General features: G+C 42.9%; 6 protein-coding genes across 15 annotated transcripts; 3 read left to right on the top strand and 3 right to left on the bottom strand.

The window, feature by feature from the left end:
- Positions 1 to 745: 745 nt before the first annotated feature.
- On the bottom strand, positions 746 to 30,250 carry ubash3bb (ubiquitin associated and SH3 domain containing Bb). 4 transcript variants are annotated; one of them, XM_029517194.1, is made up of 14 exons: positions 30,046 to 30,250; positions 8,502 to 8,555; positions 7,278 to 7,464; positions 6,445 to 6,643; positions 5,800 to 5,969; positions 5,513 to 5,721; positions 5,161 to 5,305; positions 4,955 to 5,081; positions 4,610 to 4,729; positions 4,426 to 4,518; positions 4,206 to 4,350; positions 3,958 to 4,064; positions 3,631 to 3,692; positions 746 to 2,855 (listed from the first exon to the last, which is right to left on the bottom strand). In XM_029517194.1, exons 1-14 carry the CDS (start codon positions 30,171 to 30,173, stop codon positions 2,718 to 2,720), a joined length of 1,884 nt encoding a protein of 627 aa, XP_029373054.1. In that variant the 5' UTR covers positions 30,174 to 30,250; the 3' UTR covers positions 746 to 2,717. The 4 variants fall into 4 exon arrangements, with proteins under 4 accessions (XP_029373054.1, XP_029373052.1, XP_029373055.1 ...); XM_029517192.1 differs by lacking the exon at positions 3,631 to 3,692 and adding an exon at positions 3,729 to 3,838 and having other exon boundaries at positions 30,046 to 30,173; XM_029517195.1 differs by having other exon boundaries at positions 2,657 to 2,855; positions 3,605 to 3,692.
- Positions 30,251 to 30,662: 412 nt separating this feature from the next.
- gkup (glucuronokinase with putative uridyl pyrophosphorylase) lies at positions 30,663 to 37,227 on the bottom strand. Its single transcript, XM_029517883.1, has 23 exons — positions 37,070 to 37,227; positions 36,148 to 36,254; positions 36,002 to 36,046; positions 35,748 to 35,901; positions 35,581 to 35,652; positions 35,290 to 35,378; positions 35,012 to 35,168; positions 34,535 to 34,612; positions 34,197 to 34,288; positions 33,953 to 34,058; positions 33,793 to 33,872; positions 33,643 to 33,711; positions 33,511 to 33,571; positions 33,401 to 33,417; positions 33,054 to 33,111; positions 32,738 to 32,830; positions 32,602 to 32,662; positions 32,409 to 32,522; positions 32,137 to 32,194; positions 31,925 to 31,993; positions 31,802 to 31,865; positions 31,597 to 31,668; positions 30,663 to 31,299 (listed from the first exon to the last, which is right to left on the bottom strand). The coding sequence occupies exons 1-23, from the start codon at positions 37,124 to 37,126 to the stop codon at positions 31,204 to 31,206; spliced, it is 1,869 nt and encodes a 622-aa protein (XP_029373743.1). The 5' UTR covers positions 37,127 to 37,227; the 3' UTR covers positions 30,663 to 31,203.
- A 902-nt stretch (positions 37,228 to 38,129) lies between these two features.
- On the bottom strand, positions 38,130 to 42,739 carry usf1 (upstream transcription factor 1). Its single transcript, XM_029517355.1, has 11 exons — positions 42,704 to 42,739; positions 42,044 to 42,095; positions 41,878 to 41,927; positions 41,549 to 41,661; positions 40,641 to 40,754; positions 40,084 to 40,237; positions 39,820 to 39,907; positions 39,665 to 39,723; positions 39,484 to 39,578; positions 39,054 to 39,182; positions 38,130 to 38,632 (listed from the first exon to the last, which is right to left on the bottom strand). Exons 2-11 carry the CDS (start codon positions 42,049 to 42,051, stop codon positions 38,543 to 38,545), a joined length of 900 nt encoding a protein of 299 aa, XP_029373215.1. The 5' UTR covers positions 42,052 to 42,095; positions 42,704 to 42,739; the 3' UTR covers positions 38,130 to 38,542.
- An 18,319-nt stretch (positions 42,740 to 61,058) lies between these two features.
- On the top strand, positions 61,059 to 74,324 carry LOC115052531 (alpha-2-macroglobulin-like). Its single transcript, XM_029516684.1, has 37 exons — positions 61,059 to 61,144; positions 61,229 to 61,409; positions 62,921 to 63,077; positions 63,308 to 63,360; positions 63,716 to 63,736; positions 63,877 to 64,042; positions 64,111 to 64,195; positions 64,278 to 64,428; positions 64,510 to 64,627; positions 64,711 to 64,820; positions 64,905 to 65,072; positions 65,226 to 65,453; positions 65,712 to 65,775; positions 65,865 to 66,010; positions 66,229 to 66,378; positions 66,570 to 66,710; positions 66,803 to 66,893; positions 66,969 to 67,125; positions 67,254 to 67,479; positions 68,192 to 68,318; positions 68,403 to 68,524; positions 68,629 to 68,680; positions 68,838 to 68,921; positions 69,041 to 69,217; positions 69,357 to 69,432; positions 69,609 to 69,765; positions 69,839 to 69,913; positions 70,034 to 70,196; positions 70,275 to 70,462; positions 70,648 to 70,863; positions 70,983 to 71,110; positions 71,181 to 71,271; positions 71,357 to 71,425; positions 71,502 to 71,607; positions 71,689 to 71,730; positions 73,574 to 73,608; positions 74,196 to 74,324. The coding sequence occupies exons 1-37, from the start codon at positions 61,059 to 61,061 to the stop codon at positions 74,322 to 74,324; spliced, it is 4,536 nt and encodes a 1,511-aa protein (XP_029372544.1).
- On the top strand, positions 73,171 to 80,129 carry tbcela (tubulin folding cofactor E-like a). 3 transcript variants are annotated; one of them, XM_029518387.1, is made up of 11 exons: positions 73,171 to 73,236; positions 74,196 to 74,295; positions 74,431 to 74,501; positions 75,507 to 75,680; positions 76,140 to 76,279; positions 76,697 to 76,878; positions 77,307 to 77,563; positions 78,224 to 78,350; positions 78,439 to 78,555; positions 78,622 to 78,733; positions 79,082 to 80,129. In XM_029518387.1, exons 4-11 carry the CDS (start codon positions 75,533 to 75,535, stop codon positions 79,286 to 79,288), a joined length of 1,290 nt encoding a protein of 429 aa, XP_029374247.1. In that variant the 5' UTR covers positions 73,171 to 73,236; positions 74,196 to 74,295; positions 74,431 to 74,501; positions 75,507 to 75,532; the 3' UTR covers positions 79,289 to 80,129. The 3 variants fall into 3 exon arrangements, with proteins under 3 accessions (XP_029374247.1, XP_029374245.1, XP_029374246.1); XM_029518385.1 differs by having other exon boundaries at positions 78,439 to 78,733; XM_029518386.1 differs by having other exon boundaries at positions 74,196 to 74,345; positions 78,439 to 78,733.
- Positions 80,130 to 84,612: 4,483 nt separating this feature from the next.
- usp2a (ubiquitin specific peptidase 2a) lies at positions 84,613 to 120,111 on the top strand. 5 transcript variants are annotated; one of them, XM_029518252.1, is made up of 14 exons: positions 84,613 to 84,682; positions 86,724 to 86,842; positions 93,803 to 94,637; positions 113,810 to 113,860; positions 114,880 to 115,003; positions 115,259 to 115,370; positions 116,017 to 116,127; positions 116,678 to 116,742; positions 116,834 to 116,937; positions 117,170 to 117,250; positions 117,818 to 117,896; positions 118,160 to 118,264; positions 118,399 to 118,519; positions 118,846 to 120,111. In XM_029518252.1, exons 3-14 carry the CDS (start codon positions 93,870 to 93,872, stop codon positions 118,928 to 118,930), a joined length of 1,806 nt encoding a protein of 601 aa, XP_029374112.1. In that variant the 5' UTR covers positions 84,613 to 84,682; positions 86,724 to 86,842; positions 93,803 to 93,869; the 3' UTR covers positions 118,931 to 120,111. The 5 variants fall into 5 exon arrangements, with proteins under 5 accessions (XP_029374112.1, XP_029374113.1, XP_029374111.1 ...); XM_029518253.1 differs by lacking the exon at positions 84,613 to 84,682 and adding an exon at positions 85,999 to 86,106 and having other exon boundaries at positions 117,173 to 117,250; XM_029518251.1 differs by lacking the exon at positions 84,613 to 84,682 and adding an exon at positions 85,999 to 86,106.
- Positions 120,112 to 120,666: the final 555 nt, after the last annotated feature.

Raw genomic sequence — 120,666 nt, 5'->3', positions numbered from 1 at the left:
TGTGTCACTTTCTTTCCCTCCTTCTTCCTTTTCTTCCACTTTTCTCTCCAAACATCCGTCTCTGTCTTCGTTTCCTCTTTTCGCTCCAGTTCTGCTTTATTTCCTCCTTTTCACACCATGCATCTCTTCCTCCTCCTCCTCCTCTTCCTCTTCGTCCAGGATGAACCAGAAGACTCTCGTGCTTGCATCCTCCTCCTCGCTGCTGTTGTCATGGTGACGAAGGCCGGAGAAGATAAAGTCATCCTGCGGCTCCGTCCGGCTCAGCTCCCTCCCTTTCCACCTCCAGCTCCAGATCACCAAGTTGGGGATGTAACTGTCCGGAGCTATGGGCCATTTCGGAGGCTCCGTGTCCACGTCCATACTGAGAGACATGATGTCCTCGTTGTCCTCTCCGTTTTACCCATCATGCATCTGTAACCACATTTGAAAAACCGGCCACCTCTGAGCCGCCTGCCCGTCAAAATTTACTCCATTTATTATTAGCATGACCTTGTTGTAGAGACTTCCCTTCATTCTGCTGGGGCCCATTTTTTATTTTAAATTAAAATGCTTATTTTTGAATTTTCACAACTGATTCAAAAAATAGAATTTAACCAGTGATAGTTAACTACACTGATAATATGACTGACTGGAGATGAGTCCAAATTTCTTTGTGGGAGATAGTTCATAGTTTAAAATATGAAAAAGTTTTATGTTCCAGAAAGTTTTTCTACATGAGAAGGTGAGAATAGAACAAAATGGAGGGTGTAGGATTTTATTTAGTTTGTTTTCCTTTACAGTTTTTGCAGCATAGATGGATAGTTAAGTGCGCACACCTTTAGTTTTTTTTATTTTATTTTATTGCTATGGAGAAAAAAAAGATGCTTCCGTTTCATGTTCTGTCAAACGAATTGCAAATAAACACAATTTACTCAAAATATGAAAATATTACAGCTGTTGAAAAAAGACAGCTTCTTCCTTTACTCGCTTCACAAACACAACTTTCTTAAATTATCCGACCAATGAAACTTTTCTTCTGATTCCAACAGAAGAAAAGTTAAATTAATTCATTTCTGTATGTTTCTTGATATGTTCAGACAATAAAAAAACAATATGGCTTCTCTTCACTCTTCAAATGAATTCATCATAATTTAGAAACATGTCTTTTCTAATATATTTAATTGGAAGTCATGTGAGGCGCCACAGTCTCACCGCAAACTTTATAAACACTGATTCGTGTACAGGAAGTGTTGTCTGCATGGACCAATGAAAAGAGCAGTATGGTTGGATTGTGGTTGGTGATGCCCGTTCCATGTTCAAGCCACACAAACGATGTTGGAGGGAAAACGGAGTGAAGCAGACTGAAGGAGTTCCCGACGCTTCAGAAAACACCTGATGTCAGACAGGAAGTGCAGCAACGAAAGTCTCACCCAGAACAAAGAGCGGTTAATAAATATCAGTGAAAACGTGCAGCTGCTCTGATGCTCCTCACACACACACACACACACACACACACACACACACACTGCTTTAACGTGTGATGAGTATCAACTATCAGCTGACTTCACTTTAATTCAGTCAGTCACTCCATCGACGGGACGGTTTCTAGATTCAGAGGACACCTGAGATAAATTCTTGTTTCGTCTTGTTTTTTTTTAAGCTTGTAACATCTCAAACAAATGTTTATAAATAAATAGAAATGAAATTGGAAGACTAGTTTTTCTTCTTCTTTAAAATATGATTATTTACAGCTACTCTGAACCCGTGAACAACAAACCACAAACATGGATTCAAAATGTTGCTGGACCAGAATCAAGAAGCTACTGTGTGATTGTCAATAGTGCAGGTTGTGCTGTTATAGTTGCGGATGTTTGTTTTTTTTTGTACATACACTACACAACTGTACTGTATGTGCTACATGTGGCATCAGAACGGAGACAACGGGGGGCACGGGGGGGGGAATTACATTTAGCATTTCTCTTTCTGGTTTAACTCTCGCGCTCAATAGTCTCATCAAATTTTGTGAAAGAAGCACAAACTGGAATGAAAGTGAAGTATTTTGGACAAAATGTCCCCTCAGTTTGTTCATGCTGAACTAAATCAACAACTGCAGACTGATCGAAGTCAGTGACCTGAAAACGGCCGTCTAACGGGGCTGTGTTAATGTAGCCTGTTATTTAGCATGAGAGATATGTCGGTGAACATGGAAGGTGACACTAAACTAAACACAAACTGGTCCCATTGTCATGCTGATGCTAGTTTCAGCAGTTTAGTCACAACTGTGTCCAAACGCACAACAGTCACTGTAGAATTCATGTAAACGAACTAAATGTGACGCATCAGATGTGAAACTGCAGCTGTTTCACTGCTCATTAAACTGAGAGATTCAGACACGGCTCATGTTCAACATTAACGGTCTGAACCCGAAGGAAACAAGGAGGACTCTAAACGGTGTCAATAAGTCTGAACCCTCGACGCTGTTGGGGAAAATGTATGCTGAGCTAATGCTAATGCTAATTTCACAAAATTTGCTGAGACTTGACTGAAGATATCTTAATAAACACGGTCAGACTGACTTCCAGAAAAGCCAGCCTCTTCTTCACTGTCCTTCAAAAAAAAAAAAAAAAAAAGCACGAAACAAACATCATACATAAATTTAGCTGAACCTCCGATGAGATCAGTCCGGGTCAGGAAGCTGCTCCTGCAGTCTGTGGGAGTGCAGTACGAGGGGTCGGACATCATTCTTGAAGAAGCGCCTCCCTCCAGTCGAAGGTGTGGTTCGGTCCATGTGTGAGGGGGAGGATGGGAGGGTCCATTAACTGCCACACCCCCGTGTCTCCCTGCTCCTCACAGGAGCAGAAGCCCAGGTAGGGGATCTGAGGAGGAGCAGATGCAGTTAGACAACATTTAGGTCTGAAGCTTTTCAACAACAGTTTTGGTTTGGTCAGGTGCTGCAGCGGTTCGGGGTTCGAACCCGGAGCCTTTCTGTGTGAAGTCTGCGAGTTCTTCCTGTCTGTGCTGCTTCTGCAGCTTCCTCCCACAAAGGCATGAAATCATTGACAGTACATTTTCAGGGCAGGGATGAAGAATATAGATATCCAGTGGAGGGACATTTGGTTCAGTCCATTTGTGTTAAAGTCGTATAAAATAATATTTTTCTCACATTTTGTTAGAGTGATGCTAAAAACTGTTCAACTGTAAACCCTGACAAAGGAAACACTTTTTATTCTTCGTTTCTTTCTTTGGGTTGTTTGGATTTTAGTATTTCCAATCCTCCGTCCCTTCCTGAGTTTCTCAAAAGAAAATCGTTTGTTTGGTGGGTTTGAAACTTCTGACCTGAGTTCCAAAAGCTTGTGAAGCGGTTTTCTCCCTAATGAGCAGCCAGACAAAGAAGCATTATCTAAAGAGGAAGTTCGGTCTGGTTGGAATCCACAAGCAGCAGGAACGTTGTGTCACTGAGGGAGTCGCCCAGCGAGCGCTTCAATGCAAAAATCATCAAAATAAAATGAGCCGTAGTGAATCTGCAGGCTGGCCATCTGCTGCTGAGTGAAAACGAAAACGTTTTCTGAACATCTGAACCAAATGATGTCTTCTTTTCTACTATTTACTCAAGTGGATAACTCACATCTCTGAGGTTTTATGAGCACACACCCTGATTCTGCAGCTCCAGCCACAATGGGGATGAGGAAGGGAAGCCATCTGGAGCTGATGATCTACAGACAGAGGAGAAGGAGATGTGGTGAACAGACCTTTCGGACGACTTGGATGAAGTCCTTGGCGCTCTGTGGGCTGCGGCCCTGCAGCTGGCGGGTGCAGGCCTCTAAGGAAGAAGCGTGGGCCACAATCAGCACGTTGTTTCCTACGGAGAGTGAAAAGCCAGGCAGGATGCAATATCAGCAGAGCACAAACACATGAGAATATAAAAGAACAAAGGAAGAGTTCACCGACACAAACTCTGCGTTCCTGTGTTGGTCTTACCAGTGTTTTTGCAGTCTGACAGGATGTCTTTGGTCACTTGGTAGCTCCGACTCATGTAGTTCTCGTAGGATTCGGACACAGTGAGCTTGCTGACGGGGATCAGAGGTCTATATGGACACAAAGAAGTTACGAGAAAAACCACAGACACGTGATGAACTGCTCCGTACAGGACGTGATTTTCAGTGAAAATCAGATGCGCTGATAAACAACAGAGCAGGTAGTGCAGTGTGTGTCGTTGTTTGTATCACCTGTACATCGTGTCCACGCTGAAGTGCGCCGCAGCCAGGTCAGTCGGGGGAATCCACGCCGGCAGGGAGGTCCCGGAAACCCACTTGGTCCATTCAAAAAGTCCCGGTTCCACTCTGACCTTCAGTTTTCCATCCTGCTGCAGACCTGATCGCACAAACACAACTGATCAATCAACCACTGCGCATGACCGATGCCATCTGGTCAGGATCAGTGCGTCACCTTTCAGGATGTTCTGCGCCGTCTGAACGCACCGCAGAGACGGGGAACAGTAAACGAAGTCGATCGCTGTGTTGCTCTCCAACAGCGCCTCCCCTGGAAGATCACAAAACAAACACACAACTAGTTTGGAAACTGTGAGCTTCAGCGGGCCAGCTCATCACGGAGATCTGAACGGGCGGCCTACCGATGAGTCGAGCCTGCGTGGACCCGAACACGGTGAGAGGAGTGTCCATGTCGTAGTCTCTCTGCCCCCCCCACAGAGGCAAACTCGGGGGCATGTTCAGATTGGAGCGCACATATCTACCTGCAGGACAACAAAGACACACAAGTCTTCATTTCCTCATTCCTGCAGTCCAACCCTCCCTCTCTCAACCCAACCGGTCGAGGCACATGGCGCCCCCCCCGTTTCCAGGTCTGCCTGAGGTTTCTGCCTCTCAGAGAAGTTTTTCCTGCTCATGGGAGGATCTGTTGGGTCTCTTTAAGTCATTCTAGAAAGAGTTTGGCCTCTGATTTGACTGGATGTCCTCACCTTTACTGTCTGAGCAGAGGGACAGCCAGTGTTTCCCAAACACCACGTCCATCCTCTCACCGTGTCGGCAGACAAACAGCGTCCGTTTGGACTGCCGGGGTTGACCTCCGCTGATCCGCAGGACCTGCTGGGAGTGGAAACACTTCGTTACAGCGCCATCAACTGCAGAAAGCCTCAGAGATGTTTCATTTTAGATGCAAAATTACCTGCATCGGGTGACAGATGAGGCTGAGGGTGGGCGTGTCTCCGGGACTGGAGTTATCAGGGCGGCGACTGTCCAGCAGTCCGTCAAACATCCCTCTGTCCTTACCTGTCCTGTCACTGGGGCCACAGCTGAAGAACGAGTGGGAGCTGTTGGGGACGAAGAGATGAACCAATCAGGAAAAACTGATCCATTTCGTCTTCAACGAAATACCTTTTATGTCTGCAACTCATCCAAAGTGAAATATCCAAGGTTTTCTAAGTGGTGAAGGTATTTTTAAAAATGTGAAGGTCTCCACTCTGAAGGGAGACATTAAAGGTCCTCACCAAAACCACCAGGCGACTGAATAAGCTCACCCATGAAAGACCCAGGTGTCGGACTCATCGGCCAGGCTGACGTAGTTCTCAGGCAGCAGGCCGGACAGCCCGGACGCGAGCGAGGTCCCGTACACCCAGCCCTCACTGGTGCTGGTCTGGTCCACCGGAGAGATGAAGACGAAGTCCCCGGGAACCAGCTCCAGCTCGTCCTCGTTCTGAGGCGTGTAGGGGTACATCACCCGCAGCGTCTGCACACGGACACCGTCAGTTACTGACATTTACAACGAATCCACGTCTGTGATCTGGTTAGTCCGAATAATGGCTACCTCATGGTTAGCAAACCGGATGTCCCGGGAGAACAGGACAGCCAGCCAATCACAGCCCAGCTTCACTTCGATGCCTTTGGCCAGTTTTTCCAGCGATGGCAGGTGATCGCTGGGGAAGTTGTACGCCAGAGTTACATGGAGCTGCTTCTTATGAGGCTCCACGTGGACCTCTGCATGAGAAACAGAAGGGGAGAGCTCAGACTCTGCTGCTTTCACAGTTAAAAACACGATTGGCCGGTCCACTGTGGCTTTGGACAAAACCTCGATGGTTGGCTCAGGACGGCTCAGACTCATTTACAGTTTGAACAGCAGGATATATTCCAATCGGATAAAAATGTTTTTCTGAAAACCAAATCTGTTCTTCTTATTCTTCACAGAGGCTGATGAAGCCGAGGCGGCAGCGCGCTTGCTGAACGTGTAGAAAACACACTTCAGTAGTTTTATTGGTCACGCTGTGAATCTATCAACGATTCCAAATGTGATTTTAAAGCTGAGGACCATGAAGCAGAAATGTGACAGGGCATTAGTGCTGATCTGATCTGACACTCAGCAGCTTCAGAGACCAGGCTCATTTTCATCTGTGTTTAAAAACACTCAGGATGTGACGGATCCAAACCCAGGGCATTGTGGGTACACGTTTCTTACCTGCCTTCCTTGCAGCTTCGGTGGCGAAGTCAGCGGCAAACTGCTTGAGGACGTCGGCCACCTGCTCCTCCACGAACAGGCCGATGAAGTTGGAGGACGTGTAGAGCTCCAGCGGCAGCGGGCTGGGGAATCGACCCCGCCACTGCTGGACGGTGGCCTGGAGGGCCTCACATAGAGCTTCAGCTTTATGGTCTGCACACTGTGAAGGACAGAGACGCCTTAGAGACCTTATAGGACACGGAACACGTTTACTTTTCCCATAGACTTCAATAATCACATTCATTGGATAGAATACAGCTCCAGCCCATGTGGACTTTTAATAACGCCTTTGCAGATCACCCTCTCCAGCTGAAGGTCTCTGTTTTAGGGTTTTTGTTTTTTTTTTATGACGATGTGTGTACGACAGATGTGAAACGTGTTCCTGCCTCCTGTTTCAGCCGCTTTTGCTGGTTTACAGCACAGACCAGCAAAAGTGCCTGATAAATAAAGAGCTGGATGTAAACACGGAGAAGCAGGAGACGCACAAACATGTTTTGGTGAGTAACGCTGAATGTAAACAAGAAGTTAGTTCCACAGGGACAAACACAAAGTATGAGGAGTTCTGCAGCATAAAATTCCAACCATGAAACTGGCGTGAAGGAATATGTAAAATGGTGACTTTTTATTTATCTGCTGTTGGATTCATAACCAAAATGTCGTCACATCAGCTTGAGCTTCACGTCTGAGAGAATCCAAATGATATTTACTCCGTCTGGGGGCCCGACATTAAAACCTCTAACAACCTTTAACCATCTGCCTTCATTGAAATTCAGCCGGGGTTCGGTGGCGCTCACCATGAAGAACTGGCAGAGGGTGATGTGGGGGAAGATGTTGTGGGCTTTGTTTTTGCCACAGGTGACCCGGCTCTGCTGCCAGAAGTGGGAGAGCTGGTTCTGCAGAGGTCCACTGGGTCGCAGGTACAGGACGAACTCCCTGGGCAGGGAGTCGTCCAGGAAGGGGTCGTCCACGTGGGAGAACAGCCTGTGGGAGAGATGGAGGTAAGCTGCTTTATCATCGGAACATTTTCGTTCTCAAACTGAGATTATGGGACACAAAACTGTTCCGTGGCTTTAAATGAATCTGCTCCGTGCCCTTCAAATACCTGACAATGTGAAGTTTAATGGGAAAAAACTGCACTTCCTCCTTCAGCCAGACTCGGTTCTTACCAACAGGTAGCCTCAGGGCTCTGTGTTCAGCCCACTTTCATTTCAGGTGATTGAACTGGAGCTCATCGCTCTACACCAGAGCTTCTCTCATGATCAACAACCGGCATAAAATATTCTACAGTCTGGACTCAAACGTGTGGTGAATGTGGATAGAACTGATTTGATTCTCTGGGCGGCCCGGTGGTACAGTGGCTGGCTCTGTCACCTCAGAGGAAGAAGGTTCTGGGTTTTGTGTGAAGTCTGACTGTTAGACATTAAAGGTAACCCAGCGTGGGCTCACTGTCCAGCCGTTAGTCACACCCTCTCTGTGTCCCGGCAGGATCGGTCTACATCCTGGACAGGTTGGCAGTTAATTACAGGGCGGACACATGGAGACAACCTTTCACTTTCACATTAACAGAAGAAGAAGAAACCTTTATTGTCCACTTCTGAATCACACAAACATTCACGCCCACAGTTAATTGAGAGTCAGAGCACCGAGAGAAAACCCACACAGGCCGAACAGAACCGGGTTTATCTCTGATTCACGTGTAACTCATGACTGCTGTATTTTGTGTATATCCTGAGACGACTTTCTTTGTTGAGCATTATTATCTGTTTGTTGTTATTGTTTTTGTGCTTTGTGCTTTTCTGCAGGTCTTTAAAAAACGGGCTTCAAACCTCAGAGATAGTTAAATGATAGAATGAAGTAATAATGATGCTAAAAGGAGGGTAATATCCTTATTATGACCCACAAAGGCCACTGAGTTTGCTTTGAGTTGCATGAAAAGCCTTCTACAGCAGAGGGCAGTGTTCGCACAGCCGGCTGAATGTGTGTGTGAATGCAGAGTATACACAGTTGTTTAAACTCACCAGTCACATGCCGCTTGCACATTGCGACCTCCTGTTGATACCAGAGCTTTGAGCCTGAAACAGAGGGGGGGAGAAATTCAATTAACCTCGACAGCACAGAGAGGGTTCACCTACAAATGACCCGTCTACTGTGAAGGAGAAGCTGCTTCCTCTGCACACAGGAGTTTTGCATCTTCAGGACTTTTCCTGCAGAAGATGGCAAATAAAAGGAGAACTGTTCTGGTTCCACACCTATGTGGAAACTCTGACTATAAACACGGCCTGAGATGCAAGTGGGGGCTTAAAAAGGAGGAGAAGAAAATCTGGGAGACGTTCAAAGTTGTTGACTGAACAGAAATGCCACTGGAGTGGGGAACAGTGTCACTGGAAAAAGAAAACTGGTGAATTATTCAAGTCATTTCTGGTTTGACTGCCTGAAAAGAATAAAAAGAAATTCAGCAGCTGAAGGCCGGGACAGAAAAACGCGAGGATTTTTTTTCCTGGCTGTGGTGGAAGAAACAACCTTCATTTCCTGTCACTGCTAAATTTACTAAAATAAATAAATAAATAAAAATAAAATTAAATTGTTGGCCCGGCATGACAAGAATCAACTGCATTTAAGCCTGATGATGTCAGTCAGTCAAAGACAAACATTTTGGCCTTGGAAGGAAATTACTCAACAAACTATCTGGTCCCTTTCCACAAGCTTCAGTTTGTGTTCACAGTCTGCCAGCAATTTGATTCAGTCAAATCAAATTCATTCATTTGTTCCACAGTGCAGATACAAAAACCTGCAAAATGTGAAAGAGGCTGAAAGGATCTCAGACAATTAATAATGCAGGTAGTTCATCCTTATTTGTCCATTTACCTCAATTTATTTAGTGTTGTTATCCACCTTCTGTGTAGTTTTTTTAAACTCTAAACTCTTTCCATGATTAAATGAAGGAACATTCAAAACGTAAGAAAATTATTATTATTGAGTCAGTTTGGTTCAGCTGCTTTACATGAGAAGGGCATTAAATGAAACTCATTCTGCAGGACTGTTAAAAATTACAGCAATAGATCAAAAGTTGTCTACGACAAAAAAAGAAAATAACATGAAATGTTCCAGAATTTGTGTGTAATATTTGATTTTAAACATAAAAACAGTAAGTTGCAGTTAATTCCCAAGTTTATTTTGAATTTCCCAAACAAAGGTACAAATGTTATGTCTTAACAAGTTTTGAAATTATTCTTAAAAATCTTATTTGTATTAAAATTTTTGGATTAATTGTCTGTTAAATGGCAGATACAACAACAGTCAGAAATGCAGATTACTTTCGTCCCATCAGTGTAATTTAGCTTTTCATTTCCAATAAATCAAACGTATTTATGAAGCTGTGAGTAAAACTGAGAAGACATCTGGGGGCAGAACAGTCTGGATCAGAAGTCAGAGAAGGTGACGAGTCCTCAGAAGCTCCAGTGAAGCAGCATGGAGGAGAACAAATAACGTGTAGGAAGATATGAACATTGTTCATTCATTCATTCCTCTTCTAGCTCTTAACTGTTTGCAGGTCCTGAGGGGCGGGGAGACCAACAACCACGCAGACCTACGGACCATGAGAGTCACCAATGAACCCGAACCGGGTGTCTTTGGAGGCCCCAGGCCGGGACGGAACCAGGACCGATATTAGCATCGATCGTGTGAAATAACCACAGAAGCACAGAAGGCTGAGCCCTCCTCAACATCACTCGGCATCCAGTGAAAATATTTGAGTCTTAATTCTACAAAACAACGGAGGTTGGAGTTAACTGCGGAGACAGATGTCTGAACTTTCATTATGTTACACAAGTTTTTACTGGCGCGGTTGCATAACGCATTGACAGGGATTAAAAAGAATGGAGGTTTATCTGTTCACGTTTCTCAGGTCCTTACTTCAGCAGAACCTGAAAGAGGACGAGCACGATTCCTATCACAGCCGCAGAATCTAATTAGCACCCACTCAGGAGATAAGAACACGAACATGCTAACGTGGTTTCATCTCTGGGGAGCCGGCAGCTGCTCCTCAGGGACGGAGGTGTGTGAGCGTGAAATCATTTTGACTGCCAATATCATGTCAGGTCATTTACGATGAGTTAAAGGTCCATCCGGCCTAAAGGTAGACCTCCGTGTGGTGTCTGAGTCTGAATCAGGTCCAGGTTTTATATTAATCCAGTGAAAATCTCAGAGGTCTCGGTTCTCACGGAGATTCTCACAGTCTGGATTCAGAAACCTTAAAACCAGCCGTTGTGATGTCACAACAAAGCTGACACTGCCCTCACGTTTACCCCCAGCAGGGCAAACCTGCATCAAATCTTGCAGGATTTGGTTTCTCTGGGTGCTTAATGGAAACCTGCTTTTATTTAATCACTGAAACAGTCGGCCAATCAGAAGCGAGGATCAGATCCTCGCTGAGATAGATTTTGGGATAAATGCAACTTCCTATAGATAGCAACATTTCAAAATAAAATGTTTCATAAATAATGAATAAAGACAGCTGTCAAAGGGCTCTTCCTGGCTGTACGTGGGTGTGTAAACATGCGACCTCTGAATATGAGGACAGTGTTAGTGGCAGTTTTAAGCTGCTGGTGCTGAATATCCTGTTAAGTGTGAAATACGATTAAAAATTTTAAACCCTCACGGGACACAAAACCTGCTGAAATCCCTCCAGAAAAGATTAACCAGCAGGTATCATAAGTTGGTTCTCAAAAATATTTTCTTTCTAAAAAACAGTTTCATATTTCTGCAAACACTCATCAAGAGCAGATTCCAATAAATTTATATTATATGAATATTTTTGAAATTAAAGTGACGCTCACAGAGAAACGACAAAGCAAAAGCACAATGTTGGGTTAAACTGAAACGCCTCCAACTTTTTTCTGCTGCTTCACCACATCGAGCTGAGAGCAGCAGGCGGAGCTGGGGAGGTTTATGAAGATGCTGCTCTCACAGGTGAAGACCAACATATGACCACATCTCTGTGAGAGTCAGAAAGAAGGAAGAGAGAGCGAGAAGTAGCAACTAAAGGAAGCTGTTTGAGGAAGGACCTTAAACCGCCTCAACACACAAACACACAAAGGGACAAACTGAAAACCAAGCCGGGGCGGAGAACGTACAGCAAAGGTTTCCCACCTCAGTTACTGTCAGAGTTCATCTAAGACCATATCTGACCGAGACGCAGCGGCCCTTTAAAACCACATGAGAACCTAAAAGCAGAAGTTCGTCCTGTGATGTGCGTGTCAGTCAGTTTGTCATCATGTTAGTCAGCGTGCAAAAATTTGTAACACAACGGGCCCATCTTGGACCCACAAGAAGCATCCCCGACAAAACGTTCAGTCTTCTTTCGTTTTTCGAATGATGCTCCCATTTAGAGGGAAACAGCCCATGATCAGGGGGCGGGGCATCCAGAGGCCGTCAGCTCCACCCCCACTCCTCCTCAGCCCCGCCTTCAACAAGATGGCTGATGGATAAATTAGAATCCCTAAATGGATCTAAAAAGTTGGGGAATCATTTTGAAAGAACCAATAAGCAAAAGTCGACATTATTAAAGGGCCATTCCAAAAAAAAAAAAAAAAACCCTCTCTGTTCTTTAAATGTTCATCTTTATGAGGTCGGTACTTTCCTCCAATTTTTGGGTTTCAAGGTGCCGATTGCAAACTTTTACAACATTCAATTAAATTGAAGGAGATGATGATATAATAAAAAATGTGCTGATTGTCAGACCCATAAATCCATAAAACACTAAAACACGCCGTAAAAGCTTCTTCTGCTTTTAAAAAAATCCAAGATGGCGATGGCCGAATTACAAACTGGAGGCGGCTCACAAACCAAAGTGAAGCCGTGGTGGCTTGACATTTTGGCTCGGAGCGACGTTAGTGTCTCTGCTCTGTGGTGTGAGAGGAAGTTTACTCTCCAGCATGCAACATGCTGTCTGAAATGCAAACAATAACTTATCAACCCCTGTCCGTCACGGTTTTATTCGCTTCATCATTTATACCAAACAGATGATGCAGGTTTTGTTTTGCCTGGGAGCTCTTAGCTTTAACCTTTGTGGCATCAAATACATGGCCATCAAATAATTATGCTGCCTCCGGTATCACACAGTTCAGCCTTTGAGAAAAGACCTCTGGCAAACAGAAGGTCATACTTCCTCTCTGTTTGGATTGATGGAAACAGAAAATGATCAGCTGTACTGATCACAGCAATCACACAAACCTCACTTTAGACGTCAGGTAAATACAATAATTATCCTCACTCTGAGTGTAAAGTCTCGTAACGTTACAAAAACTGTGAGAAACCCTCAACACCAACATCCACGAGTCACAAATGTGGTTGAGGTTGTCAGTTTGCAGGCTGTGAAGTCGGAGCCGACCACCATCACAGGAAGCACCTCGAGCCTGAGCGGTAAAAATGGTGACATCTGTCAGGCTCCTGAGGCAATCCTGAATTTCACAGTGCATTCAAAACACAGCTCTAAGAAAAATGTGCACAATCAGGAGGAAGTGGGAGACGCAATGCTGCTGATGCCTCATTCAGGGTGAGAAACCAAAAAAAAAAAAAAAACACACCCAAAGGATTGGACGGACGCTCGATGTGAAGATGAGTCACGCCTGGCCGGCAGCTCGACACCTGGACAACTGGTGGAAAGCAGAAACCCAGCAGGTGGTGGCAGCAGCAGTCATCATGTGCGACCTTCACACACCTCGTGACTCTGAGGACACTCCAGAATCATGAAAACCTGAAGAGTCACTGAGAGCATCCTGGCTGAGGAGCAGAGCAGAATCCAGATCCTCGTGTCCGGATCTGACCTTTAAATATGAGGGGTGCTACCGCAGATGGCAGGGATGTAAACAAAAACCCCTGAAAACAGATCTCCATGTTCTACATGAGCTGAAGAGCCTTCATCCTGGATTCTATCTAATGTGATAATCTGCTTCAAAATGGCTGTAAAACATTTTAACACAACCAGGGTTGTCAAAAGTCTCTTGTAAAAATGAAGCATTTCCCTTTGGAGAAATAAACTCAGCGTGACTGACTGTTTTTAATGAGTTCATATCACAGCTTCACATCCGTTGGTGCAACAATTACAGCGTAGGATATTTTAGTGTTGTCTTTATTGGGTGATGTTTTTGCAGCTGTTCATTTTAGGTTAGATTGTATGCAAAAACATACAATCAAATTAAAGTCTTGGTTTTCATTTTGTGACTCAGAGCAGCTGTTCAACATAAATTCATCAGTGAATGACGTTTTCTGAGGATTTTTTTAGTTTTGAACTTCTTCTATAAAAGTGATTTGTGTTTGACAACGATTGTTGCAGATTCTAAATGATGCAACATTTTTGTGAAGTAACCACAAAGAAAAGAGAATGTAATGCGTTGGGATTCCCCTTCAGAGCTCTGTGGCCTTTCGTCCTCGTCTGCTCTGAGGGTTTCCAGAGCTGCAGGCTGTTTCAGAAGGCGAACCCTGAGCTGAGTCAAACATGGCGATTAGAGGCTGGTGGGGACTCGGTCTAAACACAGCAGGGAGCTTTTTCTCTTCTCTGGAGGGTCAAAATAATTGCAGTTTGACTCAAAGCTAATGTGCTGAGAGAGCTGATGGTGGAGCGGTTTGCTGATGTGAGCCAGCGACTCACCACTCCCTCCATCTTCAGCCTTCCTCAGGACTGAGGTTTCTTTATCTGATCTCCCCCGTTCTGTGCAGACGTGTTTCAGTGACATGTCTGTACATTTTTAGTCATCTGGACGACGGGTGGTCAAATCGTGTTTCCCAAAGACAACACCAGATCTACAGCACGGCCACAAATTATGGAGCAGAAAATGACAGAGCGACCGTAGTGACGAACGAACGCAGCCAGTCTGGTTAGCTCTCCTGCTAACTGTGATAGCTGTCCTGTCACGGTGCTGCTGGCCAGAACATTCAGTGTGCAAAATGATTGTCTTTGTCATCATTTCCACCACACAGCAGAACTTCACCGTATCATTCCTCAGTATCACCAAAGCTGCTGGTTTAAACGAATTAGCCATCCGGCCTTTATCCAATGTATGCATGCTAAGATTAGCTTAGCTCAAAAAATGAACCTGTTACGTTTTAGTTTTGATTTTTATACTAAGGAGATGAGTCGAAGTCAGACACCAAAGAAGAAACATAATACTTTAAGTTAGTCGAGCTATATTTTGGATCAGTTTTATTTCTTCACATCAACATCAATTAGACTATTTGTACTTTAATCATATATATCTAATCTATTCTCTTTCTGATATATTCACAACATCACATACACAGTTGTGTAATTCAACATTAAATCCCTGGAATTAGCTTCATAAAATGTTGGATCAGATACGTTCCATAAAGCTCTGAGAAACTGCAGGAATATCAAAAATTTGATCCTGAATTAAATGACTGATATATAAATCGTAAATAAATAATATGTATAATATGTATATCATAAATAATATGGTAAATTAGATATTTAGTTGCTTTTCCTTTTTTTTTGAGGGGCTGCTGAGTTTGAAAGTTTCATCATGTTTTATGCAGAATTTTCATTTGTGGTGTGATAAAGGAAATAAATAACCACTATTTTGAAGCACTGATTAAGTTCTGATAGAGAGGGGGATTTTTCATAGATTTCTTTCAAAGATTAATCCCTTAACCAGCAGAAATCACCTTTTTCTGCAGCGTACAATAACAGAATGGTGAAAAAGGTGTTAGCCAAACTGTGGACGGCCGCTCCCTGTTTCCCTGATAAAACTGCTGCACAGCTGCTCCGCCGCTCTCCACCTGTGACTGAGCGGAGCAGTGTGGGCTGACAGCCGGCTGAAGAAAAGCTCTGTGTAGGAAAATGTCCCTCGGTGATGACTTTCCCCATCACGAAACGAAAAGAAAACAATCAAACTCGATTCAGACTGCTAATTTAAAAGAAAGCGTGTGGAGGATGTTTCCTCTCACTCACTAAACACATCCTGTAAAACAACCAGTTTTGGGCTCAAGTTGTTCACACGTGCACAAGATGTGCCACACCTCTGAGCCGTGGCGCCACCTCGCCAACATGTTTGGAGTGGATCTATCATCTTAAAGACATTTATTGGCACAAAACCCCTTTGCTAGTTCTCACCCACAGAGATGTGAAAGCAAGTTTTCCAACCATAGAGATCCTCTGTTAACAGCTCGAGTCACACAGAGACAGGAAGAGAAACAGACGAGGCAGCAAGCAACACGCCCACGCAACACAACGCACACACAGCGTAACTTTAGAGTCTACTTTACAGCACGAAGGTTAGCATGATAAACAGCATGTACAAATAAGAATGACAGGTTTGAACTTTTACATTTAAAACCTGAGGAAGTGGAGGCAAAGGTTGGAAAATGTGTGAGTTCAGGTTTGGGAGGTTTTCAGAAAAAAATATTATCAGGGTCAAATCTGAATGAGAACAGGCAGCTCTATGATGTGTGTTTGCTGTGTTGGATTATTAACACAAGTGTGTCCAAATGTTTGCAGCCTGAATCCGTTTCACCATTCAGACGCTTTAATTACTGAAGTCTGATCCAAAAGGCTCATTCTGGATGGAGCGGTGATGATTTTCTAACAAAATAAATATCTATATAATCAGCTGTCCATATGATGTATAAAAAATCAGATGACAGCTTTGGTTAGCTGGCCTTTCAGCTTGTCCTTCCTCCTAATAAGACAACTACAGCACAAGTAATTTAAATTTTATTTCATGCCTCTCTTTTCTAACTAGACATTGTTGAGACACAGAGAGGACAGAGAGGAAAAAAGATTGTGTAAAATTCCACCACAGCATCATTTTATCATTAATGAATAATTAAAATAACTTCTAAAGTAAAAATGTCAAAGAGTTGCTGCTGCAGCTGAACTTTGAGGGCGTCGTTTTGAGCATTGGAAACTTTTGATGGGCATTTCTTTAATATTTTAATATGAAATGTTATTTCCATTGATTATTCAATCAGACATCAGACATCCTGCGTCTGTTATGCAGCGGGGCTTTGTTGCTGTTGTGGAGTGACTCACTGCTAAATGAGAAAATAAACCTCCCTTTAATTTATTTTTTGTGCCCACATCTTCAGTCATTTACTTTCCACACTGTGTAACACATCGTGCTCTCATTAGGAAATAAGCTGTGATTGACATTTGGTCTCATTTTGTGAATCAGAGATGTCTCATCAAGGAGGAAAAACATTGTACTGTATTTTGGAGAACACCTTAGTGGTTTGACTCCCAAACAGCTTCAAAGCTCCTGAAGCCAACGTGAACTTCAAGTCTTTTCGGTCTGGTGGGGAACTCTGCCGTTTCCACACAGGTGTAACGCTGCATATGAGAGACGTTGAAGACGTTTGTGACTCCAGAGGGAGCAGAGCTGATGAAACACGTCCTCAAGAGAATCGAAAATGAAACAAATCTGAATTGCAAAGAACAAACTCTTTGTCTCTGCTTAAGGCTGTAGAAAGGTCGAGGTCTAACCTGCTGTTTCTGCGCTCACATTACAGATTTTAATGCCGCTGAATTCCCAACAAAGCAGCTTCGTTTCTCTTCGTTTCCAAGCAGCTGATGCTAAAATCTGCTTTATTTAATGTTCAGTGAAGCTGAATCACTCAAAGAGGAAAGGCAAAGAAAAGATTTCTGTGAGGTAGATACTTTCCTCACACACCGTCATATCTGATGGTGAGTAAAATATTCCCGTACCACACTGAAAAAACCCAAAAACAGCGGTTACACATATGTTGTGCATATTCACACAAACTAATGAGTAATCTGGCAGAAACCTCACTCATGTACCGATCAGGTGGTTTTAGCGGATAAAATGAATTATTGTATTTGTGTGTTCTCGGCCTGTACGGAGTCTTCGTGTCTCTGTGACACTCGTCCGTCTTCTGCAGCTGTTACAGGCCATCTGAGCTCATTAACTTTATCAGCTGCACATTTTCAGACAGTAAAGCCGAGGACACAAAGCCAACCAGCTGACGGCCCCTGCTTTGTCTGACAACTGCTCGACATCCAGAGATTAAGGCGCTGATCCCAGACCAGCTGACACGCTCAGAATAAACCACATCATGGGCTCGAACACTCGTTACATGGCAGCGTTGGATCAGATTAAATTCAAAACCACAAATACTTCACTGCGATAATTGGTCTCTATTGGCTCCACGCTGTTTATCAGCTGTCCACCATTTACACTGAGCATAAAGGGGCCCACCCATGTCAGAGGAAACACACACACACACACTCACGGGAAGCCTCGTTCAGCTGAGCGGCTCTGTCACTGTGGGAAATCCCATGGCTCTTTGTCCTCTGACTGCACGCATCCTCACACTTCCTGTTTACAAATCCGACAAGGCACACACATCTGAAGAGATGAACACAAGCGCGCGCACACACAGACACAGATATCACAATATAAACAGGCTTCCACACATGTGAAGAGAAACTGATGGGCAGGTCATCAGGCAGGTCAAACACGAGGACGACAGAAACTGCAGGTACTTTTGAGCGGGAAGTGGTTTCATCAAAAGGCTCCGAGAAAATAAACACGATGAATGACAATTACATTCAGAAAATAATAATTAAGTTTGGCCAGAATATTTCTTCATCCTTTCTCCTCCCACACGAGACAGCACTGAATATCAAAGTATTTGGGCGTTTAGTTTACTAATAAAAATAACATTTATAATCGAGCTGCACATTTAATGGAAATGATTTTTGTGTGTCTGGCACCAAAAGTGTTTTGGTGCTACAATGTGAACAAATTATATTCTCCGTCAAAACTCATTTATACATGAAAAAAAAAAACAAAAAAACAACCATTACAGCTGAAAACGCAATCCCTGCTTCTGTTAATATTGTTTCTTAGAAATGGGATCTAATATGGCAGCAAGAAGAACTGAGGAGGACACTGTTAAATTAAATCTAACTACCATCTTCCCGTTAGACGTCCGTCTTCAGACTGGACGTCGTGTTCTGGTCCGGTACGGCAGTGAAGAGCTCCATTCATTCTTCCTCGTTAAATGCTGCTGATACATTACATGAATATTTTGTGTTATAGTCGCTGGCAGCAGCAGGAACCTGCTTCATCCAAGAAAAGCTGAATTCATAAATATGAGCCTCAGTGTCCCCGTGGACTCCAGAGTGTTTTTTTTTTTTCCAGCCTGATCTCGCTCCATAACTTACATCTTTAGAAATCAACGCAGGCCACAAGAGAGTTTCCAAACATCAACAGTGAGCTGCAGGTTTCACCTCATTTTGTGCTAATTACATCAACATAAAGTGTGCTGTTAGGAAGTGCTGGGCCGGAGTTTACTTTCCTGTCTTACATCGCAGCCGTATTTTGCTTTAATTTTATGAAGATTTATGTCGGACAAAAAGGTTAATTCAGCTAAATAAAAAGGATTAACTGACTTAAATATGGCAGCCTGCTTAAAACAGCAGAAAGCAGGAGTCTCCGCAGAGCGTCCGATGCTTGTGTTGTTTTGTTGCTCTGGCTGTGTTGGCAGAAGTGTGTGTTTGTTCTCAGAGACTGTGTTTCTATAGTGAGCCAGCATTGTGCTGTGTGTGGTGGATGGGGATACAAACTTCCGCCCTCACAATAATAGAACTGATAATCTTTTTCCTGTTTTACTGTACATTGTTCCAGAGAGTCTCCAGCAAGACAAAAGCGCACACATATTGTGTTCAGCACACTTCAGCTCGGTTACTTCAGAGCAGCACAAACCCCTATAAAGACATTTTTGGAGCTAAACTGCTAGTAGATTAGATTTTGTGCCAAGTCATGACAATTTGAAATATGAAGCAGCGTGCGTTGACTTCTTGACAGGGTTTGTCATCGTTACATGGAAACACTCTCTGTATGAGATGTTGGCAGGCGCACTAAAACCAAGCAGCATTATGAATAAATGAAATAATGGATGCACTCACATCTCTGTATGGATGACAGAGTTCAGCGTGGGGGGGTTGTAGTCCTTCACTCTTTACACAACGGGACGGCTTAAAAGTCAAAAATCAAAACGATGGCAGCTAAAAGTGTTAAGATCTGGATTCATAATTTTCAAAATGTAATTTAATAAGTATAATTAAACATAAATAACTCAATAATGTCGGACTCGTCACCACCTCCTCACATCTCAGCCAATTTGATGTAACGCTGTGAAGCCGGTGGGCTGAAAATGAATATTTGATATCATTCTTTCATTTCAAATTTCATATCTACAAATCTAAATGAAGGAGATTCAGAGGAGAGCCTTTTATTGCTGAACACCAAGGCGGCTACACTGAACAGGACAAAAAAGATTTCATTGAGAGTTTTAACACTCTGGTATTTATTGAAGTCGCTAACGTTTTCTTAGCTGAACGTGCTGATCAGTGAGTCTTCGAGCGTTCGTGTATGGAAACATTATTTTTAACTCCAGTCAGATTCGCTCAGACTTTTGGCTCACAGGAGTCTTTGGCAGCTCTTCTTGCCATTAAGATGTTTACTAGAATATCTAAACTAAAAAAAGAGGCTAACTTAATGACATAAAAAGTTTGCCCTGATATCAGTCATAATAAATACTAACTCACGTCCAATCAGGCGACTCCATTTGTGCCAAATCTAAAGAAATTCCCTGAAGATGATTTTAAAATACTGTCAAACTGAGGCCAAAATGACAAAGGCCAGATCTGCCTTTAGGAAATGTTTGTAGGGCTAAAACACAAATCTGCTCAGTAATAAGCGGAGTTTGTTTGCTGGGTTTGGAGCCTTTTGTTGGTGTCTTCAGGGAAACAAAAAGCATCTTTCTCCACAGCTCAGTTCTGCATTGTTTGTCTTCCCAGCTCATTAATCCTAATTGGTCCTCGTCAGAAAAAGAGCAGAGAAACCCGCCGAGACTGTTCAGAGTTCAGACAACTTATTCACTCACTGATCTGGCTCCAATTATCCACACAAATGAACTAGTTTACACACACACACACATAAACAGACCCTAATGGAAGGCGTGCGATTCTCATTCATATCCAAAGTTAAAAGCTTTATTATTGACCCAACATCCATTTTCCTCACTGCCTCTGTCATCGCTGGTCTGAGGCTTTTATTTTAATGGCTAGGTGTCCTGAGAAAACATGTTCAGTCATTTTCACTCATTTTGTAAAGTTACCATTTCCAAATGAAGACACATGGGATGTATTGTGAACCCTTTAACCCTTCATTCATGCACTCTGCTCGTTATCGTGGACAACAGTGGAGACAACTGTTGTCACCAGTGGACGTCATCACACTTTAACACCGTGACAGATCTAAATTAGATTCAGTATCTAATGATCCCTGCAGCGCGAAAAGGATGTGTCCATTCATTTTCTGCGAATAAACACTGAATGGACTGAACGTTTACATTCATCCACCACGTTCCCTACTTTACATTTCACAGCCAGAAGGATTATCAATTATTTGACTCGTGTGTCGCTGTACAATATTAAAACATGTTCCTCACCCCGCCCGCCAGGAAGAAGCGCGACTTTAACACACTAGCTGCGCCCTGTTGGGTTGTGCTCATGTCTGTTCAGTATTTTTATGTTCATTTGCTCTGTGGATAAGTGTGATCAAGAGACTTCTGGTTTTGTACCGCAGCAGTCAGACCAGTTTCCGGTTTGTCATGTATCATTACCAAACTTGTGCATTTTTCAAAATGTCTGCAAGATTTACTTCAAATAAATGTGAATCATATTCCTGTCAGATCCAAAATCAGCCCTGCTGAGTAATTCATCAAATGAGTAGGATATGTTTATGGCCATTTTATCTTATTGGTTTAACTTTCAAACATATAACTGTCACTCCAACTGAGGAAGGAAAGGATGAATGAAAAACACTTCTATTAATTTAATGCATCACATCAATGAGAGGAAGCTTTAAAGAAAGTGAGGACAGCTCAGTTCCTGAAACGTTCCTGCTCTCTTAAACACAAAGCGCTGATTCCTTAAGGTCATTTTAAATGACAGATAACGAACAGTCTCTCGATATAAAACCAGAAGGTATGAGCACGTCTCCACAAAGGGCTGAGCTGCTTCCAGCTTTAAATGCAGTCTCCACTATGAGCCGAAGTGGAGTCAGGCTTTATCTCTGTGTTAGCTGGGTCACCTTGAGTATCAGGAAACAGCAGACAGTTGTTAAATGTTATCTCACATGTGAAAACAGCAGGTGCAGGTAGAAAGTTCACATTCACGATGCTGAGCAGCAGAGGCGGCTCAACATCCAATCAGGCCCGTAATTAAACGTCCCTTTAGATCTGTTTTCCTCCACAATCGTTTCAATCCAGTCATCCGACAGGATTAGCTTGAGTGCAGCGGGGCAGGAAGCCGGTCCAACATGGAGGAGCTTCCTGTCGTAGCCCGGCAAAGTGAGCGCAAGGGCAGACGGCAGGAGCTGGAGGAAGCTGGCTGCTGGAGCTGCTCCAGTCGTTGTGTTGGCAAAGGTACTACAGGCACAGATGGCCCAGTCATCACTGAACACACACACACACAGACACACACATTCCCAGCTCACCGACATAATGCATTTCCTTCTTCTTACCCAAAACTACCACCAACTCGTCTAAACCTGAGCCCAAAACCAGAGCCTCAAAAACCAGCCCGGTCTCGCTTGGGCCACAATCCAGTCCATGTGAGTCCACAAAGGTCAGTGTGTCGTCAGGTTGACACACCTACACACAGGTAACGGCCCCGACACATGATGACACACACACACTAATTTGGGCATGAGATTAAATGCCACATTAAATCTATTAAGCTCTGATCCTTTCCTCCCTGCAGCGTCCTGCTTTACCAAAGCAACTGCTTTGAGTTTGTGTGTGTGAAGGACAGTTATAGCAGCTTTCTTGGCGGTGCCTGCCTGGTTGTAGCAGCTCTACAGTCTCTCACCCTCCTCCACCTCCACCACCCAGTCCCCAAAGTGAAAGCTGCTCGGTTTATGAATTTCAGTTTGCACAGCAGGACTTCAAAAACTGCCAAAGAGAAAATGAATTTTTAAATTAGGGTTGGTTCATGAGCAGCGGGGGGCTGAATACTGATGTTTCTGCGCAGGAAACTGGACTGCAGCTGCAGACTGACCCTTACTCCCATCGACAACAAATAAAGATTTAAGAAACGGCAGCATCAGGCCGATACGGACAAACCTGCCATAAACCAACACCAACTCTCTCTGTCGCATAATCAGGTGAAAGTGAAAGTCCTTCACAGGTTACTGACACTTAAATCAAACTGCTGCTTGAAGGCTCTTTCACACGTGGCTGATAAATGTGTCCAAGCAAACGGAGGACCGGCGGGCGGATCCTTTGCAGCCTGACACGACAAGATTCAGTGTACAGAAAAAATTATGGCAGTAAAAATGACAGCAGTTAAAATCAGGTCGATAAATCTTCAGGATTTTTGCTGTGAAGGCCGAAAGAAAGGAACCGCTGCTGGTGCAAAGTAAAAACCTCAGATTGGATGGTGGGCCCAGGTGGGCGGAGCTTGGGGCAGCTTTGATGTGACATCACAAAGTTCAAGCTGTCCAGACTGCTGGTTTTAAGACAGGCTAGCTCTATGCCAGAGCAGGCTAACTGTTAGATTCTCTCTCTAATGTCAGCCGATCATTTCTCCCGTTTACCACAAAACAAAAACCGTCATGATGGATGACTTCAAAAAGAATTCAATTTGTTCATCTTTGTATTCACAAATGAGATGAATTAATATCAAAAACACTGGTGCTGCTGTCACACTCAGACACTTTGTTTTTAATAAGATGTCTTTTCTGCTTTGGAGCTTTTCCTGAAAAAAGGAAGAAGCGTGTTTAGGCCTAAAGGGTTAGGGTTAGAAAAGAGAGCACACCATCCTCTGGTACTGCTGCTGCTGTGTTCAAATTAACGCAGCTACAACCTTTCTCAAAAAGTCGCTTATATCAGAAACACTGCCGATGACTCATTCCACTGATGAGGTTTGACCTGATGAGCAATATGAGCCATAGTGAGATTCTGAAATTGACTGTGTTGTCTTCAGACAAATGAAAGTCTGAATTTAGAGGTTGTGTTATTTGTCATCAGTCAGCTGAAGGGAAACCCTCCAGAGACCTGGAGTAAAGTGCTGTCACGAAGGAAATCCCTGCAGCTTTAACTTGGCCAACCATTAACCGTTAAATTAAATTGAAGGTCTGAAACAGCCACAGATTATTGATTATTGAAACAGATTATTGATGTGAAAAACCAGCTACGGTTTTAATTTGAATTCATTTTAAACAGGTTACCTCTAAAAAAATATGAATTGTTTCTTGTTAAGAGTGAAAAATGAAACAGCACTATCAGGACTTCTCTGTCTTCTGATGGTTGTTTGTTGCTGATGTTAATGACATTATTTCTGAAAGACGCAGTGTGACGTCGGTGGTGGGGGTGTCGTGGTTGGGAGGGGGCTTTGCAGAGGACAGCTGTCAATCCCAGCGGCAGAATCAAACCGGCTGCTGGCTCAGCAGCTGCAGGCAGGCAGCTGCCCAGAGAGCTGCTTACTGAGGTGAGACATCAGCGGATCATATCAGCACCAACACCAACAGCTTCCCCTTCAGAGGGGGGGGGTGGAGGCATGTGTCATGCAGTGGGAAACGGCCAACTGAGGTGGAGGAGTTGATGTATTGACACAAACTAAATGGGACAAAGTGCGGCGCAGGCAGATGCAGTCAATTAATCACATGAGGCGTGTGACCTGAACGTTCACTGTGGAGACAGACCATGAAGCAGGGGGTGTGGGGGGCGGGGCTACTGTGTGATTGACAGACGGCACCACCCCATCAGGATCCACCTTCAACTTCAAATACGGTTTCTACTGGTTTTAAAGAACCAAAATGGAAAAAGCCAAATTACAAAATGGAGGCTTCGAACCAGCAGCCCGAAAACTGGCACTTTGGTCCGATTGCTGTTTCCCACAACATGAAAACGACATACGACGACATACATCTCCATGATTTTCCTACTAAAACGAACTGCTGGAACAGTCCAAGCATCAGTACAAATAACTGAAATGACATTTCTATAGTTGCTTAGGATAACTCTAAAATAAGATTTTAAAATGACAGTGAAAATTAGAAATCTGCTGAACTTGTTCAGATCAACCTTTACAATCCATCTCATCCTGTTTAGGAGCGGATGCTGACGCAGCTTTTTGTTCCAAGAATCAAATACAGAAAGACATAATCTGGGAAAAAGGTCACAGCGAAACTACGCTCACTTTTTTTAGGGATGACATTTGTTTGTGTTTAATTTGTAACACAAACCTAATAACACCCAGACAGTTGGACTGCCTTGAATTTCATAGCAGCACAGTGCGATACAGGAGTGGAGACAACGGGCCATAATCTGATAGCGCTGTCTGTTTCCCTGCTTCCGGACAGAGCTTCAAATGAGCCATGATATGATCACTGAGCTGCACCAGCGGAGGATGGCAGCTATATCCAGACACTGATGCACCTCTCCTATTTCAGGAAGGAGGCTAATGACATTTATATGACCTTGTTATTGCCCCCCCCCCCACCACTGAGGCAGACATACAATGATGACACATCAAATGTAAGAACGGTTATATCGACTTCTTCAGATGGTCCCGAAGTGCTGAGACCAATTTGTGAAGACAAAATGAAAACCTTCATACTGTAACACCGTAAGCTCGAATTCACAATTCACCTGCATTTCAAAGATACTAGCATAAAAAAAACTAACAAACAAAAACAGGAAGTGGCTCAATAATTCATGAGTTACCAACTCAACAGCACTTCAGAGTTCCAATCGCTGCAACGACCCGTGCAGCTGACCTGAATCCACACACTGTACGTAAACATTTTCATTTCCTGCTTCAGACCAGCAAATACACAACTCTCCAGCTGAGAGACACACAAAATGTGTCTCCTATGGTGGCAGCTGATGTCGTCGAAAGGACAGAAGCGCAGTGCAAATACGACAGACTAAATGCAAATGGATGTTCAGCTGTCACGCTGATTTCTAACACACCTCAGAGGGCCAGAAGATATTCATCACAGCTCTCAGTGTGTACCATTTCATGACCAGTGTCACAAAAAAACACAACCCTCCAACAACAACATCAAAAAAACCAACATGTTATCTATACAGGAAGTGAGTGGGCGTCCATCGATGGAACTTCAGAACTTAAATTTCGCTGACAGCAGTTTTATGTTGAGACAGATTAAAGCTGCGTTGACATTTTTCTCTGGATCTCTCCTTTGTTGGCACCTCCAGCCTGAACTCAGTCCAGTTTCAGCTGAACTTGGTTGAGTGTTGTGAAAGGCCTCTGCGGACGTCAAACGCTGCAGTGACACAGATGAACAGCTTAAATCACTGAGATGAAACTTCACGTCAGAAATTAGAGACACTAAATAAGGAATAAAAAAAAAAAACGCCGCTGGAATCTCATGAAAAGTTTTTTGAGTAATGTGGAGACTTCTACTCTTTTTTTACGAATTAATTCTGCTATGAATTCTGGAACTGATTAAATTAGGTTTATAAATTCATCAGATGTGTCAAAATTAATTTGAATACATCCACAAATAATTTTTTATGTAAAAAAAAAAAAAAAAAAAAACACGAGGAAGTTTTATATTATTCCTTTAATATTTAATCAGTTGATAATTTACTTTTATTTTAACTTGGTTAGCTCTTTTACTTATTTATGATTTGCTTCCAGTTTCATTATAAGTCTGTTTTAACAGCACGCACCACCAGCTCTATGGTTGTGCAAAGAAGTCAGGTGGTATTGAAGTCTATGGAAAATTGTGCCTACGCCTCACCAGATGTATTAGCTGAATGAACGTTTCTGCTCTCATTCGGGGCCGTTGATGTAGCTTAAAGTGTCATGATGTCACACAACTCGTTGCTGTTTCCATGACTTCATCATCATCATCATCATCATCCTCTTCAACAAGATCCTGCACTGATCTCAGTTTGGGAGAAGATCTTCCATCTTGGATTTCAGGCTCTTTAAGAGCGGGAACATGAACCAGATTGTGGATCTGATGCTCACTGAGCTTTCTGCTTGATTCCCAAACAAACGTTCTCTCTCTCCTCTTCCTGTGGCATCACGCAGAGACAGCTGAGCCGCCTGGTCAGACTATTGTTGTAAAAAACATGCATGACTCTTCAGCTTCATGTATAATTGATCAGCACATTAAGAGTTAGCTGACATGCACAAGACTGTCATTTACAAAGTCAGAGAGATGCACCCTGTGACTTGCTGGAAGCCTTTTCCCTCCAGAGGGGAGAATAATGTGTGCAATCGATTTTGTTTTTAGACTGATTCAACCTGGAGTTAGTGGACAGTCGGCTTTTAAGTCATTTCCTGCTCCCAAGATGGCGGAAATGTCAACTGTTAATTATAGCAAGATGGAAATAGTTTCAAGCAGCATCATGTAAAACAAACGGAAAGGTGCTACTTTGACATATGGTGAGATTGTGTTTGATCAGATTGTGACCTCACTTCTAACTAATTAACCCTTTTATAGCCACATTAGGTTTTTTCTGTTTTAATAAAGACTGCTCTCTGCAATCAGAGCTCAGAAAACAAGAGCAAACAAAAACCATGCTTTAAAAATGTCCTTTTCCTGATAAAAACTGAGTAAAGCAGAATAACCAAACCAAAGTTCGTCTCATGTGTTTGGGTCGTTCTACAGCTGATCTGAAGTTTCTGTCTTTATCTGATCAGGAGTTCTGCTCATTCTTTGGAGCAGTGGCGATGAAAAAACTGAAGTCAGTGTCAGACGGAACGGAAAGAGCAGATTCTCCCGTTTAACGACACGGTGCGCTCTAAAGACAGCGTTCTGTGGGCTTACTGGGATTAAAAGCACAGAATTCATTTTTGTGAGATCACTGGTGGCTGTGCAGGGGAAGCCTCCAAACCAAAACATCTCCTGATAAATTTCATCTTTCGACACACAAAATAATCCTTTTACAGCAGAACCAGGCCACCTGAAACTGGTCCGGAAATTTAGTGGGTCAACCTCACGGTGAAAAAAGGAGGGAGGGGGGGACAGACGGCTGAAAGATAAAGGGACTTAAAAAGTAGTGGTGCTCAGGCCGGCTGATATAAAAGAGGTTGTGGCTTCCCTGAGGGAGTATGTTCTGGGCCAGCGATGACCCGCCTGGGGGGGGCTGTCCATTCAGCAAACCACAGCACACTTCCTCTCACACACTCACTCAAACCCTCCTGACGTGTGACATCTGTCTGGGTTAAAGCGGTGGAGAGACTCTGTGAAGGTTGACAAATAATATGGACAAAAATAGGTTTAGACGCCTCCGCTAATGAATATGGCACAAAAATAATTCTGCCATCGAGGAGCTGTGGCTGCAGTCAGAGGTCACTCCTCAGAACGGCCTCCGGTACACAGGAAGTTGTGTTTTCTACATGGGAGGTTTGTTTGGAACAAGAGGAGGTAAAAATATAATAAAGAGGAGAAAAGATGAAGCTCTGTGGGACTGATGAGGGACGAAATGAGCATCCGGTCAGAATCCAGCTGATCAATCCGCTCTTATCGGTATGAATGATGTGAAGAACAGAAACGTGGAAACTGTATTTGAAGCCATTTAGCCTCTAATTGTAAAATGTCAACCAAAGTACATATATTGTACTTTATGAACACTAATATTGAAATAATATTTTAACTAGAGCGTTGAATACTCAGTTAGTTGATTTCAGACGTCAATATTCAGTTTCCAGGTTTGCAGATGTTTTCTTTGCTGCCAGTGACAGTGAAATGAATTTGGTGAGGTCGGCTGAACACAGCAGACATTTGGAAATCATTTCGTGGGCAGAATGATGAAGGATCTGAACTTTCACTGATAATTTAAAATAACTGGACAGAGACTGCAGGCCCCGTTAGCATTTAGCAGCTAAGGAGCCAGATATTTCCCCTCAGACCCGGACAGGCTAGTTAGCATGCTAACTTCAGTGAAATTAGATCGAACACCGTTCATCAGCATCTCAAACTATCAATCAGCTTCATCAATGCTCCGACAAAACTAAAATTAGAAACTGGATATCATCTTGATGCTCCAGTGACACTTCGGCTGGGCTGATACTGAAGATGCAAAGAACGCCGCTGACATTTATTTGTGGTAAATGTTGCACACACCGTTGAACAAAAGGTATTTTTTTTCATGATACACAACAAACCACAAAGTGAGAATGAGCCGCACTTTAACTTTCTGGACCGACGAAGATCTGACAAACCGAAAATAAAGGAAAACATTTTAACCTCACACAGAATAATCTGAGAACAAAAACCTTCTTTTACTGACTGACTGACTCAGACAGGACGGCAGATTGTGTTAACGTGCTGCTGACTTACAGTGGGTAGTGTGGTGTGTTGGTTTGGGTTGTGTTGTGTTGTGTTGTGTTTGCAGTCAGTCAGATATTATGTCAGAGATCAGGCCAAGTAAAGACAGTCCCTCCATTCACAGACACACAAACGGACATACAGAGACACACACAGACACACACACAAAGTCACATACAGACGTGCGCGCACACACACACAGTCAAACACACATACACTGTCACATACACACACACACAGTCAAACACACATACACTGTCACATACACACACACACAGTCAAACACACATACACTGTCATACACACACACACACACACACACACACAATCAAACACACATACACTGTCAAACACACACACACACACAAAATCAAACACACATGCACTGTCACACACACACACAGACACACACTCTCTCTCTCAGGACTGACTCCAGTTTCCAGTTTTGAAGAAAGCAGAAAAACGCCTTAAATTCAGAGATCAGATTTAATAACAGCTGATGTCTGAAATCAGACTTTAATCTGGATAATCTGTTTTTTTAAGGTTTAGTGATTTAAAGAGAAAAGTCTGTTAACTGTTAACTGTTAACTTTTATCGGTGTGTGAACCCTGAGTTGTGTTGTGTTCTGTTGTGTAGTGTTGTGTCATGTTGTGCTGTGTTCTGTTGTGCTGTGTTCTGTTGTGTTGTGTCATGTTGTGCTCTATTCTGTTGTGTTGTGCTGTGTTCTGTTCTGTTGTGTTGTGTCATGTTGTGTAGTGTTGTGTTGTGTTGTGTTCTGTTGTGCTGTATTCTGTTGTGTTGTGTTCTGTATTCTGTTGTGTTGTGCTGTGTTGTATTCTGTTGTGTAGTGTTGTGTCATGTTGTGCTCTATTCTGTTGTGTTGTGCTGTGTTCTGTTATGTTGTGTTCTGTTCTGTTGTGTTGTGTTGTGTCATGTTGTGTAGTGTTGTGTTGTGTTGTGTTCTGTTGTGCTGTGCTGTATTCTGTTGTGTTGTGTTGTGTTGTGTTCTGTATTCTGTTGTGTTGTGCTGTGTTGTATTCTGTTGTGCCATGTTGTGTTGTGGTGGACCGGCTGTGGAGGAGGAGGGGGGTCCGGCTCCGGTTCCGGAGGGATGCTGCCGCCGTGGCTGACCCGGCCCGGCCCGGCCCGGCCCGGCCCCCCCCCGGTGCTCCGGCCGCAGACACACACTCACACGGCGGGTACTTACGCCCTCGGTCTGGGGAAGCCCATGGACAGCAGCACGTCGAGGTTGGAGCCGCATTTGACGGAGCCCAGCCGGTTCTGCCGGAGCCTCCGGGGGAGGATCTTACTGTACAGGTCCTCTTTGGCAGCCATGGACCCGCAGATCCAGATCCAGATCCGGGAACCCCTCCAGGACCTAGTCCGTCAGCTCCGGCGGGGTCCGCATGAGTGAAGCGGGGCGGAGAGCGGCGCTGAGCGGCCGGGCGGGCGGGCCGAGCCCCGGTACTCCGCCCCGGTGCTCCGGGGCCCCGCCCCCCGGAGGAGCCGCAGAGATAGATCGGCCCTCCGGTTCAGAGCACAGAACAGAACAACATAGATCGGACCGCTCTGAGTTTCCTGTTTGTTTCGTCGGCTGCACAAACGGAACAAACCTGCTCTGATCCAGATTTAACTGATGATCATAACAGGCTGGTTCGTTTCATCAGTGCCCCTAAAAGCTCCATGTCTGGATTATATCCAAGAATTATGATCACAAGATACACAACTTTTGCTTTTGTGTACACAAATTAAATGTATATGACACACACACACACACACACACACAGTGTAAATCTACACGCTGTTATAACATGCTTCAGGTGTAAACTGGCCCTCACCTGCACCATGTTTACATAATAACTGTGCTTCTGTTCACAAATGGCATAAAATGTTTAATCTGTGTAAAGAAATTATATTCATATTTTATAATGATCTATAAAAGTCTATACAGTTATATAAGATGTCATAAGATTATTCATAGTTAATTGTAAATAATATTTTTGACACAAAGGCTTCGTATCACCACATCAAGTAATACTATCCTAATAATAATAATAATCATAATAATAATTATTATTATTACTATGATGATGATGATGATTATTATTATTATTATTGTTATTATTATTATTATAGTAATAACAGGATTTTCAAGATGGCTGATGTCTGACTAAACTTGATATATATTATACAATCTGATCACTTTCTACACCAGACTGGAGGTCCTGATCGGGGCGCTCAGATAAACTGATTGTGATCTTTAATTTAGAAGAAGAAATGCGCTGAAATGTCTCGGGGCCTGCGTTGGGGCCCCCTGGGGGCCACAGTGTGCCGTAGTGAGCTGGCTCTGAGGGAAGGGATGAGGTTAGTGTTGGCCACCGGCAGAGCGGGCAGATGGGTCGTATGGACTGATGACACAGAAGACGCAGCCTGACTCCTGGAAAGCTTGTCTCATCTCCATCTAGTGGATCAAACACAAGCTGCATCAGACTGGCACACAAACAATACAAACCAACACACAACTCACAACAGTCTACTGGTGCCTCCTCGATTTGAACAGTGCTGCTCACTGCTAAGACCAGGTCATAATAATTATCTTTATTTCTGTTGAGCCCATTGAATGACTCTCGGATATCTAAAATCTGTCCGTCAGGGCAGAAACTGTCTGACTGCCCCTGCAGTGCTGGACAAAATGAATATTCAGGCCCAGATCCTGATCCTCAGACTGGGCTAAATGTGGGGGCGCCAGCAGCCTCACCAGTCTCTCCTGGTCCAGACAGAGACCGACCACAGCTCCTCCACTGCCTGGTAACTTCACCGCTGAGCCAAACTGCAAGAGAACAGCAGACCCCTGATCAACGCACAAGCAGGAAAACACACTGCTGGCAGATGGAGACAAAAAGTGAACAGTGGTGAATAAAACATGCTGTTTTTAGCAGGTGGAGGAAGTTTGGAGCACCCACCTCCCTCCCCAGCTGGACCATCTTCAGGTTCCCGGGGCCGAGACAGTCATCAGTGTACACAGACCTGTGAGACGTGCCGTTAATTTAGCTGCGAGTGCAACCAAATCAAAATGTACACTTTACCTCCTCAGCTCAAAGTTCTGGTCCATCAGCTGCGCCAGCCGGCTCCAGTCTCTGTCCTGTAGAGCTGCCCTGAAGGTACAAGCAGAGACATTACTCACAACCATTCATGCAGCTGGACATAATCAGTCAGATGATCCTTCCATTGAGTCTTCGCCCTCATGTGACAAAACCTTCATTCTTATTTATATGAACTCTAAACATTAAAAACCAACCTCGCTTGATCAGTTAGTTCAGCAAAATTCTTCATGGCCTCAACGACCAGAGGTTCCCCTGACGCAGAGAAACACAACAGATCAACACATGAAGCTTGTTGTTTTTAATAAGCAGAACCTTTCTGCTTCATCTATCGTCCATACTGCTGCTCTGTTCATCTGGTCCGTCACAGGCCTGATTTTGGTGTCAATAATTAACCCGACATGCAGGTTTTTGGACTGTGGGAGAACACACAGGTCCTCTCAACACCTGGAGCTGTAGAGCGACTCACCACTGAGCCAGCGCTGCCGGACGTTGCTGTGGATCCGTCCAGAGTCGCTGGGGTCACTGAGGTAGGCCAGCCAGAACAGGGGAAGGTTCTTCATGTCCATAGGGACGTAATTCCCTGAGAGCAGAAAACACACATCCCTTAAAACATGAGCATGCATCGACGATTTAGTGTCTCCCAGCAGCGACGTCGGTACCGTAGCCCTGCTCCTCCATCAGTTTCTTGCTGAAGTCCATGTAGACCAAACCTTCATAGACCTGCAGAGGAAGAGAGACGATAAATTCCTGCTTCTGAAGGAAATACCGGTTCGTAAAATGGATTGTTTCACTGACCTGAACGACTCTGTCCTGCAGACCAGCAGTAATGAAAAGCTCATCAGTCTCCACGTTGAGGATGAAGTTGGCTCGGACGGGTTTTGGTAGATCCTGGAATTTAAAACATGACAGTCGTTTTATTACTTTTATTACTTTTTCTTCTTGTTGTTTGTCACTCTTTTAAGAAAGCTCTATATTTGATAAATGCAGAAAAAGACATGAATAAATGTAGAATGCTGTTATTATCTACAACAAAATATTTTTTTAAAAGCAGCAGATTAGAGGAGCAATAAAACAGATGGTAAAAAACATGATAAATAACTAATATTCTTACATTGTCTGTGATGTTGTAGAATTTCATTAGACACTTCAGAGTAGCTGAGACAATGGCACTGCACTCAGGAGAACATGGTGAACAAGAACATCATCATATTACGAAAAGCTCAAAGTGACTGATTTTAGGATATCAGAAAACTTTTTATTTTTCCTGATTTACTGATTCATTTCTCTTTTACATTTGCTTCCCCGAGTTGTTTTTATTTTGTGCTATTGTTGTATCTGGTGGCTGAGCTGTACATTTATTAAGTTATTTTGGAAATTATGTTTGAAAGTCAAAACAATTAAAATCACTAAGAGTAAATAAATATATTAAGAAGTAAGAAATCCACCCGTAGAAGTTACCTGCTTCCAGCCAGGCCCTGAAAGCGGAGAGGAAAGATTTCATCAGTACAGCATCTTCATGTGAAAGATATGACATCACGTATGATATGATTTTATCTAAAAACACTCACCACCTGCCGAGGGATGTTGGTGTCGTACTTCAGTGTGAAGTTCTGCTTCGTCAAAGCTAAACTGCAGAACACAATCATCATTGGTGACGGGTTAGAAATGTATCTTTGTGTTTTCTCAGTCGCTAATCTCACCCTTGTTTGGAGCAGAACTGGTAGAACTTCTTACAGGTGGCCTGCAGCAGCCGGAGACCTCCCAGGTACCTGCAGCGACGCACAAACACAAAGCTCTTGAACGAGAAGAGACCAAAACAGAAAAACCTTCTGTCATTGGATTTCACTGACCCTTCCTTCCTGCTGATGCAGAACAGATCCTGTAGGCTTCCAAACTCTGTGGGGTCGTTGAGTGGATGAGGAACTAAAACCTGCAGGAGGTTCACATGACGTCAAAACATCATCCCAGATGAAGCAGGTTCAGATGAAAGTGCGTAGAATGAAATGCTACCAAAGTTTGGCTCTCCACTAACGTGACCTCAGCCCAGAAGTTCGAGATGCTCATGGCGATGGTTTTCCCGTTGAAGCCGTCTGAGGGGTTCCCCATTAACCCGACCCTGTGAGGACGCCATCGAACATTCAGATCAGTTCTTTTAATGTTTTAACATTAAGGGCCTCTTTGTTAAAGCAGAAAGAGTCTGGTGTCAGAAAACAGCCCAGAAATCTGAGCCTTCTTTGTGTTGGTGTGTTCTTACCTGGCGTACGACCTGCAGATGATTGGTTTAGCAGGACTGTCCTGTTGTTTGGTGGAGTAGTGAGTGAGCCACCTGGTGTAATCTGACAGGCCCTGAGCCGCCCAGAAGGAAGAGATGTGTTAAAAAAACAACACTGCACAACAAAACAACCGAGACCTTTAACTGATCTATTCCATTTTCTTTTTCTGTTCTAAATGATCACAAATGTTCTAATATTCTGATTTCATAGATAAAAACGCTTCAAGTAAAACGTTGACAAAATTGTCAAATGTTAGAAACATTTAAGCTTCCTGCCAGTGCAGCTGAAGTTACTGATTCAAGGTAAAGAAGTAACAGACCACTTGTCCAATCAGCTGGAAACCAGTCGGAAGCTTCATCCCAAACACGTCGAGCTTCTTCTCATCGATGAGCCACTCCTGAACACAGAGGAGCCAGAAATGATTCACACTTCCATGCTTTAATGGACTTCAGTCATTTGGGTTTAGTAAAGTAGAATTAAGTTCATTCATAGATGAGAAAAAATGGACCTGTAAATCAAACACAGACTAGAAAAAGTGAAGAGATCAGACTGAGTTTTTGTCTGATAATTGTCTGAGAGGTGAAGAAGCAAATCTCGTATTTTGACTGCAGAAGAAGAGGTTTGGAGAGACTTGCTGAAACATTTGAACCACCTGAAATTTTGCTAAGAACTTCTGATCAAGTGAATTTGAAGAATTTATTACTGGCTGATATCTAACAAGACCAAATCCTGAAAGTTTTCATACTTTGACAGCATGAAATCAAAACTGTGGGATTCTTTACTCGCAGTTACGAACCCAGAACTGGCCGAAGGTTCTGTCTTTGGCTTGAGGCTGCAGACTGAGGAAGCCCGACAGGTGGGGGAGCGTTTCCTTCTGAAGGCAGTAGAACACAACGGTGGCCAGCCGAGACTCCGTCAGCCCATCCTGAGGTTTCTCCAAGAAGCGATTTATTCTGACATGAACAGATTGAAGTGGTCCAAGTGTCAGACGTCGTGTGTGTGTGTGTGTGTGTGTGTGTGTGTGTCTCAATGAATCGGGCACCAACAGAAAGAACTTTTTCAGATTGACCTCACCTGTGGGTTTCAGGACAAACCTCCACGATGCCCCTGGAGCTGCTTTTCTCACTTTCCTCCAGCTCGTAGTAAATGATCAACTCTCCAGGCTGCAGCACAGAAACAAAAACGTTTATTTCTTTTTATTTGGGTTGGTTTCTGATAGCTGCGGGAAGTACCAACTTTAAGGTTCTGCAGGACTGGCTTCACTTTTCAGCACCAGAACGTTCTGTTCATCGGCTTTATTGGTAGATTTCTTGGGCACACATTTGATTTGATTGTAAGAAAAGGTGCTGCTGCTGTTTATCTCACCTTTGACCTGAAGAAGCTGATGACTTGAGCGATGTCAAAGTTCTGGTCTGCACACAGCATGTCTCCGGCAATCTTTACACAAACAGGAAGTCCTTGTTGTATGACTCAGTTCGCAAAATGAGGTGTTACTGAGCCGTTTTGTAATTTTGTGAACAGATGTGACGTACCACCACGATGTCTTCCTGCAGCTTGCGGCTGCGTATGACCAGCTCCAGGTCGGCCACGGCCCCGAGACGGTCCTCCAGTGTGGTGCTGCCATCGTTTACCACGTTTTCCACGGGGAAGTCGTTGGCTGTGGCCCAGCGCTCGTAGTGTTTATACCTAGTTGGGGCCACATAACAACACAACAGAGGGAAACACATGCGGCTCATTTCGAGAGGGGTACTGCTGGTTTCCATAAACAGCTTCATTATGTACTCACTTGTCTGCATTAGTGACCAGATAGACCTGTGTGAATAACTGCCGCCTGCAGAGAGATGAAACGGTCATCAGCAGAAATCAGCTGTGAGCTCACTGAGTTAGTGACCTGCGGCAGAAAAGGTCCCGACACGTTTCACTGATACGCACATGTTGACAGTTTCCCACCAAAAGTCCAGGATCTTCTTCCCTCCAACACCAGGAAGCAGGGCCTTCGGTACTCCGGCCAGCTGGCTGTAAAGGCCCGTGTCATCATTCTGGGAGGTGGAAAGACGGACACAACAAACTGAACACACAAAAACTCACCAGGTCAGTCAGTGCAACAACAAATCTGCTGTTCAAGGTCGAAGACTGAACCAACATCATATGTGATACTGAGGCACCCTTTATAAACTCAATGACTATCTTCATGGTAAAATAACTAAAATAAAACCAATGATGGGCCTCAAAACTCAGTGAAGCTGATTTGATTGTGTGTTCTAATTATGACATTACAACTTGAAGTCGAGGCAGATTCATGCCTTAATGCTCTTAAACATCTCATGTCAAATAAACTCTGATCTGCTCTGGACTCAACACTGTCTCACCAAACTTCATGACGGAATTTACCTTCTTCACTTTGTCGCGCTTCGTTCGCGAAGACACGGACTTATTAAAAAGATGCAAAGCTGGAAAACTAACCGCGATGTCACTTCCAGTAGTTCGGCTTACACAAAAACAGCATTTCGACCCAAACTTGGCTGTTCAGACAAAAACTTCTCTTCCCATTCCTTCAGTTTTACTCCACCTGACTGCTCGGTAGGAGGCGGAAGAAAACCAACGGACACTGGTGATAAATGTGTAATTTTCCCTAAATGAGAACTAATTATTCGGCCACGTGTCAGCCGGATGAGCCGATGTGTCGTTACGATTCGATAAAGGGCAAAAAATCGCGGTGTTTTCGCACACAAGCTAACGGAAAAGTCGAGCAGCCATAAAGCGGCAGATTCTTGAAAGCGATTCGGCGGACAGGGAAGTGTTTGTGACGGAGGCGGACTTTGGACCTTCTCCGACCGACACGGAGGCCTCTTGCCTTGATTTGTGTCTCCAGGACGGTTCCGTGACCGGCGACCAGCAGGATGCAGATCATCTGAGCGGCCTCCGGTGACCCTTCACCCCGGTAAGAACCGGGAGAAGTTCGGCAGCCGAGAAATGTCGAGCTTCTGGGAGAGCTGAATTCTCCCAGCGTCAGTGAAGAGACTTGCTTCCGGAAATAACTTTCAGAATAAAACATAATCTTAAAATTCATTCCTAAATATTTGTTTCTATGACAATTTTCATAGATCAATTTTAGTAAAAGCAAAAGAGTAAAATTTTAGCTCTACAGTCTATATTGTTAACTTATAACTGCTATATTTAATTATTCATTTTTTTTGCTCTTTTTAAATTATTATTTTAAATTCTTAAAGAAAATTTTAATTCTGCTCTGCTCTCTATTTTCTTTGGTTCTGTGTATCTTGTATGTACAGAGGAAATGGTAAAGTTGACTGACTGAATTTGTTTTGGTTATTCATATTTACACTATTTCATTTTTGTATTTATTTATTGGTTTTATATTTTTTCTGTCTTCAGTATCTTTAGTTTCTGATATTTGATGTTTCTTCAGCACAAATTAATTTTCATGCAATTAAATGCAGCATTTCCTCACTTGCTGTTTTTATTTCTGTTTGACTTTAATTTCAGAAGGTTAATCATCAAATCACACTAAGACTAAAAAAAAAAAAGTGTGAACACAAAGTATGTCCTAGTAACTTCAGAAAAAAATTGCACTGCATCATTTTAACTAACACAAGTTTAATAAAGAGAACAGAGTGGTTTATAACATAGAGTATTTTATTTGATTTTATTATAAAGACATACAATACACTGCCTACCTAATGCGATGCTTACAACCCCGTTTATTTACTTAGTTTACATTGTTGCAATGCAATTATTGTCCCCAGTGAGGCTTCATGAAACAACTTATAAAAATACAGAGCAAAAAGAGCTGAACTATGACTGGATGAAAAACTTGGTATCGACTAGCCAAAGGAAAAATTCATAAAAGATGAAAACAAGTCAAAGTATGAATACAATGGGGGTTTTTTTGTTCATGGACATAAACATGAGTGCGTTTGATACAGAGAAGCAAATCACTGCAGAGATAAAGAGAGAAAATGTCAGAAGTTCTGTTTCAGCGCTTATTGTACTGAAGTGTCATGAACAATCGTAATGTTGGTGGAGGAAGGCATTTACTAAACCGATCCGATTCCAACTGAAGTAGACGTTGATTATTTTCCTCCCCGTTCAGATACACTCTGGGTTGAAGTCAATTTCATACAAAGCTTCGAAGATAATGTTTCGGGTTGTCGTTTAGCAAAGAAGCCAGTTTGAATATTGGTGACAATATTCAAATATGTTCCCCCGATTACATGCACACACGATCACAAATAAAGTATCTCAAAGTGTTTCAAGTACTCTTTTGGCCCATATGTGGTCGTCTTCAAATATCTATTGGAACAGCTTCTCACTGGGGGTCAGTGCTGGATGATCCCACGATGCCATGCTGTCGCAGCAGGTTCCTCAGGATCTGATTCTTGGACTTCCAGTCTTCCACCTGAGCAACAGCAAAAAATAAAAGGTAGAATTAAATCCAGTTAAACTAAGTCAGGTTTAACTGTGGAAATAAGTTCATGTTGTGATAATTGGTTTCAAGATTTTAAATGGACGGATATTTATTTTCACGTCTTATAAATAAAAGCCACACAGGTTGAGGTAAAAACTATTTAAAGCATATGTCGCTGATAAACCAGTGTAGTGAGACCTTTATTTAATTTACTAAACAATGTTTTGTCTCACTATAAAGGTCATAGAATCAGTGTTTGTTCAACTTTATCGACGCTCTTCGCTGTCAAAGGACGGAAAATGATCAAAAACGTTCTAATATCAAATTTAGAAAAAACCAAATCAAAGACGCCTGACATCTTCAGTGCCAAAACGCCTCGCTGAGTTTCCTGGTTTAGACCGTGCTGGCCCACCTCCTGTCTCAGTAGCTGGTTGTCAATTCGGAGACGATCTAGAGTACTGATGTCTTCTCCCAGCTTCAGGTTGCTCTGTCTGAGCTCCTTGATGTACTCACAGGCTTTGGACAAGATTCCTCCTTTACTCTGGAACAAAATGGAAAAATTTCAAGAATTAAAACATCATTGTTTCTTCTTCTCCACCTGAATGATGAAATTGGACCTTTGAGGTACAAACTGCTGATAAACAGGATGCAACAACAGAGCGAGAGTGAAGAGAGTGAAGCTGAAAATATTGATTCTCCATCCATCGATTTTTAAGCTGATTTAATCATATGGCCTGAAGGGTTTCTTATACATGCTTTTTAAATCACTTTTATTCTGTAAAGCTCTTTGTATCAAAGAAAATAAAAACTGACAGATTTATTGTTTTGTCAGAGGAACTCACCTGTCCTGTCTTGGTGTAGTCGACATTACAGTCTGGAATCGCCTTCGACAGCTGCACAATCCAGTTATTGATCTTGTCCCTCCGCCGGCGCTCAACTGTTGGAGAATCATTTAAGACAAAGTCACTCACATTGTCTTAACTGCTTCAACAAAAACACTGATTTTAGTCCTCCAGCTCGAACCTTCGTTGTGCTGTGCTCGCCGTTTCTCGTCTCTGGAAGCCCGGGGAGCGTCTTGCTTTCTGGAAAACAGATTAGAACGAAGGATCAAACCAGCCCAACCTGCAGGATGGCCACTTCCAATAAGATTGTAACTCTTAATTATGTAGTGTAATTACGCTATGTATGGCTGAGTGCGAGGAGCAATGGTCCTCTGATTGGATCCCGTCAAAACTTCCTGCGGTGACATCATCACATAGAGCTGCCCTGTAAGACGAAATATCAACTAAAACATCTTGTTCTAAAATTTTAACATTACTAGTTAAGAGACTCATTTAACTTTTTTATTATTATTATTTAAATTGAAATATTTCTATGGTTAAGTTTCATTGTAAAAGCTTTAACATATACAAGCCGTTTCTCATACGGTCTGCTGTGATCACCTGTGGGTGTGGTCTGGCCCAGCAGCGTGTCAGAAGCCTGCACTGTGGTTACCATGGTGCCAGTGGTGGCGTCCGCGATGGTGGCGGGGTAGTACGTGTACTGTGTCTCTGCGCTGCTGTCTCCCTCCAACCCCTCTGACTGCGAGAACACAGCCTGAAGACAAAGAGGTCAAAGCTAATCAGGAGCAGAAACCAAACCAGCCTGTTGTCATCACGGAAGTGGAATGGTACCTGATCTACCAGGCGAGCACCTGAGGTATTGTTTTTACCTGAATGTTACTGCAGATAGACTTTCATTCATATCAGCGGTGACCAACAATGCGCAAGTTCAAATTCTTGAGATAGATACTGAGATAAAGTCTGACTGATGACAGATACTCACAGTACAGACAATCTGAATGGATTCCACACACACAAATTAAATTGTCATTCTAAACAATTCACTGTGATTTCTTTCAATGACATTCACTTATTTTGATATATATATTTTTTTGTTGTCTGTATTTTGGAACAACAACAACACAACAGCTCCAGCAGTGATCCAGTATTGTTCTGACCTGAGTGACAGTCTGACTGGTTGCAGGGAAGCCGGTGACGAGGCTGACGGCTGCAGCTCCGTCTGTCTGCGTCTCCAACTGGCCATCTGACACCTGGATCACTCTGTAGGTCACCTGCAACACAACACATCACGGCGAGGGGTCAGTATCTCTGTCCTGCTGAGCTCGCTCACTCACTATTATACAGCATATGGGGACAGACATTGTACATAACTTTTAGGTCTCTGTTAAGTGAAATGAGTCACGAGCACTGAGACCAGGATTGTGACACAAGCATGATATTTTAGGCATGTGAAGTCAGATAACCTTTAATGTGATGTTTTCCTGATACATTTAGATGGGATCTGAGAATCTGATCTCCCAGGACAGACTGAAGCAGGTCCATGTGGTGACTGCTCTTTTCGGACTGTGCTTGTTTCTGAGGGGTTGGGGTTTTCCTTCATGTGGGCCATGTCACTCCTCAGCTGTTCTAAAGAGCCTGAGAATTTCAGATTAGATTTGATGTCTGCTAATTAACAGCAGCTTCTGGAAGCATTCAGAACTCAGACTCCTTCTCTTTATGTTCTCTGTTTTGTTGGGAGATTTGCTCTTTAACCTCCACTCAGTGATTCATAATAAGAGAGGAACCATATAAAAAATAATTTAGAATGAATTTATGAATTGGCCGCTTGTTTGCTTCAAACAAACATTAATTTCTGTCCACATCAAATTCCACTCTGCACATGTGAACCCAGCACCGTGTTGTCTGTCTAACTGCTGCCTTCACGGATTATCTTTAGAATATTTCCTTGCATAAATGACTCTCAGCTGAGTGTTTTGGGGATCACGGTGAATGCTTCATCTTAAGAGCCGTTTGTATAAATGTGAAACGGAGCCCTGCAGGGTGAAATCAAAGGCCTCGCTCCTACCTGCCCGCCTGCTCCCTCCGTCTTGAAGAGGTACTTGATGGGTTGGTCGGTGAAGGTGGCTGCAGACTGAATGGTGGCGATGGCGGCTGGATCCTCTGCAGTGGCCACAGACCCTGTTGGAGCACAAAGCCACAATAAGATAAGTCAGCTTCATGGCTGTCAAAAACAGGCACAGGAAAGAAAAGCTCTGGGACAACCCGACACCACATTACTGGAGTTACAGCCATCTTTACAGCACAAACAGCGTTGAAGACATAGAGCTCATATGATCTGATTCAGAGTCTGAACCGACAGATGCCGTTTATGAATCTCTTCTCAAACACATTTACCTTCCTCGTTGACGGTCACAGTCCCATCAGGTTCGGGGCTTTTCTGTTGGCTGCGCAGACACAACGGAGGATTCAAGGTGTGATGAAAACAGATAAAAGTGCGACATTTGCTGTGTGTTTTTGGCGGTTAATGGCCGATAGTGGAGCAGGTCTCCGTCCGGCTCACCTCTTCATTTCTGCCGACAGTCTTGGACCAGGAGACCGCCTTCACAGCCAGACTGAGGAAGAAGTGCAGAGGTTTGACAGAAACACGGAACAAACTCAGTCCGAACTGAAGAGCCCCGACTGCTTTTCAATCCCCTCTGAGGATCAGCGGCTCAGAAATGTAAAGTTTGAAGCTGGGCCGATGTTAGGAGCAGGTTTGTGTCGAAGCTAGCTGAGCCAGGCCGGACGTTACTGCGGTGATACCGGAAGCTGACCTTTCACAGTTAAAGCGCGAGCTAAGCCATTAAAATCCCCGCAACAGAGAATGAGAAACAACAGTAGCGGTGTACGGCGGTATTTTTTTAAAAACAGGCTTTTGTTTACTTTACCCAACTTGGTCCACTATAAAGCCCCCGTCTGGGACCAGCGTGTGTGTGTGTGTGTGTGTGTTAACCTAGCCGGATTAGCTGCTTCCGTTGCTGCTAGCTTGATGTCGACTCCTCCGGTCGGCCCCAGCGGTTTTTACAGATGTTTAATAAAACACTTCCCGACCGCTCAGCTCCGCTCAGACTGCGGCAGCAGCAGCCGGTAACGGCCTAAAACCAAACCAAACGAGCTACGCCGACCACAGCAGGTTCTGTGATGCCGAAAAGGAGCGGATTTTAAACAAAGATCGACTTACGCCGCAGCGATCCCTCCCCCGGTGTTTTGTCAACACAGCCTGTGCGCATGCGCTTCCGGAAATGAACTCATCCGGATCCGGCGCCAGCTAAAACAAAATGTAAATATTTTTTGTAGAAAGAAATAAAGAAATCGGCATAAAATATAAGTAATGATATTACTTTTTGTTGGTGTGTTTATATGTTTATATTTATATATTTATGTGGTCATTTTTTAAATAAAGTTAAACAGGAAGTGGTGTTCCCTACTCCGAGGGGGTTCGCTGTTCAGGTCAGCTATAATCAGGTGTTTTGTCCGAAAGTCACCTGGATAAACGCTTTAACATTTAGAGATAACCTAATAAAACTTCAGAGAAATACATTAAAGTCATCAGGAACGACCAACGCGACGCCTCGTCCTGCCAGAGCGTCTTTTCAGTGATTTATAAAAAGGAGATATTTATCGTTTTAATCACCAAACGGAGACACCTTTAGTCGGTTTAACCGTGAACTTACCTGTTTGTGAGGGTGGAAACACAATAAAAGAAAGAGGCACAGAGAAGGAGAGAAGAAAACACTGGACAGCGCCCGTGGTTCGATCCCACAGAGGGATGGAGATCAGCGTATTCTAAGAGAATTGTTGATGAAGTAACCACTGAGCTAAACCAGTGCGCTGAACTGAATGGGAAAATAACCTTTTAATGTGACTCATCTGCCACTGTGTGAGTTTGTTCTGGGGATTACTGCTCATTAATGGGATCATTAATCAGTTATTCATTCTCAACTGCTTATATTAAAACACAAATAAAGACTGAATCCAACTTAGAATTAATATTTTTAATGCATTCCTTTTAACAAAAAGTTACAGTCAGTAATATGTACATCCAGACATTCATTTGTTTATTAATGCAGCCAAGCTAGGCTACTTTTTTTTTGTAAATTGGTTTAAAGTAAAAATAAAGACTGAATCCAACATAGATGTTAATACTTTTGATGCATTCCTCAATGAAAAGTTCAGCTGTAAGTTTTTATGACTCTGTGATTCAAGTCAGCTGGATGTAGAAATATAGGCTGTTATTTCAGGATATAAATTCTCCTTCAAAAACCACCAAGATATCTGGTTTAATTGAGAGTTGATTTAATCTCATCCACTTCAATAAGGTTAGCACAGAGGAGAAGAAAACACTGGACAGCGCCCGTGGTTCGATCCCACAGAGGGATGGAGATCAGCGTATTCTTTTGAGAAAGAAATGTTGATGGAAGTAACCACTGAGCTAAACCAGTGCACTGAACTGAATGGGAAAATAACCTTTTTAATGTGACTCATCTGCCACTGTGTGAGTTTGTTCTGGGGATTACTGCTCATTAATGGGATCATTAATCAGTTATTCATTCTCAACTGCTTATATTAAAACACAAATAAAGACTGAATCCAACTTAGAATTAATATTTTTAATGCATTCCTTTTAACAAAAAGTTACAGTCAGTAATATGTACATCCAGACATTCATTTGTTTATTAATGCAGCCAAGCTAGGCTACTTTTTTTTTGTAAATTGGTTTAAAGTAAAAATAAAGACTGAATCCAACATAGATGTTAATACTTTTGATGCATTCCTCAATGAAAAGTTCAGCTGTAAGTTTTTATGACTCTGTGATTCAAGTCAGCTGGATGTAGAAATATAGGCTGTTATTTCAGGATATAAATTCTCCTTCAAAAACCACCAAGATATCTGGTTTAATTGAGAGTTGATTTAATCTCATCCACTTCAATAAGGTTAGCACAGAGGAGAAGAAAACACTGGACAGTGCCCGTGGTTCGATCCCACAGAGGGATGGAGATCAGCGTATTCTTTATAGAAAGAAATGTTGATGGAAGTAACCACTGAGCTAAACCAGTGCACTGAACTGAATGGGAAAATAACCTTTTTAATGTGACTCATCTGCCACTGTGTGAGTTTGTTCTGGGGATTATTCATTCTCAACTGCTTATATTAAAACACAAATAAAGACTGAATCCAACTTAGAATTAATATTTTTAATGCATTCCTTTTAACAAAAAGTTACAGTCAGTAATATGTACATCCAGACATTCATTTGTTTATAAATGCAGCCAAGCCAGGTTACTTTTTTGTTGTAATTTGGTTTTTTGTTTTTTTCTTCTTTTAATCTGATCCACTTCAATAAAGTTATCACAGAGGAGAAGAAAACACTGGACAGCGCCCGTGGTTCGATCCCACAGAGGGATGGAGATCAGCGTATTCTTTATAGAAAGAAATGTTGATGGAAGTAACCACTGAGCTAAACCAGTGCAGAGAAGTTATATTTTAACATGACTAACTGAATAGTCAGGTTTCATTTTCATTGTAGAATAAAATGCTTTTCTTTTTTATGTGCGGGTAAAAAAAAGTTACAAATTCATGCAAAAGTGGCTATAAAGTCTGAGTCCAACAGAGACATTAACATATTTCATGCATTCCTCCATTTGAACAAAAAGATATGTGCATCCAGACATTTGTTTTTTAATGTAGCCAAGCCAGCCTTCGTTTTTGTTGTTGTTTGTTTAATCGAGTCACTTTAATCAGTTGATCTTCAGGTTGAGTTCAACTGTATGTAGAAATATAAATAGTTATTTAAGGACACGCAGCCTTTCTACAAAAACCACCAAGACATCTGGTTTTATAGAGAGTTGATTTTATCTGATCCACTTCAATAAGTTTAGCACAGAGGAGAAGAAAACACTGGACAGCGCCCGTGGTTCGATCCCACAGAGGGATGGAGATCAGCGTATTCTTTTGAGAAAGAAATGTTGATGGAAGTAACCACTGAGCTAAACCAGTGCGCTGAACTGAATGGGAAAATAACCTTTTAATGTGACTCATCTGCCACTGTGTGAGTTTGTTCTGGGGATTACTGCTCATTAATGGGATCATTAATCAGTTATTCATTCTCAACTGCTTATATTAAAACACAAATAAAGACTGAATCCAACTTAGAATTAATATTTTTAATGCATTCCTTCTTTTTAACAAAAAGTTACAGTCAGTAATATGTACATCCAGACATTCATTTGTTTATTAATGCAGCCAAGCTAGGCTACTTTTTTGTTGTAAATTGGTTTAAAGTAAAAATAAAGACTGAATCCAACATAGATATTAATACTTTTGATGCATTCCTCAATGAAAAGTTCAGCTGTAAGTTTTTAGGACTCTGTGATTCAAGTCAGCTGGATGTAGAAATATAGGCTGTTATTTCAGGATATAAATTCTCCTTCAAAAACCACCAAGACATCTGGTTTAATTGAGAGTTGATTTAATCTGATCCACTTCAATAAGTTTAGCACAGAGGAGAAGAAAGCACTGGACAGTGCCCGTGGTTCGATCCCACAGAGGGATGGAGATCAGCGTATTCTTTTGAGAAAGAAATGTTGATGGAAGTAACCACTGAGCTAAACCAGTGCACTGATCTGAATGGGAAAATAACCTTTTCAAAATAACCACAAGACTATTAGTGGGTTGGCTTTTACGTTCATTGATTTGCAAAAAACAAACAACCTTTTTCATATCATTAGTTGATATGGCTTACAGGCAAAGGGAACTGAACAGTGGTAATTAAATTAACTAAGGCACTTTAACGATTGAGCTCAGGTGTGGCCTAAAATGTTAAAGGCAAAGTCCTGCCTTCCTGGGACTGGGAAGAAATTCAGGTTTATCACACAGAACAACAACAACAACAAAATAAACGCAAAAGATATTGTACCTTTACCCAAATACTGAAAGGAAACTTTTAAAAATAGTGCCAACGTAAATCACATGTGTACTGAGTGACTCCACAGGAAGAACTTCCACAGCTGATGCCTCAGGTGGTCTGGCTATCTTTGACGAGGATCGTCCACAGAGACAGAACCAGCACCAGAGAGGTCGGAGCCCGATGGAGGAGGAGACCTGTGGTGCCAGCACAGGGCCTGATCCTGTCTGAGGAGACATGCAGAGGCGCTCAAAACAACATCAGGGCGTATGAACTCCTCTGCATTACTAATATTAATTCACAGGTGAACAAAGAAAGTTTGAATGAAACATCTTTTAACTCTGGAAATGCAAAAATGAAAGAAAATCTGACCCATGTTGTCGTTCATAGTTGAGTGATCTAAACCTCAATGCAGAATTGAATCCTGAACCTGAATGAAAACGTGAAAATTGTATTTTATAAATACAAAGAAATTCATACAAACTTTTCCCTTTTTGAATACTGTAGTCTACGGTGAGATTCTTCACTTCCTCCCGGCCCTTTCGGACCAGGATGCAGGTGTAGGTTATGGCCTCACTGACAGACTCACGACCCAAGTCTGGGAAAACCATCTTGCACATTGTATCAGATGCTTTCGCCATCACGACATCTCCGCGCATCAGCGTGCAGTGGAAGGTTGGAGAGCCCTGACACTGTGCATACATGCAATCCAACCTTGAGGGAGTTAAAACAGTACAGCCTGATTAAGAAGCTACAGCCATGAAGAAGAAGAAGTGTGTGCTGAACGAGTGGACCTGATGCTCCAACCTGAGGCTCAAGTTCTTGGTGAGGCAAGCGTTAAAATTGCCAAAATTCCCCTGCTTTTTCGCTGATGCACCTGCAATCAGAGGAGAAGTTGTCTAAGAGAAGAAACTCTATTCATGACAAATGTTTTTTTGGGCCCCACAAAATTAAATACAGAAACTTACCCTAAAATTTTAACTCCTATAAACTGAGCTGCTGTCGATGCATCTGTTTAACTACAAACAATCAAGGAAGCTTCAGGTGTTTAGACTAAAGGCTCCAAACTACAGTACGTTGGCTCATGAAGAAAACAAAACAAAACTCAAGCAAATTCAGAGAGCATCTGCCACACCACATGTGCCTGTCTGGGATGAACTTGTGACTTTAAAGGTTAAAAGCATCGAACAACAAACCGCACATTTGTTTTTCGTGATTCATCTCTGTCAGGGAATGATTGGTTGATTTAATGTAGTTCAGGGACATCACACACAAACTGAGGCGTTTCTCTCAGTGCTTCTGTTGTTTTAAACCCAAACAGGACTCAGAATCTGGTTTCTGGTGGGACTATCATGAGGCAAAAAACAGCCCACCCGCTTCTTCACTCAATCTTTAAAAGATACGTGGCTGTTGTTTGAGACGTACAAAGACGGCGTTCCATCATGTTACTGTCCAACTTACAAATCAAATGATCAATGTTTCACCAAATCCTCTTCAATCAATCACAGAGCAACAAAAACAACGAGGAAAGAAAAGAGAAGCCACTCAGAAAGACTTAAGTGTCACACCAGGAAGCTCCAATCTGATTAAGGCCGACTGATTGATGAGCAGAAACCACTAAAATGCTTAATGTTTTCCTCGAGCTTCAAACTCTGCTGCCCACTTGTTCCTGCATACATAATGTATAAAGACACGTCCTAAAGGAGTATTACAATTCATAAAAGTGAGATTCATTAAAGATAAAATCAGCTTTTCATAACACGAAGCTCACTCACCCATGAAGAAGAGGAGCAGAGACCAAAGGACATACATTTTTCTGATTTCTGGAAGACATGAAACTGAAAAGAAAGACAAAACAACATGGTGGCTCGACGGCTTCAGGGTGAAACGTGTCTCCTACATAGCAAAATGCTGAATTATCAGCATATTTCACTTTACAGGCTCGATCACTCATTTCTAACCTTTAAACACTTCCACTAAACTGAAGTCAGGAAACACAACAGGTCTGTGCAGCTTCAAGTGAAAATACGAAGGTGAAATTTGAATTTATTTCAGTCTCCTACCGTCAGGCTGCTTTTGTCTTTGTTGTTCTTTTCTGCTCTGTGACTTGTGGCAGAGATCCTGGCCACAGCGTAATGGACTGGGCTGGGCATGATGAGGCAATCAGCTGGAGTGGAGTTGACTAATAAGTTGGGTGGAAAGGCTGGAGGTGAATACTGCCTGGTGACTGCTTATGTAAAAGAAAGCATTTGTCTTTAACAGAACACTGAAATTTCCCTTTGAGGATAACTAAAGTGTTCTGATATTTCTATATTTTAATAACTTTTTCTATTTTATTTTATTGTAAAACTGTACTCATTGTATTTGGACCAAAACTAATTCCTTGCTGAAAACCTACGAGGCAATAAATCAGGTCCTATATGTCACTGTGTCACATTTATCTTCATATATCGAGATGATGTGTTTAAATTTGGAGCGTAAATCAAGAATTATAATGTTTTTATACCTGCATCTATTTAAAAGATAGAGCCAACCCGTCTAATCAACAGCTCGAGCGGTTCATGTTAACTTCATTGGGACACACTGTCATAATAACAACAACCATACAGTGTCACCTAAACGCACAAACAACAGATGGGCTTGTTTTTTACAGGAAACGGTTTGACAATGTTGTGTTTTGTTTGTCATCATCTGAACGACAAAAACAAGCCAAGTGCTCTGAGCCACACATGCAGGACTAATTTCTGCACAGTGAGGGCAACAATATCAGTGTTCCCTCCTGCTCGTCTTGGGTTTCATCAATTATCCAAATTCAATCCATTTTCCATCTGCAGCCACGAGTAGCAGCCATCATCTGCATCTTATCAGAGATCGTTCCTGCCAGACTGTATGAAGACACAACACGAGCCTGAGGCAGGTAAGCAGATTACAGCATGTGACTGGAACAAACAGTCTGATTGAGCTCTTTATCAGTTTACTCACACAATGAACTAGGATATAAATCACATTCAAATGGAACCCTGAAGTGAAAGCCAACCCGAACCCCGAACAGAAAACATGTTAGTGGCTGAACAGGAGCCTGAGCTGTGGTGCAGATTCCCTCTGTTGATTTTATCACCCAGCATCAACCAGCCTGACAGATCTGAGCCTTCAAATGCTCAGTCAGCCTTCCAAACATCTGCACAACAGCTGTCGTACCAGGATCTCCTTCACTGCAGCAACAGTATTATTTTCTCAGCCTTGGAAATGGGAATGAAGTGCATTAGGACTAATGGATATGAGGTTAAATTTTCATTTCCTGGATTCCCCCACCCCCACCGCCCCCTCATCCTGCGGAGAGAAATCAAAACTGCCACGCCTTTAAAAGGGGAAAGTGATGCCAGGCTGGGAAAACAAAATCAACCAGAAGAATTTTTCAATTTAACACAATACACAAAAAAACAAAGAGTAACACAAACAAATCCCAGAGTGGCAGCTGAAAACACAGAATAACAGAATCAGGCCTGCAGCCACAGAGTCAGCAACATGTAGCAGGACTGACTACAGTTAGCTTTCAGTAGTGTCACTCACTGATCTGAGATCAGTCAGCCTCCAGACATCGATCAGAAGCCGATCAGATCGGAGTCAGCATGAGAAAACTTTCCTTCATGGACGTGAACGAGAGAAATAAATAAACCTCCAAAAGCATCGACATCTGGCTGCCAGTATTCTGATCCTGAAGGTCCAGTATTCTGATCCTGAAGGTCCAGGTTTCTGATCCTGAAGGTCCAGGTTTCTGATCCTGAAGGTCCAGGTTTCTCATCCTGAAGGTCCAGTATTCTCATCCTGAAGGTCCAGGTTTCTCATCCTGAAGGTCCAGGTTTCTGATTCTGAAGGTCCAGTATTCTGATCCTGAAGGTCCAGTATTCTGATCCTGAAGGTCCAGGTTTCTGATCCTGAAGGTCCAGTATTCTGATCCTGAAGGTCCAGTATTCTGATCCTGAAGGTCCAGGTTTCTGATCCTGAAGGTCCAGAGACACAAAAATATCATCATTTTAATGGGACAACACAGCTCCAAAGCTTTATAAAAAACCTTCTGTAATCTTAATGACATTGTCATCATTGTCCTTGTTTTGTGCAGCTGTTCCTACTAAACTAAAACCCAAACTGCAGGCTGTGATGTCTGTACTTCCCCCTCAACACCACCGGAGGGTGGAGAAGAGCTTCAGCTGGCTCTTCTGGCCTGTCGCTCATTTTTAAGCACATTACATTTTTCATGTGGACTTCTGATGAGCATTGGATTATGGGAAATAAAACTGTTGTTTATCAAGTAAAGCGTTAGTCATCTTTGTCAGACTGTTTTGTTCTAAAATCCTTCCAACCTTTGTGGTTTGCAGTTCGTCAGTATGTGATATTCAGTTTGAACTCTTCTGATCTCTGACATTTTCATTTGTGATCGTGGAGACTGATTGAATGTGACAATAAGTGCAGAAATAATATTTAAATGTTTTAGTCAGAGTTTTTATGACTATGGCCCATTTCATGACTCTCCATTTTTTATTTTTAACCTTCTTTGACTCCACCTTTGTACAAACAGATGAGGCTGTAAAGGTAAAGAGTCAGAGACCATCAATACAAAACTTCAGTGTTTGTTTCCAGCTGATATGAGATCAGCTGGAGCTCCTTAAACACAGAGGGGACGGCTGCCCTGTCAGCTGAAATAAACCATAAAAAAATATATATATATACTAATATAATAAAATATAATATGTATAAATATATAATATTGTATATTTTTTACTCCTTAACTCTGACAAAACAGAAGTTATTGTACTCGGTCCTAAGCACCTCAGAAAAATACTATCTAATCATCTCATCAGTTTGGACGGCATTACTTTGGCTTTCAGCTCCACTGTAAGACACCTTGGAGTAATTTTTGACCAGGACATGTCCTTTGTCCCTCACATAAAACAAGTTAGTCGGGCAGCTTCCTTCCACCTGAGAAACATTAGGAAAATCAGAAACATCCTTTCTCAGGATGATGCAGAAAAACTAGTCCATGCATTTGTAACTTCTAGGCTGGACTACTGTAACTCATTACTATCTGGATGTCCAAACAAATCTCTAAAAGGCCTTCAGTTAATTCAGAACGCTGCTGCACGAATATTAACAGGAACTAGGAAAACAGATCATATCTCTCCTGTTAGCTGCTCTTCATTGGCTGCCAGTAAAATATAGAGTAGAATTCAAAATCCTTCTTTTAACGTATAAAGCTCTTAATGGCCAAGCTCCATCATATCTCAGAGAGCTCACAGTTCCTTACTGTCCTAGCAGGCCACTCCGCTCTCTAGATGGAGGTTTACTTGTGGTTCCTAGAGTCTCCAAGAGTAAATCTGGAGGCAGATGGTTCAGTTATCAGGCTCCTCTTCTATGGAACCAACTCCCAGCATCGGTCCGGGGGGCGGACTCTTTAGTAACTTTCAAGACCAGGCTTAAAACTTTCCTGTCTGACAGAGCTGATAGTTAAAAAGTTAAAGTCCTCTTTAGCTATGCTGCTGTAGGCCGAGGCTGCTGGGGGAAGGACTGAGCTTCTGTCCCCCTCTCTCTCTCTGTCACCCTCTCTTTCTTTCTCACTCTCCCTCTCTCCCTCTTTCTCTCTCCCTCCGTCTCGCTCGCTCTCTTTTCCTCCCCCCTTGCATGCGCTGATAAGAACCATCCTTCTTAAAAAACACAGTTTCACCCAGTTCTAAGCATTTATACTGCATTTACTAACCATGTTCTGCCAAAGTCTCTGTCTCTCCCAGTTCCTCTCCTCTCTCTCCCTGTCCTCATCCTGCAGGTGGTGACTCATCTCCATCCCATGTTCCTGCAACACCTGCTGGTCCCATATAGCATGAATTCTGTATTACAGCTCAACTCCATGAACTTCAATCAGCAACATGTTCCTGCCTACACCCCCCCCCCCTACAATGCCTTCCTGCCTGTCTCTCTCTCTCTCTCTCTCTCTCTCTCAACCCAACCGGTCGAGGCAGATGGCCGCCCCCCCTGAGCCTGGTTCTGCTCGAGGTCTCTGCCTCTTAAAGGAAGTTTTTCCTTGCCACTGTCACCAAGTGCTTGCTCATCGGGGGATCTGTTGGGTCTCTTTAAATAAATTTATAAATAATTTGGTCTAGACCTGCTGTATGTGTAAAGTGCCTTGATGTAACTTTGTTATGATTTGGCGCCATACAAATAAATCTGATTTGATTTGATTTGATTTATATCTGTTTAAGCAGCCTTTTCAGCCACAGCACTGGAGGTCAGGTTTAGGAGCAGATCCAAAATGTCTCCACTGCTCTCTCTAAAAGGGAAAACATCAGTGTTAACACTAAAAACGTGGTTTTCACTGCTCACAAACAGCGACTAAAGCTGCGTGTGTGTTAGAAGAGACAAACATCTGTTACAATGCTTTACACTGCTAAATGTGTCTTACGTGTTGTCCGGTCAGTTAAGTTTAAGACCAAGACCCCTTTTTGGCTTTCACACCAACACAATTATGGGGCCGTTGTGTAGCAGCCATTCTTTTATGTTTGTGTATTTTACTTTTCGACCAGAAAGGCGCAGCTCGGTTTCATTTTGTTGGCTGTAACAGCCAGCAGCTTCCTGAAATAAAGAGATAGGTTTAATACATTTAGTTTTCGGCTGCCCTGCTTGGATCAGGAGGCCGTGGAGCACTCCCTCTCTTCAGCAGACAGAGCTGCAGGTCAGAAAGGTAAATGAGACACAGCAGACAATAAAACTGCTTGGGGAAAAAAAACCGAGCCTGTCTGAGTGATCACACCTCCACTCGCACTTTGGTGGAGAAACAGAAATCAATCATTCATCGGTGATCACGTGAGAGAATGAGTTCATTCATTCGACACCTTCATTCTCCTCATTCGTCCGAAAATCCGATTTCCGTGTTTACGACGGGAACGCGTCTTTGCGCGCATGCGCAGCGCAGGCGAGCGACTGCGCCTTCTCGTCAGATTCCAGAAATGCCTTTGATGTGTGACGGCGTTTGTTACGTCACAGTCTGAAGTAAATAGAGCTCCATGCTGACTTCCCCTTCATACAATCGACTCCAAGAGAAGAATCGAGAAGCACATTTACAGGAAACTGCAAACACACAGAAGCATCACGTCGAAAATGGACAACACTGCGCTCATCTCAGCCGAGACTCTTCTGCCCATCGTCAACAAGTATTTGAAGAGGTTCTCTGCAGTCCAGTGGAACCTGTTGGCTGCAGGGATCCAGGACTCGGCCACGACGGCTACGCTGGCTGACCTTTGTACAGAAGTGCTCCAGACCCTCTGTACCATCGTCCTCACAGCTCTGACTCCCACCATCAAGGAGAGCTTTATCAGGAAGGAACCAGCGGATGACATCAGCTCAGCACTGGAGAACCTCAACACCAATGTGGGAGACCTGCTGTCTGAGAGCTTCGCTGCGGCTCTCAGTGTGGAGCAGGTGAAATGTGACAGCGCTGCACAGCTCACAGCTTTAGTGGAGAGGGAAGTTTCCGAGAAGGTGGACTCCATTGTGTCCGAGGCCCTCGGTAGCTCCGTTTGGCCCGCGGAGCCGGCCGTTTTCGTGAGTGGCTCCGTGTCCAGCATCAGCTCCCTGGCTCTAATGGTGTCTCACCTGTCCAAATGTCTGAGAAGATGCTTGAACAAGGTGAAATTCCACTGCCTGGGAGAGTGCTGGCATCCGAAGGTCACATCATCTGAGAAAGTCCCCGAGTCGGCACCAGAGACCCCAGAAATCAAAGAACAGGAGCACTGTGACTCACCGCTGAGTGTAAAGTCAAAGATTTCTGTCCGCTCAGCCACCGAAGCTGTGACCGACATTTTCCTTAAATGGTCCGGTGAAAAGCAAGACGCAGCAGAAGAGCAGAAAAACTCTCCCCTGTCTGACGTCTCTCTGGACGCTCAGGATGCAGCGTCTGACATAGTGAAATTTATCATCGACGATCTCCACCATGAAAACTTTGACCGTGTTGCCGGATGCAGCCAGAAGACCAGCCCACCCACACATCATTTTAATCTGAGGCCCATCGTGTACAGGGTCAGAGACTTTTTCCTTTCTCAGGACGCCCCTTCAGGAAACGTCACAGAGGGAAACCAGATCGATGACAAAAACAGATTTTCCTGCTTTGCCAAGAAGCAGTACAAAAAAATGATGGTAGACCTGAAGAAAAGATTGAAGGCACGAAAACCAAAGTTCCTGGTCCGTCTCACAAAGAATTCGGGGTCCCCTCAAACGCCTGAACCGACCTGTTCATTCAGCAGGATGGAAGTCAATGGCACAGGATCAACACCCTCCAAAGTCAGCGTTCAGGCCATAAAATCTGATGTGGACAGCTTGTTTGAGACGCTGCAGAAAACGAAGGATCCTGCAACACGTCTCAGCAAGACACTGGAAGACATCAAGGCCAGCGGAGAGCTCAGGAAATTTTCAAGAGAACTAGTGGACAAAATATACTCTCATCTGGCAGCTGGGCTGACAGAGGAGAGGCCCATCGTTTCAGCGGACCGCTGTCTTTCTGACTCTGTCATCCCAGAATTGTCCAGGAAGAGAGAGGCCGCCCAGTCAAAGTTCTCACCTGAGGTCCTGTACGCCATGACCGAGGACACTGTGGAAAGGTTCCTACAGAAGGTGCTTCTGTGGATGGACAGACAGGAATCCGATAAGAAGAGCTACAGCGAGGAAGTGTCCAGTGTAGTCAATGACATCGTAGAGGTCATCACAGAGATGCTGTCCACATCAGGAGAGGAGGACACCGTCGTGCCAGAGTCCCCTCAAGGCACCAATGAGCCGGAAACAACACCACGGACCCCACAGACACCACAGACACCACGGCCACCAAGGACACCACAGACACCACGGACCCCACAGACACCACAGACATCACAGACACAACGGACACCACGGACACCACAGACACCACAGACATCACAGACACAACGGACACCACGGACACCACAGACACCACAGACACCACAGACACCACGGACACCACGGCCACCACAGACACCACAGACACCACAGACACCACGGACACCACGGCCACCACGGACACCACGGACACCACGGACACCAGAGACACCACAGACACCACGTCCTTGTGAGGCGGCACCCTCTAAATCTGTCTGTGCTGATGATCATGAGGTGACCTCACAGAGAGCATCTCCTGACAAAGTCTCTGAGTCTCCATCAGTTTCTCAGCACAGTCCTGAAGGACGTGGCCCCAGTCTGGGTTTGACCCCTGAGAAGGCAGGTAAGGGGCTCTTAGCACAGTCAGCTGTGAGCTCCTCTTCTGTAACAGAGGAGATGACCAACGCCTTCATGACTTCTCTTTTCCTGAGGCTCCTCACAAAAGTGCCCGACACAACCGATGTGCCCGTCAACGCCCTCACCCAGCAGCTGTCAGACATGGCACTGAAAGAAGTCAACGCCTGTGACTCCCAGAACAAAGTTAAGGCAATCAACCAGGCTATGACCAAAGAGCTTCATTTGGTGTTTAACCCTCCGAAAAAACTGCTGAGGGTTGCAACATCAGAGGAGCCAGTTTTTGATGACGCTGTTGTGGCATTGCTGCTGCAGTTTGTTGAAGAGCCCCTCGCTGAGCCACCCAGAAAGAAGAAGTCCAAAGTGGCCAGATTTTTCTCAGCTGTAGGGAGAGCTTTCATCAGGCCCTTCAGATGCTGGAAGTAGAGTGACTCAACCTCCTCCACCAACACCAACAACACCATCACTACCAACACTACCAACACCACCATCACTACCAACACCACCATCATCTCCAACAACCATACCGACACTACCAACACTACCAACACCAACCATACCAACCATACCAACCATACCAACACCACCAACACCAACACACATTAATTTCCTGTGCTGGTTGGGTTTACTCCGGGTGCTCCGGTTTCCCCAACTTCTTTATTTAATAAAAAAATAAATAAAAATAAAAATCACAATTACATTTCTTGTTGTGTTTGTACTGTTCAGTTGTACATCGATCATGAGTGAAAATGTATATATGTATTAAGTTCATGTTTGAGTTTCGCATCATTTGACCAAGAAGAGCTTCACAGTAGAAGCTTTATCTGATGGATTTAACCAGGAGACACAAAGTGTATTTGCTTCTTCCCAAACCTTTTTCACCAAGGAGGTAAAGACCAGCACTGTTGGCCTTCAAGAGAATGACCTCCTTGCTGTGGAGCAACTGAAGGCTTTGCAGAGAAATGCTGGACACCCTGATAGCAGTGAATCACAGTAATCCAGAGGTAACAAATGCATACACTAGTTTTTCTGCATCTTACAGGATTGATATTCTATAATTGTTTTGTACAGTATAACTGGTCTATTCTGTAATTGTCTTTAACAGCATAACACATTAATATTGCGCTGTATTTCTGTAAGTTTAAACAGGTTTACCACATTCAAAATAAAAATGTTTTCTCTAAACCGTATTTTTTAATAAAATGAGAATTATTCTGAGAATAGTAAATAAAACCAGCATTTATGTTATTATCATGCACTGCAAGACCGGATAAGTTGAGTTTACTTAAAAAAATTGAGGAAACCGGTTGCCTTAAAAAATTAAGTAATGTTTGATGAAAACAAGTGAATTTAACATAAAAAACGGTGGATGGCATTCACTGTAAGATGTAATTAGTTGGCTTTACTTAAAAAAATATGCAAACTCATTGCCTTAAATTAACTGAGTTACATAAACTTGATGAAGTAAGTACAAGTTACTTAATAAATCTAAGTGTGCAATACCTGTGTGAACTTGTTTAGAATGAGTTTACATAATAAACTTGGATATTTTGAGCACACAGCTTGCTTATTTTGATTGTATTGTACTTAAAATAACTCAGTTGTTGTAACTTTACAGCACTGAAATAAACTTGTAAATTGTGAGTCTGCAGAATAACTTTGTTATTGTCACTCAATTTGAAAGAAGAAAAATACTGAGAAAATGAATGTCATCTGCATTCAATTTATTTCAAACATGCACAGAATTAACACAATGAAGATTTAGTGCTCACAGTTTTTGATGGATTATTTGCTGGCCACATTATCCAACATGTCACATTTCTTTTTACACAACATTTAACACCTGCACTCACAAGAAGGCACTTCTGTAAAAGCACTGAACAGATCTTAGTATCAACTGAACAATGAAATGTTTGAAATAGTTTTCACTTCACTTGTAAACAGTTCAAAATGTTTAATAAAAGCATCAAACCACTCCGGATCTTAACACGCACAATTTATGATGGATTACTGGTATTTGCAGGACAGATTATCCAACATATCACATCTCTTTTTATACAACACTAACACCTGCATTAACAAGAGGGCACTATCTGAATGTGTAAAAGAACTGAACAGATAAGAGTATCAACTGAACAATAAAATGGTACCTCGGCAACTCTGAAAAGTTCAAAATGCTGTTTAATAAAAGCATCAAACCTCTTTCCTCTTCTCACTTCTGTCATATGCATGCATTTTGGGTAATTGAGGTTCAAGGCATATGTGAGGCCAAGTATCAGGCAAACTGCCTGACTGGTGGTAAGTCCTGTATTTTGTCCATCACAGTACCTCCCTCAAGGATGATGGCTGTGGAAACGGGCTGCTCAGGATCGTCTTCACTCAGGATGGTCAATACGCTAACTGTGACATTGTCTATGGCCTCATCTTTCGTTGTATCCTGCAAAGAAACAAACAACCAGCAAAACAATTTGTAGTCAGGAAGTATTTGGATAGTTAGACACTAAATTATAAACTACACACGAAGCTCTGTGATGGAGACACTTTGAAAAGACTGGAAGCTATAATGAACAAGAGCATCCTCTCCACACTCAGTGCCGCATTCGACACCATAGATCAGAATATTTTACTACAGAGACTGGAACATGAAATTGGAATTAAAGGAACTGCACTACGGTGGTTCAAATCCTACTTATCAGACAGACATCAGTTTGTTCATGTTATCAACAGCTCCTCCTCATGTACTGTAGTCAGTCATGGAGTCCCGCAGGGTTCCGTACTTGGACCAATCCTCTTTACGCTATATCTGCTTCCTCTAGGCAACATTATCAGGAAACACAGCATCAACTTCCACTTTGATGCTTTTACTTCTCAACTCTGACAAAGCAGAAGTTATTGTACTCGGTCCTAAGCACCTCAGAAAAATACTATCTAATCATCTCATCAGTCTGGACGGCATCACTTTGGCTTCCAGCTCCACTGTAAGACACCTTGCAGTAATTTTTGACCAGGACATGTCCTTTGTCCCTCACATAAAACAAGTTAGTTGGGCAGCTTTCTTCCACCTGAGAAACATTAGGAAAATCAGAAACATCCTTTCTCAGGATGATGCAGAAAAACTAGTCCATGCATTTGTAACTTCTAGGCTGGACTACTGTAACTCATTACTATCTGGATGTCCAAACAAATCTCTGAAAGGCCTTCAGTTAATTCAGAACGCTGCTGCACGAATATTAACAGGAACTAGGAAAAGAGATCACATCTCTCCTGTTAGCTGCTCTTCATTGGCTGCCAGTAAAATATAGAGTAGAATTCAAAATCCTTCTGTTAACATTTAAAACTCTTAATGGCCATCAAAGCTCCATCATATCTCAGAGAGCTCATAGTTCCTTACTGTCCTAGCAGGCCACTCCGCTCTCTAGATGGAGGTTTACTTGGCCGAGGCTGCTGGGGGAAGGACTGAGCTTCTCTCTCTCTCTCGCTTCTCCTGACGTCTCTGTCTCTCCCTGTCCTCATCCTGCAGGTGGTGGCTCGTCTCCATCCCATGTTCCTGCTGCCTGCTGCTCCCATATCTTCATGAACTTCATGCAGCATCATGTTCCTGCCTACCGGTCGAGGCAGATGCCCCCCCCAGCCTGGTTCTGCCCGAGGCTTCTGCCCCTTAAAGGAAGTTTTCCTGCTCATCGGGGATCTGTTGGGTCTCCTTGAATGCTTTTGTAAAGAGTTTGGTCTCGACCTGCTCTATTTGTAAAGTGCCTTGATGTAACTTTGTTATGAGTTGGCGCCATACAAATAAATGTGATTTGATTTGATTTGTAAGTAAGTTGCTTTTCTACTTATGTCTGTAGAGATGGTAAACAGAGATTTCTTAATTTCTGTGATCGAAGCAGGAAGGAGGTGGATTCATTAGTGAATGTTTTCTGTGCTAACAGCCATCTGATGCTCACAACTGTCTCAGAAAACGCTTCACTCATATTAATCAAACAGTTCAATGTTTCACCACCTGAGTGTTGCAATTCTGGTGTCACACCAATCAAGCAAATATTTTTTGACTGGTGTTCTTCTGTTTGAACATGCTGTTGGTTGATGCAAGAAAATAAAATCGGGAAGATCAGCTTTTTTTCCAGTAATGACCAAAAAAAAAAAAAAAAAAAAACAGCGGGAAGTGGGATGGAGAGTCATTGTGGAGTTTTTAACACTTTATAACATCTGCCGAGCTGAAGAAATAAATAAAATGGCTCTTGGCTTCTAAAGATAAGTGCTAATATTGCATTTAAAGCAGACAGATAAATTTCATTTTCTCCTCAAATAATCCCTAAATGTTGTCTGTGGTAGGCCTGAAAATAAATCTAGATTATCCAAATGTGGACAAGAGCGTTGACTGAACCACAACTGCGACTTTTTATTTTCTAAAATGTGTCGCAAGAGGCCAGAAATTCTGAATTATGGTGCTACAGATAATCGTATTCCCCGATTCAAAGGAAAACGAAACAGCATCGATAAAAGATGACAATCCACATCATCGCTGGAGTCGTGACTCACATTCACAACATCTGCCAAATCAGCTGAAATATGTTTTCTTTCAGGCCTGCTGTGCACGTTTTTTAATCCCTACATTGATTTTTTCATCTCTTCGCCTCTTTGCTGTTTAGCTCTTCCCTCCTTCTGCCTGAAGAGGATGCGGGTGTTTGTGTAAACACAAAAAGTTGTACAGTCCAACAATTTGAAACAGTAAGCACATTTTCTCCTGTGATGTAACCCTTCAGCAAAGTTTGAGGACATTATCAGCGTGCTGAGGTTTGCTCAGTGGAAAAACTTTGGCCCTTCATCGGGTTAGGAGCTGTTTGCAAGATCAAACATCCCATGCTGGCTAAAGGGCAGTGTTGCAGAAGTCTGCTTTACTTTTACAGTGAGGCCTCAAATTGATTGTAGAAAAACTGGTGATATTTTTAAAAGCATCTCTTCAACCAGATAATCTGGGAAGTACGATATCAAGTATCATCTATCTGTTATTGTTGTTGTTTCTGGTTTCCCATCTTACCGTTGTATCAACAACAACAACTAAAAAAGCTTTCTTCATTTCCTGATTTGTTGTATTTATTTTTTTATAATTCATTTTGCACACTTTGGACTTCATTTTGATGAAACTGTCCAATAAAGAGGCTTAATTGCAACTGCAAACAATGTGAAGACCGTAAATGATTGATTTATAAGATGCCTGGAAATGATGACTGTATATGTGTGGGTGTGTTTGTGTTTGTGTTTGTGTGTGGGTGTGTGTGAGGGGGGGGGGGTCTCTTTCGGCCTATTTAACAGCCCCAGACTGTGAGGACCGCCCCAGTCAGTCATGGGTCTTCCAGGGAGTCAGATGTGGACATGGACACTGTGTGTCCTCCTCAGCTGGATGTGTGGAGGTCAAGTGTTGGCCGAGCCGTAAGTTTGTCTGCTAACACAACGAAGAGCACTAAATCATCAACACAAACATTCATGCAGCCTGCTGCCTTTGTGTGTCTCCAGGAAGTACATGGTGGCCGTTCCTGCCGTCCTTGAATCTGGAGTGGAAACCAGGTTCTGTGTGAGCCTGCTGGATCCCAACGAGACCCTTCACATGACCGTGTCCTTGGTGTCCGAGGACGTGAACAGAGTCCTGCTGAAGAAGACGGCCAGCGAAGAGTTCCACACCTGCAGCGACTTCACGGTGCGACAGATGCGTTTGTCTGAACAGCGCGAAGAGAGACAGGGCGATCATTTCTGTTTTTATTCTAAACCACAGGGACACTTTAATACCAGGCTGCAGTTCAACTACTGAAATCTACTCTGCAGCTGTTTGCTGCACTTCAGATGATGAAGTCTGCGCCGTGTCGTTGTCAACACGATCTGTCACACGCTTTTCTTGTGTCACCCCTAATCGGAAGTGACCTCATTTCCCCCGAGCTGTAGTTTTTCTATTTCTATTTATTTAGTATTTCTATTTCTATCCAAACTATTAGCTGCAGACTTCACTTATTGTTCTAAAAAAAAACTTAGACACACACAGTCCGCTCACAAAAGACTCACTACACACTCACCACACACTCCCACACACTCGTACACACTCACCACACATTCCTACACACTCACCACACACTCCCACACACTCACCACACACTCCTACACACTCACCACACACTCCTACACACTCACCACACACTCACCACACACTCCTACACACTCACCACACACTCCTACACACTCATCACACACTCCTACACACTCACCACACACTCCTACACACTCACTACACACTCACCACACACTCACCACACATTCCTACACACTCGTACACACTCACCACACACTCCTACACACTCACCACACACTCCTACACACTCACCACACACTCCTACACACTCACCACACACTCCTACACACTCACCACACACTCCTACACACTCATCACACACTCCTACACACTCCTACACACTCATCACACACTCCTACACACTCGTACACACTCACCACACATTCCTACACACTCATCACACACTCCTACACACTCCTACACACTCATCACACACTCCTACACACTCCTACACACTCACCACACACTCATCACACACTCCTACACACTCCTACACACTCCTACACACTCCTACACACTCACCACACACTCCTACACACTCCTACACACTCCTACACACTCATCACACACTCCTACACATGGTGACGATCACCACTCATCTGGTGGGATTCTGCCGACAGTGGAGATGAAGCCAACCTTGTTGAAGGCAGAGATCCCTCCATGACATGTAAAAATATATTCATGAAATATATATATTTATATTGAATTAGAGAAAAGTTAGGAAAATATTGGTGTGGCCATATTTTGATTTCCAAAAAAGAGGACACTCTTAGAATATTGTATAGAAGGGATTGAAAAATAATATACTACTCATATACAACTGAAAGGATTTCATGCCAAATATGAAGAATTCTTATATTACTCTCATGCTGAAAACTTCTAACACGTTGTGTGCAGTGCTGATGATGTTCAACACAAAACGACATCAAAACGATTGTCATTTATCCTTTTTAATTGCACTTTTCATGGCTGAACAGTCTTAAATGAAGATATTTATGCTCAGAAGAACCTATAGGGTTAATGCTTTGGCAGGTTTTGGAACATTTGTCCATTTGTTAAATGGAGTATAAAATGTTCTTCCCTCGCAGGTTCCCGTAGTGGAGGATCAAAAAGTGCTGAATTTTGAGGTGGAGGTGCGAGGCGACAACTTTTTCTCTAAAGAAGTCCGGAAAGTCATGTCCAAAGTGTACGAGCCAATGACGTTTGTCCAGACAGACAAACCCATCTACCTCCCCGGACAAACTGGTAAAAACATTTGGGATGTGACAGTTACTGACAGATTTGACCTTCACAACCAGCTGAGGATGAATGAGGGGCATGAAGGGTTGGAAGAAATTGTTGTAGTTGACGGTGATCAACAATTAGAAGTTTTGTCGGTTTCTGCTCTTCTTCTCTTTCTCTGTGCATTTAGACAGCTGATTGTAGTTTTTCAGATGAGGAGCTGACGTCATTTAATCCCTCTGAATTTCTCTCAGTACATTTCAGAGTCATCACGCTGGACCCCAGGCTGAGGCCTGCCAGCCGGCTGGTGAGTGAACAGGTTTTAGTTTAACCCCGGTGAACTGGAGGATGTTGTGCAACGGCCAGCGTTGATCTCTAATCAGTCGGGTCAATAGGACGACCCTGCTGATAACTCTGCAGACTCTGACCGATTGCTTCTCACTTTGAATACAACAAAGTGCTAACTAGTAAAACTGACCTGAAGTTAATGATGAAATCACTTTTCATGTCGAAAAATTACGTTTTAAATCAAAAATATAAACCTGAAATCAGCACTGACTGCATTTGACACTGATTGAAACAAAGACAGAGTTTAACAGAGATGCTGTATGTTGAATAAAAACCATCCAACACTTAAAAAAACTCATTTCTTTCTTTTGCAGTACGATATCATCGAAATCGAGGTAAGACTTAAAACGTGACGAGTCAATCGGCAGCATTAAACATCAGAGAAATGTTCTTTTGTCATATATTAGTCAGCTTTTATCTTAATCTCTGTAGATTGTGAGGTAATTTGGTTTTCATCATTTATTTCTTCCTACAGGATACTCATGATAACCGGATCGGACAGTGGCTGAATCAGACGTCCGACGGTAAAATACTGCAGTTGTCTTACGACTTGAACTCGGAGGCGCAGGAAGGAATGTACCAGGTCATCGTGTCGATTGGCAACAACAAAATTTATCACTCTTTCAAGGTGGAGAAATACGGTAAGTTCTGCTCCAGCTCCATCCGACTGTGACCGGAGAGCACGTTAACAGCCGCATCTCCTCCACAGTTCTGCCGAAGTTTGACGTGACAACAAACGTAACGGAGACAGTGAGCATCGAGCAGGAAGACTTCGAAGCCAAAATCTGTGCAAAGTGAGTAAAAGCCCTTCGTCGGCAGATAGACCCGGTTTGATGAGCCACACGTTTGTGTCCGTTTGCTCTCCCCTCCCATCAGGTATACGTACGGACAGCCGTTGCCGGGCGATGTTGAAATTGAGGTGTGCCGACCTTTTAACCGTTACATGGTGACTTTGTCTGTGATCACCCCCGACCATCCGGAGGGCGTCCCTGTGGCATCGCCTCCGTGCCACAAGGAGAAGAAGAAGGTACGGTCACCAGCCAGCATCACATGGATTGCTGACAGTTTGAAATAGTTTTTAACTGAGTTTCCTTCTTGTGCTTTTCAGACTGACAGCGCAGGCTGTGCCGCCTTCACGGTCCCGATGTCACCTTTCACTAAACTTGACCCAAAAGCGTACCTGGATCACCTGAGTTTCAAAGCGCACGTGGAAGAGGAAGGAACTGGCAAGTCTTCACTTTTTCAAAAATACAGTGTTAATATCTTGGATGTAAACAACATCGCTGTGACTTTGAGGCCTCCTCTGCAGGTGTCATACGCCCAGAAGAGAGGAGAATCCAGATCACATATATTATTGGAACGCTTTCTTTCGTCGACACACCCAAGATTTATGAGGAAGGAGAAACTTTTGAGGGAAAAGTAAATATGGATGTTGTCGCCACTTCTTCAGCATTTCTCGACTGTCTTCGCCTCCTCTGATGTACGCTCTTGTGCTTCGGACAGGTCAAAGCTGTTCACTACAACAACACACCTGTCCCTGACATGAAGCTGTACCTGTTCACTGGGGAGCAGTGGTCAGCGCAGCGGCTGCAGAATCTCACCACCGACAGCGAAGGAGTCGCCGCTTTCTCACTTAGCACGGCTGAATTTAGAGGAGACATCCAGCTCCACGTGAGTCAGGCAGCCATATTGAAACACTTTAACAAAGACAACATCACAGGACAGAACCTCCAGCAAGCGGCTGTAAAGAATGAACACCCTTCCCAAAGTTTTCTTCGATCTCAGCCGCCACGAAGTGATTTGTGTTTCCTCCCCACCACACAGGTCAGCAGTGATCCCAGGATGGGCTACGTTGGCTACAAGGTTCCGTACTTTGAGGCAGGACATCATTTGGTGTCCATGAACCAGCTTTCCACTCCTCACACAAAAATCATCAGCTTCCTTGAGGTGAAGAAGCACAATGAGCCGCTTCCCTGCGGCCAAGAAACGGACATCACCATCCGTTACACAGTGGTGGGAGAAGAGCAGGGCTCCGCTCATGTGATGTATCTGGTGAGTGAACGTGAAAAAGATATTTAAAAGATATTCGTGTCAATTATTGACGTTTTAATTACGGTGACATCTGCCAGATGTTGCATTCAGAATAAAAGGGATCCTGTAACTCAGAGAGAGAAGATTGCTGCCGTATTTCCTGCAACTTGGCTAATCTTGTGAACATATTCCAGAACAAATAAGACAAAGACTCACATCAGAGCCCCAAACAGAGTTGTAATCTGAAGTTAAAGGCACTTTGTTTCTTAAATTTTCCAGATTTTATCCAGAGGGGCCATCGTCACGCAAGGATTTAAAGAACTGGAAGTCCAAGCTAATTCAGGTCTGACCGGCCTTCAGCACGAGTCTCTGGAACGATGTTTTAAAAATGATCCAGTTTGTCTGAAACGAAGAGCTGGTTTTATGTTTCAGTGAACGAGGGCGAGGTGTCCTTTAAGCTGAATGTGAACGCAGACATGGCCCCGGAGGTCCAGGTCCTGGCCTACGCCGTCCTTCCCAGCACGGCTGTGATCGCCGACAGTGCCGACTTCAGCACAGAGAAGTGCTTTAGTCACAAGGTCAGCACAAGCAGAGAAGGGACTTTTAGATTTATTTTGAAGCCACAGAAGCTTCACCGGGCAGAAGACTTGGTCAGGGTGCATTAAAGGCATAAAATATCAGCATGTCATTAAAAACGTGCATCAATCATAATTCAGTGTTAACACTGAATCGCTGCCTGAAGCGGATTCACGTCGCTGAATCTGATCAGTTTCATCGTCTCATTTCTGCGTGTCAGGTGTCCCTGGAGTTTTCTCCATCGTTGGCCGTCCCGGGAGAGGAGACCACCATGCAGGTGACGGCCCAGCCAAAATCTCTGTGTGGCCTGAGCGCCGTCGACCAGAGCGTCCTCATCAAGGAGCCGGGGAAGACTCTGAATGCTGAGAAGGTGACGGTGTTATTAACGTCATCGGTCACCCAGAGGTCACCGCTCATCCTGCTGCTCCTTTTGTTTTAGTCTTACCCGACAATTTAAAAACGTTTGACTCTTTTACACACCCACCTGTCAAAATAAGAGTAAAGCCAGCAACGAGAGCACATTTGGCAGTTTGAAGCTGTAAACCCTGTTTTTCTCTGCAGATTTACAGCTTGTTGCCTGTTACAAAAGCGTCTTATATTCCATACGAAGTGGAGGATCCTAGTGAATGCTTGCATGTGCGTCCTAGAAGATACGTTTTGCCGTATCCCACGGAAAAAGATGACACCTACACAACCTTCCAGGTACATCTTACACAACGCTTCATAGAACAGATCTACAATCGGATTGTTGTGTCACCATTATTCAATGTCCGCCTGTATGTTACACTGACAAGAATGTAGGAATAAAGATGGCGACAAACCTCTTCGTCCGGATGCCTTCATGCCTCAAATATAAAGGGAGAGAATACCACTATGGCCACTATGGTAGATATGCTCACTTTTTTTTCTAAATAACTTTGATTAAAACTGTAAATACTAACTACCATCCCAACTTTCCAGTTGTCAGGAATAGATTTGACACTCCTGTGGCATCCAGAATGAGCATAGCTGTAGAAGGTGCGTTTGGTGGGAGTGCGCCATATTCTGATCCTCCACCAATAGAGACGGTCCGGACTTTCTTCCCGGAGACATGGATTTGGGACCTGGTGGAAGTTGGGTGAGTGTGTCCGCCTCTCTGCGCACATGAACGGCACTAAAAGGAAATGATTATTACGCTCGTGTCACAGGTGGCATGCTGCACTGTCCCACTGGTTTTCCTGAATGTGTGTGTATCTGTTGATCCAGAGAGTCTGGAAGGACGGACGTGGCCCTCACCGTCCCGGACACCATCACCACCTGGGAGACGGAGGCCTTCTGTTTGTCCCCTCAGGGTTTCGGTTTGGCTCCTCGTAAAGAAATCACCGTCTTCCAGCCGTTCTTCCTGGAGCTCACCATGCCCTACTCCATCATCCGAGGGGAGAGCTTCGAGCTGAAGGCCACCGTCTTCAACTACCTGACCAGCTGCATCATGGTAGGCCACGTTGTTATGTCAGCACGGGAACGTTACACAACATACTGACTGATAAGTTACTGAATTAAAGCTCGTTATAATCCATCCTCTGTTGGACATTCATGGTGCAATTAATACATTTTATAGGATTATAATCATTATTAATATCAATGAATCGTTGGCTTTAATTTAAACGTCCTGTTGTGGTTACAGCGGTTCTGTGATTTTTTCTTCTTTTTTTAACATAAATAACAATGCAAACATTAAATCAGCATTATTTTGATGAATATGGACTCGCGGGATGAAGACTGTTTATCAAATCTTTATGTACCAACGTCGTTCTGTCTGAATGTTAACAATCTTCACTGAGAAAATGATTTGAATTATTCTGTATATTTATGGTTGGAAATGTTTGACACATGAGTGGAACTTAACAAAAGAATAATAATCATGACTTTAAGCAGTTTCTGTGATCTCTTACTCTTATAAAACTCAAATTAGTTTTCAAACTCCCTGATTTGACATTTTTATATTTATTAGAGAAAATTTATTTATAAGAATCATCTTAATGTTATTTTTTTTATTACAAAAGAGCAAATCTATTTCAACTTGATTATGTGACAATGCAATTTCTGTGAGTTTTGGTCGATTCCTGTTGTTTTGTGTCTGTATCTGTTTGCTTTCATCATTCAGCTCCTTCATCTTAAAATCAATGACTGTGTCTCTGGAACAGGTCAGCGTGAGTCCAACATCCAGCTCAGATTACACCCTCACACCGCTCTCTGGAGACCAGTACAAATCCTGTTTGTGTGGCAATCAGCGCAGGACTGTCAGCTGGACGATGGACCCTTCGGCCTTGGGTCAGCATCACGCTTTCACCCCACAGAACATTTACACTCTTATGGAATTCATGTTTCACACACGGTTTTCTGCTCTGTGTTCAGGGGTAGTGAATGTGACGGTCTCTGCTGAGGCCATACCGTCCCACATTTCGTGTGACAACGAGATTGTGAGCGTGCCGGAGAGAGGTCGCATCGACGTGGTCACACGGTCTCTCATAGTGAAGGTCGGCGCCTTAAAAAGGAAATAACGGAGGAAAAACTTTATCCCCAAAACATCTTATTGTTCTTTTGACACGGCAGCTCTCATAGTTTCCTGCTTCCTCCTCAGGCCGAAGGCACCGAGATGACAGACACCCACAACTGGCTGCTCTGTCCAAAAGGTAAGGACAGATTTCGATTTGCCGTTTGATGAATGAGAGCGAGAGTCGGATGATCAGATCGTCTTCACTCTCAGTCTGATCCAGTGACTCTCGAATATAAAACACGTCTTTGTTCCAGTTCTGACTGTGATTTGAGTTTTTCTCTGTCGGTAAACAGAAGAGTCTTTGACAGCAGAAGTGAACCTACAGCTCCCTGAGAATGTGATTGATGGATCTGCACGTGCCTCAATATCCGTCCTGGGTAAATTATACATTTTTCTCTTTTATTTTATTTAGCTGTTTCTGCTTATTTTGAAGCTTATGAACTAATTTATGTGCAGACTGTGCTGGAATGACTTCTATTCACACCTGTATGTTCAGGTGACATCCTGGGCCGAGCCCTGAAGAACGTAGACGGGCTGCTGAAGATGCCGTATGGATGCGGCGAGCAGAACATGGCGCTCCTGGCGCCCAACATCTACATCCTGGAGTACCTGAAAAACACCCATCAGCTGACGCCCGCCATCCAGGAAAAGGCCTCCAAGTTCCTCAGGAGTGGTGAGTCTCTGTGAGCTGGATGTGAGCAGTCTGCTTTTCAGCTCTTCACCGTCATTCCTTCATTTCCTGTCATCTCTCTGAACTCCACACATTGAATTCCCCAAAATGTTGAGTGGATCCTAAAAAAGTCGTTTTACAGGCTACCAAAGACAGCTGAACTACAAACATGGGGACGGAGCTTACAGCACATTTGGAGTGGGAGAAGGAAACACCTGGTGAGAACGTGACCGACTACCTGATCCTTATCTCACAGAAATGACTATTTACAGCCGAGAGCAGATGAAGTGATAAAAGCCTGGACTGCTAATTTAATCCAAGAAATATTCCAGTTAATGACCTCCAATTTGGTCCAGCAGCTCCACTTCCTTGAACTTTTCTTTTAAATGCCCAGGCTGACGGCGTTTGTGATGAGATCGTTTGCCAGAGCTCAGGCTTTCATCTACATCGAACCGAAAATCATCGAAGAGTCGAAGAGTTATCTGATGGAACACCGACACGATAACGGCTGTTTCCAGAAGATAGGAAAACTTTTTAACAACAGAATGAAGGTGAGCTGATGAAAGCAACGACTGAAACTGAAGGTCAGATCTGCGGCACGCTGCTGATGTTTCCTCTCTGCAGGGCGGCGTCTCTGATGATGTCACTCTCAGTGCTTACATCACCGCTGCCTTGCTGGAGATGAAGATCCCGATCACTGTGAGTAGACTCTCCCCCAAACTAAAAACACATATTTATGTTCCACGTTTTATCCGAAGTGATTTTCAGCTGCCTGACGGCGTCTGTCATGACAACGTGTCCTCTTTTCGTGCGTTGCAGGACAGATTGGTGAATAAGAGCCTGTCCTGCCTGAGAGAGTCCATCAGTGACTTCAGTAACACCTACACCACCGCTCTGATGGCGTACGCCTTCACCCTGGCAGGAGACACGGAGACTCGTGATCAACTCCTGAAGCACCTCGACAAAGTTTCGATCAGAAAAGGTGAGTGGTCCTTCTGCGGGAGGTGTCTGTGGCTCCTCCTGCTGTGAAGGCGGCTCACCTCCTTCCTGTTTGTTGTAGGCGGGCTCCTCCACTGGTCTCAGGAAGCAGACGACACTTCAGCCTCTCTGTCCGTGGAGATCAGCTCCTACGTGCTGCTGGCTAAACTCAGCGCCTCGCCCACCACTGAAGACCTGGGCTACGCCTCCAACATCGTCAGATGGTTGACAGGACAGCAGAACTCTTATGGAGGCTTCTCCTCCACCCAGGTACAGCCCAAAATCACACAGACAGAGCAAACCGTCTTCTTAAGTTAGCATTTCTGTGTGGAGGCTTACAGAGCAGATAAGTTAAAAACGTGAATTTATTCTGAGGGAAATTCAACAGTCTGTGAAAGAAGCCCCCCCGACAGAGGGAGTGAATGAAACCTGAAGTGTTTGTGTTTGTGCCGCAGGACACGGTGGTGGCTCTTCAGGCTCTGGCTCTTTACTCCACTCTGGTGTTCAGTCCTGGGGGTTCGAGCACGGTGACGGTCCAGGCGCCAAGCACCGCCCAGCTGACCTTCGACGTGAACCAGAACAACAAGCTGCTCTACCAGGAGGAGTCTCTGCCCGAGGTGACGGGAAAGTACGGCCTGGAGGTGAAGGGCAGCGCGTGTGCATCGCTGCAGGTCAGTCGGGTTACTTGAACAGTTTTGGACAGTTCAGCCGCGCAGACAGGAGGTGGAATGATCCATTCATCCATTTTTGTTTTTATTTTTACAAATATTTAACCCTCCCTGTGTTCCAGATTAATCTTCACTACAACGTCCCGACTCCCACCAATGTCACCACCTTAAGTATCGCGGTCGCACCGGAGGCCCTTTGCAGCACCATGAAAACTGCCAGACCGAAGCTCCTCCTGAAGCTGAAGTCTCTGTAAGTGGCACATTCAGAGCTGTTGATGTTTAAGACCTGAGCTCAAACACATTTTACGATTCTGCTGCAGATACAGTGGGAAGGAAAACACAACCAACATGGTGATCGTGGATATTAAAATGCTGTCTGGCTTTGTCCCAGACGCAGATTCTCTGAAAAGGGTGAGTCATCAGAAAAACGACTCCCAGCTCAATAGAAATGATTTGTTTCTGCGTGTTGATGAAGCTGAGTGTCGTCTCCTCGCAGCTCGGCAGCTACGAGCTGGTGGATCGAGTTGAACGAAAGCAAGACCACGTCCTAGTGTACCTCCAGGAGGTGAGACGGGTTCACACAGTCGACTGATAGATGCTCCTCTGCAGAGTTGGTTCTGATAGCGGTTTTCTCCCAATAGTTGCCAAAAGACACCCCGATCAGCTACAGCTTACAGCTCAACCAGGAGCTCCCGGTGAAGAACCTGAAGCCCGCCGTGGTCAAGATCTACGACTACTACCAGCCAAGTAAAGCTCTCGCTCACATCTGAATCAGACAGCAGCTCGTTCAGGAAGTTTGACTTTATGAATCCTTCTCTCTCCTTTCAGATGACCAGTCAGAGACACAATACATCTATCCTTGTGTTGCAGGTAACGATTCCACAATATTTCTCACAGAATAGATTCACGGCCAAAGAATCTAAACCACAAAAAGCAAAAAATGTCAGTCTCTGTTTAACATCCTCACTAATTAATGATGAAATCTTTTTTTATCTTTTCAGTTTGAGGAGAAAAGTGTGGTCAGTCCTTGGGTTGTCACGGTTACCAGTATATTTAAAAACATCAGTATTTTTATTAAAGATACGTTTTGTGTACCTTGTGGAACTCCATGTTTGTTTGTGTAGACAGACACGCAAAGATAAATGGTCAACACTTTGTTGTGTCTGAAACTGATGGATAATAAAGTATGATAAATGTCTCACTAAAAACAAGTGTCTTAACTTTTTTCAACAATTTTATCTTTTTTTAGACCAATCACTGAAAAACTCTCTCTTTAAACAGTATTTTTCATTCAAACAGTGTAACACATACTAGAATTAATTGCTTTATAGAATAAAAACAAACAAAACCAAAAACTTATTTTAGAAGTGGCTTAATAACAGAAACTAAGGAAATTAAAAAGGCATGAAAAGGGCTGAATAGACATCAATAAGAACAATCCAAAACATTAAGTGAATTAAAATAAACAAATATATATTATTTTTGTTTTACATACTTTTACATATTTTACATACATGTATTACATATTTTTTTATAAGTCAGAAAAGGAATAAAATATTCATCAGGTTAATTCTTATCGCTGTTAAATAATATTTTCTGAGCAGTTAAATAAAAGCAGAAACCAGATCCTGTAAGATCTGATCCATGTTGGCGGAGACTGCTTCGTTGTGACATCACAAAGTCCCAGAAGTCCTGACGGCCGGTTTTAATCCATGTGGTCTTTGACTGATTTAGAGTCAAAGACCACATGGAGGTCTACCTTCAGACCAGATGGACCTGAAACATCCAGCTTTAGATAGAGCTGACCTTTAACCCTTTAGTTCATATAATGAAGGATATTGAATGAATGAATCTGATTTTATTGTCAGGTATGTGTATATATACCATACCTGGAATATATATACATACATACATACATATATACATATACATATATACATACCAGGAATTTGATTCTGGTGTTTCTATCTTGGACACGTTAAAGAAAAGACAGAAAGAAATAAAAGATAAAAATGGAAATGTAAACATAAATATACATTGGAAAAGTCAGTGTATCACAGTATGACATCACTTCTGACACAAGAAAGGAATTAAATTATCAACTATCTTCATCATCAGCATCACGATGACATCATCTCCAGGAAAACCTCAAATTTTTTTACTAGACCTTTTTTTAATAGAAAATCAGGAAAAAAAACTGTATGTGATGTGTTTCGGTTAAAAATGAACGTTTTTGTTTGTTTGTTTGTTTTGTTTTGTTTTTTTTTTTTTAAGGGGTCGTTCTCAGCCGTCAGTTACGTCACTTCCGGGATGTAGAGGTGAGCAGGATGCCAGCTGCTTGTTTTCGTGCTCGGAGCTTTAACGTAGAAATCTCAGGTATGTCGAAAAGACGAGCAGCTGCCGGGCTCTGGACCGGAATCAGTGAATAATCCGTCCGTGAGCTGTTTCCTGGATCCGCGTCCAGAATCGGGTTAAAGCCGCTGCTGTCCGGGACCGGGTTTAGCTTTTAAACCAAACCGAACTCCGTCCGCAAATCTGCAAATTCTGCACTTCCTGAGAATTATCGGCTCATATTAAAAGTGGCGATGCCTGATTTCATCTGCTAACTATCCTATAAACATAATCCAACAAAACGGCATAAATCTGACAGAAAGAGCGGGAACGGTAACAGTAAAACGTTAACTTTTATCGCGGGTCTTCCTGTTTTTGTCAGGTCGTTATTCCGTGCTCGGTGAGCGGTTTTCGCTGGTGAGCCACGAATAAAAGTTTAAATTTCGTCTAATAAGCTTTTTTTATAGTGACAGAAACATATGCCGAATTCAAGACAGCTCGATTCTCAAAATCACCTTGGCATAATTTCAACAAGGCTTGATTTTCACATTTACTGAAAAGGCAAACCATTTTAAAATGACACGATTTTCAGGGGCGTTTGGTTTTGGGAATCTGTCAGCCTTGTTTCAATCTATAATAGATGGCAAAGATAACATCAGTCCATGAATTCTTTCAACACTTTAAAATCACCTGTTATTACTCATTACATTGGATCTAATAGGAGCAGTTTATCTTTATTGCAGTAAAAAACACCTTTTATTATTAAAGTTACTCAAAAAGTTCAAATCTGGTATAATTCTGCTTTGCTGAAAAATCAACATTTTTTAATGTGCAGCTTTGTGCAGCAATTGTCTGCTCGTTGTAGCACCAAAGGTCAACCATCGGTCATATTTTCAATCAGTGACAGATAATTATGTGATTGGGTTCACGGGGACACTCCTCCGCTGTGCTGCTGTGATATTGATAATGGCAGAAAGTGATCTTTGCCCTTGTTTGTTCTCCAGCGTCATGTGGTGACCGGCTCCCTGGTCTGCACAGACCAGAACCTGAAAACTGACCGAAGAGGCAGCAGCTTTTCTTCTGGGGACGACCAGCTGCTCTGGAGTAAGACGATACTCCACTCTGTCAGATAGGCAGCTCTGTCTGTACAAAAGGTTATGACAACAAGTGCACGTCAATGAAAGAACAAATACAGAAGCTGAAACAAGCAGATTTTTTTTATTTTTATTTTTTGGACAGGCTGCCATCGGTGCAGACAGAGAAGACGGGGAGCAGTGACGGTGGTCCAATCAAAGGCGACGTCTCTTCAGGTAACTCACTTCCTGTCATGTCTTTTGAGCTGTTATCACATTGTTAAAAGCTAAAACAACAGCCAGGTGAGGTTTCCCTCAAACAGGCCGGACTCGTGTGTAAAAATAACTGCAGCATCAAAGCAAAAGACTTTATTCATCAGATTAAATGAACAAATCACCTTCATATGTTCCCACAGTTTACTGCAGCCCTTTTTTGTCAAAGATGTCGTAACACGATCCATTTATTTTTTTATTTCGCCCAACCACTACATAATTCATGTTTCCCTGCAGCAGATTCCTCTGCCTGCTGAGCGTTTTAAGACTCACAAACACTCGTCATTTTAATTATAGAAACATAAGCCAACCTCAGGTCAACACAACGTTTGTTTCTCTCCTCCGGGTCAATCCGAGAGTGTCTGAATGTGACAGTGTCTCTGCGGTTTGCTGATAAAGAGCTGAGGACACCTCCTTTGTCCCTCCCTGCTTCCACTATCATTCTGTGACTCCTTAAAAAAGACATTTATCAGGCCGGACAGCTTCGTGCCGTCAGCTGTTTTCTTCCTCTAATGTGGACGTAAGGCTGTTTTGCTCGACTTGGAACGCATGTTTTTGCTTGAATGGCTGATACAAGTGAGAAAAGACGTGAAAATGAGTTTAGCAATGAAATTGATTAGCAACAGTTTTCAGTTAATTGTAGTTTAGTTGGTGAAGCGGAGATGCCAGGGACTCTCTGGTTCCAGCTTCTATGTTGTGAGTATCTATGTTTTCCTTGTTTGCTTTTGTTGGCATCATTTAAATTCATCAATCAAACTAAATTATCAATCAATAATAAGCATAATCATAACTTGCAGTTCGATTTGGCTCACTCACTAATTCAGCATCAGATACTTTGTTGGACAAAAAGCAAAGGGATGCCATGGAGGTAGCCATTTTCTCCAAAAGATTTGCTGATTGTTTCAGAAAGTAATATTTTTGATGTAAAGAACTAACAGCTGATCACTGCGGACATCTCTTCTCTTCCAGCTGAGGTGGAGGCCGGTCAGAGGGACATGGAGCCGCCAGAGGACAGAGACGGTCGCACCTTCGTGGAGGTGATGAGTGAGAAGTACAGTCCGGAGAACTTCCCGTATCGAAGAGGACCCGGTATGGGGGTGGTGGTCGTCCCCACTGCAGCTTCTCAAGGTTCCCCCATGAAAGGTGAGGTACTGATTATTGCTAAAATATGTTTTTTTGTATTTATATTTTCAAACAAAAAATTCAAAACTAAAAATTTGGAGAGCCTGAATTCAGCCTCTTCGGCAGCAGCTCCATCTCTGAGTCGTGTTTTATCACGTCCACATCAATCTTCCAATCAATCTCATGACTGCAATCCATTATGGTCTTTTTATGGTGGAAAAATTCGATCCATAAATAGAAGATCTGATCTGTTGGTGCAGACATCCTGTCTTCTCTCACTGAACTTTGGTTGTTGCACTTTATTGTGGGAACTTCATTGAAGAGCTTTTGGATCCTGCTGTTTTAGATGAAAGAATTTCTTAAAAAAAAAAAGAAAAAGAAAGAAACGCGTCACATGTAACCTTCATCCCTCTTTACCAGCTTTCTGTGGCCCTTCCTCTGTCTGACTAACCCTGATTAACCCCCCCTCTTCACCTCCAGACCGCCTGAACCTGCCCAGCATCCTGGTGTTGAACAGCTGTGGGATCAGCAGAGCAGGAGACCAGGCCGAGATCGCTGCTTTCTGTTCCCACGTCATGGAGCTGGACTTATCCCACAACAAGCTCCAGGACTGGCACGAGGTGCAGTTTTCAGCTTCATTACAAGTTTTAATTCTCATGAAATCATTAAAAGAGAAAAAGGTCAAAACCATCAATTAAATTATTCTACTAAAGTTAAATATAATAACTGAGGGACGTTCATATTTTTTTACTCTCTATGTTAAAAAGGAAACGCCATGTATTTTGACATTAGTCCTTCCTTTATGAAATTATGGAGACATTTTTACAGATTTATCTCTTCAGCTGGAACCAGGAATCTGACAAACTGAGAGTTGGTGTAGACCTTTTCCTGTAGCTGTCCCTGACAGAGGTATAGCAGGTTTTCAGTAACCTGGGGTCAGTTTTGTGATGCTGAGAAACCGTCTTCTTCTTCTCCTTTTTGCTTTGGCTCTTTGGATCAACAAACTTTAAACACACACACTTTTGTTGGGTTTACAGATCAGTAAAATTGTGTCCAACATCCCGAACCTGGCCTTCCTGAACCTGAGCTCCAACCCGCTGGCAGGAATGACCTTGGAGCCACGGTGCGCCGAAGCCTTCTGCCGGGTCCGACGCCTCGTCCTCAACAACACTCAGGTGTCCTGGGACACTGTGATGCTGCTCGCTCGGGAGATACCCGAGTAAGTCGGATCGGTAATCTGAGAATCTACAACAAGCTGAATTTAATCCCGTTATTTTATTGGAAAAGATTCCTGCAGACCTACAGACATTTGTGTTGTAGAAATGTTGATTAAAATTAGAGTTTTCATCCTGATTGGGTGGTGCAGTCTGTCTGAGGAGGAGGAGGTGCATTTTCCCATAGACTTCAATACAAGCAGCAGAGTCCCCACCCCCTACTCTTTTCAAATATCAAAACATAATTTAAAAAAAAAAAAGATAAGAAATAGAGGAAACACAACAGCAAAGCTGCTGCTAACAAACGTGTGTGTGTGTAAATATACTGTAAGTTCGTTTTAATTGGACGAAGGGTTAAAATCGTCCCCACATTGTCCCCAGAGGTCCTGAGTGTGTCTGTCCTCCTCACCCTGTGTCCCCTGTTGCCCCCCAGGCTGGAGGAGTTGTTCCTGTGCCTTAATGAGTACAGCAGTGTGCGGGCCTCCAGCGTGGCCTGCCCCACCCTTCGCCTGCTGCACATCACCGACAACAGCCTGCAGGACTGGGCCGAGGTCCGCAAGTTCGGCTCCATGTTCCCCAGCCTGGACACGCTGGTCATGGCCAACAACAACTTAGCTTCCATTCAGGACAACAAGGACATCCTGCAGCGACTCTTCCCCAACCTCCGCAGCATTAACCTGCACAACTCAGGTCAGCAGGGCCGCACCCGTTTCCCATCATGCTTTTATACCGTTAAGTTACGGCGTCAGCGTTGAGACACGTCGACTTCACAGCTGGTAAAATTAGAACAAGCACACATGCCACCGTGTCCTCGGTGCTTTGTGTTATTTGTAGACTATCTGCTCCAGCTCGGCTTTTATCTCAGGGATTGTTTCTATTTCGGACAATATCACTTACAAATCTATTTTTAAGCTTCTGTTGAGAGTCGAGGGAACAGAAAGAATATGAAAAGAGACTGAAATAATCTGGAGCTGCTCGCTATGCTTGGTGAACTTTCAGAGGGGCCACCGTGTCGAGTCAGGATATGATGAAAGTTACCTTTTATTTATCGATACTTTACACCGTCTGCTCTGCCAAAGAATATTTCCGTTTGCAAAAATGAAACCTAAAGTTTCAGCAAAATACGGTCCTTTTCCACCAACGCTCCAGTTCACGCAGAACTTTGTTGCTGTGAGGTTACAGTGCCGACCGCTGGGCCACCGTGCCGTTTAGATGGTTCCTATCACAGCGTCACTCTATTTTTCTTGAAAAACAGAGGAAAGACGGTTGGAAGTAAAAGAAAGACAGATCAGGCTTCCAGCTTTATTCAGCTCAGATTCATACCTGTATTCCCGACTTTTGCTTTGTCAGGTCTGAACCGATGGGAAGATATTGAGAAGTTGAACTTTTTTCCCAAGTTGGAGGAGGTGCGACTGCAGGGCATCCCCTTACTGCAGACCTACACCAACGCAGAGCGCCGCAGCCTCATGATAGCACAGTGAGTCCCGGCAGAAAGGAGTTCAGTTTTTGTCTTCTGACTTCCAAACGGTCGCACAAACGTCCGTTGTGTGACTGCTTCTCCTCAGCCTTCCTGCCATATCCCTGCTGAACGGCAGCGCTGTGAGCGACAGCGAGCGAGAGGACGCCGAGAGGTTCTTCATCCGTTACTACCTGGACTACCCCGAGGAGGAGCTGCCTTACAGGTTCACGTCCACACGCCAGCTGTTCGGTGTTGTTTTGGTTGTTGTTAACACTCTTCACCCCCTCAGATATCACTCCCTGGTGACCAAGTATGGGAAGCTGGAGCCGCTCGCAGAGATTGACCTCCGACCTCGCTGCCGTGCCCAGGTGGAGGTTCACTGTGAAGAGAAAGTGCAGCAGGTGAGTCAGGCATTTAATTCTGCTCTGTGGTTTTCTCATTTCTGTTGGAGACATGCTGATTAAAAGTTTTATTTTCACCTTTAGTGATGTGGCAACCTTTCTGATCATAACCTGAAATTATCGCACTCCTCTAGGCCTGGTGTGCATTTTCAAGATTTAGCTCAAATCAGTTCTGATGAACACTGATAATTAGACAAGCATCTTATTTTTATGGTTCTGACTACTTCGAGGTTTGTGTGACAGTGTATGTTTATGACACACCGCTGCAGATTTGGACCTCTGTGCTTCGTCTGAAGTCAGCAGCTGTTTATTGATTAACCTGTTTAAACCTTTTTCCACTTGTGTCAGCTCAACATCCGTCTGGACCAAACAGTAGCCGAGCTGAAGAAGCAGCTGACGACGGTCGTCCAGCTCTCCACCAACAGCATGCGGCTCTACTACATCGACAAATGCACCGCGTTCGGTCCGGAGGAAATGAAGTACAACACTCGAGCACTTCACTCCTACAGCATCCAAGATGGCGATGAAATACTTGTGGTACCCAAAACTAAATGAACAGCGGCTGGTTAGAGTGACTCCTTGATTGATTGATTCATTGGATTATTTTTTTTATTGGTTAACTGACATTGCACATGGAACAACATCAGCAGCCAGAGAGAGTAAAACCAGGAAAGATTAAAGAGATGTGAGAACCATCAGGGAAACAGAGCAGTGGACCGCAGAGGGCTGCTGGGAGGCTCCGGCTGGAGTAGCAGTCAGTCCGGAGAGCGTTGTGTTTTTATTTATTTCAGCTTCATATGAGGGAACATCCACTGAAGCTAATGCACAAATCTGTCACAGTGGAGAACAGGCCGAGTGCGCAACCCGCAGTCAGCTTGCAGCTTAAAGTGGAGGAGAAGGGCGCTGCCATACCAGCAACGCTTTGCTGCAGATCTATCTCCTAGCACACGGCATGTACTATCGCACCTGCACAGGTCAGCGTCCAACACCACCAGCTCGTGCTTTCGTTGCAAAACATACCAGACTAGCAGTGAGGCAGAGCTGCTGAGAGGAGAGGAACTGCTGCTCATCTGCAGACAATCAGGAAGAGCAGCGTCCTGCAAAAAGGTGTTGGGTGGGAAAACTAGCAGTTCTGGCTCCGTTTTGTTGTGAGTTGGTGATTTTTCATTTGTGTTTCTGTCATAATGTTTGACAATGACACGTCACATTTACAGTCTTTGGCACGATGAGTCAAAAAGCAAAAGGACTCTTTCCGTACTTAAATTTGTCTTCTAGCTCTGATCTGTTTCCGGGTCACTGGGGGTTCTGCAGCCAATCCCAGCTCACTCTGGACAGGTCTGCAGTCCATCACAGAGACAGACCGACCGACGGACAGTTTAGAGTCACCAATGAACCCAAACAGGATGTCTTTGGACAGTGGGAAGAAACCAGAGTACCCGGAGGAAACATGGAGACTCCGCACAGAAAGGGAATTGAATCCACAGCTTTCTTGTTGTGGGGCAACAGAGCTAACCACTATTCCACCTCCTTCCATACTTGACATCCAGAAATCAGGATCAGTGTCTCAGTTCAGGGACTGCTTCCTTCGAAGGACGGTTGGATAAAATATTTAGAATGTCCAGGTTCTGCTAAAAGCCAATATTTACCTTTAACAGTCAGAGAGAGTTTTGGAGGATCCGTCCACCGGAGCCTTTGACACATTTGTGGACCGCTTTTGAAGGAGCATTTGATGTGGGTCAGACTGGTCTTCAGGATCAGACCCTGAACTGGGACACAGCTGATGGTTCTGTGAGAAGCCAAATCAAAGGCCCCCTCCCAACAGTTTAAGGAAGCATAACGATCACCTCCTGGAAGAAAAGCAGACTCCACACTGATGTCTCCTTTCCTTATTTATTACGAAGCAAACAGAGCCGGCACGACGTCACCGGGGGGGTTTGGGGTGGGGGTGACATGTAACACAACAGCAGCAGTCAGCTCTTCTTCTTCACAGTCGATTCAGTTCTGTGATGTCTGCAGGTTAAAGGTGGAGCATCAATAACCCCCCCCCACACACACACACACACACACACACACACCCAACGCCTTTTTTACGGAAGGCAGCATTAAAAGAGCCGAAACAGTGAAACAGCTGACGAATGTTGAATTGTAGTGAAATAAATGTCAGCATGATCACATCAGCAAGCTCTTCCTGCATAAACTGAATTTGTTCCTCTTAGTTTCACCCCCTACTGTGGATCTGTGCCCCCCCAGAATCACTGACCCAGAGGGATTCTGCAGACAAATGTTAAAACTTGGCTTTAAAAACAGCTTACTGTTGGAGCACAATTGGCTTCTGAGCTGCAGTCGTTGTGATGTCACACAACCACCTTGTGTGAAGCTTTGTGTTAAGATGGCCTGAGGAGTGCTGGCTCCTCAGTGGATGAAATTCAGTTTTCTGCTAAGTGAATGTAGAACATCCAACAAGCAGGAGAGGGGAGACTTTAAATAACAAGGTTTTGTAAAACTTTCAGAGGAGTGCAGTGATGAGAAACTGACGACTTATTTTATGTCCCTGCCTAAAATCTGTTGTCCGTCACGTTACGTTATGTGCCGTCACCTACAGGCTTCTTCTGTGTCTCAGTATGGTTCCTCACAGATCTGTTGATGCACGTCTGACACTATAAAAGTATAATATCCACTTTTGAATCAGGGTTATTTAAATTCAGACCATCAGCTGTTTGGGTTTCTCTTAAAATCACGTTTGTGGCTGTTTTCCTGAAATGTGGTGAGGATAGCTGTTGGTTATCAACCTTTTCTACATATATAATCTATAACCATAAGGGGCTTTTACCAGACAGCCTGTCGAAGGCTGTGCATTATCTTATCAAATATCCTGTTACCTATGCTTTCCATTTGTATTATGGGAATGTGGGACAGTGTTTTATTTAATTTTATTCATTTGAGCCACACTAGAGTCAAATCATCAGAATATCTCTTCTTAAATGTTAACTAAAACAAAGAATAATCAGTCTTTCATGAGTCTGCATCGCGATGGAAGTATAACACGAATTACACATTATTTATCCTCTACTTTAGTGCTTCGTCCCCCACACAAAGGTGCATTTTACATTTCAGTCCCTTCTGAAAAGGAATATTCTCACCAAAGATAGACCATGAAGATATTATTGTAGTATCAAATGCAAACAGTATGTATTGGTTTTAATATGCAGCCTCCACCTTGTATGACAGGTTTGGTGCTATTGTTGTTGTTTCTTTGTTTAGTCCTATAGCAAACAATCAGAGTTGGTGGTTGGTCGCAGTATTTCAGCTGAAGAAACAGCTGATTGTCCAAAGTGAAGTGTTGATGTGGGCCAGAGCTTCAGATTGTTCACCGTTGATAGAAAACTCAGCTCGGTGTCTCGACAATAAATCCACCGCTATTATTACTGTTCACTAGTGTTAGATATAATTAGACGGAGGAGTCAGTATGAAGGTGAAGCAGTGAGCAGGAGTCTGAACACTGGACCAGTTAACCCAGTTTATCCCAGTTAGTGCTGAGTTAATGTTAGTGTAGCATGAAGCACAGAGAGGCAGGAGTCTGCACTGACGTGTCGAGTTGTGTCTGTGCAGTTTGTGTGAAGTGAGCATTTTCAGTATGCAGCTGTCTGCAGTGTGTGCGATTTTAATGGTGTGCATGTTTTTTGTTGATTTCATGTGTTTCCGAGGAGAGTGGTCAGTCAGACACGAGGGAACTGTTTTAAGTCTTCAATGTGAATGTAATGTTTATTTATTTTTAGGAACATTATGTCATGATATTTATTGTGTCTCTGCTACAAGCCATTTTAAAGCCCTCGAAACCCCCCTGAGAATATCATCTCAGATTTTACGTATTTCTCTGTAACATTAAAGATTCATGTCTAATAAAGCAACAAAATTAAAGGTAGGGTTAAAAAAACATCTGTACAGTAGTTATTATTGTTCATGAGCTTAGCAGCCCCAAATTCAGCTCGTCTGCTTGGTTATGGTTATGAAGCTATGAAGAAAAAAACACCGCAAAGTTTTGACCAAATATGTGACATTTGACTCACGTAAGAAAATAACTGAGAAAAATTTGTAGGAAAGTTTCACCCCAGTATACTCTCTGGTAATGTCTTAAGATATGTATGGGCTCACTCTTTCAGCTGGTTTTGGTTTTTGCTGCTCCAAATTACAGCTCAGATGGACGACATATTCCGATAATATTCAGTTAGCCTGGTGTCAGAGGATCAAACAGACCTTCAGGGAGACTCTTATTTTGGAGGCAGAACTCCACCAGCAGTAACTTCAGCAGACAATAATGCAGTATAATAAGACCCTGATGAAGTTGGTTGCTCTCATTTATTTTCTTCTAATTTATATTTAAATTAAGAGAAGAATATTACATTTAGAGAAATAATCAGAATTTTAGAAAATAGGCTCGAGCTTGGAAACAATCATCTTAGCATAGCTTAGCATAACGGCTGGAAACAAATAATTCAGCTTTAGTCAAAGGTAACAAATACAACTGATGATTGTGTACAAAAACCAACTTTTGACAGGCGGAGAATCAGAGCAGCTGTTACAACAAATATAACTCACTAAATAAATGTAAAATGAATTCCAGAGAATTATTCAAAGTGTCAGAGGTTCTGTAGAAATAAATTGAAAAGATCCATATTTGCTTTTATTTTTGTTTTCTAAATGCACAATGCATAACGCCAGACATCTGGAAGCTTTAGTGATGCACATCCTGTTTGAATGGAAACCTATGATTCTAAATAGACACTGCTACTCTGGAGATATCTGTAAACACACCGCTTGAGTCATCGTCTGCCTCTAAATGTAGAGCATCAAGAGCTCAGGTGGATCTTAGAAGGTAATATTTGTCTTTGATTATAGTGTTATAGATTCTGGTCGGCCTAAATGTGCCAGATGCCAGAGGTTTCAGTCATACACCAGTATTTAAACTACTCACTTCACTCAACTATGTAACATTGGACTGTTCATAATCTGTGGCATTTGAAGCACAATCATTTTTTTATGTAAGAACTCATATGAACAAAAGAATGAGTCACCTGTCTTGTGTTCATATAAGTAGAGAAGGATGCATCACTGAATGGAAATAAATGGAAGCCTCCCTCCTTAGGGTGTAAAGTTTGTTTCATTCACAGCAGCAGCAGCTTTGGATCAGAGGTCTGGATGTGTTTCATGGTGGAGATGGTTATACTGCAGTATGATTTTATGACTCATTCACTCACACACTCCAGCACTCAGTGTGCTGGAACACTTAAAATAAAACACCTTAGACTTAAATCATTCGGAGATCCATTAATGAAACAAATATATAATAAAGAACTGGAGCATTGTTGGGGAGTTAAAATTCACATTTAATGCTGTAAAAACACGTATAGATATCAAATATAACAGGATAAAATGCTACTCATTCCTAACTAACGAGTAGGCATTAGCAAATAAAAATATCTCAACAATACTCATCATTTATATGCTTATTCATCCAACTTTGGATGAATAAGCATAATAAGCAACTTAAAGTAATTATTACTATTATAAGGCATATAAAGAATTTGTATTTAACTTCCTGAAATTCCACAAGCCAGCAATAAACGAAAGAATTGATGAACTTTGTATTTCTTTTATAAACGGATGGGTGAAAAATTAAAGTTTTTTTATTTTTCCTATAGGTTTGAACGCAGCATTTCTTCTGTACACTGTTTACGTTGGTCGCCATGACGACGGTGTAATTGAGGGGCGGGGCGGTGACGTGCCCATGAGCGGGAATGAGCCAATCGGCGGCCAGCTTCTGTCCGGCGGACTGACGTCACCGTTAAAGCGACAAAGAACCGTTAGTCGGTCTCAGAGAAAAAAAACTCCACAACTGCCGAAAAACATGGCGGAATGACCAGCGGACCGTCCGTTAAAGCCCCCGGCGAGGTAGTCCTCCACCCGCAGTTTCGGTTTTCTTCCGCAGGGACGTCCGGTATGGTTTGAAAAGCAGCTCAAAACCGGCCAGAGAGACACTTTTTCGGGGGGGAGGGGGGGCGTTTCTCCGTCCGCTCGGATCGGGTGAGTGGATGCAGTTTAGCTTGCAGCAAACAGCCTGACACACGAACTGCCACCAAACTCTGAGCATTTCACAAACACAACAAACAAACACGGCCCAAAACGCCGCGCCGGACTCTGTCTTAGGCGGTCCAGAGGTCCGAACGAGCCTGGGAGACGTTCGGCAGGAGCGCTAACGCGGAGCGGCCGTTGGCTTCGGCGTCATTTGAAGCGTTTGGACCGCCCAGAGTCAGACTAACGGCCCGGCCGATGTAGAAAAGTTGCCGTTTTTGTCAACGGAGTGTTGTTAATTCTGTCGGGTCCAGCTAAGTGAAAACAGAAGAACCGAGTCTGTGTTCGTTTTTCCACAAGCTGCCTCCAGCACGGTTCGGTTGGGCCGTCCCTGGACCCCCTCCGGCTGAATTAGCCAGCTCGGTAGCGGTTCTCCGGTTTGGGAGTAAAATGGTGCCTTATTAAGTTTGATTCAGCTGCCTCCAGCTCAGGGGACGGAAGGGCCGGTAAGTTCTATCTGCCCCCTTCACGGACACCACACTGTCAAACCTGCCCCGCCTGCAGCCCCGCTGGAGGGAGGGGGGGGGTATCTAATCACGGTTGTGAAATTACAAATGCATCGACATTTGGCTGGAAATCAGTCGGTTCGGGACCCGATGGAAACCGGGACACTGCAGTGCATCAGCTCCCATCTCCTCTCAGTGTCATGTAACGTTACACCCCCCCGCTCAGGTCCATGTCTGCTTTCCATTGTCTTCCACACGAACCTCAACCGATTTAATTTGGCACTTTAGTATTGCAACTAAATGATATGCATGCAAACAAAACACAGAGTGGCTGTATAACATACAGTCAGAGTAAGACTGATCATGGAGAAAATCAAAAATTACATGAAAATGATTATTATTTAAATACGGAAATCTGAAGTCTCAAAATTAAAAATTGATGGCAAAGTTCCCTTTCCAATGTGAAATTTCAGAGGAACTGAGGGACGGCTGCAGGTGAATCTTAATTTCTGTGAAAGCAACCAATCTGCTTTCTGCAGCAGCGTGATGGACTTGATGCTTAGCCAGCTTGTCTTATAAAAAGCTTTAATGCTAGTCCTTTAAGAGCACATTGGAATGTGAAAGAGTGTTGACTGACCTGTAGAGGTCATAGGCGTCTGCTATATTTACTGCCTCTGTAACTTGATCTGTGGCATTCTGGATCGCTGTGCTCATACTATCCTCTCACACTCTGGGGCCACAGCCTCCCAAGTAGCACCCCATCGCTTTCTGTCTATTGGCCTGGTCAGAACAACAAGGGTGAGCCTCTTACAAACCCATTACTTAACCGCCACTCTTCCTCCTCTTTTCCTCTTTTCTTCCTTTAGGTACCTGCTCATCAGTTGAATGTGCAGGGTGTGGGATGTTTCTTCAGCTGTAGGCTGTACGATGGTAGGGGTTAGGGGATAGCATTTCAGAACGCTACGGATTTTTCTAGCATGACCAGAAGGAGTGAGGACAGCAGGGTAGGAAGGTATAACACTAGTTAATATGCATGAATTCTGTATTTTCAGTGAAAATATATAGGTGGTGATTACAGAAAGTGAGCTTTGAAATGGGTTTTGGGAGAGACATATAATGAACTGTGCCAACACGAAATCAACCTTTTACTACCATCAATCCTTAATGGTTGGATATGAAATCCAAAAAATTTCCATGTAGGTGTCCTGGGTGTTAACTTCATACTAAACGTGTCATAAATTGTCACCAAACAGATCAAAAAGATATTTTCTGTCTTTGTGAAAATATGGTGATTCTCTTGTGCCTCATTTGCTGGGATTTTCTGACCAAACAGGTTATTTAAAAGTTTTGTTTTCATTTTGCTTTTTCACTGTGTTGAATTGCATAACATGTATTGTGTCTGTGTCTTTTTGCAGAGTTTTCAGTGCCACAAAGCCTGTATGAGTGTGTGCACTGTGGGGTAGCAACAGTAGGATGAGCTGCCCCAGACCGATGACAGTCTGCAGGGACTGACACACAGCTACAACTACGGCAGGTGACTACGCACATGCTGTTACACACACATACACACTGTCCCAGCTGACAGTCATCAGACTAAATGTAGTTTTAAAGACATTCCTTTTGAGTTTTTCATCATTGTGCATGGTATAGGCATGTTTGTGAAAGAGGATCCAAAACTTTTTTTTTCTTTAACCAAAATCTTTGTTTGTAACAGTTGTAAATTCTCAATACTTTCACGTAGAGGTTCTATGCTTGTGTTAATGACAGGCAGTAAATCTTGGCATAGGTCTGGCATGGAGGACCAAACAGATCCTCAGTTTCCGGTCAGTTCATGAATGCAGCCTCCCAACGATGTGGCCTCTGAATTAGGACACAGCTAACAGAATATTAACGAGTGATATCATCAGTAAAGATAAGGCACTCGTGATACTTGACTTTCTGAATGGATGAAAGTGAAACTCTTTCACAGGTGTAAGGTAATGCAGTAAGTCAGTTCTATGTAACTGATGCATGTTCCAGCACTATTCCGTGGCCTGGCAGAGACTGATTGGTGTTTCGAATGATAATGTGTCTAATTGACCAAATGATTACCTCAATGAATAAAGAATTACACCAGCCAGCTGCATGGGCTGAAGCATCAATCACTGTAGCTGCATATTCACACCTCCCTGTGGTTACTGCTGCCATTAAGGCCTCTTGTGTGAGTCACCAACAGATGGTGGTAATGATAAATGTTAATTTGTTGCTCATCGCCAGGTTTTCACATAATAGAAACTTGGTTTTTGTAGTGCGTAAGCGTTGGAGGAAACTTACTTCTGGCAGAAAATGCATTTGAGTATGAAATATGAAAAGTAATAAACATACTCCTCAGTCGCTACCTTTTGAATGTAGCATTTGGGAATGTGGCCTATTTCAGTTAGTTTAATAAAGTTTGTTCAAAGACGGAAAATGAAAGGTGATGGAGCTGTTTCAGTCAAAGCCCTACAGATTTGGAAGGCACAGCCAGAGGCAGAAGGACAAGCACAGTCATTGATATGAAATGACATATTTCATGATACTTTTATGAACCAGATGTTTCATAGTTGCCACGTTAATCTTTGTGGTTTTATTTTTGTGGTATTATTCTTGTGCAAGCCTTGTGGATTTCTCTGTTTCATTTCCTTTTTGTTTATCTTCAGTATTGTAGTGTAATACACGCTGAAGAGTAAACCAAAGTGTTGAATGGAGATGAACCTGCCTGCTGGTTCAAGAAGGTTGGGGCAGCTCCAGCTATGGCCTGTCAGAATAAACAAGCAGTCAATCCTAATTTTAATATGCTTGGCAACAGGCAGTGAGCCGGGGGTTGGGTTGTCAGAGGCGTCAGTATGCCCCTCACGAACATCACCCGCCTCTTATCTGATCACATTTCAGGGTATATATAGCCGCCTTTAAGGCCGAGCTGAACCCAGCACAGTGCAGACATCTCCTGAAATCCATGTTCTGTTCCATGTTTCTAATATAGTTCCCTATGACAGCAACACCGTTGATGATTCATGACTGTTCATTCAAAAGCATAGAAAAGTAAAAAAAAATCACTTTATGTGCATCTACCTTGGAGGAGGAAATTAGTGAGAGAAATAAACCTGTTGTAGTAACAGGTTGTAAATCTGTATATTCCTGCCCTAAAATATTTTACTTTAACACAGAGTCTGGGCGGACTGACTGATTGGAAACAGACGCTGCTGGTCATCAGAGGAACTACAGTTTTTTGACTTAATCTGTTAGCCTTGGAGTTCGAGTAAGAATTATCATCAAACTACAGCCTTCTGTTTCCAGCAGCAGAGGCAGGTAGTTGTTTTCAGTGTTATTGTTGTTACAGTAACTGGCAAATAACAAACATCATGTTGGCGATAAGCTGGTGAATATAGTGGCACAATTAGTTGCAAGAGACTTGGAAGTGATGGTATTCCCTTCAGACCTGGTCTGATGCATCATGTTCCTGAGGATGGGACAGATGTGAGATCACGGTCACCTTGACTTTTCACAGCTAAAATCAAATTTGTTTATCCTTCAGTAGGTATTGATGCCAAATTTGTTCCTGAAATGTGGTGTTCATACAAATGGACAACCTGAAAAAACAACATATCAAGTCACAGCTGTTACCAACACAGAGGCCTTAAAACAGCAGAAGAGCTGTGGGTGTTTTTTCAGGTTGACTTTTGAATCAACCTTTTTATACCCCATCAGCATGAAAAGTCTTTAGAAGTCTTAACGTCGGCGGGGGGACGCTGCTGGACTGATAGAAATGAAAATGTGAAATGAAATGGCAGCTCAATGACTTTAAGGCTTCACTCTTTGTGAATGTTGTAATGTCACTTACATCCTCATTTTGTCACCACAGTTACACCGTCTCATGGTCAACTACAGAGTGAAATATTAATCCACCTGTTGCACGTGTGTCTGGCTGCATGTGTCTGTTCCTGTCTGTCTGACTTTTACTCAGATTCCTGAGACCCACGTCAAACCTGCACTGACTCAGCTGAGACTGATCTTACCATTTACTCTAGCACAGCACAGCACACACACACACACACACACACACACACACACACACTCCAAATTACAAGAGCGCATCCATGCTGATGTCATCCCGGAGTACAGTGCCTGTGGCATCCTGCGTCATCACACATACTCTCGAACGCACTTCAGGTCTGCTGTATTCTCTAATAGGCCATGGCAGACTTGGGGGGATATTTACTGTAAGAGATCTGACTCACTGACTTATTAGAATAATGGGTTATCAGCAGAGCCACAGCAGGACAGACAAAATTGACTTAATCTTTGTTCAGTGCAAAAATTACATATTTATGCTAAAAAATTGTTTTTCATTGTAGCTGCCACACAAGTTTTAAAAGGTAATTTCTTAGTTAATGATAGTATTTGTCTGCAGTGTAATTAAAGTTAATTTGTTTTGCTGTATGGTCAATGAGCCTAGTATTCAATAAAACTGATGACAGTGGTAAAAGAAAAACAGAACAGGCTTTAAAATGATGAGCAGAAGCTGTCCAAAATGTTAAGTTGGGGGGGTAACTGCAGTCTTTTTTATATATATATATATATCCGAGAGGTTTCAGGAGTTCAGCCACAGATGTTATTAAAATGCGTTCATGTGGTGAGAATATGGCTGTTTTTATTCTAACAGCTTCACACACTGAGCCCACCACACTTTCCCATTATAGAGTCATGAACTAAAACTATTGAAGGTGCACCATTAATTTTAAGTGACATGCAGATGAGCTGCTGCTCGGCACTCTTCACCACTCTGAATTGTTATTTTATCCAGCTTCTTTTGTTTTCTTTGTATTTTTGTTTGAATCTCTCTAGTTCCAGGTAATTGAAGGGAGGCTAATGGGTTTTTATCTTGGTTTTCTGAAACCTGCCCAGTCAGTGAAACTTCATCTCTCCAGCTCTTTGCCAAGAATTGCCAGCAGTCAGCTGCTAAAATCTCATGCAGTAGCTTCTGCCACTGTGTTGACATCTCTCTTAATACACATTTAGTAGACATTCTGTGGAGAAACCATCCTATTCAGGATAGCTGGAATGTTGTCTTTTCGCACTGACATGTTTTCACTTCCCGTTTTCATCAGATTTTTGATATCTGAGTCTGTCTGATCCTGTTCCATCAGTTTTCCAGCAGCACTGAGGGTTGTGAGGAAGTAGTTTTTATTTCCCTGGTGGTTCTCTGAAGGAGGGAAAGGAACAGAGAGCTTTGCACAGCCACCAGGTTACAGCGCTGATAGTAAGTGGAAATTGGCCATGGAATATGTGCTGGTGCTACTTTTAAGCTCTTAATGCGTTGGTAGGAAGCAAACAAATGCAGCTTGTTGCCACGGTAGCTATGGTAACTGCTGGTTAGCACAACCTCATGGGAGGCTGAAAATGCAGAGTAGCCAGAGTGCCTTTGTGTGAGTGTGTTTGTGAGAGCGGCACATTCTTGTGCTTGTGTGTTTGTTGTTTCCGTGGAGACATTGCCTCTTAGAAGTGAAATCTGTAGTTTGCTATCCCCTTATCAGTCTTGTCCATGTTGTGTGGTGTTACTCCCACGAGTGTGACTGACTGTTCACCCTCTGCAGCTTCACCCACCAGGCCGGCCCGAGTTCGTTTCACTCGACTGCCCGGTTCTTTGGCTGCGATACAGCTGGGAGAATTCAGAGAGGTGCATGCAGGAGGCAGCGTTTAGTTCGGCCAAGGCCGAGGTGGTGCAGGCAAGCATTCAAAACACAGACTACCCTTATTTGAGTTTAAGCATTCTAAGATGTTACTGCACCCAAAGTAAAACTACATCTACAACTCATTTGATAAGAATTTGTCTTTAATATGCAGGCATTGCTTTACTGAAGAGCCATGTTTCTTCAGTGGGTCTTATTTACAATGTTGTCAGAGAAAACACACTCAAGGCTCCTCTCCATGGATTTTTACAGTAGTTTTATCTCTGCTTATACAGTGTGAGGAGTCACACAATGTAGGTTTGAGCCAGTAAGAGGATAAGGATGTGGTGGATTTAACTGCTGCCTTGTTAGCTGGTGGAATTTGCATTGATAAATAAATTTAGCTTTAATGAAAGACTAAACTTTAAAATGAGTTGGCTTGTTCCCTTATGTATTCATATATGCTCATATATCTACAATGTGTTTGTGTCACCATCTGAATATGTGGATAGAACTAGAACACTGTTTTACTGAAATCTGTACTTATTTATTTAACTTCATTAGTCCATTAGAGGGGCAGTGACACGTTTATTGATAAATAATGATAAATTGTAACTAAATTGCATTATCACAAATGCACTGAGTTTCTCTAAAAACATTAGTCCAACTAACAATTCTAAAAATTTTTGAGTGATTTCTGTATTATTGTGGAATTATTCTTCGACAAATGACTGCTGCCTCAGGTCTTCTCTACAGCTCAGTCTTTTGTGAGTTCAGACTGATACTGGATCAAACTGGTTCTTTTCAGTGCAGAATGAGATCTATATGAACACTGAGAATAAAGTTTGTCGCCTAGCAAGCCAGAGTTATGACCTCGGGGTCTCCGGGTATTTGTAAAGATCAGGATGTTTGAGGCCAATTGTCCGGTAATCCAGACACAGACTTCAAACCCTGGTAAAACTGTTGGTTACGTTGTCCGTATTTTGCTGTTGCCATGTGCGCTTCAGTGCCAAAACCAAAATAACCCTCCAAACACCACTGCTGCCAAACTACACAAACAAACCTCATACATGTACCAAGCCTGGCTTTAGCTGTTTCTCAGTGCCATTAGCCTGGCTGGCTTAACAGTACTCAACTGAACGGCCACAGCTGCCTGGCCTGCCTCAGTGTGTTTTGGCTGGCACTGTGTGTTTGCCTGTCTTCAGCATGCTGCCTGTCTGCCTACTCCAGATCCATATGCTGAATTATTGATAAAGCTGTGGTCACAGAAAGAGAGGCATAGGGAGAAAGCTATAGAGACCCAGAAGAAGGAGAAGTAAATGCACTCAGAGAGGAGGCAAGGTGCCGAGAAGTAAGCGAGCGAGCCGTGAGCGAGAGACATATTAAAGAAATAGGAGCCTCCCTGACTAAACTCAACACGGATCAGCAACACCAGATACTTTTATTTATTCAAACGCTGCAGTGTATGTGAACCAGAGCCTCTCTGCCACAGGAACACACTGTGCTGCCTGCATGACTTCACCTCAAACACCCAGTTGGACTTTCCCATTATAGCTGCGAGATGCACACTATACTGAGACAGAGGAAGGATGGTGCTGGGTCCCTGCAAGAGGGAGAATTCACAATTAGAGATGAGCGAGCCTATTTATTTACCTACTCGATTTTAGGAAAGGATTTGAGTTGGTAGGAGAAGGAGGTGCGAGTGTATTTTATTTATTTATTTATTTATTTATTTATTTTCTCCACGAGTGGGACATAAGGCACAGAAGAAGATGCTGTGCCTTCCTTGAGCATTACATCACGCCTAAGTAGTGCAACAGCAAGCATACCTGCTACTGCTAACGGTATCACTACAGATCTGTCTTCCCAGCAAAGTGAATCATGATCCTCAGAGTTATGTGATGTGGGCTCTTGGTAAAATATCCACATTGTAGCTGTGTATCTGTTACAGTAGTTAAAGCCTAGGCCTGGGTAACCAGCCATGCACCGTAAAAGCCTATAGATAGAACGTATAGGCGATAATGCAGGGACTTATGTCACTGGGCCCAATACAGATTTAAATACTCTCTTTAAAGGGGCACGCCACCAATTTTATCCAAACATCTACACATTTACATCCACTGCGTCTATTTTTTTATTTAAGCTGTTTTTAGAGCATGAGACATTAAATATATGTCGAACATACATTTTTCATCCATCTGTTACGCTCATACTTGAAAGGGATCATGAATCAACATTTCATTTTAGAACTTAAACATAAACTGAAGCCAGAAATCAATGCCCAGCTGCTGAGTTAACTTTAACACTTAAACTGGTGACTGTGTGTAGAGTTTGTTTAAATAATGAGGATCACTATCTGAGAAGATGATCACAAACATCTTCATCTTAAATTTCAGTCAGAGAAAATGGCCAAAAACAAGCAAGTCGAGGTAAGAAAGTGAATAGACAAAAGCAGCTAAATTAATTAAGCCAAAGCAGAATGAACTTGAAAAAAAAAAAAGTGCATGCTTGTGAAATTTTCGCAAATAATTGAGCTTCGATTGTCGTCCAAGATCACTGAAAAACACAGTCATCTAGAACAAGCAAAGATTGTAAGACAACGGAGATCCAAAAAAAGTTTACTTTGGCAAAGTTCCCACTCAAGCATTATTGAATAGTTGCTCTCATGTACAGTACAGGCCAAAAGTTTGGACACACTTTCCAATTCATTTGAATGAGAAGGTGTGTCCAAACTTTTGGCCTGTACTGTAAGTGTGTTTAATTGTTGCTGATGAGCTAACGGTTGTGTCTCTTTGCTGTGGCTGCAGTCGATGCAGTCTTCCAGAGGCTCTGCCTCCCCGTGGCTGAGAAACCACCACCAGCAGCAGCAGCATCATGTCCCGCGTCTCCTCCACCGCCAAGCGCTACACTGGCCCGTCCTACACCAGCCACTACAGCTCCTACAGCTCCTCCCTGACACCGGGCCTCAGCTCATACAGTGAGCGGGACAGGCTGCCTTCCTACAAGTCACCCGCTTCCTCTTCCTCAGGTTACTCCTCCTCCAGCTATCTGAACAGCTCTACCACCCGCAGCCGCAACTACAGCACCTCCTCGGACCCAGATCGCGACCGAGGTAGAACCATCCCTCGCAGCGACATCCTCGGAAGCAGCAGCAGCAGCGGCCGCCGGAGTGAGAGCCTCAGCAGAACCCCTGTCAAGAGCTATGGAGGGTCAGGACTGAGTGGGGGGTCGGCCTACACTGGCTACAGCTCCTACTCTTCATCCTTGGCCCAGTCGAGCTACCTCTCCTCTTCACCGGTGGCCTCCAGCATCTCTCTCAACCGACGAAAATCTGTATCTCAGAGTGACTTGAGCAGGGATCTGGCTTCTCTGGGCCTCAATGACGCCTCCTCTTCTTCCACCCCGTCCTCTTCCACCAGTGCCCTGCGGAGCTACCGCAGCCGGACCAGCGACGTGCCCGACTCGTATAGCACTAGCTCACGCTCAGGCTATGCAGGCCTGTCACGGAGTTCTACTCAGGAGGCCCTCTCACGGAGCTCCACCCAGGAGGCCTTCAGCAGCAGCAGAGCATTCTCCTCTTCGACCTGGGAGCCAAGCAGCAGCAGGCTGTCCGACTCCCCCACCAGGGACTCCACCTCCACGGTAAGACAGCATCTACTTTTCTTACACATGCTGGTTTCAAGCTTTTTACTTTTGTTGGAGATGTTCTGTTCCAGAGGTGATCATTCTCCAGGGGCAGAGTGAGGCATGAATTCAATCAAATCTGCATCTGTTTCTGCAGAGGCACAATAGTTTTATTTCTCTGGTTTCTCACATGTTCAACCACATAAAGCTTTATGGCCTCTGAGAGTACTGTTTTCTACCAAATGGGGGCACTATTGGTCAAATTAATCCCTCTTGTACATTCACAAACCAGTTTGTCACAATCCCTCTTGTGCCTTTAACATGTTCTTTAGTAAACTGACTTCTGCTATAAGAATGATAGTTAAATGAGTCTTATTCTCTTATAATACAATAAGAGGCAGTCCTACTTTATGCAAACAAAGACTTGTTCATTTCTGTGTATGTGGGTATTTCCATGTTTCTGAGACTAATGAGCTCTTAGCCTGGATATCTGAGCCCTTCCATCCCAGCAATTAGTTAGTTTACACTTCTGTGAATGAGTCACAGGGCTGTGATGAGCTAGGTGGGCAGGCCACTAGCCTCATCTCCCAGGTCAGTATTAATGACATCTCTGTAGGTCAGAAAACACAAATGACCCACTTCCCCTCTGGATTAGTCCTCATAACCTGTTACCGTGAGCGGGGGTGGGTGGTGGAGAGAGTTAAGGGGGATTAGTGCTAAATCTTTGCCTGAAAGTGCTGTTCATGGTGCTCATGCTTTACTAGTACAAGTCATCTTTTGGAAGCAGTTAAATGTGTACTAACACGAAATACACATTAAAAAATCACATCATCACCGCGAGACAACAGAATGACCAATGGAAGAACAGAGATGTGCTGGATGAAAAACATTCATTTGAAAATGTATATATGTGACAAGGAGGTTGTGTATATTCCATTTTAAATGGAAAATAATGGAAAGCTTTGTTGTCATTAAAAGGATTATAAGGAGATTAAACGTAATAAAATGAAGACATGCACATGAAAGATAACCTAGATGTTATATTGAGTCATGGTGATAAGGACTTAATGTTTCTTCATTATTCCAAAGGAGAAGAAGGAAAAAAAAACAAACTCCAGCAGAATAACATCCGCAGTTCCAAGCAAGTTTCAACTTATCAAGTAATCAACACTTCCCCATCATGCAGTGACAGAGAAGGTTGTGGTTGGATGTCACCAGCTGGCCTGTTGGTACTGTTAATTAACCCCAGGCCTCTGTGAGTCCAGGCACATTTAATCACCCGCTCCCCCCAGGGCCAGGCGTCTGCACTAAACACTGAGGCTGAAGTTTCACCCCTAACAGCTGAAGAACTTTACAACAGCCACCACTGTCAGTTTTAGGATAGCGCAAATTTAATGTACTGTGGCACAAGAGGCAAGGAAGAAATATTTCAGTGGCAAAATCTGTCAGTGTGTTGGAGCTAAAAGGGTTTATTGCCTACTAATTCAGATGACAGGATATACAGTGTACCTCCTCTTTGTTACATGTCATAGTCTGACTTTAATGGATTAGGTAATTGGCAATAAATAACTCGTCCTTTCATCAATTGAGCAATCATCACCATTTTAGGGTGGGTCATATGGAAGACTATTTAAAGACAGGCAGCAGTTGCCAGACAGACAGTGGAGACTCCAGCCAGCCGATCTGTTTGCAGTCTTTCTGCTCAACTGGCTCCAGCTACATATTTAACATAAAGACATGATGGTTGTATTACTCATCTCATCGGACTCTGTTGAACCTTTCCTTCAAGTAAAAATAACTTTGATGGATGTTTGACATTAACATGAGCATATCTGTAGACAACAGAATTATTACATCAATCAGAACAATAACCAACACAGAAAACAGTCATTACCTGCATATTGTGCTTCGTTTATACGATGTGACGGTCTGTTCATAAAGCTTAGTGAAATGTGTGTGTGTGTGTGTGTGTGTCACCAATTAGAAATCTTCACAATGTGATGATGGCATGGAGTGTGTGTATGTTGGGGTGTGTGCTGGTTCTTGACACATTCTTCAGGGGAAAAACATTAGGAATGATCTAATCCGATGAGTGTCACAGTGACAGGCCTGTGATCTCTGACTGGTAACAGGTAGCACAACGGTGGAGTGCAGCTCTGCAAGTAGAGAGCAGGGAACATCGATTTTATTCATCACTTGGGCTGCGAATACCTATTTTTTTTAATTATTTTTCTTTTATTTTTTTATTTTTTTCCCCCATTGATTCATTTACACTTTATTTTCTTTATTAAATAATTACTAATTTCTTGTAAATGTTACCAGCAAATAGCAAAGGAAAGCTCACAACTTGTTCCTGGGCCCTGTGGTGACATTTTGGACCTGTTAGACCAGACCTGCAATAAGCATTTACAACTGACAAGATGGAGCAACACAATTTTATTGTTTGGCGTGGAAAAAAAAATTCAACTATTAATTCACTGTCAGAATAGCAGTTCGTTATTTTTTTAGATTTTCTCCCATTACAGTTTTAATTTCAGTTCTGTTTATTAGTGCAAGCTATATTTATGAGATTGTAACCAGTATTATCTGATTTTTGGATTTACTTGTAGCTTTGTTTGTTAAGGGTAGCCTTTTTACTTGTTCAAGACAGTTGGAATTACACATTAAAAAGTCACTTGATTCGGAGATATGTAGTAATTGACATTAGTAGCAAAATACATATGCAAGTTTGACGATCAGTTTTAAACATTAGCTCTAAGATCGAGTAATTTTTCAATGCCCAATTGAATATCATTATTTAAGCTTTACTGCATCACTTCCTGCATCATATTGTGATATGATATGAGCAAGTTATTTTTTATGTCACAATTGTATGTCACAGATCTTCGAAATAATAGCCCCGATCCAAAACATATACAGCTAAAGGAATATGAACTACTCACTTAAACTACTTCAAGTGCATTGAAATTTCACAAAAAAATCAAGATACACAGCAGGTACGCAGCGTCAGTTATCTACAAGTATTCACCCACATATTCTTCCCACTTGATGTGTGGATCTTTTTGTAGTATTTGTGTGTGTTCTTGTTTTCCCACTTGCTCAGTGTGAAGATGCCACACAATGAATAAATACATTTAAAAAAAAACTAAATTTCCTTTAGAAATATCAGTGTCATGTTTAAACTCTCTGGAAATGTGTCTTGAAATAGCATTGGCAAAGTAAGGTAAACACAATCCTGACAGTTTCTGAGAAGCTTACAACACAGAAATAGCAGCTGCTGATGCCTCATGGCTCAGTGCGTCTTGTGCCATGTTTGTGAGTAAGACAATCTGGTTAACATGACTACCATAACACTTGTTTTTCCCTGTTCCTGTAAGAATTTCTACAACTTCACTGAACACAGGATTGAGTGTATTTTCCTCGCGTATACAGTCTTATTGTCACTCTTACTTCCACACCACTTGTGTTTCTACAAAGTCATGATCACGAAGTTTGCAGTTTTCCAGTAATCCAATTTGAAATGTGTATATTAACAAGGAGCAATATCTGTGATTTTAAGATCATAAAAACAAACAAAACAAAACATCTCCTGTACCAGGCTTCTCTCTTAAGTTGAAGTAGCAACGACAATGATCCAATGATTCTCCAGCATACTTGTCTTGTCAATTATGAGCTCAATAATACAAGGATTGCTTGGTGCTGTGTTAAAACAGCTGAAACAACAGCAGTGAGAACACTGATTGTGTCATTGTGACTTCATAATGTTCTAGAAGTCCTGAGCTCATGGTGGTGGTTATTGGTTGTCTTAAACTGAGTAAGTGACCAAACAAGCCTAGAAGAAGAACATTATAACATTTTCTAGTTCCTATCAGAAGTGATGATGCAATAACTACTGAGACCGCACAATTTCTAATAAACCCAACGGTTTCAGAGAGTCAAGAAATGAATGAATACTCTCAATTCAATGGTTACTCAAGCGCTGACCTTGTTCACACCTTTTCTGTGCATTGAAATGTTTTCAGCAGGTTCACTCATTTTCAGGTTGTCCCTGTCAGTACCAGTCAGACTTATTCCACCCCCGTTTATTCCTGTACAAACAAGGCCAAGTGTTACCTCAGCTCAATATGAAGACAGTGACAGTGTTGCACTCCAGCTTTTAGTCTTTGGCTTCTGCAAACAAACACCAAGTGAAGGTTGGTACGCCTGAGTGAAAACTTCCTTGATTGTGCCAGAATTTATTGTGCTCAGTCTTTGTGTCTAGACTTTTTGTTGAGTCAACAATAATTTTAGACTGTCTGGGTCTCAATTCACCACTTTGGTCAGACAGCTTATCATTTGATTAAAAAAATCCGGTCTGTTCGAGTTGGAGCTTTACTTTGTTGTTTGGCAAATAAGGGTCAGTACTTTAGTCACGGTAAGCTGTTTTTATGGTTCTTGGTGGTGTGGGTTTCAGGGTCAGTGTGACATTTTTATCGGAACAGCTATTTTAACATTACATAAGCATATTTTCTTTAATAAAGTACTGTTTCATTGGTGGCTGATGATCATGATCATCAAATCTTCAGTTTTGTTTTGAAAGTATAAACAATAATTGTGTAACTACAGTCTTTTTACAAGCAGAGCAATGCTGATGCTTCAAAGTCAGTTGCACAGTATCTTTCATGCCTCTGTCTATTTTGTAGCTACATATCTAGGACAGGGTCAGGGTGGCAGCGGGGTGTGCAGCAGCACACAGCACCAGCTGTTCAGTTCACATTTCCCCATTTCTTCTGAGTCCAAACCCGCTCTACCCCAGGTAGGATCGCCATGCACTATCTGGTCATCTGTGCTTGGAAGGCCGAATCAGACACTATAAAACCCCTGAAAGAATGTGTGCAGTAGTGCACGTTTTTCTTATACCGCCTAAATCTTCTATTATTTATCCAAAAGTGATTCTGTCCAACAGATTAGGATTTTTATCTTGGCCACTTTTGGTCACCACCAAAAGCTCATTATTATAGCTGAGGGTTGATGAAGACTATAAACAAATCAAGAGCTTTGCAGAGAAAGTCAAGTCACACCTAGACTTTGTTTTCTTTCATCATAGCTACCATGGAAAAATAGTTTATTCTTGACCTTTGAAGCAACAGTTTGAAGCAATGATCATCTTTGCTCATGCACCTTCACTCCCTAGAGGGAATTTTCTCAAGTTGTCATTACCCATCTACATGCACCAATCATACACCACAACTGTTTCAGCTGTTCAGGGGGTTGCACTTGCAGACCAAATCTGCCACAGCAGGCACAGCTTTTCCATTTAGAAGACTCCTTTATATGAGCCCCCCATTTCCTGGAATCAAAGATTCATCGGAAACCAATAATAAAAAGAATATGGAAGCAAAAACACTTACAGAGGGCCTAAGGATTACGCCGTTAAATGCAAGTATTTATGGTTTTAGCTACAGTACAACAGTCAAAACCAAAGGCCTTAAATCCGCAACTTGTGACGCAAAGAAAAAATCCTCCATAGGCCCGAGTCTCTGGTTTCAGTTCACTCTACGTGGCCTAACACCGTTATGGAGAACCACACATTCATAGACCATGTCCTCTGAATGATGTGGCTCCACAACTAAGATGTAGCGTTATAATGTTCCAGAAAATAAAGTTTACTATTATTTTGTCAGTGTGTGAGACACAGTGACAAGACACATTGTGAGGTTATAGGGACAGGTGTGTGTTACTGCTCTAAAAACAATGGAAAATGAGTTATTATTATAATTTGACCCACTGATTCGGCCTAGTTATCAATACAGTCAGCAGCTTGAGCAGCAGCACCCGTTTGACGCAATTTACACCAAGAATATTACTTCCTCTGAGTCACTGCTTCATCCACGGTCATTATATGCATGTTTTCAAATTCAGTATGATTTACGCCTTTTACACTTACCTCTGATGTCTGTCAGTCTGCTGAGAAATCACAGGATGGACGGACAATTGTAACTTCTGAGTCTTCACATTAGGTTTCAGAGTAATCCAGTGAGGACTGCCTGTACATTCCTACACGCTTCAAACAGGTTTCATACATATACACAACACAAGCAAAGTAGCAGCTGTGAGGCTGTGGCCCAAGTGCACAGAAGGCTAAACAACTAGCAGCATTCAACAAACTCACACAAGGACACAAAAGATGTTACAGGACAATAGAGTTCACAGCCTGTTACAAGTTCAGAGGTACATCCCTCTCTCTCTGAAATGCTTCATCAGTTTCAACACGTCCATCTGAAGAGGTGGCAGACTCATCTGCATTTGTACAATGGGAACACACTGTCATACAGGTGTCTGGTCTTCCTTCAGACTTTCGTCTGCCTACCCATTTTTTGTGTGATTTATTCCACTAAAGTTGCTCTATCTGTATTTTTCTGTTGTGCTATGTTTCAGTGGGCCTAATGAGCAGGTCCCTATATTCCTGGGACTAATACCTTTCTATTATCATCTGTTCTACCTTCCATGTATCTGTACTGCTTGTCCATCTGGGCTGTTGATGGCATTGGGTGCGGCAGGGTAACCTTAGACAGGTCGCCAGTGTCACAGGACATATAGAGACAATCATTGACTCTGCCATTCAATGGCGAGCAATTCTAGAGTCACCAATTAACCTGAAAATTCATAACTTTGGACTTTGTGAGGAAGAGCTGCAGGGCACCCACATCGGCCGGGATGAAATGAGACCGTGTTAGCCGCTGCTCCACCATGCTGCCCAACACTTTCCTCTATACTTTAATACAAATATTTTATTTTACTCCAAACATATGCTGCAGAAAAATATATTAATTTAAAGCTATGCTCAAAGAGTGCCAGGGTTATTTGGAGAGGCCAGCACAGCTTCTTTAATTATACCACAGTGTCAGATTTTTAGAAGTGCTGATTTAGAGCCAGACTTTCCAATTATGATCAGATCAGCACCTTGTCCAATTGAGTGAGAAAGGTCAGGTAGACATGTTAACAGCTTGATTATTTTGCCCGCTCAAGGATTTTGCAGTCACCTGCAGACTTTATCTGGCATCCAGTTCTACAGCAACTGCAGAGAAGATTTCATCCTGTTCTGAAACAGTGACACAGAACACCTCCTTCTGTTCTGGGGCTCTCCCACATACTCTCCTGAACTCTCCTGCATGCTCATAACAAGCTGGTTTCAGTAATAACATTGGCGTTAGCGAGCTCAGGTATGCTTTGTACCTGGCAGGAATGTTTAATAAAGGGCCGAAATCTACCACCAGCGGCAATGTGTTGTTTTCACTGGCTCTCTAAAGCGATATATTCTACTTGGGTTTAATTTAAACACTTGAATGAAGAAATTGTCGGCCTAGTGTGCCTAATGTATTTTAGGGAATAGAACAGCTATCCCTTGATAATTGTACTCTGACTTCTCCTGGATAACTCAGAGACTGATTATGTCCCATTTTTTTAGACCAGCCTGTTGAGTTATCAGATATAACTGACTCTCTCTGTCCCCTCTCATATTGTAGTTTTCCATTTCCATTTCGAGGGTTCAAACACACACACACATGCTGAGCCTACTGATGGTTTGTGTGTCTTGGCTATTTGTTGTGTACACACACTTGAGTATGGTCATGAGTTTATTGCCAGGAATTGTCCGTCACGCTACACGTAATTTCAGCTAAAATCAGCACAGCGTGAATTATAACTCTCACTCTAAAGAGAAGTTTGGCAAGGCACAAAGCAGAAAGAAAACAAAGAGCTGCACTCTAATTTGTGAAACGAAGTACATCTCGATCTTTTTGATAGTTTTTGGCCTTCAGGTAGATTGATGGTTGACAACAAACTGAATATTCTCTTAAAAATTTCTAAAGGTTTTATTGAAATTGGCTCAGCTGTAGTCAGTAGCCTTGTGTAACCACTGGCCGTACTACCTACCCCTACAGACAATATTTCCACAACAGTTCTTTTCTCACGACAAACAGCTGGTCTACTCTGGGCCGTGCAAGCTGTCGCCCTCATTTACTAAAATCTGACGTAACGGCTCATTGCCAAGTCCTTCGGGCTCAGTTGGATTTAACCGCACTAATGTGTATCTCCAGACAGCGGTTGTAGAATTGGGAAAACATAGATGCAACACACTGCATGTTTACCAAGTTGTTTTTGCTTCCAAGTCCAGCAATCAACAAATTGTGTTTATAGAAACTCTGAAAGGTGAGCCCAGTCAACAAGTCACTGATGCTGTCACTGATGCTTTGCTTTGCACCGTCTGCTTTTGTGATTTCACTTGATATTAATTTCAACAGTTCCTCGCTCACTAAACCATGAAAACAAGTTTGAATTTCAGCCTTCAAGCTGCTAGAATCGATAACTGTATGGCAACAGTAGATCAATGTATCAGTTAGTGAAACAATGAAGACACAGAAAAATGTGGTGTTCATTTTGTTGTGTAGCTTTTTGTGTTTCTGACATAAAATGCTTATTTACAGTGAATTTCTGCAGGTTTGTCTTGTCTCTGTTAGATCAGTTTGTAATCTGTGCCTAAAACAATGAGCAGGGCAGAGCTGAAGGAAAACCTGTTGGACGTTTTCCCAGAATCCCTCAGCAGCTGACGTTGTGACCGTAAAACTCCCGAACTGCAGTTGTTGGTGCTGTTCGGAGCTGCGGTCGGACTGTGGTCGGACTGTCTGTCCCTGATGGCCATGATGGCTGTCAGGGGCTCTGACGTCAACTGCTGACGTTTGATTGATGCGGAGTGGAGCCAAAGGGGGGCGGGGCTTCGTCCTGTAAAACGGGACGGAAGCCCGGTGGACGTTTATTACCGTCTGACATTCGAACCGATCAGCGCGATTCTCTCCCCGCATATGAAGCCGCAGCGGTCCGCCGAGCTCCGGACGTTTCTATCCGCCTGACCTGCCCCCGTGTCGGCCTGACGGATTACTGAAGTGCCCGGTGGTTTTCAGGGGAGCCACAGGTCGTCTGTCCGGCGGTGGTCCGTGGTTCGGCCCCGTTACATGAAAGAGAGAGTGGCCGTAATTCCACCGAGCAGCCCACAGAACCGGCCTCCCTCCCCCGCTCCGAAGAAGTCTTTACCGGCAGTCGGCTCCGGTTCTCCGCCAGCATGCCGAGCATGCGACAGTCCTACACGGTGACCGTCCCCGAGGAGCCGCCGGCCGCCGCCTTCCCCTTCCTGAAGCAGGAGATGCGGAGGAAGGGCAGCATGTCCGGGTCGGTTCTGGTCTCAACTTTCGTGGGGCTCCTGATTAACCAAGCCAAGGTAATCAGCTGTGGCCGGGCCGTGTGTGGTCTCCATCGGCTTTATTGTCATTATTAACAGTGCAGTGATTCTCAGGACAGATGTTTATGTTTGGTGAGAAATGAAGTCAGTCTAATGTTGCAGAGGTAAGCTGCTCTCTTAAGCTGCTGTGCTCCTCTGTGCCAGGATCAGTAGGCCTGTGCTGGCAGGTCACCGGTTATATAACCACCGTTTAATCCCACACATACTTTACTGCTTTTACTACACTGTGGGCCTATAATGGAAATAAGGACAGAAATAACTGTCTTTGTCCACTTGAATATGTAGGATGGGTTTGTTGCCTCTGGCTGCCTCCTTTTGGATACAGACCCTTATATAGATAAATGGATGTACATAATGTAAAGAATACAACTGGCTTTTAAGCCAGGGTGGTTTTTACACAAAGTGGTTGTGGCATTACTTTCAGCTAACGGTCCCCATAGATGTTTTCTGTTGATTTAATTTGTTTTACATTTTCCAGTTTTTAAGTATCTCCAGAGGTTTAAGGCAGAGAACGCCTTCACTCGCTTCTTGGTTTAAGATATTAATACTTGACTTTAAAACTCCTCTGAAAAAAAAAAAAAAAAAATGGACTAGCAGCCAAAAAGGAAAGGGAGACAGATTTTATTTTATGTTTTGTGCTGATATGTCCTTCTCCTCAGTGGAATAGTGTCTGTGATTTATCACCACATAAATGAAACCAGCAGCGCTTGGCAGTGATTTGGCCATATCAGGGAAACAACTCGTTGCAGCAAACCAATATATACTGACAGTCGTCCGTTTCTGATGTATCCTTTGCGTCAAAGCTGTAAATGCATAGTGTAGGTTGAAATCACACTTGCATGGTGCATGGTGACCACCCCCCACTGTCAGCTGTGTATTTGTCCTGATATGAGAAGACGGGGAATGACTTGTTATCGCCTTGCTGCTGTCATTTTTTATGCGTGTTTAGTATATGTGTGTTCCCAAGCTGCTGTGAGCCAGATTCAGTTATGTAACCAGAAATCACATTAGAATGCACTTTAGAGCTGGCCATGCCTAGAAGCTTGGCACACGTTCTGTTTTGTTGTCATCATCCACCTGCTCCTCCTGTCCTGTCCTTGTCCACCCGCTCTCGCTCATCATCTTTCATCAGCCCACCGCACACATGCTGAGGAAACCTGCTCTGTCTTTGAGTGAGTTCAGCTCACCAACACAGACGGCTTCTCTAAATCGTTGTGTACGACATCCCTGTAAATCGAAATTCATTCAGAAACAGTTTAAAAATGGATCGAAAGGTGTGGGACAGTATTCAGCATCAGTGTTGGCCCAGGTGATAGTTGTCGGAATATGAAAATATTATTTCCTCCTTTTCGTCGTCCCTTATCATGTGACCAATTTAACTGGAACTGCTGTTTACATATTTACATTGACATTAGATGACTATCTAACTGTGATGACACCAAGATATAAAGTTTGGGATTTTCATTATCAGTCAAAATTGATTTTAACATTTCCAGTTCAAGGGTTTGTTGTCTTTTTTCTCTTTTGGGCCAGTATATCTATTTTTGAGGGGCTCAACCATTTGATTGAAATTGATATCTTCATAATAATATAAAAATCATACACATAATTTTATCTGATCTGTCTGATCAGTAGCCTAATAATTAAATGTTTCCTTGTCATGTACTGTCGGACTGATTCTCAGTGTTGTTTTTTGAGACGTTCATATTGGTAGGTACTTGAATTATGTTGTTCTAACCAGGTCCTTCTTCTCAGAACTGTGATGTTATCCTTATTGATTTTTCAGCCAAAGATAAATATGATCAGCCTGTGTTGTTTGGTGAGAATCTGATTCAATCCCATCAGTTTTCACCTCAGCAGGAAAAACTTGGTGGCAGATATATCAGGATATCATGTGGTATTTTTACAGTATAGGATTCAGAGGCGTAAGCACTGTGTGTAGTTATCGCAGCCCATGCTGTGATAATTCAGTGTAGAATGTACTGACACATACAGGCCTCGGGCCCCGGCCTCAGTATAATGTAACCAGAAGTCTGTTAGCTTGTAGTGGTACCTTTTGCACCACTGAGGATACTTTTTCTTTCTTGGCAGAGCAATAATTCCCAGTGGAGATGTGTGAAGGGTAAGAATAAGAATCCAGTACCTTACTTCATGGCCGCTCTAGCCCTTCTGTAAACAAAGCTGGATTTTAGCAAGAGACTCCTGACGTGTGAAGACCGTGTGAAAAGTGTGTTCTCACAGTCTGCGATCCAACGAGTTGCACCCGAGGCACAGGTTCATAGGATCATATGCTATATTTATTTAGAATTATCAGAAAGACCTCTATTCTTCTCAGTAGGAGGATCTCACCGCTTACTTCTTCTCATGAGGTGCAGCTTAATGGCACTGGCCCAAAGAGCTCTGAACCATTTCATCCCTCTTCGTATTATAGTTAAGAGGAATAAACAGACACACCCCCTTTCTAATGCATGTGAGTGAACGCGTCACTTTTTCTTTCAAAGGGGATAAACTTGGCAGAAGAAAAAGGGGAAAGTCAGATGGAGAGAAAGAGAGAGATTGTTTATGATGGTCTGCCAAACACAGACGGGTCAGAACAGACTGTTCTGCAGCTCGCGCTCTCTCTCTGCATGCCCAGCCAATCAGCAGTTGGCATTCTGCACTGCCAGGTGGACCCAGGCATCCTGCTGCTGGTGTGAAGTCTAGTTTACAGCCCCAGAGATGCAGGCCGGTCTCAGGGGGGAAGGCCAATTGTTCTGGCTTTGGCATTGGGCACTGTGTTATTACACCGCTGCCAATACTGCAATTAGACATTACTCATCCACATTGATTTTGATTTAGCATTCTGTGCTCCCGGTGCCACGCATGAACATTGTGTTCATCGAGGCTTGTTGTGTTAGCGTCAGCTGGTGGGGAAACTAAATGATGCTTTTAAATCTATTCAAGCAAACCCTGTAATTCTGGAAATTAATGATGCTATTGAAGTCACCTCATTTATATCAATGTGTATTACAGCGTAATTTACTTCCTCCAAAAGGATCACACGGTTGAATCAGAAAACCAAACTAATGCCATAAAATCCTCCTTTTTATTAAAAATGATGTATGTTTACCAATAAACTGGCAACTGGCTATCTGACATTTTGCCCAACTACCCTCTTTAATATCTCTGGGTATATTTGGGCATGGTGGGCAGTCTTGTTAATCAGCTTAATTCATTAACATGCTGCCTTTTTCTTCTTTTTTTAATAAATAATGTTTGCTTCACTTTGAATAAACAGAGTGAGACATTTTCAGATTACCAATAGAACCAATGATCAATCAGCCTTATCACTAATCAGCCAGTATGTTGATGTAAAAAATGACTATTTCTGTTTTTAACACAACTTTTATGAAGAGCTACTGGTGTAGTTTGGCCTACAGTACGCGCTGCTCTGGGCTCTTTGGGCCGTATCAGCTGTACTCTGAGTTTGTTATTTTCTCTACAATCTTTAGATTACGTGTGTGTGCAGTCGTGCAGGTAGTTTGAAGGTTCAGTCTACCCAAAACATCTTAAAATTCACAGTACGCTTAATTCCAGCACACAGCACAACTTATAAAAGAGCAGCCGGATTCAGGCTTGACTGGTTTTGACTTTAAGTAGGAATTCAGCATCGTTACAGAGTTACTTCATCCACAATGTCATCTGAAACGGCCTCAGTCAGTCCAGTGTCCTTTTTGTCTTTGTTGATCAATATCAGCTGATGCCTGATGGTAAATAAAAGCATGTCAGGCATGTGCTCCACTGGATTCCTTAGATAATGCTTGACGTAAACACAGATTGCATGTTAGTAAATTTAATCTCCCTGCTGTGGACCAAGGTTCATGGAGTGGTAAGATGAAGATATGTTTAAAGAAACCAATTTTTTATTCTGGTTTTCTGTAGTTTTTCTCTGTTTTCCCATTAAGCTGACCCAGAAATCAGAGCCAGAGTCGGGGATTATTTCTTCTCACCTCACTGTGACCCATTTCCTCCAGGCCAACAGTCCTACATCTTTGAGCACTGAGCACAGTGGATGGACACATTTTACTCCCACCAAGCTGGACACAAGCCAAAGAGACATTTCCGCTGTCTCTAATTCCCAGCTTTAGAAAAGCAGTTTTTACCTGGCCCTGCTGAGTGCTTTTTAACGTGACCTCCTCATCCAGGATGCTTTTTACTCTCAAAAGAGTAGAGTTTCAAAAGTCGCTTGAGAGTTGCCTGAGCTTCAGTTGACGTTAATGAATGGAGCATTTAAAAAAATGAACCCTCGGGCTGTCTCTTTTGTGTAGAGTACACATCTATCTGCTCACATGGACCAACTAGAAACAGTAGATTTATGTCCCCTCATGTGACTGTTAACTTAATTCATCCCACTCCTCGCTTCATTTCTGTCTTAGGTTAAAACACTACAGTCCTTTACCAGCATTCAGTGATTTAAAAAAAAAACACAAAACACTTTAATGTATTGCCAACAGCAAATAAAAGCAAGATAGACAGAGATTTAAGAATACGTAGTCATGCAGTTAATAATTAGACCATCTCCACTGTTTCCACGGTTAGAGCCTAAATCCTATAAGTTGGATGATTTTAGTTTTCTAATTTCATCCAACCACGACACACGTGAGGTATCAGGTGTAAGAGCGATCCTTCAGGTGCTGTCATGTAGACAGTGGGAATGCTGTACAGATGTTTGATAAGTGAGAAGAATCAGCATGCGATCCAGCAGTCATGGGGTTTAAGTATGCTGAACAGCTCAGAAGCATTGGTGATAGCATGTGAACAGTCATGTGTAGTTAAAATAACATTATGGTGTTATTTTACACTTAACACTGAGCCGATTTCATTTGAATGATCACAGGCTGCTGCTGTGTTACAGAATCAGTGTGTGAAAGAAGCTTTCAGACGTTCAGTTTGGTGTTTAAAGCACCTGAAAAATGTGTAATGAAGTGATTTCTTTTTGACTGAGTTCACAGCAGTTAAAATTTATGTTTGGGGGAAAGAATTGTCAATCAGCTTCAAAGGGGCTGTGTGGGTATTATTTGATTTTGAATTCAGATATAACAGTGAACGTGTGAAATACTGCTAATACAAAAACTGCTTACTTCAGTCGCATTCATTTGGAGCTTTTATTTGTCATCATCTAATAAATAAAAAAAAATAATATAATGTCTTTTAAATTAATTATCATTCAATCATCATTCAGTCAGTCAGCCTTTATATAGCACAAACAACCAGGTTTGGAAATATTGTTTCATATAATATATGTGTAATAATTTTATTGATTTATCAAGAGTTATGTCAGCTCCCTTGAATGAAACTCCTCCATCATTTTCACATTAGACTTGCAGCCTCCCACATAAAGTGTAAAAGTAAGTGACTTAAAATTTATGATAGCTGATAATAAGAAACAGATTGTGAAAATGGTTTAAATCATCATGCGGTCACAGATCACTTTAAACAGCTCACACGGAAGAGCAGAGGGAGCTTTCAGTCATGCTTCATGCTTCAGGCCATGATCATATCCCGAGCCAGGGAATTATGGTCCACACACACACACACACACACACACACACACACACACACACACACACACACACACACACACTCTCTCTCTCTCTCTCCACAGGATCCTGTTGGACACAAGACTTGGATTTTACACTGTGTGTCACATAGATTGAATAAGAGGGAAATTTGTACAGGCTGTAGATTTTTGTTTTAAGCAGTGAAGCAATGTGATTATATCTGACAGATTTGTAGAGTAACAGACCAGAGACATTTCTGTGGCGTGGTTTCTAAGAGCTGTGATGAAAGCTGCCTTATTCCTGTGAGGAGCTGCTAACTCTAAACTAAACATTTAGTGTCCCAGTGACATGCTGCCACTGACCAATATTGAAACACGAGATCAAACTTTTTTAACGCCAGATGATTTGCTTTGATGTTTTCAGCTCCAGTTTAAAAGTCACAGCCCGTTTCCAAATCATTCACAACTTACTCTGCTTACACAAACTAAGTCGCAAACACAATCCCTCCAAGCCCAGTCCCGTCACTGTGATGTCACCGTGCCCTCTGCCATTTCCACTCCGCAAAAAAAATATAGGAGTAGTGTTGCTACGGAGACAGAGATGGTGTTTCATCGTGACGTCTGAAAGGCTGACTTAGGATCAGCCAATTGCGAGTGGACAAGTAGCCTTTACTAAAAGCAAAGCTGCTATTTTCAGGCCGAGTCGTGGCATTACTCAGCAGAGTGCAGCAAAGTCGCACATATACAATCCATTGTGTGTTATGAAAGAACATTTTCAGCGACCACAGAAGATTTGTCCGACATCCCATCACAGTGGAGTCATCACTGTGTTTATATTACGTGACCACAGCCAATAAAGCTCCACTGGAGGGGAATTTACAGTAATCAGGATTTAGATAAGCTATGCATAATTAAACTGTAGATTATTTTTCTTGCAGTACTGAGTCCGTCTTTCTGATGAAGCAGAGACAGATGGCAGAGGTTTTTTTATATAATGGGGAAAAAGCCTTTCCTGTATCAGTGCTCATAACTAGATAATCCGCAGACTCACTTTACTGATGAACATACTTACAATCACACAAACCTCCTGAGGGCCAACAGCAGGAGGCCGGACTGTTCATTTTGATTTGTGCTGTCACGTCCAGCGTCCTTCATCTGAGCGTGCAGAGCGATTCAAACTTCTGTTAAGAGACGAAAAATTACACAACAGATAAAACGTTGAAGCTGCACTGATAAAATTTTTTATAAGCAAGTGATCAAATGTGCAATTAACTAATGACTAACGTCATCCAACTCTGCGCTCCACCCCAGTCCTAAAGCGCCTTTGTGGGCCGTGACTTCAGTTTTTGCTTGAGCAGTGTGACGTGCAGATAAAGAAAAATCATATAGTGGCCACTTAGACAAACCTGACAAAATCCTTTTTTTTTTTGGGGGGTCTTATAAAAAAAAAAAAAACTTTTTCTGTTACCAGTAGAAACTCGCTGTAAAGCAGCCATTGGTTTGTGAACTTCTGTTTTGAGGCATCCAGTTTCTAACTACAAGAAACTCAGACTGAGCCCATAAACGCATTAAGTAAGTGAGAAATCGGGCCATTTTCTGACAGTCTTCAAGACAATCTGACTTTAATTTGATGCTGATTAGATGAAATGAAGGTTTAAGGCTCTTTACAGACCAACTGTGTCCACTGTTACTGGCAGGCTATAGTTGCAATTGGCCAAATGTGAAGTGTGGCAGCTCATTACAGAGTTCATTACTTTGAGTTTTTGACTGTTTGTTGTTGTTGTTATTGATGTTAAACAAGCAGTTTAAAAAAAATCAGCTGCTGACATTTCACAGTTCCACTGATTAATAACACTCATTTAATAATGAACAGGTCATTTTTTCCGGCGTAGACTCGTGTCAGCGTGACTCCAACTGATTCCAAGAAAACACTGCTGAGATAGAAAGATGGAGTAACACAACAAACACACTGAGGTGAACACACTGAATATGGACCAGGAAGAAACAGAACAAATCGACTTATTTAGGAAAAGGGACAGAATTTAATATACCATTTCATTCAATATAAAATATATCTAATAATTTCATGTTATTTGGTCTTGTTGCAATACTTCACGAATTTATTTTATCTGTCAAACTCCCCCATCGAAGTTTGACCTCCCCCAACACATGTTTGGCCCCGCCCCCCTTGGTTACTGTTGCTATGCCAGGCTGTTCTCTGTTGTCTGAGGTTCGGTAGGAAAATGTCTGGTCAGCATCAGTCCAGTGATCAGAGAGGAAAAGAGAATAAGAAAATAAAGGGTTAAGAAATGTTCGGAACAAATGTTTAAAAAAGGTGGTGACGGTGAAGCTGGGACGAGAAACGTAGAGCAAGGTAAGAAACAGAGCAGTTAGCTTGTAACGTAAGCTAACTGTCCAGCTCTCATGCTAACGTCCATTAGCCTGGTGGCTCCAGCTGAGGCAGGTAACAGAGAGGGGGATTTGTTTAAGTTGTTGGCCTTATTTCTGCACAAACATATTGACCGGAAATGTAGAAGAAGTACTTCACCGCTTCAGACACAACAACACACACAAGGACCGGGACATTACTCGTTGTTAATGTTGTAATGTTTGTGTGTGTGTGCAGACAGACAGACCTGTGTTCAGCTGTGACTGATGAGGAGTTGGACCGTGTTGTAGTGATGTTCACAGAAGACATCCAAACTGTGGCTACAAGCCAATGTGTGTTCAGGTAATAATACGGCCTCGATGTATGACGCAGAAGGAGCCGATCGTTGTGGAGGAATAATCCAGGTAGGATGAGGATTATACATCGTGGCCGTATTCTTACCTGGAACACACACAGAGGTGTGTTACAAAAACAGTTACAGTGAAAAATCAATAGAAATGTAGTGGAGTAAAAAGTACAGTATTTGTCCTTCAAATGAAGTGAAGTGAAAGTAAAAGTATCCCCCCAAAAACTGTACTGAAGTACAGTACTCAGTAAATTTACTGTCTGTCAGGTTGTGTCAATGCTGCACTGTTTCATCTGACTTTGTGAATGTGAAGGTACACAAAGATTGCTAAAAGCGGTTGCCCCCTTGCCACTGGACCATTAAATGGTCGTGGTGTTTGTGTGGTCTCGCCTTGGTCTGACATGGAGGACAGTTAGTCAGTGTGCTCCAGCTTCTCCACAGCTGAGGCCAACAGAGCAGGGCGAGATTTCAGGTGACGAGTGTGAAGCTGTGTGCCAAGAAAATACATGCCTGAGGTTCCAGTTTGTCTGCCACTAGTTCACATCTTTTATTGAATTTTTTGTTATCTTGTATTTGTTGTTTCTCGTGGATGACATCCTTTTAGGTTGAAGCTGATTCAGTGCCTCTAGTTGATGAACTGATATGAAAATGAATTATATTTGGCAAAGCTTGTGTTTTCTGTTGCCTCTGCTTCTTAGTTGAGGGCACAAGTGCATTCCTTCTCCACCCCCGTCTCTTTTATTTCTTCTTCCTCTAGCTATTAAATTGCATAACTGTTCAACTTATGTAATGAAAGTTAACCACGGCAAGTGATGGCATAAGTTCTGCGAAGCATTTTGTACCATTTTAAGATTTGGAAAACGCGATAATATTCTTCACCATCTGTTGTGTTTTTCACCGAGCTAAAACGTTTGTGTGTTTCTCACACTGAGAGACTGAGGCAGCGTGCCACTGAGGGAAACAACAACATATATAATCCTGAAGGTACAGCGATTCCACAGTATCTGCTGTTGTTGATCAGATCGCTGCCATCTGGGACTTTTTACCAGAAGAGGAACTGACAGTGAGATGAGAAAAACAAGTTCCTCCTGACAGATAATGCTCACCAGGAAAAACTTCCTGTCTGTCAGTTTGTTTGATTCCTGCACTAACGCCACACAACACATTCAGCTCTGCCAAATTCCCCGAGTAAAAACATCATTAAGATAGGACAGTTGGTGGGGATGTCCATGACAGCGATCAGTGTGTATCAGTGGAAAGTCTTTTTACGCAGCCAACACAGTGATAAATAATAAAACGCACACCAACATTGGCCACAGTGTTGGCTGAAGGCTGTCAGTGAGCCCCTCTCTGCAGGCCCATCTGTGAGAAGAAACTTTCATATCAAACATGAAATGAAAAGTCTGTAACTGCTACAGATATATGTTTAATGATGAGTAGATACTCCACAGGGAGACTGTGGGAAACCTTCTTTTATGGCTGAGAGAATAAAAACAGACTTTTAATATTGACTATTTTCACTGTAATTTATGTTCAGGACAGCTCAGGTTCATTTATTTGTGGGTGAAGCAAATGAATAGATGTCATGTTGGGAAATCATTAGTTGAGTTTGTCTAAATGTTTTGTCCTTTTTGTCTTTCAGAATTCAAAGAGTGCCCAAGGCCTGGTGGGACTGAAGAACCTGGGAAACACTGTAAGTCCAGCAGGCTTTTTTCACAGTAACATCTTACACTTCAAACTAACTTCCCTAAACCCCGTTTGTCAGTACGTGATGGGTTACACATCACAGACCGGTGGTCCAGGCTGCAGAGTGTCTGCAGGCTCCAGGCTGACACTGTGTGTGCAATGTAATCTAATCAGAGCTCTGAACTATGGACGAGCGAGGACTGGTCTGATTTTAATAAACTGCACGTGTCTGCTGTGGACACGTGATGGGTCAGTGTACACACAGACAGTGTAGTCCTCAGCAATATGTGTGTCTGTGTGCAATAGAAATGAATACAGTAAAGCGTATTTCAGATTTACCAAACATATTTTTAATGGAATAAATGCATCAATCACAAAGATGTGGCTGCATTGGCAGCCATAATCTGTAGAATGGTTCCTGTTTTGTAGATTTAGAGGAAAAGCTGATCAAAGTTTATAAAACCAACAAACAGGAAACCACCCAAAGTGTAAAAAGGGAAGTATTGTTAAAAAAGGAATTTTTTTTTTTTTTTTTTTTTTTTTTTGGGGTAGACAGCTTAAGGGCACGACTAATTCTCCAAATGTCACTAATTTGTTGTCGTCACTGAGGTTGCCGGACAACTAGCAGAAATTACTGGATGTCAAGAGCCCTTGATAAGAATTAGTCCAGAAAATAATCCTCTGTAAACCCCCAACTTGTCATTTTTACTCTTTCATTTGTGCAGAGTAAAGAAACAACATCAGTGTTTGTTAGTGAGTCAGACTAGCTGTCTCTTGATTACAGTCTTTATGCTAAGCTAAGCTAACCAGCTGCTCCAGGGAGCTCCATTTTTAGATTGTGTGGGGGTTTTTTTCCCAGTCATCTCATCTAACTCTTGGAAGAAACAAACCAAAAGTATCCTCTGTAATGTTGAAGTATTCCTCATAACTTTGAGAATGGATACAAAACAACAGACTGAAATTAGTTGTTCCTTTCTTCTCCTGTAAATCAATAACTGTTTGTGTTTGTGTTGTTTTTCCTTGCAGTGTTTCATGAACAGTATCCTGCAGTCTCTCAGCAACACACACAGCTTGCGAGACTACTGCCTGCACAACTCGCACCGCAGAGACCTTAACAACAACAGCCGAACCAACACAGCCCTCATGGAAGGTGAGAGGCCGGTCAGGAAGGCCCCCTCGAGTCCGGACAGTCAGCCAGCCTCTTTATCGCCAGACTCCATTTACACGTGTTAGGAAAACAGGCCCACTGGTTCTGATTATTTACTCTTTTTATTTTTTGTTTGTTTGTTTGAGTCTACGTGAGAAATGAAAGTGAAGGTTCACCAGAAACCCTCATCACTTAGTTACAGTTAGAGAATCAGCTGGGTGCATCTGCTGTGAGTAACTGGAGTGTTTGTGTTGATAGAATTTGCCAAGCTGATACAGACCATGTGGACGTCGTCCAGCAGTGAGGCAGTCAGCCCATCCGAATTCAAAACTCAGATCCAGAGATACGCTCCCAGATTCGTGGGATACAAGTAAGTTTTACTACTACGTTTTACACACACACACTCATTAGATATAGGAACACAGGAGTATTTAATGTCTTCACATCTGTGCCATTAAATCTGCTTTAAGTCTAGAATGGCTGTAAACACAATGAAATCACTTAACCTGACATTTGAATCATTTTTTCTTTTGTGAGAAACAATAAAATAAAAAATAATAAATATAGTGACTGCTAGCTGGGTCTGTCCTCATATAATATTTTTTGTATTTCTACAAGAACTTATCCTTTTAAAATGAAGTCTGTGCTTTTGGCCGAGAGTCAAACTGAACGACTTTGTCTGTTTCTGCTCGAAGGTTTCTGCCTCTTTTTCCTCTCCACTGCTGCCAAGAGCTTGTTCTTGGTGGAAATTCTTGAGTTTTACTGAATAATATAATAAAGAAGTTCAGACCTGCTCTATCTGGAAAATGTCTTTAGATAACTTCTGCTGTGAACTGCTGCCATACAAATAAAAACTGACTTGACTATGGACATCAGTCAGTCCAGCAGCCTTGAAGCAGAGAGAGTGAGATGACTGAGATTTAGATTATTAGTTGTCAGACCTTTGCCCAAAGAAGAGGCAAAGTCAGACTAAGTTGGTTTCTGATGTTCTGACTGTGTGTCCGTCTGTCCTGCAGTCAACAGGACGCTCAGGAGTTCCTGCGTTTCCTCCTGGACGGACTGCACAACGAGGTCAACAGGGTCACTGTCAGGCCAAGAGGCACCGTGGAGGACTTTGATCACCTGCCGTAAGTAATCTGTTTGTTTGTCTGTCTGTGTGTGTTTGACCTAAACAGACAGATAGCAGATGTGTTGGTTTGTGCTGACCCAGAACTATTGGTGGGTTTTACAAATGAACTGAGCTGCAGTGGTACTGAGCAGGTAAACATTATTGAGGTTGATCATTGAGCTTTAATTTGAGGCTGTGTGCAACAGTTTCACCTCCTGTATCAAGTTGTCGCTCCTCCGGGGCCCAGATCAGCTCGATGCTCCAATTCTCCTCAGACATAATTATCAGTTATCTAACAGCAGCTTGTTAAAGGCTCAGAGTTAATCTCTGCAAATTTCATCATAAACCCTCAAAACAGATCCACTCTGCCTGAACTAGAAACTAAAAGTAAGGCAGAAAGCTTGAAAAACATTTTGTTTTTTAAAAGTGCCCACTAATCTCACACTTTGGCTCCTCGATGTTTAGAACAAAGTAGGTCAAGTCCATAATCCTTGACACGGCCTGTCCCCGTTAGTCTTTCCTGTCGTCCTCTGGACCAACTAAACATTCGAGTTTTTGTCTCTGCTCAGGGATGAGGAGAAAGGGAAGAAGATGTGGAGTAAATACCTGGAGAGAGAAGACAGTAAGATAGTTGGTGAGTAGAAAACAGTTCCCCTTCCTGATGGAAACCAGGTCCAGAACAAGTCTTTGTGGACTCTGTGTGACGTGGTTTTCCGTCCCTGCAGACCTGTTCGTGGGCCAGCTGAAGAGTTCTCTGACCTGCAGCCACTGTGGTTTCTGCTCCACAGTCTTCGACCCCTTCTGGGATCTGTCTCTACCCATCGCCAAGGTGAGGAAACACACACACACACACATTGTTGTAAGCAGACCTTTATATAACACGTTTAACAGTCAGTGGTATGTTTGTTTCTATTGGTGATTCAGTTTTTCACTGTTCAGCTCTTAACACGAGCTTCTGTCTTCCCTCCCACTCTCTGTTTGTGCTTTGCTTTGTGGACGTGTGTGTCTTGTGTGGTGCATTGTGTGCATGCTAATGTCAATGCATCTATGTTTGTATTCAGAAGGGCCACGGTGAGGTGAGCTTGATGGACTGTGTGCGACTCTTCACCAAAGAGGACGTCCTGGATGGGGACGAGAAGCCGGTAGGTGTCCAGTACGAGACTCAGGAGGACGAAGGCAGTTTTTCCATTCCTGTGTTAATATTTGGATTGGAAAACATGAAGAGACGGTCAGATCAAAAACGACAGAGGAATCGAACCAGGGCTCAGGCTCAGCTCAATTTCTCTTATATCATATTCACTCAGTTCGTAATTTTAACTTTGTGAAAGATGGAAAATGTAAATCAGAAGAAAATGTCCTTGTTTTCAAATAAATGGAACTTTATGTCATTTTTTAATTAAGTTTAAAAAAAAAAAAAAAAAAAAATCACAAGTTGCAGACAAAGGTTCACACACCATGTTACATCACTCCCCCTAGTGCTCAGACAAACTGCCAACAGAAGAAACAGACAGCAGCACATCTGAAATGTTCAGTATCGTGACTGACTCCAGCAGTGTGTCTGTGTTGGGTCCATTCCTTTTCCCTTCTTTGGGCCGGTCATCATGAATGTCTAACGGCCGTGATGTCTTCCAGCCTTCTGCCTTCCTGAGTGGAAATATCAAGTACATGTCGATCACCATCTCCTGGGATAACTGTTGTCTCATCCACAGACCTGCTACAGATGTAAAGCTCGGAGAAGATGCACAAAGAAGTTCACAATCCAGAAGTTCCCCAAGATCTTAGTGCTGCGTATCCTTTTTGTCTGGACGTCCGTGTGTGTGATTCATTCGCTGGCATTTTAAGATCTCTATCACAAACAGTCAGCTCACAAAACCACCGGAAGAAACTGACTCTCCTGAGTGATTCATTAAACCAGCACATCCACAAACAGCCAGATGTTTATCTGAGCTTCTAATCGGCTCTAAATGCTTCTGTCGAATCAGTAGTTGACATATTTATATTAGCTGATGTGTCGGTGATGACGGTGTTGGTCCTTGACTTCTCCTCTTCAGACCTGAAACGCTTCTCTGAGGCACGAAGAACCAGCAAGCTGTCCACTTTTGTTAACTTCCCCATGAAGGATCTCGATCTGCGGGAGTTTGCCTCTGAAAACAGCAGTGAGTAGATTCAAAGGGACAGCTCTTTTATATTTATTCAAAGCTGTTCTCTCCACCTCAACAAAAACTGTTGATGTGAAGCTGCTTCAGTTTCATCAGATGTGTCCTACCTGTTTCTTTTTGCTCTGTTGCAGTAAATGCAGTGTACAACCTGTACGCAGTGTCCAACCACTCAGGCACCACGATGGGCGGTCACTACACAGCTTACTGTCGCAACCCCAGCTCGGGAGAATGGTACACCTTCAACGACTCCAGGTGAGCGTGAGCGGCCAGAGAGACGTAGTGTTCAGTTATAAATTGAGTGTGTATGATTCTGCCCATAAATAAATGAGCGTATTTATTACATCATGATGAAAATATCACATAAAACTGACAGTTGATTTAAAGTGATCTCACAGTCGTGTTGATCAATGAGATGAGCTGGATCCAGGCCGATTTAGAGGAGAATAGAAACGATGGATATTAGCATGAAGTCTCGTTCTGTGTAGATTCTCAGTGATCCAGTTTGTGTAGAAAAGTTGACGTTCCATCTTCCTCGCTCCGGCCTGTCCCACCTCACCATGTGACCTGTCTCTGTCCAGAGTTACGCCAATGTCCTCCAGCCAAGTGCGCAGCAGCGACGCCTACGTCTTGTTCTACGAGCTGGCTTCCTCCTCGCGGATGTGAAGCCTCCTGGAGGACGGCAGCACCACTCTGACTGACGGACAGAGCGTTGGTGGAGCCAGGCCTGTTTTTGGACAAATATCTGGAAACACACACACATACGACGACGCACATCTCCACAGACGGAGCTGCAGAGACGAAGACTCTGGACTCTCCTGGACTCTGATCCTCCAGCGTCTTCACTCTCATGTCTGGGTGGATGTGTGTGTTTCCTGTATGTGGGTTTGTGTGTCTCAGTGTGCGAGGCTGACGCAGGGCAGTAATCCCGTCTGACCAAGCAGCCGGTGAATCCGTCTCCGTCTCAGAAGTCCCTCTCTATGCACTGCAGCCCGACTCTCCTGACTGCTCCTTCGCTTCGTCTCTTCACGGCTCCACCTTCTCGTTTGCCTCAAACCATTAAAACTGACTTATTGATTTTATGTTTTGTTTTGTTGTTTGTTTTTGTTTTGTTTTTTTCTTTTTGGGGGGGCGGTGTTGGGTGATATCCCCATCACACTGACTGACAGGACCGGTCTGCTGACGAGGAGCAGTCCCCCTCCACCCCGTCCACTGTTCCACCGCGACACTCCCTCGTCTCTGTTAGCTTCTCCTTCACCTCTCTTCCTTTCTCCTCATGGCTGGGGAGCCCAGTGGCACTGTGAGCGTTACACGTTTCAAAGGAAAACCCTCAAACGTTTGTGTTATATTTAATTTGCCCCCCCACGTGTGGCTGCTACTGATGTTTTAAAAGTGCTGTGAACGGATGAATGGACAGTCCAGCGCTGATCCGATGAAGATGAATTAAACAGACGGGAATAACGGTAACAATCCTCATTGTCAGCATGAGGTCTTTTCTTCCTCTCTTGTTTCATGCCATTGAACAACACGGAAAGAATGTTTTAAAGAAGAAAAAATACTATATCTGTATATTTTTATATTCTGATGCAATATAGAGAATGTACTATTCAATGGTGCTGAAAATGACCCATAACTGTTTTCAGTTGGTTTATTTACCAGGTTTCAAGAGAGAAAAAAAAGTTATTATTTATGCTTACAGGTGATAATGTGATGAGTCACACTTTTTAACAGTGGCAGTAAACACGAGTATATGAATATATATATATATACTTATTTATATATATATATTTATACACACTTACATATATATATATATATATGAATAAAAGTCAACAAAACAGCAGTTTTACTTGGAGTCTTTGTCTTTTGTGGTATCTGCAGTATCTTTAACTATAAAAAATCTTTTATTGACTTTGATTTCACATAATAAAATTGAAACATCAGCTTCTTTCTGTCTGTGTGGTATAAAACTTTGAAGGATTTCAGTTCTCTGAAATCAGTTTTTTGTGGGTGTGATGTTTATGGAGCACCGTTTCGTTTGGATTGCTCAGGAATCATCATGGAGGCGTCCACAGCTCGACAACACAGGTGAACCTGATCCAGCAGGCCGGTCCCATAATGCTGAAAACATTAAAATCCTCAAATGAACTCAAACACCTGACTGCCTCAAAGCTGCTCACTCATTTTGGGGAGTGATGTTTTGCTTTAGGTTTTACTTTTTCATATTCAATTTTACTTTGACAGAACTTCCTGGAGAGAATTTTTGCTTTATCTGCGTTATAACTTCGAATCAAAGGAAATGTTGTGAAGTCAAAAGTGTAACAGAGAAAAGTTAAACATCTACATGAACAAAAGAATTTATGAACAAGTGTCAACCAGAAGAAGGCAAACATGGAGGAAAA

Source organism: Echeneis naucrates, chromosome 13 (genome assembly GCF_900963305.1).
Source record: "Echeneis naucrates chromosome 13, fEcheNa1.1, whole genome shotgun sequence".
Classification (NCBI taxonomy): Eukaryota; Metazoa; Chordata; class Actinopteri; order Carangiformes; family Echeneidae; genus Echeneis; species Echeneis naucrates.
This window is presented reverse-complemented; position numbering and strand designations above follow the sequence as displayed.

Bases quoted from the DNA above. Each gene is read 5' to 3' on its own strand.
- tbcela (XM_029518385.1), top strand. From the start codon at position 75,533: ATGGAGCCGCCAGAGGACAGAGACGGTCGCACCTTCGTGGAGGTGATG. The intron at 75,681-76,139 runs GTGAGGTACTGA...CTTCACCTCCAG, and splicing joins TCAAGGTTCCCCCATGAAAG to ACCGCCTGAACCTGCCCAGC. The intron at 76,280-76,696 runs GTGCAGTTTTCA...TTGGGTTTACAG, and splicing joins AGCTCCAGGACTGGCACGAG to ATCAGTAAAATTGTGTCCAA.
- gkup (XM_029517883.1), bottom strand. From the start codon at position 37,126: ATGATCTGCATCCTGCTGGTCGCCGGTCACGGAACCGTCCTGGAGACA. The intron at 33,572-33,642 runs GTGAGATTAGCG...TGTGTTCTGCAG, and splicing joins CAGTTCTGCTCCAAACAAGG to TTTAGCTTTGACGAAGCAGA. The intron at 31,300-31,596 runs GTGAGGCTGCTG...TTGATCCACTAG, and splicing joins GTCTGGACCAGGAGAGACTG to ATGGAGATGAGACAAGCTTT.
- LOC115052531 (XM_029516684.1), top strand. From the start codon at position 61,059: ATGGGTCTTCCAGGGAGTCAGATGTGGACATGGACACTGTGTGTCCTC. The intron at 61,410-62,920 runs GTGCGACAGATG...CTTCCCTCGCAG, and splicing joins ACACCTGCAGCGACTTCACG to GTTCCCGTAGTGGAGGATCA. The intron at 66,011-66,228 runs GTCAGCACAAGC...TCTGCGTGTCAG, and splicing joins AGAAGTGCTTTAGTCACAAG to GTGTCCCTGGAGTTTTCTCC.
- usp2a (XM_029518252.1), top strand. From the start codon at position 93,870: ATGTCCCGCGTCTCCTCCACCGCCAAGCGCTACACTGGCCCGTCCTAC. The intron at 94,638-113,809 runs GTAAGACAGCAT...TTTGTCTTTCAG, and splicing joins CCAGGGACTCCACCTCCACG to AATTCAAAGAGTGCCCAAGG. The intron at 115,004-115,258 runs GTGAGAGGCCGG...TTGTGTTGATAG, and splicing joins CAACACAGCCCTCATGGAAG to AATTTGCCAAGCTGATACAG.
- ubash3bb (XM_029517192.1), bottom strand. From the start codon at position 30,173: ATGGCTGCCAAAGAGGACCTGTACAGTAAGATCCTCCCCCGGAGGCTC. The intron at 5,722-5,799 runs GTAGCCATTATT...GTCCGTGTGCAG, and splicing joins TCCGGTTTGCTAACCATGAG to ACGCTGCGGGTGATGTACCC. The intron at 4,730-4,954 runs GTGAGGACATCC...GTTGTCCTGCAG, and splicing joins CCTCTGCTCAGACAGTAAAG to GTAGATATGTGCGCTCCAAT.
- usf1 (XM_029517355.1), bottom strand. The intron at 41,662-41,877 runs GTAAATGTGTTT...GTGCTCCAACAG, and splicing joins TGTGACCGTCAACGAGGAAG to GGTCTGTGGCCACTGCAGAG. The intron at 39,908-40,083 runs GTGATCACAGCA...TTCGTCTTACAG, and splicing joins GGGCCAGACCACACCCACAG to GGCAGCTCTATGTGATGATG.